The sequence below is a fragment of the Physcomitrium patens genome, chromosome 1 (assembly GCF_059467195.1).
Source record: "Physcomitrium patens ecotype Gransden chromosome 1, ASM5946719v1, whole genome shotgun sequence".
Classification (NCBI taxonomy): domain Eukaryota; kingdom Viridiplantae; phylum Streptophyta; class Bryopsida; order Funariales; family Funariaceae; genus Physcomitrium; species Physcomitrium patens.
This window is the reverse complement of record NC_143410.1, coordinates 729,355-873,533: the sequence shown is the minus strand read 5'-3', so window position 1 is coordinate 873,533 and position 144,179 is coordinate 729,355. Positions and strand designations below refer to the sequence as shown.

At 34.9% G+C, this 144,179-nt stretch overlaps 6 protein-coding genes, 1 long non-coding RNA gene and 1 pseudogene across 17 annotated transcripts; 5 read left to right on the top strand and 3 right to left on the bottom strand.

Moving 5' to 3' along the window:
* Positions 1-10,025: 10,025 nt before the first annotated feature.
* Positions 10,026-14,468, top strand: LOC112282704 (serine carboxypeptidase 24). 2 transcript variants are annotated; one of them, XM_024520687.3, is made up of 13 exons: positions 10,026-10,441; positions 10,688-10,795; positions 11,072-11,164; positions 11,520-11,612; positions 11,871-11,956; positions 12,120-12,227; positions 12,314-12,397; positions 12,614-12,697; positions 12,910-12,987; positions 13,280-13,365; positions 13,499-13,594; positions 13,745-13,850; positions 14,133-14,468. In XM_024520687.3, the coding sequence occupies exons 1-13, from the start codon at positions 10,111-10,113 to the stop codon at positions 14,265-14,267; spliced, it is 1,488 nt and encodes a 495-aa protein (XP_024376455.1). In that variant the 5' UTR covers positions 10,026-10,110; the 3' UTR covers positions 14,268-14,468. The 2 variants fall into 2 exon arrangements, with proteins under 2 accessions (XP_024376455.1, XP_090108281.1); XM_090252155.1 differs by having other exon boundaries at positions 10,026-10,468.
* Positions 14,469-14,922: 454 nt separating this feature from the next.
* LOC112282720 (V-type proton ATPase 16 kDa proteolipid subunit) lies at positions 14,923-16,891 on the top strand. The gene is made up of 3 exons (XM_024520721.3): positions 14,923-15,174; positions 15,998-16,283; positions 16,470-16,891. The coding sequence occupies exons 1-3, from the start codon at positions 15,090-15,092 to the stop codon at positions 16,600-16,602; spliced, it is 504 nt and encodes a 167-aa protein (XP_024376489.1). The 5' UTR covers positions 14,923-15,089; the 3' UTR covers positions 16,603-16,891.
* A 2,491-nt stretch (positions 16,892-19,382) lies between these two features.
* Positions 19,383-21,285, bottom strand: LOC112282710 (uncharacterized). 2 transcript variants are annotated; one of them, XM_024520700.3, is made up of 5 exons: positions 20,961-21,285; positions 20,648-20,832; positions 20,302-20,402; positions 19,907-20,068; positions 19,383-19,693 (listed from the first exon to the last, which is right to left on the bottom strand). In XM_024520700.3, exons 1-5 carry the CDS (start codon positions 20,963-20,965, stop codon positions 19,544-19,546), a joined length of 603 nt encoding a protein of 200 aa, XP_024376468.1. In that variant the 5' UTR covers positions 20,966-21,285; the 3' UTR covers positions 19,383-19,543. The 2 variants fall into 2 exon arrangements, with proteins under 2 accessions (XP_024376468.1, XP_024376477.1); XM_024520709.3 differs by having other exon boundaries at positions 19,973-20,068; positions 20,961-21,102.
* Positions 21,286-38,385: 17,100 nt separating this feature from the next.
* On the bottom strand, positions 38,386-38,538 carry LOC112292475 (5.8S ribosomal RNA; annotated as a pseudogene).
* Positions 38,539-70,650: 32,112 nt separating this feature from the next.
* On the top strand, positions 70,651-81,107 carry LOC112294318 (lysine-specific histone demethylase 1 homolog 3). Of its 8 annotated transcripts, none has more exons than XM_073535720.2 (16): positions 70,652-70,806; positions 71,324-71,380; positions 71,519-72,579; positions 72,932-73,210; positions 73,422-73,563; positions 73,938-74,091; positions 74,299-75,084; positions 75,311-76,857; positions 76,989-77,234; positions 77,613-77,706; positions 77,886-78,205; positions 78,510-78,683; positions 78,912-79,083; positions 79,489-80,003; positions 80,190-80,264; positions 80,596-81,107. In XM_073535720.2, exons 3-16 carry the CDS (start codon positions 71,795-71,797, stop codon positions 80,650-80,652), a joined length of 5,346 nt encoding a protein of 1,781 aa, XP_073391821.1. In that variant the 5' UTR covers positions 70,652-70,806; positions 71,324-71,380; positions 71,519-71,794; the 3' UTR covers positions 80,653-81,107. The 8 variants fall into 8 exon arrangements, 7 of the variants coding, with proteins under 7 accessions (XP_073391821.1, XP_024400919.1, XP_073391857.1 ...); XM_073535738.2 differs by lacking the exon at positions 70,652-70,806 and adding an exon at positions 70,817-71,032; XR_012218043.2 differs by having other exon boundaries at positions 70,651-70,806; positions 71,324-72,579; positions 78,510-78,694.
* Positions 81,108-81,262: 155 nt separating this feature from the next.
* Positions 81,263-83,964, bottom strand: LOC112294784 (nucleoid-associated protein At4g30620, chloroplastic). Of its 2 annotated transcripts, none has more exons than XM_024545657.3 (6): positions 83,752-83,964; positions 82,862-82,989; positions 82,402-82,511; positions 82,023-82,134; positions 81,830-81,886; positions 81,263-81,657 (listed from the first exon to the last, which is right to left on the bottom strand). In XM_024545657.3, exons 1-6 carry the CDS (start codon positions 83,840-83,842, stop codon positions 81,580-81,582), a joined length of 576 nt encoding a protein of 191 aa, XP_024401425.1. In that variant the 5' UTR covers positions 83,843-83,964; the 3' UTR covers positions 81,263-81,579. The 2 variants fall into 2 exon arrangements, with proteins under 2 accessions (XP_024401425.1, XP_024401512.1); XM_024545744.3 differs by having other exon boundaries at positions 82,402-82,508.
* Positions 83,965-84,274: 310 nt separating this feature from the next.
* LOC112281104 (uncharacterized) lies at positions 84,275-85,474 on the top strand. Its single transcript, XR_002969522.3, has 2 exons — positions 84,275-84,711; positions 85,254-85,474. It is a non-coding gene; the product is annotated as an uncharacterized LOC112281104 (long non-coding RNA).
* Positions 85,475-91,277: 5,803 nt separating this feature from the next.
* On the top strand, positions 91,278-116,251 carry LOC149989815 (uncharacterized). Its single transcript, XM_090256077.1, has 4 exons — positions 91,278-91,422; positions 91,601-91,687; positions 115,414-115,719; positions 115,878-116,251. Exons 1-4 carry the CDS (start codon positions 91,278-91,280, stop codon positions 115,919-115,921), a joined length of 582 nt encoding a protein of 193 aa, XP_090112203.1. The 3' UTR covers positions 115,922-116,251.
* Positions 116,252-144,179: the final 27,928 nt, after the last annotated feature.

The window sequence follows — 144,179 nt, the reverse complement described above, 5'->3', positions numbered from 1 at the left end:
TGGATCCCATATCTACCGCTCGCCGAGTTTACATATAATAACACCCTCCATGCGTCGACTCAATACACACCATTTTTTTCAAACTATGGGTATCATCCGAAGCTTGATTTATTGAGTCTATCAACAAATAACAATCCAACAGCTGAAGGATTTGTGAAGCAACTATGAGAGCTTCAAACTACGTTGAAGCTTCAATTACGATCTGCTCAAGAATCCTACAAGGCGTTTGCAGATAGATTTCGGAATCAAGCACCTACTTTCAAAATTGGAGATAAAGCATGGCTTCTTCGACGGAATATCAAGACCAAGCGACCATGTGATAAGTTGGACTATCAAAGATTGGCACCATTTATCATCCAGAAGCAAATCAATCCAGTGGCATACCGTCTGGAACTACCAGCTTCTATGAAGGTACATCCAGTCTTTCATGTTTCTGTGTTGGAGCCTTATCGAGAGTCGTCCTTTCCTGGAAGAGTACAATATCCACAACCTAGTATTGAGATCGAGAACCACGATGAATACGAGGTCGAAAAGGTGTTGGATTCACGGCAAAGGTGGGGCAAGTTGGAGTATCTTGTTCATTTGTGCGGCTAAGATATTAATGAACGAACGTGGGAGCCAGCTGAAAATCTTGCCAACGCGCCGCCAAAAGTATAGGAGTTTTATCAACAATATCCTCATAAACCTAAGCCGATTCAACGATAGCTTCCTTCTGAAGCTTGTTCACCCAAGAATATAAGAAAGGGGGAGAGCACTACCAAAATTCGTAGTTAATGTAGTTATTTTCTCCAAGATAAAGTAGAATTTTTTCAGTAGCCATAATTTGGTCTTCTGATATGGATAGCCAAGAGATAGATACTATGCCAATCAGATTATCTCAACCAACTAGCTCACGAAGGCGACCCCAAGATGAAGAACTGCCTAGACTATGATGACGACGGAAGATATTGAGTAACCGATCACTGGTGATTGTATTTGAAATCGAGCCTGCTTACGATGGTCAGCCAGAAGGCGTATTTCCAGGACAATTTCACAATGAGGACACGAAAGTTCATTCTTGGTCAGAAGTCAAAGGCGTGGGCCACTACTATTGGCTTTAAGGGCTGATGAACCACTTACCTCGTGAACAACAGTTGGAGTTCATAGCAGATGTTATGCGACAGATCTTCATTTTCTTGTGTTGGTACTGATTAACAATAACATTGCTTCTCAGAGACCTCGAAGCTAAAGAAGGGGGTGATGTTAGGGACATAGTCCTTAGAACCTTCTAGAGACAAGTTTCTAGAACCTTCTAGAAGCTTCCTAGTTGATAGAAGTTGCTTGAGAAGCTTCCTAAATAGGAGTATATATTAGAATCGAAGCTGAAGAGTTCTTCAGTCTCGACAACACATCTTTTGGAGCTCTAGCTTACCTCTCTAGTATTGTTCTTGTATTCATCTGATTAATTTAGTTCTTGCTAATTCTTCTTGAACTTCTTGTTAGATCTCGAGCCTGTAGATCTAAGTCTATAACATTAACCCATAAAATTTCATTCATAGATTTGTTACAAAACTCTTGAAATCACTAGAAACATTATCGTATTGTAACACAATTATATGATAAAAGATGATAATATGGATCTCATTATAGAAGAGCCAAGTTAAAAGATAAAATAGAAAAATATTGATAAAAGATTGGGAGGTAGTATAAATTTTAGTGGTAATGTTGCTTTTTTAGAAAAGTGACTTCTACTTACTTTGTAGGGCCATAAATAAGACAAAATAAAGTAGATTGGAAAAATAAATGATATATGCATCTTTAGAAGGAAGTTGAGAGTAAATTCTAGTAAAAATTATTTAAAAGAACTAGATATTAATACCCAAAGAAGGCCAGTTATGAACTAGGATTGAAATCAATTCCTAAGTCACGAAACCGAGTCTCGATGATGATTTCGGAACTCTTTGGCAAATCGAAGAGTGAGATTTTTAAAAAGACTAGATAAGGTTTTTATGAGCATTAGTTTTGGATGATTTGGATCTGTATTGACTTTTTAAGAGCTTTGCAAAGTCAAAGATTGTTTTGGATGACTTGGATTTTTTGAAATAAAATAGGATTTATATTTTGGGTGATTTCAAGAGTTTTGTAATAGATTTATAAGTAAAATTTTGTAGATTAATGGTTATAGTTGTGTTCAATATGTATTGTAAATTTGAGCTCAATCTAATAGTTGAATTAAGGATTATTGAGGTTTAAGTGGATTAAGATCTCAGAAAGTAGAATTTTAGGTCCAGTGAGGATTTTTAAGATTTCTTGCAATCTACTTCTTAGATTCGAGTGAAATTTATGTAAAAAGATATTAGACTTGTTTTTCTATGTGTATGAGAATTTTGACATCAATCGAACAATAAAAAGGAGAGATATTGGCTTTAGAAGATTGGCATTAAGGTTGGAGAAGGAGGCCGACCAATGCCCAAGCACGGTTTTGAAATTATCGTCTATTTGATAATTTCGATCATTTTCAAAAAATTTGTGATTGTTTTAAACTTAGTTTTTAAGAAGTGTGCAAAATTTGAGTTAAGATCAAGGGTCATTCATTTGTTATTAATGTTTAAATCTGTTGTGGGAATTACTAGGGTTTGGTTAGGATTTGGTTTAGGATTTAGAATTTGGTTAGGGTTTGGTTTAGGATTTAGAGTTTGGTTAGGATTTGATTTAGGATTAGGATTTGGTTATAGTTTGATTTAGGATTTAGGGTTTGGTTTAGGATTTGATTTAAGATTGGTTTAGAATTTGATTTAGGATTTGGTTTAGAATTTGATTTAGGATTTAGGATTTGATTAGAGTTTGATTTTGGATTTAGGGTTTGATTTAGTATTTAGGATTTGGTTGGGATTTAGTTTAAGATTTTTTTAGAGTTTGGTTAGGATTTTATTTAGGATTTGGGATTTGATTAAGGTTTAATTTAAGGTTTGGTTAAGTTTTAGTTTAGGATTTAGGATTTGGTTCAAGATTTAGAGGTTGGTTAGGATTTGATTTAGGATTTAGAGTTTGATTAGGATTTTATTTAGAATTTGGTTAGTATTTGATTTAGGATTTTATTAGGATTTGGTGTATGATTTAGGGTTTGGTTTAGGATTTGATTTAGGGTTGGTTTAGAGTTTGATTTAGAATTTGGTTTAGAATTTGATTTAGGATTTAGGATTTGATTAGAGTTTGATTTTGGATTTAGGATTTGATTTAGTATTTAGAATTTGGTTGGGATTTAGTTTAAGATTTTTTTAGAGTTTGGTTAGGATTTGGTTTAGGGTTTAGAGTTTGGTCAAGATTTTATTTAGGATTTGGAATTTGATTAAGATTTGATTTAAGGTTTGGTTAAGATTTGGTTTAGGATTTAGGATTTGGTTCAAGATTTAGAGGTTGGTTAGGATTTGGTTTAGGATTTAGAGTTTGATTAGGATTTTATTTAGGATTTGGTTAGGATTTGGTTTAGGATTTAGGATTTGGTTTAGGATTTAGAGTTTAATTTAGGATTTAAGGTTTAGTTAGGATTTGATTTAGGATTTAGGATTTAGAGATTAGTTTAGGATTTAGGGATTGGTTTAGGATTTAAGATTTAGTTAGAGTTTAATTTAGGATTTAAGATTTGATTTAGGATTTTATTTAGGGTTTAGGATTTTATTAGGGCTTGTTTAGGGTTTACGATTTAATTAATTTTGGCCTAAAGTTTCAATGAAGTCTAATATGATTTTAACTAGGATTAAATTAAGATTGAATTGAGATGTATTTGACATATATTTGTGATCATTCTAATATTTCTTTAAGATTTCTTATTGTTTCTTTGAAATTTCTTTTAGGTTTATTTGAATTTGATTAAAACTTACTTAGCATTATTATGGTCTAATTAGAGTTTATTTAGTATTCTATTAGAATTAGAATTTTGTTGTTGCAATTTCCATTCTACCTTCTATAGCCAGGTGTTCGAAGTATTCTCAAGGAAGACTTCTTGTATTACGACAACGTCAACCCTATTTTATTTCATAAAATCCAAGTCATCCAAAAACAAACTTGACTTTGTAAAGCTCTTATAAAGTCATTACAAATCTAAATTATCCAAAACTAATGCTCATAGAAATCTTACCTAGTTTGCTATCGAATTCTACTATCCAATCTACAAAAAAACCCTAAGTTACCATAGGTGTTCGATTTTGTGCCTTAGAGCCTGATTTCGACCCAGGTTCCTAACTGGCCCTCCTTGGGTATCAATATCTAATTTTTTTAGATTATTTTTGCTAGAATTTACTCTTAAATTCTTCTTAAAGATGTCTATATTATTTATGTTTCCAATCTACTTCATTTTGCCTTATTTTTGGTCCTATAAAGTAAATAGAAGCTATTTTTTTTTAAAAAATAGCATTACTATTAAAAAATTTACTACCTTTCTATCTTTTATCCATATTTTTTTACCATATCTTTTAACTTGGCTCTTGAATAATAAGATCCATATTATTATCTTTCATCATATAGTCGTGTTACAACATGATAGCATAAAAATGATAAAAAATTAATGCAAATGCCTATCTCAAAGAACAACTATAATTTAACATGAATTCCAAAATAAAGTTATTCGGTCATAATATCAAGACTACTCGTCCTTGTGACAATTTAGACTATCATAGGCTTAGGCCTTTTCTTATTTGTAAACAAGTGAATCTAATTGCTTATTGATTACATCTACTAGAATCTATGAAGATCCATTTCATATTTCATATTCTTCTTAAGTTGTATAAGACAATGAATATGTCGAGAAGAAGAAAAATGCTACTTCTTCTTATAAAAGTGGATAATAATGAAGAATTTGAGGTAATAAAAGTCTTGATTTAAGGCACTGCCAAAATAGGTTAAAAAATCTTATTCATTGGCATAATATGATATTAATAAATTTACATGGGAATTAGTAAAGAATCTTACAAATATAGCAAAGAGAACTAAAGCTTTTCATTGACGACATTCATCAAAACCAAGATGAAGAATAACAAATCTTTGCTATAAAAGAAACAAGATCCAAGAAAGATATCATTCTATCTTCTATTCTTGTTTAGTACTTTTGTGCATCTGTGATCCTAAGGATATGAAAAACCAACAACCAATAGGTTCAACTCAAGAGCTTTTATTTGTTGATTCATTAGACAAAATATTATAATTATCACACATTTAAGATAACATAATTGAAATAAAGATCCTCAAAAATGACACATCTTTTTTCAAATAGATGGCAAAATATAACATATTTGATAATACAATATTAGAAGAAAATCCTGATTTTTGGTGATTTTACTAGTAGTTGAATAATTCTTGATAGTGTTCAAAATATTTTATTTGAAAGAAGTTACAAAGGCGTGAATAATAATTAAATAATATAGCGATCTTTTTGCTATAGTATAAAATATTATTCATGGCTAAGAGGATCTATTAACTATGTTCAAAATAAAGAAAGATTAGAGTATGTAGCAAACAAAATTCACTACATCTTGGATTTTCTCAAGATGTGATGACCACCTCTCATGAAACTTGTCCTTAGAAGGAAAAACAATGTCATGGACATGCATACTTATTCTAATATTTACTTATATGATTAAATAGAAATAAATAAAACTAAATTTATTTCAATATATTTTTTAAAATAGCTTCTTAGAAGCTTTATAGATGTTGATTTAATTTTATATGTATTTATAGTTAATTGGTAGGTTAAAAACTTAGTCAACAAGTTAACCACATATTGGTAGTTTGTAAAACAAGCTAACTATGTGGCATACATACAAAAAAATTACCTTGTAAGTTAAGATATGTGTTGCAAAATCGATATGTTTTGGAGGTCCTATAGGACATTGCCATGTAACTCTTAATTAAGAGTATACGTAGAAGCAAGAGTAAAGCCTTCTTTACTCTTGTTAATGCCTTTCTAGTCATTAGTCTAGCTTCAAGACTTTCTAATCTTCTTGTATTTGGCAATAGCCATTTTTGTTTAATACTATATCATCTTTAATAATGTTTTAGTCTTTTTGAGTGTCACCAAAGTGTATTGACATTTTTGTTCTTTGAGATTCATATCCTTGACAAGTACATAAGTTTAATACATCCAAATCTTTATTGGTATATACAAAAAATTTCATACATGTAATAAAAAAAGAATCATTTTTGGCTATATATGCCATATTCATTTGTAATGGTGAAAAAAAATTAAGTAGTATTCATAGCCAATATTAAGATTTTTAAGTTATTTTTTTAAAAAATACAAATATTATTCCAATATATTGATCATATGATTGTTCAACATAATTTGTAAGAAAAAGCTCAACCATCATTTAGACCAATCTACAACTTATCAAAAAATGAATTATTTGGATTAAAAGAGTACATTGATAAGAACTTGGTTAAAAACTTCATATGTTATTCAAATTTTTTAATGATGGCTCTTATTTTATTTGTAAAGAAAAGACATGGAACTTTGCAGATGTATACCATGAATTATCATTAAGATAATTAAATAATTCTTTTACTATTGATAGAATTTGTATATAATATTTGGTACATTCTTTTATTTAACAAATATATATATATATATTTTTTTATCAATTATGGTTATCATCTATGGCTTAATACTTTTGACTTTTTAAAAGTTGATAATCTTATTACAAAAAATTTGACAAATTGATTATTAGAGCTACATGCAATGATGAAGGTGTAATTAAATAAAGTTTAATTAAGAAAAATAAAAGATCAATGCATATGCCTATTATAAAAAAATAAACACAATTCAATGGAGATGATAAGATATGATTATTTTGTTGCAATATCAAGACTACTCATCCTTGTGACAAGTTGGACTATTATAAGTTTAGATTTTTTTCTATTTATGAATAAGTCAATCATGTTTTTTATCAATTTTATCTACTAGAATCTATAAAGTTCCATTCTGTATTCCACATTATCATATTGTGGTTTGGCTACCATGTAAAAATAATGTATATATATATATATATATATATATATATATATATATAATTAATATAAAATTTATTATATAATATAATAAAAGCTATATTATTAGATTTTTGTTAATTACATAATATGATTAGATTACTACTTTGAAGTATTTAGTTTTAAAAGCTATTATTAAAATTGATTTTATATTGATAATAGTTTTATATATTTAGAACCACCTTTATTACACATTGGTGACTCTTGAAATTTTGTATTATTTCTTTTATTTGATGTTAGGCCATATATTATGTAGATCTTCTAAAAAAAGAATTACAAAAGAATTTTGGTAGCCAAAGAGATAGTTAGGGTATCCATATGGATGAATGGAGATGGATGATAAAAATCTCCATTGCTAATGGCCAAAAGGCATGTCCAATGGACTTCAAGGAAGCTGCCTGAGGCCTTATTAGAAATTAAGGATACTTTTTTAAGGGAATTTGAATTTAAGAGGCAAGAATAAAAAAATTTAGGATTTTGGCTATAGTTTTTATACAAATTTTGTATGAATTGGAGTTTTTATGAAAGAGATATAGGCACTCAAAATTAAGAAGTTGATTTTGTATCTACTATCACTCTTTTGAATATAACATGCATGTTTGGAAAGCAATGAAGGATCGAAAATTAATATTGAAGAGAGCACTTTTTTAGCTATACTTTTTATATATTTTTAAAAAAATTCTAAGTTGAAGTGAAGGAGTTATAGGAAGTTGAAGTCAGTGCTTGCAATCTAAGGGCAATAAATGACCCAATTTACTAGTGGTTGTATTTCGAGCTATATCTTAAGTAATTTGATAAGATTTTGGCTAAATATTTCTAAAAATATATATTATTGTGTCACTATACTTTATATAAAAATTTTAGGCATTTAAATCTTTTATTTTTGAAATATAAAAAAATACCACTTAGATGTTTATAAATTAGGATTTAAAACATCTACTAGGATTTCTAAGTTGCTAAACTATCTATTAAAGATTTATGGTTCATTTATTTTATGATAAAGCTTAAGAATAAATTCTATATTATCTAGAAATTTGAAAAAAATAGAATAATTGAATCAAGAGATAAGAATTTCTAAAGTTTGGAGAGAAAAAATCATATATAGAAAAAAAAAATTTTGAAAGGATTTTGCAATAATTTGGACATTTTATGAAAAATAGAGGAGATTTTGAGATATATATATATATATATATATATATCTAATATATATATATATATATATATATTATATATATTTTATATATATATATTAAAAGTGGGGATATAGAGCTATGGCAAAATTATGATATAAAGATAGATTTTTATAAGAGGATTAAGGATTTTTTTTGAGCTTATTGGAAATCAAGCTTACTGACCAATAATTTAATTATGACTTGATATAACAAAGGATTTTAGAGCATTCTAGATGCTTTAGAAAGCCTTATGTATAAAGCTTCTTAAATATCAAAGAATTTTATCAATAATATATCTTTTAATACTATTATATTTATTTGATGTCTATAATAAGAATATGTTTTTTATTAGAACTTATTCAATAAATTTAAGCTAAACGCTCTGTAACTCATATCTAATATATTTCTAGATAGAAAATCACACTATATGACAATGTATTTCTTCTTATCCATATAAGACAATAAATATCTTAGGAAGAAGACAAATGCCATCTCTTGCTTTAGAAGTAGATAATAATCTAAAGTTTGAGATAGAAGAAGTCTTAGATTCAAGGCGATGTCAAAATATATTGGAATATCTTGTTCATTGGTGCAAATATGATATTAGTGAATGTATATGAAAGTTAGTAAAGAAACTCGCAAATATTGCAAAGAAGGTTGAAGCTTTTCATTGATGGCATTTATTAAGATGAAGATGAAGAATTATAAGATCCATGAATAATGATGATTGCTCATCATAGAACTTGTTTTTAGAAGGGGGAGTAATATCATGGACATACAAATTTATTCTAATAATTATCTATATAATTAGGTAGAAATAAATAAAAATAAATTAACTTTATAATATGTTATAGAAAAGCTTTCTAAAAGTTTTATAGACATAATTGACTTTAAACATGTTTGTAGTTGATTAATTGATTTGAAACTTAGTCAACAAATTAATCATGTATCACATATGTTGGTAGCTTATGGAAGAAGCTAATTATGTGAAACACATATAAAAAACTTCCCTTGTAAAATAAGATATATGTCTTGCAAAGTCAACATGTGTTAGAGGTCCTATAAAATATTACAACATAGCTTCTAGTTAGATAGTATATATGGAGGCAAGAGTGAAGCCTTCTTCACTCTTATTAATGCCTTTTCAGTTGTTAGTTTTGTTTCAAGACTCTTAAGTCTTCTTGTCTTTGGTAATAGCCATTCAAGTTCAATATACTACCAATTTTGAGTGACTTTTTAATCTTTTTGAGTGATACAAGAGTGTATTGAGTTTTTGTTCTTTGAAATTCATATCCTTGTCACCTTTATACCATGGTATGCATGTATGTATATATAAATTTGAAGGAAAATAATTATAGCCTTGAATTTTTTATATGAAATATAAACGCCATATTCGATGATAAAATAAATATAAAAATATGTGTATATTTTTTAAAGTTTTAATAAGTATTTGTGTGCTTATTAATCACAACCAACAAATCTTACAAATTTAGGATAATGGCAGTATGTATGAGAACAAGGGAACTACATATCATAAAGAAAGTGCCAAATTTGATCACAATATTCATGAAGAGCAAGTCCTCAAGACCCGCTTCACTTAAAACTTTAATTGATCCATATGAATTGGAATGAACTTATGACTGCACACACGCCATGGTGGATAGGAGACCGTTGACGAAGGCGCGGAGACCGATGGGGAACCCACGACCGCGATATATACCCCGAGGGTGCACGGTAGACACCCGGGTGCGATAGCGGGCCCTATGGGCGCGACTGAATCTGGCGGGGGCGTCTTGCCGCCCTCAAGGACGTTGCCGAAGCTTTGCTTGAATGGCCAGCAACAATAACGTCGCAGCCAGCTCCTTCTGTAGTGGTGTCGGTCGTGCTCTCCACCAATTTGGGTTTCTCGCGGTCTATTGCAATGGCGAAATTGAGCAGAAATTTTGGGAGTGTCTGGGTGTGTTTCATGATTGTGAGTGCTGTTTTGTCGGTGGGGGTGGATGGGCTTCGATCGAATTTGATCCGTCTGGCGACTGAGAGGGGGAATGGCGGAGGAGAAGATGTTGGGAGGAAGTCAATTGCAGACCCACATCTGATCGTAAGCCTGCCCGGAGCGCCCAAATTTCCCTTCTCCATGCGGTCGGGGTACATCACCGTGGACGAGAAGGCCGGACGTGCCCTGTTTTTCTGGTTCGTGGAAGCGGATGTTCAGGACCCTGCCTCGGCTCCGCTCACCTTGTGGCTTAATGGAGGTGGGGCGGGTTGATTTTGAACCTCAGGTTTGTTTCGTAGTTGTGAATTGTGCTGTAAGTGTGAACTTTCCCCGCGCTTTGAGGTGCAGGGCATGGGTTACAATCAACAGAAAATATTGTTGTGCAGCTATCCCTGAAATTGCTGAAACCACGTTAAATATTGTACGCTGAGGTTCCCGTGATTGATGGGCTCCCTTTATTGAACAGAACAAAGGATACTGATCGGAAATGTTGACTATCGTGCAGGTCCTGGATGCTCCTCGGTTGGCGGAGGAATGCTGAGTGAGCTCGGACCCTTTTATCCGACTCGTGATGGGGCTCATTTGCTACCGAATGCACATGCATGGAATAAAGGTAGTGAAACTAATTATTCCTACTGCCAGTGTCTGAGGCTGGTTTTTGTTTCTTCTTAGGTAGCATGATGGATCGCTGTTAGTATTTTTGTCATAAAACCGGTATTAACTGTCATATCTAAGAGTTTGCTACCTAGTCACAGCTGGAAAAAGTGTGGTAGGTTGAGTTATCAGATTTTTCCCCTTCGGTGACTCTTTGTTCGGTCAGTGTTCTTTGTTTCACGGGGTGTTTAACCAGCTGTTATTGCTGACATCTCATTCTTGGGTTTCTGCGCAGTTTCCAACATGCTTTTTCTTGAATCTCCAGCTGGAGTGGGATTTTCTTACTCAAACACGACGACTGATTACAAGACTGGTGATAAGCGGACTGGTTAGATTTTTGTGCTCTTTGCCTATTCTCTTCTCTTCACTTGTTTGAAGTTTTAGATCCTTCTATTTAATCTTCCTACTCTTCTTTGAAGAATGCCTCCACAAATCTGCCTGTGGCTTAGACACGCGATACAGCATGATAGATGGCGCATTTGGTCGCTGTCATTACCCTGTTGTGTGAAAAGGCATTGATTACCATGCTGTGGTCGTATATGTATGATTTATTTAGGATTCTACTTTAGCTGTTTAAGCCTATGCTGGCCAAGTCGAGTTCTCAGTCCAATCGTGTCCATTTTTATGTGGGCTCTTACTTGTGCCTATTGCCGTTGCTTTTTGTGTCCCTTTTGGTGTTTCAGCTCAAGATTCTTATGCTTTTCTGCTCCGTTTCTTTGAGCAATATCCTCTATACTCATCAAGCAAGTTCTATATTTCCGGAGAAAGCTATGCAGGTAATAACGCTTTGTAAACATCCATTTTCAGGTAAAGTTGAATATCGTGAGAAGAACAAAGTATTTACATCCGTGATGTATGTTGGTTTCTATCTCTCGGGCTCTGAATGACTGATGAAACATCTTAGTTGCACAGAATTCTTCCCAGCATCTTTTAAACCGCACTCTGATATGATTGATTGAAGGTCGTGTTGTATATTTCATAATTCGCCGATTTAGATTTTTGTAACTTTTTGCTGAAAAATTTGGGTTGTGCAGGTCATTATGTCCCCCAGCTAGCGGATACCATCCTGGAGGGTAACAAAGTTGGTTCGAACAAGAAGATAAATCTGCAAGGAATGCTTGTATGTTTCTTCCATCTTCTCGTCTGTCATCAGTACCTCGATATCAACTTCTACGATAGTAGGCTCTGATATTTCACAAGTGTGGCATGTGACCTACACATACTCCATCTTTTCATCATACTAGAACCGTGTTATTTGGCTAATTAAAAAAAATTCATTACAGGTTGGAAATGCATGGACTGACGCCAATGTAGACAACTTTGGAGCTATATTTTTCTGGTGGACTCATGCTCTTGTTTCTGATTCCACCTTCAAAGGAGTCGTGAAAAACGTGAGTGTCAACTCCCTCTTTGCCTGCTTTTGTTACACCAACTTCCTTATTATTCTTCTCTGATACAAATTACCTTGTGTTTGTAGTGCAATTTTTCATCTGTTGGACCGCTTCGAAGTGAGGCAGATGATCTATGCGACAAATATGTGGATATTGCGAACAATGAACTGGCAAGTTACTGAAACTACCTACCATGGATGATTATTCTTTTGAAAACTTGCCCCTCCCACTTACTCCTAGGTGTGTCTGGAAGCTGGAACTATTGAAGCTTGTGTGGATGTCAACTATATGTTGTTTTCCCTAATTGGACAGAATCATTTTCAGTAACGCTTCCATATGTATTACGTATTAGGGAGAAGTCTCATGAAAATGTTTGTCTAGTACAGGGTAACATCAACATATATGAAATCTACGCAGACATTTGTGTATCTGCCCAAGCTCAGGCTGAAACTCGTCATTTTGGCAAGCAGGTAACGTATTTACAGGCTGGTATGTTGTGACATGCTGTCGTGTTGTACACTGAAGTTGTAACCACGTTGGACTAAGCTATGTGCTGAGTCGATTGATTTGACGACTCCTTCTCACTTTCTGATTTCCTGTCCCAATGGAAGGAAACTGTGAATCTGAACGATATTTGTTCTAGCATGTTTTGAACTGACAAAACTTGTTGATTGGTCGGTAGTTAAGCCGCACCCGATTCGGTGGACTCTCCACTCGACCTCTGATGAAGGACTCATACGATCCATGTGTTGATGATGAGGTAAGTATTCTTCTGTTGGTCTTCAACATCATCCGTCTAGTTCATGACAAAAGATCATTGTGCGTTAGGATGTTGAGCTAATGCTGTCATTATGTGTTGGCCGGGAACAAAGCCATATTAATTGGTCTCGTTATTCGTTGGATGAATTTCATTGTTTCCATTACGTCTGGTAAAGCGCCTGATCCTGCAATCTCTAAATTTCACTTGAATCGGGCCATCATTGTTAGGGTCTCGTTTAGGTTTCGTTGCACAATATGAGTGTGCTCTTATCAATGAGTTATTAGCGTTGCAGGTGGAGGTTTACTTGAACAGGCCAGAGGTGCAGGAAGCCTTGCATGCCAACACTACTCATCTGCCATGGCGATGGACTGACTGCAGGTTACTTTCGGTGCCATTTGTTTTGCTTTTTTCTGTTACAAGGTTTGTTATGATTTGCCTGGAAATGGAAATCTAGGTCGATTTCGGATTCCGAATGAGGGTTTATTGACGGCACTGTGTTCTGTCGTCGCAGTGAGATTGTGGACTATTCGTTCGACGACCTTCTGTCAAGCGTCCTTCCTGTTTATCACAATCTACTGGAGTCCAATATTAAAATATTGGTATTCAGGTACGTATTTCTCATTCCTTTGTGGCATTGTGAACAAAGTTTGAGTGGCGATTCTCAGTCACTGTCTAAGTTTGTGGACAGAAACACCTCTCTTTCATGTGAATGGTGTTCATGTGCGGATCCCTTATGTCATGGCTCTCTTGTACCCAGTGGCGATGTGGATGCTATTGTTCCTGTGACTGGCACCCGCACTTGGCTTAACTTGTTGCCACTGAACATCACCGAGGCTTGGAGACCATGGACTGTCGATAATCAGGTATGAATCTCTTTTCCTGGAATGGTACGTTTATCGTGGTTCATAACTTAGAGTATTGTGCAGATCTATGGGCACTGGATCAGTCTACTTGTAATGTGCTATGCTGCCAATATTCGCCTTGTTCTGGATGCTTTGGGGTCATCATTATGACACATAAAAATTATACCTTTTGAAGCTCTGCTGTTCGTCTGTAATGAATCACACCTTGACTAAATGGTTCAGTACACATAGCATTACACCTCGAGGAGGCAATCTTATTCTTCATGGCTTTCCCGTCTGTAGGTTGGAGGCTATGTCACAAAGTACGATAAGCTTACATTTTCCACTGTTAGAGGTGCTGGGCATATGGTGCCATACACACAACCAGCTCGTGCTCTACACTTGTTCCAGTCCTTCATCAACAACACGCCCTTGTAGATTCCATGTTGCACACGCTCTGGAAGGATGTAGTCGGTGCTGCCACATCTATTGCACCCGTTGTAAGCCGCAGTCATGGCACGTGGGTGGACAAGGGTGTATATGCTGATGCTAAAATGTAGCTAGTGGGAAGCAACTTATTTCCGTCACTCTTGGCTGTGAATAGCAAATTTTCTTATAACTGGATCTTTTTCATGTAAAGCTTGACTTGGCCTGATGTTGCGTATTTGTTTTGTGCCAATCTTTCTCAGGTTTTTATGGCTTGCATTGTATAAATGATGTATGCATCTTAGCTATTTTCACTTGTTTTCCACGTTTCTAAGTGCATTTCAGCTACTGTTGAGAGTGCTATTTGAGTGATTTGAGTGATTTGAGTGATTAGAGTGTGCAGACAGTCAAGTATAATATGGAGTTAATCAAACATGCATCCACCTTTCACGCAAAGCTACTGTTGTTTCCAGTGTTATTGCCCCAAATCGACCGTTTGAATAGTGGAAAAGTAACAATATCAATAACTAGAGGGGAAAAACGCTGCTCGGTGGAGTAACTTCTCATGCACCCAGAAACCTAAAGCAGACAGACAGCTAGCGGTTTACGTAGCTATCGCCTTCCTTACATCTTGCATCCAGCGTGAGCGTCGCGGAGTTGGTTCTTCTTCCATATTCACTTTGTTCCCTCCCTTACTCCTTACTTCTTCACTCGATCCTGCTGGCTTAGATCCGTTCTTCCCAGGACACAGCTTTCACTTTCAGTCTACTTCACTTCTCTCGATCCCCAGTTGTTTTTCCTGTTTCGTTTACGTCCTGAATTAATACCGGCGCCATGTCGACCTCTGCTGTGTTCAACGGAGATGAGGTCGCCCCCTTCTTCGGCTTCATTGGAGCTGCAGCTGCTCTCGTCTTTTCATGTATGGACTCACCCGCCAGCGATCTAGCTCAGAATTGTTTCTTTTACTATTGGGTTTCTCTTCATTGGGGTCTGGTTAGACATGGTCGTAAGTAGTCTCTAATCTACAAGAGACACACAATAAGCTATCTTTAGGGTATTGAGAACCCCTATTGATTTCAGCTTTGTGGATTGCTACCAGTGTTTTGAGTACAGTTTGTAGAGATTTTTCATTAGGATTTGATGTGATCAAATGATTTCTGGGTGGGCGCGGGGGTGATGGATTGGTCTGTGTACGCGTATGTGTCGGTGAGATGCGCATGCCTTGTGTTGTTAGATGATTATTTAATTATGCTTGGTCTGGGGTAGTGCTTTCTTCTTTGATGTTGGGTGAGGTAGTAGAAAGAGTTTGCTGCGGAAACGCGTGCCGACTCTGTTGGAAGGGTTGAAATTTGCTAGCGCGATGCCTTGTTTATTCGTCTCTTATGTTATATTGTAGAAATTTTCAGTTCAGGGTTATCCTCATTTTTCCAATACAAGCAGTATGTGCCCTTTCGAATTGAGTAATGATAATTTCATGATTCCTGCTAGTGAGATAACTAGCCGTTAATTGGGTGCCTGATGGATGCATCTTGCACGATATGAGTGGGGCATTTTATGATAAATCAGCCAAAACGGTATGAATTTGCCGAAAGAGGGTTGCGTATGTAGGTGGAAGATAAAGAAAAATTACGCCAAGCGTTTCCCCGTGAACGGTGTTGGGCACTTAAGCTTCAATTTCCTCAGCTAGGGTGCGACTTCGAAACTCCTGGACATGAACTAAATGTTGAATGTTATTGCGTCAGGCATGGGCGCTGCTTATGGGACAGCCAAGAGTGGAGTGGGAGTGGCATCCATGGGTGTGATGCGGCCCGAGCTGGTGATGAAGTCGATCGTGCCTGTGGTCATGGCTGGAGTGTTGGGTATCTACGGGCTGATTATCGCCGTGATTATCAGTACCGGAATCAACCCAAAGTCGAAGCCCTACTACGTGTTCGACGGCTACGCGCACCTTTCATCTGGATTGTCGTGTGGGTTGGCTGGTCTATCGGCAGGCATGGCCATTGGTATCGTCGGAGATGCTGGTGTTAGGTACTTGACAAAGCCTTGCAATGTGGCGATGTACCAAAATACGTTTTGAAGTTGGAGTCAATAGTCTGCCAATCTGGATTCAATTCGTAGAGGCTTTACGTTCATGCACGTGATATCTGAGGATGCTGAGTTGATGCCATTTGTTGATCATGTCCTTGTTAACTTGGAGGATGGGGTTTTGTGCAGGGCCAATGCGCAACAGCCCAAGCTGTTTGTAGGAATGATCCTGATTCTGATTTTCGCCGAGGCGCTGGCTTTATACGGACTTATCGTGGGTATCATTCTGTCTTCCCGAGCTGGCCAATCACGAGCTGACTAAGATGGCACCAGTATGAGCATGCTTTTCTGTTTGTAAGATGGATATGAGTAGTATAAGAGACCCCTCTGAGTAGAGGCAGGCAAAAGTGGGTAGAGGATTCCCAACATCTACTGCTTTCAATACATCACAATGCTTGATTGTGGAGAACAGTTGAGCGTCATAGTTTCAAATACTGAGATCAAGATAAGTAGTGAAACACACGCTGCGATTGGTGGAAACGCTGTCCAATGTCATTGCCGTTGAATTTTAAAGCTGCAGCAAAGACGGAGCGAATCACGTTTTCAGAACACACACCATGTATTGGACACGATGGACTCAATTTGGGTGTAGCAATCACGACCCAACTCACGGAATGCTTCGATCTGGACTGTCATCACAGCATTGATCCACAGCCCCGACAGACCACGGATTGATCGTATTACTGTAAACCTATCAACTGTCATCGCCAGCCGTAGAGTTTGCTCGTGTTCTGTGCGTCTGGTTTGGAGATGGCAAGAACGAGGAACTCGTGAATTGTAGTCGCAGCATCAACGGCCTCTAGCATCGACACCTGTGTGACGTGTTCGGAGCTGGCGTTGAATCTCAAATCAAAAGTAGACTTCTCGTCTGCTTGAGTCTATTTTCACAGAACTTTCACCGCCTTCTCCGCCACGGCCTCAGTGCCGGGTGCTCCGTGCTGGCAACTGCTCACTCAAAGCCGTCTCTCCGAAATCTCACATTGTACTGCCATGCTCGGATCTGCTTTTCTATTGCTACCTCGTCCGCTGCGGCTTTGTGCGCCGCTGGGGGATGGTCCTTCACATTTGGTACAGCTCCTGCGCAGGCGGCGTCGCAGATGAATGGTTTTTTGGATGGACCGTTGCAGGATTCGTCTGGATGGGTGACTTTGTGATCGAACTTGGGCTGTCTATGATTAGAAACTTTTCACACAAGATTTGAAGATAGGTCGCAAACATGATTTCCAAAAAATATCTCTGTCTTTAAAGTTAAATGTAATAACTGTATACCCTTATTGTTTGAACAAGGGTATAGTCTATATCATGAATATCAATATGAATTGTATCAAACAGTCAATCAATCAGCATGTGGGCGACAGGTCATATGAGACCAAAAATTCCCCATGTGCCCCAGTGGGTCTTGTTCAGTATAAATATTTGTAGCACTTAGTCTTCAACATATATTCTTAATTTAATATAAAGTTATAATTACGATTTAATATTATTACCTGTTATTGACTGTCTTTACAAATCTTGAATATGTCCATTTTTAATTACGATTTGTTTCAAGAGTAAATTAGGTGTGTGCTTCTGCATTTTCTTCTTTTGATTTTATATAGTGGAGCATTCATAGGCCTGATGGAGAGGACTGCTTTAAAATGATGTTTGCAAGAGATGAGGACGCCATGATATATAGAAGTACCACCAGGCAAGCTAGAATTGCTGTCAAGCATATCTTCGTCTTGTGCCACACTTGAAAAGATCTCGTGTTGTAGTGTAAAAGTTAAGCGTGTGAGACAAGAAGTTCACACTCTGCTTCGATTGCCAAGTGGAGAACACAGTGTCAGCCTCTAATTGCTGTAATGACCACTTTGTGTAGAAAAGAGAGAGTGATTGGCGTCTTTCATATGTACAATATTCTCTGCAGATGGGACACATTTGTCATAACATGGCCACGAGGTCAGGCCATAACTGGAACTTTCTTCATTCTTACACATGATAGATAATCAGAAATTGGATTTGGTTGTAGTTGATTCGCCTCTGACTCTTTCTTAGACCCGAAAAAGCGCAGTGCTGGACATTGCAAGCTTACAGCTACAGTCCGAGGAAGCCTGCGTTGCAAGCACAGCCATGTAATGTGGTACTGGGCTGCGTCCCGTTGCAGAGACGTCAGAGTTTTGACAGCAAAGCGGTATGGTGGGGCGGAATAGTTACTCAAGCCTAACGTCATGTGGTGCCAAGCTGAGTGTCAAGAGAAGTGGGAGGAGCTCGTTTTTTACTTCGAAGTGTATGCTCAACCGCAAACCATGGTCATTTTGGCGAGGCAAGCCTCTTTTAAAGGACCTCGACACACCAAAGACTTCGTCCTCAGGTTGCCCAAAGCTGTAGTCGATGAGGACGTTTTACAAGCTGTGTGTCAGTGATGGTTTCCAACTCCCGGGTCCCAAACAAATTTCTTTAATTTCGCAGCCCCATTGCCTTGGAAAGAAAACTAGGAAACGTAAACTTTCTATGAATTTTAAGAAAGGTGTAACATATCTCAATAAGCCCACTTTGCAAGAGAGTCTCTTCTCTAAAGGATACAAAATTTGTTGCAAATGAATTCAAATCCAGTAAAGGGAGCTCCAGCGTTTAAGGAACACCAACTAATGCAGGATGATGGAATCTATGATTCAGAGAGCCTCTGATTAACAAAATGGCAACGGCTGTCCATGAAGGCCTTTTAATATCGACATCAAATGTTCATATCGATAGATTTAATCTTTGTTTGTGCAGTGTTAGCAAGAATATTGTCGTTAGTGCACATTATCATCCTATACTTGGGGAGCAGACAAAGACCTCTAACCTGTTAGTTGACCTAGTAGGATGCAAATTACGTATAAAATAACTTGGAGCCGATGGGTACGTAGGGTGGAAACATTTGCTACCGCTCAGGCTACGATACTCAATTTTGTCAGTTGAAATAGCTCCTTTCAACTTAAAAACAAGCAACAATTTTTAGGTGTAGGTCTGGCGAAGTTCAAGACACCCAATTAGGTTTCGAAGACTTGTGGGAAAGTCTCATGCGATGCATCCATGGTGCCAAGCCATATTTTTAAATTGTGATGGTCATGACAGTCACATAGGAATTGTTGCGGGACTCCAATATCAGCTGTACCTAATCCCAGACGTAAGATCGTCACTTTGGACCTCAACAGTTGGGTTTCTACGTGTTTGAACTACGTCTAAAATTCTAGTCCAACTTCGCGTGCGGCATCTGCAAACGCCTTGATACGCCCCTTGTAGAAATAATCTTGTCTATCAAAAGCCACTTTACTGATTCCCTTCTCAATGCACAGCTTCCCAATGGTTTCTCCAACCTTTTTTGCAGTATCCTGCGAAGACAATTTTGCTATTGAGCTATGGCTGACAACTTTGAGTATTCTTAGTTCATCAGGAAGTATCTAGCATGATAATGATATTTGAAAATGTATACAACTCTGAACATTGTAGGTAAGCTTGATGGAACAAGATCAATGACCAAAAAAAGCACTCCAGTGATTAAATGGGACCAAAAGAGCTTTCCAGAACGGAAAAGAGGATATCACCATGGTAGGGTCTGCGGTGCCATCGATGGACTCACGAATCTCTCTGCTAAGAGTGGAGGATGCTACCAGGATTTGCTTCTTTGTGTCGTCAATAACTTGAGCGTAGAGGTGATCGTTGGAACGGAAGACAGCCAATCGAGGCTTTTCGGTGGTACCGTTTAGCTGCACACAACATCCCAAAACACATTCACAATGAGGCTCTATAAGGCCCAGGTAATGACAAGACTTACACCCACTTTAAAGTTTTGAGGTAAATGAGCACGAGAACAAACTAAAAACAGAAAAAAACCGCAACCTTATCCATTTCATCGTGGGTTAGTGCCAGTGATGTATGTCATACTATTCCGTCTCTTCAAAATTGGGTTAGGAGTTTTCCTAAGCCCTTGTTACCTTACCTTCTTCCTCATTCGCCTTTCACGTACTTTGGCTTTTTCTGTCTTGGTTGGTTGTCTTCCTCCTTTCTTAGCCTCTATCGTCAACGTCTCCCACAAGGAAGCTACAGGAATTTATCCACGATTCAGGAAGCAACAATGCTTGTCTCCAAGAAGAGAAAATTGTGCACAATGAGCCACTAGATTTCGATCAAATTTTCAACTCCTACAATGACTCACCTGTAAAAAAATACAAAAATAAAAACCAAACCCTAGTACAATGCACTACTATCCCTCCATCACATGAAGATTAAACTAAACCATCGAATTCAAGTTAGAACAGTCAACCTCTACCACAAAGAAAACGCACCTGAGCGTGTGGACGACGGCACAGAGAGGCAGAGGGAAGAGCTGGTGACCATGCCATCGGATCCCCTAAAAGGAGACCCTCGCAGCGACAACGGTACCATGCACGCCCTAGCTCCCATCCTTATCAACACCGCTTTAGCAATCGGATCAGCAGTTTGATCAAAACGACTCATATGCGTCCATTCGCTGCGCACAATCTCCACAAGATCACCCTCCAGAACTAAACATAAGCGCTGTCGAGAAACTGACAAGTGCTCCAGCCTTCACACCTCCGTCCATGAAATTCAACAACGATTTAAGAAACTGGGTTGCACCTCATGAGGCGTATCGAGGAACATGCAACATCCTTGTTAAACCCTTATTGAACCTGGGAGCGAAAGGTACACAGTCCCGACCCCACAGACGCCATCCATCGTCGCACAGGCACAACCACAACAATCTGGAGCCCATGGACACACTTGAAAGCACCAGAAAAAGCGAGGTTTCGACCACAGATCCTCCCAGAGCCCACTTCTCGACGTCACCCCGAATGCAAAATCTTCAATTGCACAGTCTCCCATCAATCAGAACACAGTGCCTGCCATACCCAATTCTGGATCAGACTGCAACACGACAACAGATTCACTCCATCGCCGACCTAAACAGAAATCTCTCGCCTTAACGAAGAATTGCCTTCGTTCTTGTGCACTAAGCTTGAAGGCTAACGAAACACAAACACCGCAAATTCCTTGCTCAGTAAATGAATTCTAGAAGCAGGCCGCAATAAATACCAAATACTAAGATTAAGTGTGAATTTACAATGTAAAACTTGCTTCAGGGAAATAGTTTTGCGAAGGGTTTAAACTTTCTCCTTCGCAGCTTGTGAAAGTGTGGATTGTGTTTGTTTCAAGGAAGGAAATATGCGAAAAGATAAAAATATGAAATGAAGAAATTAACTTTGAAGAATGCATTGTTAGCTGTCATGTAGACTTTGTGTGTTTATTCTCGGATGTAGATCAAAAGACATTTTTCTTTTCGTTGTTTTGTTTTTTTTGTTTTTTGTTTTTTCTTTCTGAAAGGTAGTATTTGAATTAAATTTCAACAACATATAAATATGAATATTTAAATAATCTATTTACATATTATAGTAATCAAACAATTATAATTAGTTATAATATTTTATGTTGTTATTCTTCTAAAATTATTTAAGGTCTTTACTGGTCATTTATTCAAAATTATTTATAAATTACTATCAAATTATACTTGTATTATATATGTAGAAAATTTCTTTCATATTATATATAATTATAATTTTTAATTTTTAAAATATATTAATTTTCTTGAAAGTACAATTCTTTTAATATTAAAACATATTTGGATTAATAATATATATCTTGTAGTGATCCTAAAAATTTCAATCCAAATATAATAGCTATTAATATAAATAACATAAAAATTGATTTATTATTTAAATAGTATAAAATCTGAGAATATTAGCCACCCTCTCTTATGAACAACTATTTGTTTTGAAATCAACTAATAAAATACGTTCATTTTTATACATATAATTATTAATTATATGTCTTTGTTATCAAAGTCAACTTTTGATAAAATTTGGTAATATCAATTATCAAAGAAAATAATAAAATAATAAATTTAATACATATATATATATATATATATATATATATCTATCTATATAGACTCATTTTAAATCATCATATCTAATTCTTTGATATAATTTTTATTATGTCACAAATATATGTATTTATTCCAATAGTTATCAATACGATGAAGTAGAAATAAATAAATGTAGACCAATTTCATAATATTTTTTAGAAAGGCTTCTTAGAAGCTTCATAGAAGCAATATTTGACTTTACACATATTTGAAATTGATTGGTAGGTTAAAAACTTGGTCAACAAGTTAATCACATGCTATACATGTTGGTAACTTGTGGAACAAGCTAATTATGTGGCGCACATATATAGAAAACTTATTTTGTAAGTTAAGACATGTGTCTTCCAAAGTCAACATGTATTGGAGGTCCTATAGAATATCACAACGTAGTTCTTAGTTAAATAATGTATATGGAGGGAATAATGAAGCCTTCTTTACTTTTGAAGAGACTATTTGGATTGCAAAGAGAGTTGATGCTATAGATTTCAAAAATTGTGGAGCACAACCTATAGCACAAAGTCCTATGCTGCTGTTTAATACTATGGCATAACAACCAACACCAATGGAAATTCATGCCCTACAAGAATCATTGACACTACAAAGACGACAAATATTAGTATAAAAGAAATTGTGTTTCTATTGTTGGGAGCTACACAATCAGATTAGAGGTTGTCCAAAATGTCAAAATTCAAGCACCAGCAAAAGAAGATGGATTCATAGCTTCAAAATTCAGCGAGTCAATAATGAAATAGAGCAAGAAAATAGAACTTCCAAGTAAAGGCATTGATGGCCAATACTTGAGATAGCTACTATCTCTCAAAGACAAATGGCATAGCCTTGGACAACTATAAAAAGTGTTGACTAGTATATCTAATGGGACTATTAAGAAGACAACCATGTCAAGTGCTTGTAGATTATGGCTCTATGAAAAATTGCATCTTAACTGAAATTATCAACTAACTTTAAATTAAAACTAAGGCAATCAAAGGAAGAAGTATATACCTTATAGATGACCATGAGAACATATTGAGTGAGACATATAAAGAAAAAACCTTAAGGTTGACTAACACCTATAGCTTAAGAGAGAGGTTCAAGGTGATAAAGCTAAGATATGATGTTTTCTTTGGTATGCCATGGCTAGAGATGGAAAATAAATAAGTGAATTGGATAGCAAGGACAATCCCCTTCAAAGATGGTGGATGCAAGGTGACTCTTTGTACCTCCACATCAAGTGAAGAGGAAAGACAATGTGCAATCAAAGACTTAATTGTAGGACAACATTTATAAAGAAGCGAAGATAACATAAGCAACCAATATTTATGGTGGTTCTAAATCTTGCATTAATGGTAGAAAAGACAACTGAAGGAATAGAATGAGTAGATCAATTCATACGAGAATATCGAGATGTCTTTACAATCAACTTACCTAGTAGCGTGCTTCTTGATTAAAGTGCTTCTTTTTAAATAGAACTATTGCATAGAGTCAAACCAACAAGTTGGCTAATTTATTGCCTAGAACTAAAAGAACTCAAAGAACTACAAAAGACATTGGAAAAACTCTTAGAGAAGGGCTTCATTCAAGAAAGCACATCACCATGGGGAGCACAAAAAGTCTTTGCATCCAAGAAGGATGGTAGAATTTGCCTTTGTATTCACTATTGAGGCTTCAATAAATAGAGTGTTAAGAATGTATATCTACTTCTATATATAGATGATCTTCTTGACCAACTTCAAGGTGCAACTATCTTTAATGAATTAGATCTCTGAAGAATCCATTTGCAAACACCTATTACAAGAGAGGATGTAGAAAAGATGTCATTTTGTACATGCTATGGATATTTCAAATGGCTTGTTTTATCTTTTAGCCTCACCAATGCTCCAACCTCTTTCATAGATCATATGAACAAATTATTTTGGGACCTTTTCGACAAGTATATAGTTGTCTTTATTGATGATATCCTCATATATAATAAAATCCCTGAAGAACATGAGTAATACTTATGAAAAGTGCTATGTTGGCTATAAAATAGTTGTTTCTATTATAAGCAATAAAAATGTTAACTTTGGAAGTTATAAGCCACTTTTTTGGGCATGTAGTATCCTCCGAAGGTGTGCATATGGAGCAAAATAAGGTAAAAGTGATGGAAGTTTGGCCAACTTTCAAGGATGTATCTGAAGTCCACTCATTTTTAGGCCTTGCTAGATATTATCGCCATTTTGTTTAGTAATTTGCAAACATCGCTCCTTCATTGACAAACCTATTGGAGAAGGGTGCCCTATTTGAATAGAAATTGGAGCAACAAAGCTCTTTTGATAGGTTGGAGGAGGTACTCATTATTGTTCTAATATTATAATTATATAATCTCAACCTTCTTTGTATGCTTGACATTGATGCTTTTGACTTTACTATTGGAGTGGTCCTTCAATAAGACTTTGATAGGGGCCTTCAATCTACGGTATATGAATCATGTAAGTTCAAAAGGGCAAAGTACAATTACTCTTGACGTCATCAAGAGTAATTATCAATTGTACACACAACAAAGATGTGGTGACACTATTTGTTGGAGAAGCAAGTGGTTATTCGGATTGACCATCGATCCGTACTATACAATTTGCATCCAAAAAATATGAAATCATGACATTATTGTTGAGAAAAGTAGTTGCACCTATTTGATATCGAGCTTGAGTATAAGCAAGGGCAACATATTATTTCAGATAACTTATCACAAAGATTAGATTTGAAGGACAAATTGGTAGACAAGATAGAAGTTGCCACCATTGATAGTGTCATTTTAAATCTAACCAAAGAGACAAAATGAAAGGAAGCTATACATTCAGATGCTTATTTAAAGATGATTAGTGATCAATTGAAGGTGGATAATATGTAATATTATGGTTACAGTCTTAATATTGGTTTGCTCTATTTCAAAAAGTAGATTTATGTATATAATAATGTTATATTTTGGACGTGCATACTTCAAGAAGGATATGATATTCTAATATTTAGACATCTAGGGCAAGAAAAGACTCTAGAATAGATCTCAAGAATATGATTTTGAACAGATTTGGATTATAATGTTTGAGCTTTTGTATGCTCTTGTAAGTCATATCAACATAATAAAGCATGCAACGCAACATCTCCTAGGCTATTGTAACCAATTTTTCTATTTATAATACATTGAAAGTAAATGGCTGTGGATCTCATTACATATTTGCCACAAATGCCTCATAATCGTATCACGGTGTCGTGTTGTGACACGAGTATACAGTGAAAATAAAAAGAAAGGGGAATTTTATTAATATTCAGTTACCTCGAATATTGAGAACATCGACCAACTCCAGTACAAATACTGAGTGGTCAGGTTCAGTGACTCCGTTACAGTCAGCCGGGGCATACTGAAATGCCCCGTTCGATTCCAATAACGGGAGTCAGCAGGAAGAGAAGGACCAATTCACACGACGGATTCGAGGAGCCAATTGAATCCAATTTCGATAATCCAATCCGGGTCCTCTTACCCAATATGAGACCTGTATTGGTGGGGCAACCCAATGCAGTCTAGTTACAGGAAATCCAGGTCTTACTACGGGTCTTAGCCAATCTGACGCGAAGACCAATTTGACCCAATTACGGGAACATCCAGGTTACTACGGGCATCTTTACCAATATAGGACCTGAATTGGTCGGGCGACTCAATGTGGTCCCGATTACGGGGTTCGATTCTGTTTCAGGCTGTCCTGTTCTCTGTGCCGTCTCAGGGAACGTTGTTTTCGGTAAATGGATTTCTTAAAGGTAAAAACGGAGGAGAAAGCTTGGCGGCGAGAGCCAATTTCGAATCCAAGTTGAGGTGAGAGCCAATTTCGGATCCAAGCTTGAGGTGGGAGCCAATTCCGGATCTAAGACGGAAGATTGAAGAAATTCAGAGGATAAGGTTAGGGGGGATATAGTTTTGAGAGGGGTTTTTTTTGAGGGAAATCGAGGGGGGAGCTAGTTTTCAAGCTTCTGCAAGGTTACCAGTTTGGTTTTCATTGGAGGTTTTTTTTGAAGATCAAGGGAATTAGAGAGAGGAGCTTCATACTTCGGGTCGGGGAAGGAAAGACATAGAATTTGGATTTTTCTTCTTCGTAGAGTTTTGGGAAGACTGAGGCAATCGCTGCTGAAGTTAGTGTTGTAATGGTGAATCGGGATTTTTAAATGAAGTGGGTTTGAATACTCTTGACTGTTTTGTGAAATCGAGTTACGTCTATGATTAAAGGATTAAAAGGGTGTCTATAGGATTGAGTATGCGGAGTGAATGAAATTTATTGGGTTAATCTAACAAGACAGTCAGTGGATACAAGATCGTAAGTACAAAGCAGTATTGAAGGTTAACAGTTTGGGTTATACGGGGTTCTCTGTAACGTCTAGAGACCTACCGGCTGGGGCAAAAAGGACTTCAACAAGCAGTCGAAGAGCACCCGTATAGATTTACGGTACATTGTTGCAGTCGTTTATATTCCAGTAGTCAAAAACTGATAGACTGCTTGACTATCGGCGAATCTCCATACTACCTTCTACAGCCAGACGCCCGGCGCGTTCTCGAGCAGGAAAGCACGTAATACGACATAAGTGGTGAACCCGACGTGAAAGCTTGAGGTAGAAGGTATTGGATTTCGGTTGATTTTATCTTTATTTTTATGGAAAACGAAAATAAAAATTTTGAAGGATTTTTGGGAGAAGTTTCTGGTGGGGAGTCTTCTAAAGGACAAGGTATGCACATGGATCCGTCTATTGCTAGTTTGTTTCAAGCCTTCTCATTGTCAATGCAGCAACAGCAAAGCAATGATCGGAAGGAAGCTTTGGCAACCAAAGCATTGCAAGCAGTGGTCAATAAAATTGATCAATTTGATGGGAGGAATATTTCAAGGTATTTAAGATGTTATGTTCGTGAAATGGAATTAAATCGGGTTTCTGAGAAGAAAATGGTTGCACTATTTGGACTTGCCACGATACCGGAGATAAGGGACCACATTACATCGATTACGGATCGTTGTGGGAATTCATGGGAGGATTTTTTACATGCATTGAAAGACGAATATTTCTTGGAAGATGCTGATCGCGTTACTAAGAAGCTGTTTCTGGGATGGATTGAACGGCCCAATAAGAATTTGCAAGCAACAGAGCTACTAAGGGAATTTGAGAGGCAGTACTCTCAATTATCGAAGGTAGAAAAATTGACATTGGAGCCGAACAAAGTTGATCTGTTTCTTCAAGCTGCTAATGGAGAATTGCAAGAGAAATTAGAACCCCTTCTTGAAGACAAAGAAGAAGATGAAGGATTGACAACGAAGTGGAAGAACGTTGAAGATGCGGTGGAGTTGCTTACAAAAAAAGAAAGGAGGAAGGATAGGAGCAATATTCCGAAAACAGTACAAGCACCCAAAGCTCCAGTACGTACAACACCACCGACAATGCCTACAGTTCAACCTTCGACATCCTTGTCAAAGAAAGCAGATATGGGTATGGAAGAAATTATACGAGGAATGCGAGATCTTCAAATCAAATTGGCAAGACTTGAAGAGAATACTTCTATAAACAATTCGAAGAATGTTTCAAAACAAGGATATGTACAAAGATGCATTTGGTGTGATGATGCTTCACACACTAGATAAGATTGCAATGAATTTAATAATATGATACGGCAGGGAATTATTTGCTGGAAAGATGGGAAGATAGCATTGAAAGATAGGGAGGATCTTCTTCAAACCAATTTTGGCAAGGGAGGAATGAGAGCATTGGTTCAAGATTACTTAAAAGGGCATGAAACAGTAGCACGAAAAAGTGCAAGTTATGGTGCTAGAGTAGATGATGAAATTGGTGGAAGTACGGAAACTAGTGAGTTTTGGGCTTCTGCCATTTCTACAATGCAAGAAGAGAAATTAATTCGAGAAGCGTTATTGAGAACTGCAGCTACAATACAAGGAAGAACAGGTTGAGAGGATCCTGTTGAGTCTCTTTCAGTTCATGCATATATTGCTAAGAGCCAACATGAAGCTTTGATGGAAGAAAAAAGACGAGGAAATTTTGATGATACTAGAGAAGGAAATTCTTTTAAGAGGCAAACTCGAGGAGACAAGGCTTGGGAGGCAGCTTCACAAGAATTGCTTGTAAAGGATACCTCAGCATCATTGGGAGAAAAAACAACGGAGACAATAGATAAGAGCAAATCAATTGCTTATAAGCTACTTTCTGACATTGAAGCGGCAACAAATTTGAAAGAGGTGTTGGAAGAACGTATATTAAACGCTAAGGTGGAATTCACATTGAAAGAAGTCTTGGGAATTGCAAAGAAGGAGTTTCATGATGTTATCATTGACAGCATTAAGCGAAAGAGGCAATTAATGAGCGAAACTGGAATGAGTCATGCTATTGATGCAAGAATATGTAGAGATGAAGAAGAGCTTGATATTGGTTACAAGCAACCAACAAATGAAAAGAATGGGTATAATCAGCGAGTACGTTTCGAAGATTCTAGTGACTAGGAAATGGAAACTTTGAGCCATTATACTCGAAAGCATTGGGCAAGGGCAACTACCGAGGTATTGGTGAAGGTAGGAGATATAGAAGAACCAATAGTTGCCTTGGTGGACCATGGTTCTGAAATAAATCTCATGTCTAAAGATCTTTATAAGAAGCAAAAATGGCCAATTGATATGGAACATGGATGGGCAATACGAGCAGCTAATAACACACGAGGCAAATTATATGGAGCTTGTCCAGATGTCAAAATTCGGATTGGGGTTGTTGCTACGGAGCAACATTTCTTCGTTCAAGATACAACGTCTTATCCGTTGATTTTAGGACAACCTTATATCACGGCAACACGGATGGAAACAAAGGTACTTGACGATGGTTCTGCTTATGCAAGGGTACGGAGCGAAGATGGGAGGAAAGTTGTACAATTTCTAACAGTACCTCCTAACCATGAACGGAATCGAGATAGGTTGAGGGAGAAACCATTGCCAAAGATTGTTGAAGGATTTAAGGATTTTGAGGAGGAACCACTGTAAAGCGAGATTATGGAGGTACAAAAGAGGAGGTACTCTCGCGAGATGAAGGTGCCTTTGATGCGAGTTTTATTGGTATATTGGAGAATGGAAATATTATGTATAAGAAAGTTGATGATTTTAAAAGAAAAGAAAGAAAAAGATTATATGATATTGAAGGACAGTTACGCAAGATAGGTACATTGCAAGATGATGAGAGGATTTTGGGTGTTTATGAAGAAAATGGGCTGGAAGATTCATTCGAATTGATTACATCTATTGGGTTAGGGGATAATGATAAGATTGTTGAGATTCATTCGAGAGAGGTTTATACCATGCTTGAATCTTTTCAAGTACCAGAAGTCACAGTAGAGACGAGATATAAAACGGCAGATAAGAAGGTAAAGCCTGTTGCCGGACCATTACCGGAGGATTCTAAAGAACAAATGGGAGAAGCATCAAAAGAAGCAAGTTTAAGAGATCCAATGAGTATTGGACATCAGTTTACTAAAGAGACTTTTGAAGAATTGAAGATTGGTTCTGATGGTTCTTTATTGCCAAAGGAAATTACTTGCTTCAAAAAGATGTTGGTTAAACAAAGTAAATCATTTGCTTTCGAATCTCATGAAATTGGGTGTGTGGATCCGAATATTATAACACCTATGGTTATCTTCACTGTACCGCATGTACCTTGGAATCTAAGACCGATTCCAGTACCGAGGGCACATTTACCTAAATTGGTGGAACTATTGAAAGAAAAGATAAAGATGAAAATATTAGAACCTTCATTTGCGCCGTATTCTAGTCGATGGTTTACGGTACCTAAGAAGAATGGGTCACTGCGGTTTATTCAAGATATGCAGCCGGTGAATGCTGTAACTCTAAGGAATGCAAGAATTGGACCTATTGTGGATGATTTTGCTGAGGCGTTTGCTGGAAGGGCGATCTATTCAATGGGTGATTTGTATTCAGGTTATGATCAATTTCAACTTACCGAAGGAAGTAGAGATATGACAATGATGAGGACACTGCTTGGATTGGTTAGAATGTGCACTCTTCCTCAAGGCGTGACCAACTCAGTTGCGCATATGATGAATGGGATGAATAAGGTATTGAGAGATTTTATCCCGGAAAAGACTATGCCTTTTCTGAATGATGTTCCTATAAAGGGGTGCATAGAAGGAGACAAGGATGAAACTTTAGATACGAGGAGGTGTCGCAGATATGTTGTTGATCATATACAAGATTGTGAAAAGATTTTAACTCGGCTTGGAGAAGTTCATCTTACATTATCGGGTATGAAGTCCGTATTTGGAGTGCGAGAGGTTGTAATTGTTGGACATTTATGTGGATCTTACGGAAGAAAACCAGATCCGACTAAAGTTGATGCAATTGGAAGGATGAAAGAGGATTGTGGTTCTTTAACAGAGGTTCGCAGGTTTTTGGGTGCATGTGTATTTTATCGAATCTGGATCCCTCATTTTGCTCACATAGCGGATCCATTATATGAACTGTTACGCAAGGGTTACCGATTTGAATGGAAAGAAAGGCATATTCAGGCAATGCAAAGATTGAAGAAATTATTGATGTCAGCTCCAATATTGAGGAAGGTTGATTATAAGTGCAATAGACCAGTGATTCTTACTGTAGACGCTAGTCCAATTGCCGTTGGATGGGCAGTGGGTCAAGATGATTCGAATGGGAGTAGATTTGCAGTTCGATTTGGGGCTAAAGTTTTAAGTATTCGTCAGCGTGCATATTCACAAGTCAAAAGAGAACTTTGGGGAGTCGTTTCGGCTATGAAAGCTGAAAAGGATAATTTGATTGGGGCAGTAGTAGTAATTGAAACAGATTGCTTGCCATTGCTTGGAATGATTATTAACTGTTCAACGCCAGATATTTCAATGTTGAGATGGATTGCTTATATTAAGTCACTAAATCCAGAATTTAAGCATATCACTGGAAAGGACAATTTAGTAGCAGACATGCTATCTCGAGCAAGATACGAGAGGGAGGACGAAATGGTTGAAGACATTGATGATGTCGGATTGAAATTCTATTCAATATCAAATCTCAACAGAGAAGACAAGCTATTTCTTGAAGAAGCTTATGAAGGAGAATTATTGGATATTGGTCATTATTTGAATACCTTGTCTAAGCAGGGGAATTGGTCTACAGAAAAATTCAAACAAATAAGAAAAAAAGCATATGGATTTTTACTTTGAGATGGATTCTTATGGAAGAGACCGAAGAAAGGAATTGGGATGCCACAACGAGTGATAGGCAAAAGAGAAGAAAAACTAAAATTATTAAAGGAGTTTCATGATAGTTTATGGGCAGGGCATAGAGGAATCTGGGCTACTTTTGCTAAACTCAAGGAACGATATTGGTGGAAAAATATGTATTGAGATGTGCTCTCATTTGTAGAGTCATGTGAAATCTGTCAATCGTATTCTAATATCCGACATCGAGATGGTCTTCATCCTACGTATCCTCTGGCTATTCATTTTAAATGGGTTGTTGATTTGGTTATTATGCCGGTTGGGTTATGGCAGATGAGATATTTGGTTTTAGCTCGTGAAGATTTATCAAATCAAGTAGAAGGAAGAGCATTGAGGACAAAATCTACAGAGGGGATTTGTAGGTTTTTGCTTGAAGATGTCATTTGCCATTACGGGTGCGTAGGAAAAATCACTGCAGATCGTGGAGAATTAAATGCACAAGAAGCTCGTAAGTTCTTTGAAAGATGTGGAGTTAAACTATCACTGACTACTGCTTATAATCCGGAAGGGAATGCGAAAAGCGAACGCGGTCACCCGCCGATTGTGAAAGTATTGGTTAAAGCTTGTAATGGGAAGGTTAAAGAGTGGCCACGGCTTTTGTCATTTGCATTATGGGCTGATCGAACAACACATAGTTTGGTGACAGGATATATGCCAGTAGAACTTATGACAGGTCAAAAACCAATTATGCCGATTGAAGAAAAGGTACTTACTTGGAGTATGCTACCATGGGAAGATGGATTGACAAGAGAAGAACTTCTGGCTATTAGGATTCGACAATTGGAGCAAAGAACGGAAGATGTCCAGATAGCATTGGAAAGGTTAAAAAGAGCAAGGTTACAAAACAAGGCACGATTCGATAAGCAACATCGATTGAGACCAAAAGCAATCGAGGAAGGTGACTGGGTACTTGTTTATGACAATAGTCTGGATAATCAACATAGTACTTTGCGGAAATTTTCAAAACGTTGGTTTGGACCATATGTTGTAACAACTGTTCATGATAATGCGACTTACTCATTACGGGAGTTAGATGGTACAAAATTGAAAATACCAATTGCAGAGAAGCGAGTAAAAATATTTAAACGAAGACACGCGGAGATGAATATGGAAGACCTTAATGAAGGTACAGAGATTCCGCAGCAAGAAGATGAAAGTGATTTGGATAATGAAGGTGACGACGACGAACTGGACAAAGACGTAGGGGATATATTCTGAATCAAACAGCAATTAGGTAAATTGGTGCATACCGGAGGATGCACAGGTTCAGAGGGGGTGGATGTCGTGTTGTGACACGAGTATACAGTGAAAATAAAAAGAAAGGGGAATTTTATTAATATTCAGTTACCTCGAATATTGGGAACATCGACCAACTCCAGTACAAATACTGAGTGGTCAGGTTCAGTGACTCCGTTACAGTCAGCTGGGGCATACTGAAATGCCCCGTTCGATTCCAATAACGGGAGTCAGCAGGAAGAGAAGGACCAATTCACACGACGGATTCGAGGAGCCAATTGAATCCAATTTCGATAATCCAATCCGGGTCCTCTTACCCAATATGAGACCTGTATTGGTGGGGCAACCCAATGCAGTCTAGTTACAGGAAATCCAGGTCTTACTACGGGTCTTAGCCAATCTGACGCGAAGACCAATTTGACCCAATTACGGGAACATCCAGGTTACTACGGGCATCTTTACCAATATAGGACCTGAATTGGTCGGGCGACTCAATGTGGTCCCGATTACGGGGTTCGATTCTGTTTCAGGCTGTCCTGTTCTCTGTGCCGTCTCAGGGAACGTTGTTTTCGGTAAATGGATTTCTTAAAGGTAAAAACGGAGGAGAAAGCTTGGCGACGAGAGCCAATTTCGAATCCAAGTTGAGGTGAGAGCCAATTTCGGATCCAAGCTTGAGGTGGGAGCCAATTCCGGATCTAAGACGGAAGATTGAAGAAATTCAGAGGATAAGGTTAGGGGGGATATAGTTTTGAGAGGGGTTTTTTTTGAGGGAAATCGAGGGGGGAGCTAGTTTTCAAGCTTCTGCAAGGTTACCAGTTTGGTTTTCATTGGAGGTTTTTTTTGAAGATCAAGGGAATTAGAGAGAGGAGCTTCATGCTTCGGGTCGGGGAAGGAAAGACATAGAATTTGGATTTTTCTTCTTCGTAGAGTTTTGGGAAGACTGAGGCAATCGCTGCTGAAGTTAGTGTTGTAATGGTGAATCGAGATTTTTAAATGAAGTGGGTTTGAATACTCTTGACTGTTTTGTGAAATCGAGTTACGTCTATGATTGAAGGATTAAAAGGGTGTCTATAGGATTGAGTATGCGGAGTGAATGAAATTTATTGGGTTAATCTAACAAGTCAGTCAGTGGATACAAGATCGTAAGTACAAAGCAGTATTGAAGGTTAACAGTTTGGGTTGTACGGGGTTCTCTGTAACGTCTAGAGACCTACAGGCTGGGGCAAAAAGGACTTCGACAAGCAGTCGAAGAGCACCCGTATAGATTTACGGTACATTGTTGCAGTCGTTTATATTCCAGTAGTCAAAAACTGATAGACTGCTTGACTATCGGCGAATCTCCATACTACCTTCTACAGCCAGACGCCCGGCGCGTTCTCGAGCAGGAAAGCACGTAATACGACAACGGTTGCTGTCTTTGTGGATTGACTCTCAAAGCAACTTTACTTTGCTACAATGCACTTAGATATTGATACTCCAGCACTTGCACAAGTCTTTTTTGATACTATATTTTGTCACTATGGATTAACTCATGTCATTGTTTGAAATTGAGATCTATACTTGATGAGAAGTTTTTGGCAAGCCTTATTTAAGCTACTTGGTACGTGACTTGCCATGTCTATAGCCTTCTTACTCCAAGAAAATGGACAAAAAAATCATAAAAATTGGACCTTGAAAGATATGCTATAGACATTTGTAGTTGTTCATCATAATGATTCAGATGAATACTTGATACCTTGGAGTTTATTTATAATGATAATATTTAAGGAAATATCAATCATTCATTATTTTTTCTTAATATCAATCAACATCTGATTATGCTAGCAACTTTTTATCATTTCATTGACACCAATAAATTGATAATGGAGGAATTTATACAATGGTTTATAAGAGCCTTATAAGAGATGCAATATTACCTTTTTACTACCTATGATTGATAAAAGTAGTATGCGGATAATTACTAGTAATACAAGATCTTTTGAGAGGATGATTAGGTATTACTTTCGAATGTAAACTTGTCACTTCTTACATCAACTCAAAACCATAAACTAATACCTTGATGGCTTAGACTTTTTTGCATTTCTCTAATGATTTTTCATGTTGTATACTGCCTTGAGCTTCTATCGCATATTTGAATCCATCTAATCTTCTATATTTTGCAATTGAAGGAATTGCACACCAAGCCAAAATGCTTTCTAGATCAACACCAACCACCATCACTACAAATTGTAGTTGATGATAAATAAAAATATAAAGTGGATAATATTTTGGAGCATTGCTACCTTTGTCGTGGCAATAGACGTCTACAACTTTAGTACAAAGTTCTTTGGAAAGGTTATCTCATCCAGGATGCAATGTAGGAACCTACACAAAACCTCATCCATTGCCAAGAGACAATTTGGAAATACCATTGAGAGCAAAACAAAGACGTTTCACATTAGTAGAGGAGGATTAACTATAACACAATGTAGATAAGTTATATATATTATTGACACATAGGGATAGATATTTAGAACCATATTTGAGAAGTTATAGAAGTTTTTAGAATTGACGTTAGATTAGTAGACCAAAAAGGACTCATCGTGGAACATTTTAGAAAGAGTTTAGGATGGTTATCTAGGTAGGGATTACCATAGAATCTTCTAGAAGGAATTTAAGGTAGTTATCTAGGTAGGGATTACCATAGAACCTTCTAGAAGGAATTTAAGGTGGTTATCTAGTGGGGTCTATCATTTAAGAACATTCTAGAAAATCGAGGGTGATAGAACAAAGTATAAATAGGATTAGCAAGGACCTTTTGAGACATCTGGTCATTTATGGCTTTGGACCTTTTCTCTTAATAAAATATGATTTTACATCTTCCTATTTAATTCTATTTTGTTCTATTTTTATTTACACAATTTTGTCTTTTGTTTAATTCTATTTAATTTTTTTTTGGTCTATTTTGGCTTACTTTATGATGAGCTTTTATATTATTATGGATTAGAAGAGTCTAAGACTCTTAAGATAGACTGGTCTCATTTCATTTCTAATCTTTAATCTTATTTTAAGTTTTCATAATCTTTTTGTTCTTAGCAATAGCTATTATAGTTTAATGTTATATCATCTTTGAAAGATTTTGAGTGATACAAAAGTATCTTGATCTTTCAATTCTTCAAGTTTCATGTCCTTGATAATTTGACAAAGGTACTAACTTATTATTTTTATCTTATTTTAGAAATGAGTAGATTATTTCACTTCTATTGTTGTATTTTGAAGGTTGTAGACTATTTATATTTAAATAATTTTTTTTCTAGCACTAATTTCTTCCTTAAATAAAGTAGATTATTTCTCTTTGTACAAATTTTTATTTGATATTAAAGGTTACAAATTATCCTCTTGTAATATAATTTTTTGAATTTATTTGAATTATCTATAAAAAAAAAAGAATTATGGATGCTAATCTTAGCACAAGTGAGAATAGATTTGGAACTATTACAAATCTTCACGAGCTTATCAATAATTTAAAGATATAAATCTCATGTATTTTCAATATGAATGATGGAAGTACTATTCTTATGCTCATAGAAGAAGTCAATAATAAAGTTCAAAGTCTATGCTAAAAAGTGATATAATTAAAAGAAGCAAGTAGAATAAGTTTATAAAGGAATCTAAGAGTCTCGCTACTACAAGTATAAGAGAGACAATGAGAAGTATGTCAGAGAAGTTTGATAGAATAAGATCAAAGTTTTTAGGATTTTTACAAAAAGTAAAGCTTTATTTGAGGTTGTATCCTTTTCAATACCCTAATAGATTTATTCAAATTGGATTCATAGGAGTAATTTTTTCTAAGAGTGTTCTTTTTTAGTTGACACTTTTGATGGAAAAAATATTCATGACTATTCTATGATTTTAATTCATTCTTTTAAATGTTTACAATTATATTTTAAAAAATGATTGAAAAAAAATAGCATAAACTTATATCTCTATGAGAAAGATCACATTCAACTATTACATATGCTATTGAATTCCAAAATCTTGCTTGCAATGTGGATTGGAATGATAAAGTTCTTATCAACCAATTTTGATATAGATTGAAAGATAATATGAAAGATTTATTATTGATAAAGCTAAAAGTAGATTCATTAGAGCAATTTATTATTCAAGTTATTACATGTGACAATCAATTCTTTGAAAGATGGTAAGAATAAAGATTTGATTACAAAGATAAAAATCAAGCTATAGCAATACTTTTTAAGTTTTTAAAAGCTTACACCTCTAAGCTAGAGCTTATGCAAATTCATATGATATGTTTTAAACTTCTTATTGAAAAGAAAAAGACTCATCACTGTAAAGAAGGTTTATGCTTACATTGTAGGAAATCCAAGCACATTGCTTAATATTATCTAAAGAAGGAATACAATTATAAAATAAAGAATATGGTTGCCAAAGAAGACAATGTATCAAAAAACAAGTTTTTCTAACTATTATAGATATTGTGTGGCTAGAAAATTATATAACATCTAAAAATGGTCCTATTCTTTTATCAAATCCTTCACCTTATTTGATAAGAAAATTTTGTTTAGAATCAAAAAATCATCAAGTCTTAGCCTTGTTAGACTTATGAGCCTTAACATGTTTTATAGTAGAACAATTTTCCTAAAAACAAGAAATATCTATAGTTAAAAAAACCAAATATTTGCATGTAGAAATAATAGATCATTGTTTGTTGTCTTTGGAGATGTTATATATGAAATTATTCTTTTAGATATAGCAATTAGTAGTTATGATAGCTTAATAATATTTAATATGATTGAGTGGTAAACTAGCCAAATTCATTCCACATCCAACTGGGGTACATCTATAGCTTCCATTTGCTTCCCTCTCAATAACTTCAAGCATTATTTAATTTTTTTTTCAAAGTTCTTTTCATTATTTTATTGTGGTACTTATTTATCATTGGTCTCATACTAATATTTAGCTTTAGAAAAAATTTACCTCCCACTTAGGATTGTATTCTTAAATAACTTAAATTATAGATTATGCCTCATGGAGCAACAAAAAATTACCCTTGATGAGGATGTCACTGTCTTCAGCATTCCATTCCAAAAAACTTGGGGCTGGCACACTACAGAGGATGCTTCTTCAGACTATAATTCAAAGTGTGAAGTACCTCAATTTTCAAGCTGAGCTCTTTTTGATTCACTTACCATTACTAGAAGAATATTAGTTAGTTTCTTCTCCTCTACTTATTAATATGCTTAAACTCAGCAAATAGTCTTTTCTAATTAGAGATCTGCTATGAGACATTGTTCTTCTCCTTTAAGTTTTTTCAAACAAAAGAAAGAAAGGACCTACTTTGAGATCTAAATCTAGGAGATACAAATTCTCACATTCAAAATAATTTCATGGCAAGCTTGGATTACTTCATTGCGGACTATGTCATTAAGCCAATCAAATTTTTCCTTCTATTTTAGCCAATCTAATTTCTTATTAAAAAAATAGATTCAAATAACTAGTTTTATTTAATTCCTCTTAAAGGAGGTTGATTGGTGTCACAATGACGCTTTAGCAAGAATTCCCTTGGATAATCCTTAAGCACAATTTGCATTCAAAAACTTGATGATTCATGAAATTTTATAATTCACACTATATATTGTATTTTGCTACATTCTTCATCATTGTAAGAGTGAAGATATCTGTTGTTGAGAATTATATTTTATTATTCATAAAATTTCAATTCATGAAACTTCTCTTTCAAAAAAAAGAACGCGCTCATAGGAATTTGATACAAATTTTGTCAAAAAAAAATGTATTAATCATTATATAATATGTATTGTGTTTAAATTTGCCTTATGTGCTGCTATGCATTTTTGCAATCAGACACAAAATAAGTTTGACCACTCAACAAAAGTGATTTATATAAATAAGATACTTTTAAAGGAGATTGTTTGTAGTTTTGTACATGCAATGATCCTTTTGTAAGTTCACCTACAAAAACCTTATTACAATTTCTTCTTCCTCTAAATGATAAGATTTACTGAACTTCTTTCAACATTATCGATGACAAATTGTCGACATTACTACAATCCAAAAACTTCATTGGACTATTCAATCAATAGGAATAATGGGCGATATATACAAAAAATAAGGACATAGTCAATGCGAGCAAATGACTCACACCAAATAGGAATTCTTCATTGAAGATCAATAATTGCAATGATCTATCTTCATCACAATGAAATTTCAAAAATTTACTTAGACCTAATGGACCAAGTTATAAATTCATTGATATCATTAATATAGCTTGCATGCGGCCTAGATCATCTAAAGGCATCACAGACCTGTTATTGTGTCAAACTTCTATGGATTAGACACTAATAGTTCTTCTAAGAAGTTAGCTGCAAAAGAAAAAAAATTCTTTGCATAACTAATTAGGAGGCTAAAGTTTTATTTATTAATAAAATTAATTAGAAAAATCACTTAATCAACCAAGAAAAATCATGCACTATCATCTATAGAATCAAAAAAAAGCTCTCAAATTTTTAATCCTTACTATATGTGGATCTGTTAAGTTTTTCTATGTCAAGTTAAATTAAGTCATACGTTGTCATGATGTAACATGGATAACAAGTGAAAGGGTGAAGAAAATATCATATTTTGAGGATCTCACTTCAAAAATATTATAGCAAATTATCTTGGAAAAATAGATATTAGTCAAAGGGTAGAAAAATTAAAGGTGCTAATGCTGCCTACTTACAAATTATGCTTCTATTTAGTTTATAAGGCCATAAATAAGGCAAAACAAGGTAGATTAGAAAAATAAAGAATATAGGCATATGTAGGGAGGAATTAGGAGTACAAATTAGTAAAAATTACCTCAAGAAGATGAAAGTTGATACTCGAAGAGGACCGGTTATGAACCTGGATCGAAATCAGACCCCGAGGCACAAAACCACACTCTGACGGCGACTCAAGGATTCTTTGGCAAATCGGAGAGTGGGGTTTGATAGAAGATTGAATAAGATTTCTATGGGTGTTGGTTTTGGGTGATTTGGATCTGTATTGACTTTGAAATAGCTTTGCAAAGTCAAGGTTTGTTTCGGATGACTTAGATTTTATGAAATAAAATAGGGTTTACATTTTGGGTGATTTCAAGAGTTTTGTTATAGATCTATAGGTGAAATTCTGTGTATTTATGTTTATAGTTGTGTTCAATATGTTTTGTGAATTTGAGCTCAATCTAATAGTTGAATTAAAGGATATTGAGGTTCAAGTGGGTCAAGGTCTCAGAAAGTAGAATTTTAGGTCTAGTGAGATTTTTTAAGATTTCTTGCAATCTACTCATTGGATTGGAGTGAAACTTATGTAAGAGGATATTAGACTTGTTTTTCTATGCATATGAGAATTTTGAGATCAATCGAATGATGCAAAGGAGAGATATTGGCTCTGAAAGATTAGCATCAAGATTGGAGAAGGAGGCCGGCCAATACCCGAGCATATTTTTGAGGATATCGTCAATTTGGTAACTCCGATCCTTATCAATTTTTTTTTTTTTGCTTGTTTCTAACTCATTTTTTTAGAAGTGTGCAAAATTTGAGTTAAGATCAACGGTTTATTCATTAGTTATTGGGGTTTAAATCTGTTGTAGGAATTATTAGGATTTGATTTAGGGTTTGATTAGGATTTGGTTTGGGGTCTAGGATTTGGATTAGGGTTTGATTTAAGATTTAGGATTTGGTTAGGGTTTGGTTTAGGATTTGGATTAGGATTTAATTTAGGATTTAAGATTTGGATACGGTTTGATTAGGGTTTGGTTTAGGGTTTAGAAATCGAATTAGGATTTGGATTAGGATTTGGTTTAGGATTTGGATTAGGATTTGGATTAGGATTTGGTTTAGGATTTGGTTAGGATTTGGTTAGGATTTGGTTTAGGATTTGGTTTAGGATTTGGATTAGAATTTGGTTTAGGGTTTGGTTTAGAGTTTGGTTAGGGTTTGGTTTAGGATTTAGGATTTGGATTAGGGTTTGGTTAGGATTTAATTTAGGATTTAAAATTTGGTTAGGGTTTGATTTAGGGTTTAGGATTTGGATTAGGATTTGGTTTAGGATTTGATTAGGATTTGATTTAGGATTTAGGGTTTGGATTAAGATTTGGTTTAGGATTTTTTTAGGGTTTGATTTAAGGTTTAGGATTTTATTAGGATTTAAGATTCAATTATTTTGGCTTAAAGGTTGAATGAAGTTCAATAGGATTTTAACTAGAATTAAATTAAGATTGAATTGAGATGTATTTGAATGACATTTGTGTTCTTTCTAATGTTTCTTTAAAAATTTCTATTGTTTGTTTGAAATTTCTTTGAGCTTTTTTTGAATTTGATTAAGCTTGCTTAGTATTATTATAGTCTAATTAGAGTATTATTAGTATTCTATTAGAATTAGAATTTTTTTATTATAATTTCTATTCTTCCTTCCATAGTCAGGTGCCCGGAGCATTCTCAAGCCAGACTTCACATATTATGACAATGTTCCACTCTTAGTAGTACCCATCCATCAAATCTTTTAAGTTTCAATCTTGCAACCATATTCTTTCCAAAATCCAAGAACTTTGATTTCTTATAAGGTGTTTAAGTAGTTATCAAAATAACATTTGCTAATCGTTAATCGTCATCATTTATAGTTGAAAATAAGATGGTATCTAATTATCTTTGTGCCCCAAACTTTCATTCTTTATTAATAAAACATCCTTAACAAATGCTTTAGTAGAAGTTTGTCTTTCATAAATCTAAGAATTTTACCTCTAAAAATGAAATACAAATACTTCCAACCGTCCCTATTAATCATTATTCCAGTCTCAAAGACCAACATGAATAGGACCTAAATCCTATTACATTATTCAATACTAATGTATTTAAAGTATAGGCTTACTTTGAGTACTCTAATTTTTTCAAAATAACATTACCAATTCCATGTCCTAATTAATTAAAATCAAGAACATGTTCTCAGCAAGAAGGTCGAATAAATCAATACATACCTACAAGAGATGGATCGCTTTCCCTGATCTAAAATCCAACTACAAGCTTTATAACTGCAATAACTTAAATATATGTTATTGAAGAAACCATGACTGATAGCATTAGACTTGCTTTTCAATAGATCTTTGTTAAGAAATTAAAATTTTATTCATTCTAATTATCAGACTTATAAAAGCCTTGAAAGAGAATCATAAATTTTATAGCCTTTCGAAAATGTGACCAAGAAAAAAAAAATCAACAAGGCTAATATATATATAAAAAATAACCATCATTGCAAAGGATTTCTTCAAAAGATAAATTAACCAGAAGTATGATCAATTTTGAGGATCCATTGTCTCTCCAAATTATGGAGGTGTTGAATAGAAATTTACAAAAATATTACATTTATAAAATTTCTACTCAACAAGAAAGCTCTTACTAATTTTAAAGTTCTATTTTTACATTCTGACATAAAATATTATGATTTCTTGGCCCACACTACAAATAAGTTTGACATCTCTTCAAAATTTATCATAAATTTTACTTGAGCTTGTAATAAATACCAAGGATGATGGAATTTACAATGGTAGTTGATTAGGTGGAGCTTGAATGGCCTTAACAAACACTTCTCTTTACCTTCTTAAATAAATAAAAGAATGGCTTGATAATATCAAGGCTATTGCCTCTCACCAAAAATGGTTATTAACTCTTGAGACTCACTGCAAAGGTATGTGTATTGGCATAAGACCAACCCTCTTTTTTTAGTCACATGTGCACCAAAAAAAATTGGCAGTGGTACTTAGAATCCTTTACAGTGAATTCACCATATAATACTTGGTGATCCTCTAAAGAACCTCTTTATAGGGTCGCATTGCCAAGAAACTAATCTCATTAATCTAAGTAACATGCTAGAAGTATGTAGGTAATTCTAGTAGTACTTATGTATCTCTTTTGCAAATTTTGGTATTAGACTCAAAGAAGATTAGAGCAATCAAGATCCATAGGCACCAAGTAACCATCATCCCCTCACAATTTTTTTCAATATGTTTTAAAAGAACCCTTTTCCTTCATAGTATTCTTTATGGGCTTTAGCAAGCTCTCCCCTCCTATTGCATTGAGGTAGTTTTGAGAGACAATTTATTTTTTGGAAGACCAGCCACCCTCTCTATCATGCTTGTTATTCCCATCACAAGTCCTAGTTATGGCCCTCCTCTCCAACTTCTTCCTTCTCCAGTTTCCACTCCTAGTCTTGGCCTTCATCTCCAATTTCTTCTTTATCCCGTTGAAACTCCTAATCCTCGCCCTCCTCTCTAACTTCTTTTTTGTCTTATTGCAAGTCTTGAATTTATTCTTCCATTACCTATTCTTGCTGTGACTTCCAATCTCAATCCTTCTCTTCCTTTTTCCTATTCTCGACATGATTCTCAACTATCTTCTCCGTTGTCATGATGTGACATGATTAATAGGTGAAAGAGTGTATAGATTATTATAATTTAGGAGATCTTAGTTCAAATTATTAAAACAAATTATCTTAGAAATATAATTAATAGTCAAAGGGGTAGAAAAATTAAAAGGTATCAATGCTGCCTTTTAAAAAGGTAACTTCTATTTACTTTGTAGTACCATAAGTAACGCAAATCAAAGTATATTGGAAAAATAATTAATATAATCATCTTTAGGAGAAAGTTGAGAGTAAATTCTAGAAAAAAGATACTTAGAAAAACTAGATATTGATACACGGAGAGGGCTGGTTATGAACCAAGATCGAAATCAAACCCTGAGGCACAAAACCAAGTCTCGATGACAACTCTAGAATTCTTTTGGAGATTGGAGAAAGAAGTTTGATAGAAGACTAAATAGGCTTTCTAGGAGCATTGATTTTTGGTGATTTGGAGTTGATATGACTTCGTATGAGCTTTGCAAAGTTAAGGTTTGTTTTAGATGACTTGGGTTTTATGAAATAAAATAGGATTTATTTTTTGGGTGATTTCAAGAGTTAAGTAATAGGTCTATGGATAAAATTTTGTGAGTATATGGTTATAGTTGTGTTTAATATGCATCGTAAATTTGAGCTTGATCTAATGGTTGAATTGAGTAATATTGAGATTTAAGTAGGTCAAGTTCTCAGAAAGAAGAATTTTAGGTCTAGTAGGGATTTTTAAGATTTTTTGCAATCTACTACTTAGATTGGAATGAAACTTACATGAAAGAATATTAGAATTATTTTTCTATGTGTTTGAGAATTTTGATAACAATCGAATAGTGCAAAGAAGAGATATTGGCTCTGGAAGATTGGCATCAAGATTGGAGAAGGAGGCCAACCAATTCCCAAGCACATTTTTGAGGTTATCGTCAATTTGGTAATTCCGATCCTTTTCAAATTTTTTGTGCTTGTTTCCAACTTATTTTTTAAGAAGTGTGAAAAATTTGAGTTAAGATCAACGGTTTATTCATTAGTTATTGAGGATTATATCTGTTATAGGAATTACTAGGATTTGGTTAAGTTTTGGTTTAAGGTTAGGTTTTGGTTTAGGATTTAGGATTTGGTTATGGTTTAGGATTTGGTTTAGGGTTTGGATTAGAGTTTAGATTAGGATTTGATTAGGATTTAAGATTTGGATTAAGATTTGGTTAGGGTTTGGTTTAGAGTTTAGGATTTGGATTAGGGTATGGTTAGGATTTAGGGCTTGATTTAGGATTTAAGACTTGATTTAGGATTTAGGATTTGATTTAGGATTTGGTTTAGGGTTTAGGATTTGGATAAGTTTTGGATTAGGATTTAGAGTTTGATTTAGGAATTGATTTAAGATTTATGGTTTGATTAGGATTTGATTTAGGATTTAGGGTTTAATATTTAATCAATTTTGGCTTATATTTTGAATAAAGTTCAATATAATTTTGACTAGAATTAAATAAAGATTGAATTGAGATGTATTTGAGTGATATTTGTAATCCTTCTAATATTTTTTTAAGAATTCTTATTATTTGTTTGAAATTTCTTTAAATTTTTTTGAATTCGATTAAGCTTGCTTAGCATTATTATGGTCTGATTAGAGCATTATTAGTTTCTATTAGAATTAGGATTTTGTTGTTGCAAATTCCATTCTTTCTTCCACAGCCAGGTGCCCAGAGCATTCTCAAGTAAGACTTCACGTATTACGACACCGTCTTTTTAGTCTTGTCATAACTCTTAGTCTTAACGTAAGTCTTAGACCTCCTTCTCTCTTTTTTAGTTCCATCATAACTTCTAATTTTGGAATGAGTCTTAATCTTATTGTAAGTTGTGGACCTCTTCTTCTTTTTTTTAGTTCAGCCAAAGGTCCGAGTCCTATTACAAGTCTCACACTACCTTTCATTTTTTTTAGTTCTATCGCAATTCTTAGTTCGAACATAAGTCCTAGATCTCCTTTTCTTCTTCTTAGTCTTGGCATAAGTCACAATCTCATTGTAAGTCTCCGACCTCATTTCATTCTTCCTAATTCCATCACAACTTCTAGTCCCAGTGCAAGTCCAAATCCCATCTCAAGTTTTGGACTTCTTCTTTTTCTTCTTTGTTATTTATTTTGTACTCAAGTTAACTTTCTAGGACACATCATCTCAAAAAATGGTCTTATGATGGATCTTAAGAAAGTCCAAATCATCATAAATTGAAAGATTTCAAAAACAATCAAAGATATGCAATGTTTTTTGTAATTTACGAATTATTATTGGATCTTCATCAATAAAATTTTTCAAGTTGCAACTTCTCTTATATGCTTGACAAGACAAATTTAAGTGGAACAAAAAAATTGAAGCATCTATTGAAGCCTTGAAGACATCATTTATTTCTAAACTAATACTATATTATATCAACTTTTATAAGGCATTCTTCTTAGAAATAGATGCATTAGACTTTGGTATGAATTTTTTTTATCACAAATAGAAGCAAATGTCAAAGATAAAGATTTAATAATAGAAAATACATACATGAGACTTTTTGAAAGAAGTATGATAAAATAGAAATAAGAAAGTATGTATATTTAAAAAAAACTAGAATGGCTATTGCCAAAAAATAAAAATAAAAACTAGAAACTTCATGAAACTAGAATAAAATAAGAAAAGAATTGAGAACATTAATAAAGGCTTCACTCTAGCCTCTATATATATAATCTACCTAGGACTTATGTAGCAACGTTTTATAGGACCTCAAAACATGTTGATTTTACACAACACATATCTTAGCTTATATGTGTCATCAAATTAATTCATTAGTTGTTTTAGGATAAAAAAAGATACATTTAGAGTATTCAAAACTACAATATATGATGAATAATATATAAATCTTAAGATAAATAGAAAATTATAATTTTAATTGTAGAATTGAAATCTTAATTAGTCTTGGAAGTAATTATCTTATTTCATTTAGTATTTTTTACTTATTATTGAGTATTGGGATTATTTACTAAGATCAATATTTGTATTGGCCTTCTATCTATACATATTACTTATAAAAAAAACTATAAATTTTAGTTAGTAGTTAAAAGAAGCATGAGAAAGAACTTCATGTCTTAAAATTAGTTATATAAAAAGTAGAATTTTTAGTAGATTTAAACTAATTTTATTATTATAAAAAATCATCAAGGTAATATATTTTAGCTTTAAATTTATTTTAATATTATAGAAATATTATAAGAATTTTTAGAATTTATTTAGAATTTATTTAGAATTTTTTAGGAATTTTTAGAGCAATTTCTTAGATTTTGATAAAAAAAAATAAGTTTTATCACTTCGGAAGCCATTATGAAGAAATGGAGCAAGATTTGAAGGCCATACAAGGCCCCTAGATTAATTGAGTGTTTTTTAAATACCCAGGTGAAGTCAAAAATATAAAATTATTGATTTTATTAATAAAAAATAGAAGGACCAACAACTAGTGTAGTCTTTATAAGAAGGAAGATGCATAAGTCCCATATGGGTTATAGCTCCTTAAAGGTAGTTAGGAAGATAAGACTAAAGCCTCGTCACCTCTCTTAGGGATCCATATATACTACTTGTAAGCCTTCGTGAGGTTCAAAATCTTCATCTCTTAAGTAAGTTATTCTTGAGATAAAAATTATTCATTTAATGTTTCATTTACTTACTTGTTATTTTTAAATCTTCTTAACATATTCATAGTAACTCGGATTTATATATTTTTTATACCATTAGAAAGATTAAAAAAATCTCTTTTTAAAAATATATTTTTTATTCTTTATTTTTTTGATGAATGAAAGCTTAGTAAATAGATTGTGACTAGTTTTGTAGTTTACAATTGCTTGATTACACTTGTTTTATTTTTTTTTATATTTTGCTTCTTTTATTTTTGTTCTTGCTATTTTACTTTACACCATCAATTACAAGAAATTCTTAATTGACTCCATCTTGTAATTGATTTGAAAAGTGAATTTTACACTCACTACTTATAAGGTAAATTTTTTATATAGATGCTTTATAATTAGCTTGTTTTACAAGTTCTCAATATGTGTGTCATGTAGTTAACTTATTGACAAAGTTTCTAACTTATTAATTAATTATAAATATATATAAAATTGAAGAAATATTTATGAAGTTTTTAAAAAGATTTCCTAAAGGATATTATAAAATTAATCTATTTTTATGTACTTCTATCTATTCATATTACTTAGGTAAAAATTATAATAAATATATATCCATGAAATTATTCCTCCTTCTAGAGATGAGTTCTAGAAGGAACAAGGATCATATATTGAAAAAGTCTAAGATGCGGCAAATTATATTTATCAATATGTGTGGCAATTAGTTTTTTTCAAAGGTAGTTGATAGGTTGTCTTAGCCATTAATAATATCCTATTTTAGAGTAAAAAGACCACTTTATTATTTAATCAATTTTGAGACTACTATATTTTCATTCAAATAAAATATTTAAAATACCATCAAGAATTATTCTTACCTCAAATAAAGTCACTAAACATTGAGACTCTTTCTAAGTTGTGATATCAAATGTAATTTATCTTGCCATCTATTTAAGGAAGAACATTTCACTCTTGAAGTTCTTCATTCTTATTATATCATCTTAAAGGTTGTGATAATTTCAATGATTCATTTAGTAAGTCAAAAAATAATAACATTTGAATTGAATCTACTAGTTATTGGTTCTCTATCTCCTTAATGCCATAATTATATCTGAATTACAAAAAAAGATAAAAAATAGAATGTAATAATTTCTAAATTATATTTTTTTATAATAAATGTTTGATATCATTTACCTTAGTTTTGATGAATAGTATTGATGAAAAGCTTCGATCTTTTTATATTGCATTTGTAAGATTTTTTTACTAGCTCTCACATTATCGTATGGCGTGATTTGCTATTTGGAAATACACTGGGTATCTAGCTGTAGAGAGTGTACCTTAAACCTTTATATGATTCTTGTCTTAGCTTCCAAAACTCCTTTATTTTTGTATAAAATTCCAAATATAACAAAATCCCTTCAAAACATTTTTTTTCCGCAAAGGGTTTTCTTGCCCCAAACTTTAGAAAATCATAACTATTGATCTAACCGTTCAGTTTATCTCAAATTTATAATATAGGTAGAATTCACCCTTAACTTTTACTGCAAAAAAAACCAACCAAAAATTCACTCCCAATCTTTTGGCATCTCAGAAATCCTAGCAGGCACTCTAAACCCTAATTTACAAGCACCTAAAAAACTATTTTCCTTATATCTCAAAAACCCAAACTCCAAATGTCATAAAACTTATGTAAAAAGTTTACTAATATGAAATTACACATTTTCTAAAATTTTGAGCCAAAACCTTATCAAATTGCTCAAGATATAGCTCAAGAGACAACCACTAGTAAATCGGTTTACTTACTACCCTTAGATTGCATGCGCTGACTTCAAAATCTAATAACTCATTCATGCCGACTTAAAATCCAATAAACAATATATGAAAAGTATAGCTGCAAAAGTGTTCTCTCCAGTCGCGGTTGCTGATCCTCAATTGCTATCTGTACGCGTGCATTATGCCCAAAAGAGTGATAGTAGGTCCAAAACTAATACCTTAACTTTGAGCACCTATAACTTCTTCATAAAAACCCCAAATGACACAAAACTTATACCATAACCATATCCAAAAACCTAAACCTTCTGACCTTAGCCTTCAAAACTCGAATGGCGTCGATAAACTAACCCTAATCCCTAATATGGCCTCGGGCAGCCTCTTCAAAGCCCATTGGTCATGATTTTTGACCAATAGGAATGGAGATTTTCATCATCCATCTCCATTCATCTATATTGGTGCCCTAATTACTCCCTTTTCTACCAAAACCCTTCTTCAATATTTTTTTCTTATAAGATTTATATAATTTATGCTCTAAATACCAAATAAAAGACTCAAAATAATTTTTCAAATGTCTAACAAAGGTGACTCTAAATATTTAGAAGTTACTATTAACCAAAAACAATCTTAAAAGCCACTATCAAAAGGAAATTAAAATTACAAAAATTCTATAGTAATCTTTTTAAAAAACCTCTTCTCAAGGTAATAATCAAATTATATTCTACAGCCAATTAAAATCTACTAATATGGCTCTCACCATGTTACTTAATGAATTATATATTAAGTACATAATTACATTATTTTCATATAGTAGCTGAACCACAACATGACAACGTGCACTTATTAATATTGTATCCATGCAAATGAATAAAATATTTTAACCTAAGATAATGATGCTTTGAATCTAAGACTTCTTTTATCTTGAATTCTTTATTATTACCCACTTTTATAGGAAGCAATGATATTTGTTTTCTTTTCAAGATATTTATTATCATATATGGCTTGAAAAGAGACAAGTAAATTATAAGATGGATTTTCATAGACTTTGATAGATATAATTGATAAGTGATTGGATTGACTTATTTACAAATAAGAAATGGTTCAAGTCTATGGTAATTCAACTTGTCACAAGGAAGAATGGTTTTAAACTTATGATGAAGTAATCATACCTTATCAATAATGTGGAAATAAAGTTGTTCTTTGTAATAGGTATAAAGATTATTTTTTGTTATTCTTGACCCTCTTTTGGTTGCACCTTCATTGTTGTATATAGCTCAGATAAATGATTTGTTAAACCTTCTTCTATAGGATTATCAGCTTTTAAAAAATTAAAAGCTTTCAATTATGGATGATAATTATAATTAGCAAAGAAAGATATTTATTATATAGAAAAATATATTATATTATTATAAATAAATTATACCAATTATAAAAGAATTATTTAATTATCTTCTTAGTAGTTGATAGTATATCTCAAATATTGCTCCAAAACTTGATTTACATGCTTTATTTGTCTATTAGTTTGAGGGTAGAAAGCCAAAGATAGTTTTATGTCTACCTTTAGAATCTTAAAAAGTATTCTTCAAATTTTTAATGCAAATTGGACTTTCCTATTTGATATAATATCCTTAGCAATCCATTATAGTAATAAATTTTGTTAAAGAAAAACTTAATTGTTTCTTCAGTTCTGATAGATTTTATATATCATACAAAATGTGTCATTTTGATGAAATGATCTATTATCACAAATATAAAGTCAAAAGAATTTAAGACTAGAAGATTTGTGATAAATTCCATAGAAACAAAAGACCATGGTTATTTTAGAATGGATAATGATTAAAGAAGTTCATAAGATTGATGATAAAGAATTTTTGGTCTTAAGCAAAAATCACAAGATTGTACAAAATCTTTGATTGCCTCCCACTTTTAAAGCCATTAAAAATCCCTAGATATTATTTCTAAAGTCTTATTGTACCTAAAATGTTGTACTGCTAAAAAATTATAACAAGCTTAAAGAATACGTAATTGAACTTCATCTTTTGGAATATATAAATATTCTTTAAAATATGATAGATTATTTTTGAATTCAAACATCGAAGTATCATAAGATTTTGAAAAATTTCTCTTCATAACACAAATAATAGAATCAAAAGACATACTTCACTGAATTTGTTTAATAAAAGTTAAATCAATAGTTAGTATTGATTTCATTGCTCAAAGATAAAGATACTTTGGTTTCAAAAAAAATTATATATTATTCATCAAAAATAGCATCTCTTTCATTTGGACAAGATAAAATTGTTTAGAGAGTGTATCTAACAAATTTTGTTGTTTATTTAGCTAATAAGTGATCTTAAAATTGAATCTTGACAAGGACATGCTCAAGTGAGCTTGGCAATGATTCAAAATATGAGCTGACATGAAATACTCAAGGTTCTTGTAATTCATATATAAAGTGATTAGACTAAAAGTGCCTTCTAGATAATGGGACGATTCTTAAAACAAATCCATAATTACAAGAAATTTTTTATTCTAGATCTTGTAGTTAATCTCAGCTATTGAAATTTTTTTGGAATAAAAAACTAATAAATGAAGTTTATCTTATGTTCCTATTTGTGATAATATGGCATCTAAAGCAAAGTCTAATGTATTTGGTTTTATAAAAAAATAGCTTAAAAAAGTTGATGTAATATAAAATTAGTACAAAAACAAATGTAGTCATCAAAGCTTTAAATGATATTTTTGCTTCTTGATTCTACTAAAGTTTGTCTTTACAAGTCAAATGTGTAAGAAGAGCTATAATTTAAAAGAAATCCTTGATAAAGATTTGGTAGTAGTTAGCAAGTATTAAAAAGCATTAAACATCTTTTATTGTTTTTGGAATCTTCTAATCCATAATAGTTTGAACTTTTTTAGGATCCATCGTAAGTTCATCATTTGAAATGATGTACTTCAAGAAGTCAACTTGAGTAACAAAAAATATATACTTTTCTATCTTGGTATAGAATTCTACAACTCTTAGTTTTTGTAACATATGACAAATATAAAGTTCATATTTTTTTATATTTTTAAAATAGATTAAGATGTTGTCTAAATAAAAAATAGCAAAGTGATCCAAAAACTCTCAAAAATCATCATTTAATATAAATTGAAAAGCTGTTGGTACATTTGTAAGTCCAAAAGATATGACATTATATTCAGAATGTCTGTATTTGATTTCAATCCCAATCTTTCATTCATCTCTTTTTTTTTTATTGTACATCAGAATATATATCTCTTATAGATTTATTTTTATTTAGATCTAAGCTTGATTCAATTGATCAAAAAATTTAAATATGAAAGTTTGTAGATACTTATTCTTGATAGTGATCTTTTTGAATCCTTAATAATCAATATACATCTATAATGATAATTTTTATTCTTCACAAATAAAATTAGAGCTCTTATTGGAGATTTGGAATAGCATATGAAATTCTTGGTCAAATTTTCTTCAACATATTCTTTGAGTTTAACAAACTCATTTTGTCATAAACAATAAATTGGCTAAAGTGGTGGTTGAGCTTCTTCTTTAAGGTCAATTGAGATGTGTCAAGGACAAGAATATGATAAAAATAAATAAAAAAGTGAGACTTCTCTCAAAGAAAGATGATAAAATAGAAATAACTTAATATATATATTAAAAAAGAAACTAGAATGACTATTGCCAAAAGCAAAGAAAACTAGAGACCTTTGAAACTAGACTGGAAGCAAGAAAGGAGTTGAGAAGAAAGGCTTCACTCTTGTCTCTATATATACTATCTAACTAGGGGCTATGTGGCGACGTTCTATAGGACCTCCAATATGTGTTGACTTTGTAGGACACATGCCTTGACTTACAAGGTAAGTTTTTCTATATGTGGGTCACATAGTTAGCTTGGTCTTCAAGCTAACAACATGTGTGGCACATGGCCAACTTCTTGACCATGTTTGTAATCCCAAAAAGTCAATTAAAGACACTTATAAAGTCAAAGTAGCATCTATGAAGCTTCTAAGAAGCTACTATATCAAATACTATAGAATTAACTTACTTTTATTTACTTTTACTTACTTCTACCTATTTATACATGTAATTATTGGCTTACATGTATATGTCCATGACATTATCTTTCCTTCTAGGGATGAGTTCCACGAGGAGCGGTCATCATAGGTTGAGAAAATCTATGATGCGATGAATTGTATTCACCACATACTCTGATCTTTGTTCTCTTCGAAGATGATTGATAGGACCTCTCAACCATCGATAGTGTTCCATACCACATAGGGAAGACCACCCAGTTATTTGATCATTGCTGAGGCCTTCATAACTTCTTTCGAATAAAATATTTGGAATACCATCAAGAGTTGTTCCTACCTCTAGTGAAATCACCAAACATCGAAAGTCCCTTCTAAGGTCATGATACCAAATGCATTGTATTTTGCCATCTATTCGAGGAAGAACATGTCGTTCTTAAAGTTTTTCATCTCGATTATTTCATCTTAAAGGTTGTGACAATCGTAATGTCTTGTCTAGAAAGATCAGCAAATGAAGGCTCTTGAGTCGAATCCACTGGTTTTTGGTTCTCCATCTCTTGAGCATCACAACTACAAAGAAGCTACAAACAAGAATTGAAAGTAGAATGATAAATTGCCTAAATCTTATTTTTTTTATAAAGAAGATTTTCATCTTGAGTTTGATAGATGTCGTTGATGAAAAGCTTCTATCGCCTTTACTGTATTTGCAAGATTCTTTATTAGCTCTCATGTGCTTTCACTAATATCATATTCACGTCAATGGACAAGATATTTTAATTTATTTTGGTGCCACCTTGAAACTAAGACTTCTTCCACTTTAAACTCTTCAATATTGTCTACTTCTATAGGAGGAGGTGGAACTTGTCTTCTTCTTGGTATGTCCCCTATCTTGTATGGTTCAAGAAGAGACACGTAGAATATTCGATGGATTTTCATTGACTCTGATAAAAATAAACGATATGCAACTAGATTGATTTGTGTAAAAATAAAAACTGGTCCAAGCCTTCGATAGTCCAACTTGTCATAAGGGCGAGTTGTCTTGATATTGCGATGAAGTAACTATACCTTATCACCTATGTGGAATGATGGTTGTTTCTTTCGATAGACATCCGCATTGACCTTTTGTTGTTCTTGAGCTTCTTTTAATTATGCCTTCATTGTTGCATGTAGCTCTGACAAATGAATTGCCAAATCTTTTGCAGCAGGATTATCAACTTTTAAAAAGTCAAAAGTATCAAGTCGTGGATGGTAATCATAATTGGCAAACAAAGGTGTTTGTTTTATAGAAGAATGTATTGTATTATTGTAAGCAAACTTGCCAATGGCAAAAGAATTGTCCATTCATCTTATTAGTAGTTAATGGTACATCTTAAATACTACTCCAAAACTTGATTAACACGTTCCGTTTGTCCATCAGTTTGAGGATGGAATGCCGAAGATAGTTTTATATCCACTTTTAGAATCTTAAAAAGATTCTACTAAAATCTTGATACAAATTGAATTCCCCTATCTAATATAATATCTTTGGATAATCCATGATAGCGATAGATATTGTCAAGAAAGAGCTTAGCTATTTCTTCACCTGTGATAGATTTTGTACATGGTACAAAATGTGCCATCTTGGTAAAATGATCTACTATCACGAATATAGAGTCATTAGAACCTGAGATTGAAAGATCTGTGATAAAATCCATAGAAATAGAAGACCATGATTGTTTTGGAATAGGTAATGGCTGAAGAAGTCCGTAAGGTCGATGACGAGGAGTTTTTAATTTCGAGCAAACATGAAAAGATTGTACAAAATATTTAACTGCTTTCCACATTTGTGGCCACCAAAAATCCCTGGATATTAGTTCCAAAGTTTTATTATATCCAAAATATCCTGCTGCTGGAAAGTCATAACAAGCTTGAAGAACACATAATCAAGCTTCACCTTCTGGAACATATAGGCGTCCCTCAAAATATAGTAGATTCTTCTTGAATTCAAACTTAGAAGTATCATGAGACTTTGAAGGATTTTCCTTAATATCACAAATAAGAGGATCAAAAGACATACTTGACTCAACTTGCTTAATGAAAGTTGAATCAACAGTTAGTATTAATTTCATTGCTCAAAGATGAAGATGCTCTAGCTTCAAGAGAATTATTCACTGTTCATCAAATATAGCATCTCCTTCCTTTGGTGCAAGATAAGATTGTTTAGAGAGTGCAACTGATCAACCTTGTTTATTTTTTTAGTCGATAAGTGATCTTGAATTTGAATCTTAACAAAGACATATTCCAACAGGCTTGGCGATGATTCAAAATATGTGCTGGCATAAAATATTCAAGATTCTTGTGATTCATATACACTATGACTGGACTAGAAGCACCTTATAGATAATGGCACTATTCTTGAAATGAATCCACGATTGCATGAAATTCTTTATTGTAGATCTCGTAGTTGATCTCGACTACTAAAAATTTTTTGGAATGAAAAGCTATTGAGTGAAGTTTAACATCTGTTCCCATTTGTTACAATACGGCACTCAAAGAAAAATCTGATGCATTTATTTCGATAAGAAATGACTTACAGAAATTGATGCTATTCAAGATTGGTGCAGAAGCAAAGGCTCTCTTCAAAGCTTCAAATGTTGCTTGTGCTTCTTGATTCTATTGAAGTTTGTCCTTGCAAGTCAAACATGTAAGTGGAGTTGCAACCTGAGAGAAGTCTTTGATGAAGATTCAATAGTAGTTGGCAAATTCCAAAAAGCATTGGACATCTCTTACCGTTTTGGGGAACTTCCAATCCATAATAGTTTGAACTTTCTTAGGATCCATCATAAATTCATCATTTGAAATGATGTATCTTAAGAAGTCGACTTGAGTAGTGTGAAATATACACTTCTCTATTTTGGCATAGAGTCCTGCAATTCTTAGTTTTTGTAATACTTGGTGAACATGAAGTTCATGTTCTTCTAGATTCTTCGAATAGATTAAGATGTCATGTAGGTAATAGACAACAAAATCATCTAAAAACTCCCAAAAGATATCATTCATTAGATGTTGGAATGCTGATGGTGCATTTGTAAGTCCAAAAGGCATGACGTTGTATTCAAAATGTCCATACCTTGTTCGAAACGTAGTCTTCTATTCATTTTCTTTTTTGATGCGTACCAAATTGTATGTTCTCCGTAGATCTATTTTTGTATAGATCTTAGTTAGATTCAACTGATCAAGAAGTCTAGATATCAAAGGTAGGAGATACCTATTATTTATAGTGATTTTGTTGCATCCTTGATAATCAACACACATCACCAATGATCCATCTTTTTTCTTCATGAATAAAAGTGGAATTCCTCTTAGAGACTTGGAATGGCCTATGAAGTTCTTAGCCAAATTCTCTTGAATATATTCCTTGAATTCAACCAATTCATTTTGAGATAAATTGTAGATTGGTCCAAATGGCGTTTGTACTCCTTCTTAAAGGTCAATTGAGCAGTCATAGGAATGATGTTCTAGAAGAGTATTCGCATTCTTTTTCTCAAATACATCTTGAAAATCTTGATATTGGCTTAGAGTGCCACTTGAAGTCTTTTCACCAGTAGAAATAGGTGTGGCATAAATGACACAAGATGATCCTTCTTTTGCAGCATGCAAGAAAGCACTTGCACCTACAAATATAGGTTTAATTATAGTAGACTTATGACTTTCTACTTGATTAACTATGCTCTTAGTTATACTTTCAAAAAATTCAAGACTACAAGAAGTCTAATTTGTTTTAGGGTTATATTTTTCTAGCCATGATAAACCTAAAATAATTAGATTAGAAAGAGATCTAATGATATTAAATATTATAAAGCTACTATGACCATTAGTTGCTATTTCTATAGGAAGGGTTTCATAAGTAACATCTCCTGAAGACAACGGATGACCATCTATGACTTCTACATGAATAGGTTTAGTTTTCTTTATTAAAAATATGCTATATCTTTTAACAAATTTTTCATCTAAGAAACATGATGAGGCTCCTAAATCTAGCAAGGCAGAGGCTTTGAGATGTTTGGGTCCTAGAATAATATTTATAGTAAAACATGGAGAGAGTTCTGAGGAGAGGATAGGACCTTCACTAAATATTGTACAAGGTTCCAACCGCACGATCTCTATTATAGTTGGACAAATTCATTTTTCGACATGTTATCTCCTTTGATTGCCGTACTCCTCATTTTATGGTTGTGTCGCTTCTTTAGGCAATGTTGAGTAATGTGCTTAGGTTCTCCACAATATAAGCACAATCCTTCTTGACGACGACGAGTCTTTTCTTGCTCAGTAAGAGGTTTGAAGTGTACTGCATAAATTTACATATCCTCTACTTCCAAATGTATGTGTTGAAGAGATGTTGGTGTTGCTATTGAATTATATTTACGTTGAGGTCCACTTGTACAATTCTTGGATTGGAATTCAAAAAAGAAATTGTCATACTTCACAGCAAAGTCAATTGCTTGACTCAATATTTGAAGATCAGGTAAGTTGAGCATTATTTTTTTTTTACCTCATATTGTAATCCATAGAAAAATTGGCTAATAAGTGCAGCATCATCTCACTTGATATTAGTTGCAAGTTATCAAAATTGTGAAGCATGTAATGTTATTGATCAATTGCCTTGTCGTAAAATACGAAACTTATTGATTGCAACACGAATTGCATCATGTTCTCCATACATGGATCGAAACTCTGCCAAAAAAGCCTCAAGATTATTCAATATTTGATCTCGTTGTTCAAGAAAAGATGAAAATCATGATAATGTTGAACTTGAAAGGAATGTATCAATGAATCTAACTTGTGATCCTAGAGTTGGATAGCTTTGGGATTGAAGTTCAATCTCAAATTGTACTTGATTGATAAATCTTCTAAACTTTAAACTAGTGCCATCAAACTTCTCAAGTAGGGTAATTTTTGGTTCTCTAATACTAGAAGGACATTCCACCATAAGAGAAGGGACATGATTTAATGCAAATGTTGAAGCAGCTCCAATCATTTCTATATCTTTATTTCCTACCAATTTTGTTACTCCTTGTGGTGGTAAATTGAGCTGATGCATCACAAGTATTAACTCTCTCAATTTCTCTTGCATTAGTGCCATTGTACTCTCCAATTCAGTAAGTTCTACCATGATAACACTTAGAAAAGAGAAGATGTCTAATATCTCTCAAGACAAATAGAAGAGAGGACTTAAGAACAAAGAAAATACTAAGGACAATATCAGTTTAGAAGAGGGTAATCTGCAACTTCTAATATGCTTATGTCTTATCAAGAAAATGAGGTAATCCACTCTTAATCAAGATTAGACAAAGCTTTGATATTATAAGTATACTCTTGTCAATCTGTCAAGGATAAGAACATGATAAAGACAAATAACAAGTGAGACTTCTTTCAAAGAAAGATGACAAAATAGAAATAACTTAATATATATATATATATATATATATTAAGAAAGAAATTGGAATGACTATTGTTAAAAGCCAAGAAAATTAGAGACCCTTGAAACTAGACTGGAAGCAAGAAAGGAGTTGATAAGAGTGAAGAAGGCTTCACTCTTGTCTTTATATATACTATTTAACTAGGGGCTACGTGGCGACGTTCTATATGACCTCCAATATATATTGACTTTGTAGGACATATGCGTTGACTTACAAGAAAAGTTTTTCTACATGTGGGCCACATAGTTAGCTTGGTCTTTAAGCTAATAACATGTGTGGCACATGGCCAACTTGTTGACCACATTTTTAATCTAAAAAGTCAATTAAAGACACCTATAAAGTCAAAGCAATATCTATGAAGCTTCTAGGAAGCTTCTGTACCAAATACTATAGAATTAACTTACTTTTATCTATTTTTACTTACTTCTACTTATTTCTATATGTAATTATTGGCTTACATGAGTATGTCTGTAACAAGATGTCATAGAGATAATATTTCAAATGAATATCTACATTCTTCTTTTCAAATATATCTTAAAAAACTTGATATTGGTTAGAAATGTCATTTAAAATCTTTCGACTATTAAAAACAAGTGTGGCATTAATAATAAAAGGTGATCCTTCTTTTACAACATGTAAGAAAGCTTTTCTATATATAAATATAGATTTGATTATATTAAATTTATGACTTTTTATTTCATTAATTATATTTTTAATTATACTTTCAAAAAAGTCAAGACTAAGAAAAATCTAATTTATTTAAGGATTATATTTTTTTAAGGACAATAAATCTATAAAGATGGATTAAAAGGAGATCTAATGATATTAAATATCTCAAAGCTACTATGACCATTTGCTACTACTCTTAGAAAAAAAATTTCATAAATAATATTTCTAAAGGATAAGAAATGACCATCTATGATTCCTATATGAATACGTTTTTTTTTTCTCTACTAAAGGTATGTTATGTCTTTTAATAAATCATTCATCTCAAAAATAAGCTAAGGATTATGAAGGTAAATTACACCTCTCAACTTAAATTATAAGATGGCCTCAATTAAGATTTTTTTATAATTGGTGATATGAAGTAGAAGTAGTAAGAATAAGAACAAAAGAAGCACAACACAAAACAAGTGGAACAAGTAGAATCAAGCAATTTTACACCACAAAACTACTCGTAGTTTGTTTATTGAAGTTTCAATCAAATAAATAATTAAAATTAAAAATTAAAAAATATATTTTTTGATAGATTATCTTTTTATATTTTTAATGACAAAAAAAAATATAAATCCAAGTTACTATAAACAAGTTATAATAGATTGAAGATAAAAGATAAAATATAAAAAAATTAAGTGAATAATTTTTATCTCAGGGATAATTTACTTAAGAGATCAAGAATTCGACCCTCACCAAGGGTCATAAGTAGTATATATGGATTGTTAAAAGAGATGCCACAAAGCCTTAGTCTTATCTTTCTACCTATATTCAAGGTGCTACAATCCGTATGGAACTTATGCAGCTCTTTTTTTATAAGGACTAGACTAGCTATTAGCCCTCCTATTTCTTATTAGTAAAATTAATATTTTTTCATTTTTGACTTTACCATTATATTTAAAAACATCTAATTAGCCTAAGAACCCCATATAGCCTTCAAAATCTTACTTCATTTCTTTACAATGGCTTCCAAGATAGTTAAAATCAATTTTACCAAGGTCTTGAAATCTTCTTTAAAAATTCCTTATAAATTCTAAATAAATTCTAAATAAATTCTAAATAATCATATAATATTTTAATAATACTAGTATATATTTAAGATTATATTTATCTACTTTGGTGATTTTTCATAATAATAAAATCAATTTACACCCACTAAAAATTCTATTTTTTATATAATTAATTAGAAAGACATGAAAGCATCTTTAATACTTCTTCTAACTACTAAATGACATTTATAGTTTTTTTATTAATGATACATATAGATATAATGCTAATAAAAATATTGATCTTGATAAATAATTCTTAATATTTAATAATAAATAAAAATACTAAATCAACTAAGATAATTACTTCCATGACTTTCTAAGTTTCTATTTCTATAAAATTTTAATTTTCTATTTGTCTAAGATTTTCTATACTATTCACCACATATTATAATTTTAAGCATTTCTAATGGATCTTTTTGTCCTAAAAGAACTAATGAATTGATTTGATGTCTCACAAGGCTCCTAAATCTAGTAAGACATAGACTTTGTGATGTTTGGGTTCTAAACCAACATCTATTATAAAATAAGGAGCAGATTAAGGAGAGAGAATAAGACCTTCATTAGGTGTTATATAAGATTTTAGCTATATAATCACTATTATAATTAGACAAAATTGTTTTTTAATATATTATCTTTTTTAACAATTGTACTTTTTATTTTATAATTATGTCAATTCTTTGGACAATGTTGAGTAGTATACTTTGAGTTTCCATAATATAAACATTGTTGTGATGTAATATGACTATATAGTGAAATTGTAATCAAAGTTGAATTTCTAATTAATATATAATTATCTTAGTTCAATTATAATTTGAGGTATCTAAACATGGCTTTTATAAAAGTCTCTTAGGTTATTTTCTTGTCTTAATAGTTGGTAGGTTGAAGGTTAATTAGTAATTTTACCTTCTAGGTTGTAGAGACTCTTCTATTACCTTAGAAAGACCATAAATTAATAAAATCATATTAAAAGAGGTAAATAATTAGTACAATTGGTACTAGGGTTAAATTGAGAGTAGGATTGGGCTAAAAACACCTTAGGATAGTTTAGATTGATACTCGGGGGTCGACCATTTGTGAGACAGGGTCGAAATCAGACCTTTGGCTATTAAAACGACGGCCTAGGGCAAAATAAGAAATCATTTGAAGATCAGAGGTTTGGATTTGAGAGCTAGCTTGAAGTTCTTTTTAGAGACATAAGAATTATTTTCAGAAGATTTTAGAAGACTTGGAAATTATTGTTTAAAGTTAGGATTTGTATTAGTGATTTGGATTTTATATAATATAATTAGGGCTAGCAATTTTGGCTAGTTCGTGCAATTGATGTGACATCTATGGTTGAAAATTTATTGTTATTTGGATTATTGGGTGTACTAAGTGTATATAGAATTTTGTAATCATCTAACGGTGTAATTCAAAGATATCTAGTTTTTAGCACAAGAGGATTTTGAAAGGTGGCAGTTTGAGGTTGGGGAGGATTTCTATGATATCTAAAGTTCTATCAGTCAGATTAAGATGAAAATTGGCATGGTGTTGGAAGACTTAAAAATCAAGCTACACACCAATATTGAAACAAAGTTAACAGTTGAAAAGGAGAAAATCATTGCTGGGATTTCTGCTTTACTTTTTAAGTTGGCGGCCGAGTGACATTAGTGTAATTTTTGGAGGTTTTCTTACAATCTGTAAGTTGGATTGGGTTAAAAATTCTTGAGCATATAGAAGACTTACATTGAAAATTGTGTGCAAAATTCCACATCAAGTGGACAGTCGGATTGGATATTATAGCTTGTTAAAACTCACTGATTAGGATTGGGCTTACAAGAAAAATCTAAATTACTTAAATATGAAAGTAATAAGGTAATTGGGGATTATATATAGTTAAGACTACTAAGAAGAGTGTTTTAAGAACTTTTGAATTGAAATTCAAATTATATTCTTCTCATATGGGCAAAATCTATTAGGGTTTCTTGGCTACCTGTGAAATACAATCTCACCTTTGACAGCTAGGTGCCCAATGCATTCCTGAGCAAAACAACACGTAATATGACAACATAATCCTTCTTGATAACAATAAGTCTTTTCTTGCTTAATAAGAGATTTGAAACATACTGTATTAATTTGTATATCTTTTACTTTCAAAGATATGTCTTGAAAAGATATTGGTATTGGCATTGATTTGTAATAATATTGAAGCTTACTTGTATGATTCTTAGACCAAAATTCAAAAAGTCAATTATTACATTTTGTAGAAAAATCAATTGTTTGACTTAATATTTGAGGATCAGATAAATTGAGCTTCAATTTCTTTACCTTATATCATAATTCATAAAAATATTAATTAAATAGTACAATATCATCCGACTTGATATTAATTATAAATTATTTAAATTATAGAGCATAAAATGTTATAAATTGATGTCTTCATTGTAAAATATGGATCTTATTTATTGTAATATAAATTATATCATATTTTTTATATATAGATCAAATTTTTGCCATGATAGCTTTTAAATTATCTAATATTAAATCACATCATTCAAGAAAAGATAAAAATTATGATAATATAGAACCAAAAAGTAATGTTTAAATAAACCTAACATGTGATCTTAGAATTGGATAGCTTTGGGATTGAAGTTCAATTGCCAGTTGTACTTGATTGATAAATCTTTGAAACTTTGATCTTGTATCATTAAACTTCTTAAGTAAGATAATTCTTGGTTCTCTAATACTTGAATGATATTCCACCATAAAAGATGGAACATAATTTGGTGTAAATATTGAAGCAACTTCAATTATCTCTTTATCTTTATTTTTTTTGTTAGTATTGTTTGTACTTGTGGCTGTAAATTGAGTTGATGTATTACAAGCATTAATTCTCTCAATTATTTTTGCATTATTGCTATCGTATTTTTTATTTTGATAAGCTTTTTCATAATAATATTTAGAAGAAAAGAGATGTCTAATATCACTTAAGATGAATAAAAAAAAGAACTTGAGAACAAAAAAAATATCAAAAAAAATATGAATTTAGAAGAAGATAATCTATAATTTCTAATACACTTATGATTTATTAAGAAAAAAAATAATCCATTCTTAATTAAAAAAAGACAAAGCTTTGATATTATAAGTATCTTCTTATCAATCTATCAAGGATAAGAAATTGATGAAAGTAAATAAAAAAGTAACACTTTTTCAAAGAAGTATGAAAAAATAAAATTAAAGATATATATATATATATATATATATTAAAAAGAAATTAGAATGGCTATTGCCAAAAAATAAGACAACTAGAGACTTCTTGAAACTAGACTAAAAGCAACAAAGAAGTTGACAACATTGAAGAAGGCTTTAGTCTTGCTTCTATATATACTATCTACCTAAGAATTATGTAGTGACATTCAATAGAACCTCCAAAATATATTGAATTTGTACAAAACGTATCTTAATTTAGAAGATATGTTTCCTATATGGGTACTACATAGTTAGCTTATTCTACAAGCTATCAATATGCATGGCATGTGGTTAATTTATTGACCAATTTTCTAACTTACTAATCAACTACAAATACATATAAAGTCAAAACAATGTTTATGAAGCTTATAAGAAGCTTATCCAAAAGATATCATAAATTTAATATATTTTTACTTACTTTCATGTATTTTTCTCTATTTATATTATTTAGGTGATAATTATAATAAATATATATTTATAATATTAGATGACAAGATCTACTTGGTAGCTTTCTATTCCAAGAAATTTTTAGTAACCAAAATTAATTATAAGATCTACAACAAAGAGTTTCTTATAATTATGGATTTATTTCAAAAATAAGGTCGTTATCTAAAAGGCACTTTTAGTCTAATCATTGTATATATGAATGACAAGAACTTTGAGTACTTCATATTGACACATATTTTGAATTATTACCAAATCTATTATTGTGTAGTGTGATTTGTAATCTAAAAATATATAAAATATCTAACTATAGAGAGTTTAGCTTTAGCTTATTGGCTAAGCTCTCATAAGTGATTTATTCTACTTTTAACTTATATGAAAATTCTTGGCTTCCAAAATCTCTTCACTTTATATAAAATATCCAAATTGTAGCAAATCCTTCAAAATATATTTTTTCCGCAAAAGATTTCTTCTTTCCAAACTTTAGAAATTTATATCCCTTATTCCAATTAGTCAATTTTTTTCAAATTTTTATATAATGTAGCTATTATCTTTAAGCTTTATTACAAAAAAAATAAACTATAAAATTACTATTAATCTTCTAACATATTAGAAATCCTAGCAACTACTCTAAATCCTAACTTATAACTACATGAGAATTATTTTCTTCATATCTCAAAAATCCAAAATTCAAATGCTACAAAATTTAAGCCCATAATTTATTGACATAATTATAGACATTCTTAGAAAATTTGAGCCAAAATCTCATCAAATTGTTCAATATATAGCTCAAAATACAACTACTAGTAAATTGGATCACTTACTATCCTTAGATTTGCAAGCGCTTCAACCTCCAACCTGCAATACTACCTTAATCCCAACTTCGAATCCATCAAATAATATGCCAAAAGTGTAGTTAAAAAATAATTCTCTCCAATTCCAATTCTTGATCCTTTATTCTTTTTTGTACACATGTGTTATATCCAAAAGACTAATATTAGATACAAAATCATCACCTTAACTTTGAGTGTCCATATTTCATTGAAATATAATTTTATTAAGATTTGATTTCAAGATCACTTATTGGCCTAAAAAACAACAAGGTTTATCTAATATATTTTTTTAGACATTCTTATCTTGTACTAGAAGAAAGAGGTGTAACTTTTAATCAATAAATAATAATTTTTTTGAAAAATGAAATCAACATTGATTATTGACTCAACATTTCTCAAGCAAATTTAATTGAGAATGTCTTATGATCCTCTTATTCACAATATTAAGAATAATTCTTCTAAATCTCATGATACTTCTAAGTTCGAATTCAAAAATAATCTATTCTTTTTTGGAGTACATTTATATATTCTATAAGATAAAAAATGATTACGTATTTGTCAAGCTCATCATAACTTTTTAATAGTCAAATAGTTTTGATACAATAAGACTTTAGAGCTAATATCTAAAAATATTTGGTGGCCTCAATTATAGAAGGTAGTGAAAGACTTTGTACAATGATGTGATATTTGTTCAAGATCCAAAAGTCCTTTTCATTGACTTGATAGACTTTTTTTGCCATTATCTATTTTCAAACAATCATAGTCTTTTATTTCTATGGATTTTATCATAGATCTTTTAGTTTTAAATTTGTATGATTTTATATTTGTAATAGTAGATTATTTTATTAAGATGGCATATTTTTTACTATATACAAAATCTATCATAGGTGAAGAAATAATTAAATTTTTTTTTGACAATATCTATTGCTATAATAGATTGTCTAAGGATATTTTATCAAATAAGAGGACTCAATTTGTATGAAGATTTTAAAGAATCTTTTTTAATATTCTAAAGATAGTCATAAAATAATCTTTGGCCTTTTATCTTCAAATTGATTGTTAGACACACCTTGTAAATTAAGTTTTGAAGTAGTATTTGAGGTGTACCATTAATTATTATCAAGTTAATTAAATAACTATTTTTCCATTGGCAAAGTTTGCATACAATAATTTGATATATTCTTCTACTTAATAAACATTTTTTTTTTTCAATTATGGTTATCATTCATGACTTGATACTTTTGACTTTCTAAAAGTTGATAATTTTATTGAAACATAGAAAGCAAACTCCACACAAGCAAGTTAGGACCAGCAAGGTTGCACTTCACAAATAGAATGTGGTATGAGATAATTCTTCCCATGCCAACCCTTTTCTTATATACTAGTACCAAGGTACCATGTGTTACAACCCATATGGGATATCTCTTAGGACCAGCCCTCTCCTTGTATTCTAAGGCACTATAGACCAGCAACTAACCTTGTAGGATATCCCTCATTACTCATATACTCTATTGACCATTAGCAACAACTAAATGAGTTCATTCCTTCAACAAATTTTACAACAAAAGATTTCACAAATCATTTATTAGAAGTACATACAACAATGAAGGTATAGTTAAAAGAAGCTCAAAAACAACAAAAGATCAATTTGGATACCTATTGCAATGAATAGCCAAAATTTAATGTGGATGATAAGTTGTGATTATTTTATTACAATATCAAGACTACTCATCCTTGAGACAAATCAAACTATTGTAGATTTGGACCTTTTTTATTTGTAAATAAGTCAATCGTGTTTCTTATCAATTATATCTATTAGTGTTATATTGTGATTTGGCTATCATATAAAAATAATATATATATATATATATATATATATATATATATATATAATTTGTTATACAATATAATGAGAGCCATGTTATTAGATTTTAGTTAGATATCAAATATAATTAAATTACTATTTTAAAGTAGTTTGTCTAAAAAAGGCTACTATTAAGGTTGATTTTATATTGATAATAGTTTTATATATTTAGAGCCACCTTTATTAGACATTGGTTATTCTTAAAATTTAATTTTATTTCTTTTATTTGATATTTAGGACACATATTATATAAAACTTATTACAAAAAGGATTAAAAAAGGATTTTTGTATTAAAAAAGATAGTTAAACCATCTATTTAGATGAATGGAGATGGATGATAAAAATCTTCATTTTTATTGGCCAAAAGTCATTTTTGATGGACTTCAAGGAAGCTACCCAAGGCCTTATTAGGGATTAGGTTTATTCTTTTGAGAACATCCAAATATTAGAGATCAAGGTCATCAAGTTTAGGATTTTGGATATGATTTTGGTGAATATTTTGTATGATATGGAGTTTTTTTGAAGGAGATATAGGCACTCACAATCAAAGTGTTGATTTTATAAATATTGACACTCTTTGGGACATAACATACACATGTAAGGGATTTCTAAGGATTAGATTGTGTAATTAGAAATTTGGTTTAAAGGGCTATATTTTACATTTAAAAAGAAAAAGATTTGAAGTTGATTTAGAAGAACAACAATTGCTTGAAGATAGTTCTTCCAAATTGAGATCGGTCAATGAATTAATTTCATGAGGGATTCAGTTCTAGCCATATCTTAGGTATTTAGACAAATCTTTAGCTAAATTTTTTTATAAATTTATATTACTATATTATAAAGCTTTATACCAAATTTAACTATACTTTAATTTTGAGTTTTTGAGATTTAAAGAAAATAGTATACATGTACTTTTAAATTTAGATTTAGAACATATGCTAGGATTTCTAAGATGCTAAATGATCTACAATAAATTTATGATTCATTTATTTTGTAGTAAAACTAAAGGATAAATTCTATATTATATAGAAATTTGAAAAAAATTAAATAATTAGATCAAAAGATATGAAATTCTAAAGTTTGGAAAAAAAATATCCTTTGTAAAAAAATGTTTTAAAAGGATTTTTTTTACAATCTGAGTACTTTTGCAAAATAAAAGAGATTTTAGGACCTAAGAATTTATATATATGTTAAAGATAGAGACATATATTTATAATAAAATTATGATATAAATATAAAATTTTGAAAGGAGATTATAGATTTACTTTGAAATTATTGAAAATCTAACTTACTAGCAAATGATTAGTTGTGATTTGGTATAGCAAAGGATGTTAGAAATTTTTTAGATGTTGTAGAAAGCCTTATGTATAAATGTTCTTAAATATAAAAGGTTTTTATTGATAGAATATATTTTCATATTATTATATTTATTTATCTTCTACAATAAGATTATAATTCTTATTAGAGTTTGGCCATTAAAATTAAATTCTTTATAGTTAAGTATCCAGTATATTTTTAAATCATACATCATGCCATATGAAATTAGAATCTATAAAGATCCATCTCATATTCTACGTATTTCTTCTTAAGTCATATAAGATAGTAAATATCTTAAAAAGAAGATAAATACACCTCTTTTTATAGGAGTGGATAATAATCAAGACTTTGAGATGGAAGAAGTTTTAGATTCAAGATAATGCCAAAATAGATTATAATATTTTATTCATTAAGACAAATATGATATTGGTGAATGCACAAGGAAGCCAACAAAGAATCTTGCAAATGCAACAAAGAGGATTAAGGCTTTTCAATGTTAATATCCATCAAAACCAAGATAAAGAATAATAAGATTGATGAAAGATGATAACTAGTCCACATGAAACTTAGTCTTATTTTAAGACTTCTTAGTCTTCTTGTTTTTAGCAATAGTGATTCTGGTTTAATATTATATCATCTTTGAGTAATTATCTAGTTTTTTTGAATGATACAAGAGTGTCTTGATTTTTCAATTCTTCAAGATACATGTCCTTGACATATTGTCAAATAATTCAAGTATGACATAATCAACATGTATAGTAAAAGTTTTTGGTGCTAATTCTTTTGTTTCTATAATCTCTATTATTATAATAATATATATATTATATTTGTTATATATAATATATATATATATACATATATTTATTTAATACAATTTATCTATTGCATAATTATATTTTATATACTTAAATAGTATTATCTTATCTTCTATTCCTTTCATTTCTTATCTTTTATTTGATATGATGGTAATAAAAGTATTTTTTAAATATTTTTTAAATATTTTTGTATAATATTTTGATAAAATTAGTAATTTATAAAATAATTATATACAAAAATATTAATCTAGTACATAATAATAGTTAAGAATTTATAAAAATAAATAAATATAATAAATAAATAAATTATTTTTATTAATTAAAATATTTTTAATATTTTTAATATTTAAAATTTAAATTTAAATTTTAAATATCTATAATAATATAATATTACAGTTGAAAAGTAAACATTACCAAAAACAATTTAATCTTAAAAAATTTAGCAAATCTTAACTTATCAATAAAATTAAGTGGTTTTTTTAAAAAAAAAAAAAATTAACTACGTCTTTTTTAAGATTTTATAAAAATAAAAAAAATATTATAAATATATGGATATACATTAATATTGACTACTATTCTTAAAAAAATAAAAATAAGAATAATGAAACTACAAATATATATATATATATATATATATATATATATATATATATATAAGAATAACTATACATTATTATATTTTGATTTTTAATATTCTTAAATTTAAAATAAAAGCTTATAAACACAATTTGGTTTGAAAAAAAACTCATAATAAATACTAAAATAAGCATTAGAATCACTTATTCCAGTAGTTAATGCCAAATAACTAGCTTAAATTATTTTAGACTTAAAATAATTTAAATAACATATTTATTTTTTGAATTTAAAAAAAATAGTAACAAAATGAGTAATTACTTTCAAGATTTTATTATGCCAATGTTAATTTTTAAAGATATAAAAATAAAACTAAAAATAAATGTAATAAAAAATCATCTATATATATACATAAGAAAAAGATAAATATGAAATTCAAAGTATATATTCAAAAATGAAAGATATCAAAATTTTAATTTTTAAGTTCAAATAAACTATAAATTCTTAAATATCAATTTAAAGAAGAAGAAAAAATTAATAATATTAAAGGACACCAAGTCTTACATCTATATATCTTAGTTATCAAATAAGCTATTTGATAGTTCATAACAACTAAAAAACTTATAGAACATGTTTTAAAGTTTTAAGATTCTTCTTCAGTAGCTTTTTAGATCCATATAGCTTCTAGAAGAAGCTTATAAATTACATTTTACATCTCAAGACGCTTTTAGATCCGAATTGTATTTTAAAAGCTTCAACAATGTATTCTGAGAGAGATCTTACCTATATAACTTATTTTTTTTTATTTATTTCTATTTACTTAAGTAATGTAAATGTTTATGATTTTTTTCTCTTATAGATGGTTTCCACAATAAAATATATTTTTTCAATTTGTCTTATAAGTAAATAAGTTCAAGATACATCAAATAATAGTTTTCTATAAATATTAATTTATATTTCACACAAATTTCATTGATGTGTTTTTTAAGTTATTAATAATTTCTTATATATAGATAAATATCCACCTATTTATTTTATTTTTGTTAAATTTTTCATTATTAGGAGTAAATAAAACATTAAGAATTTCACTAAACAAAGTACCAAGAACATATATATCAACATTTAATGTACAAGAACCGTAATTTGGTTAAACGTTTATATACTTAAATTGACATTTTCTACACCTACTTAATAATTATTCTATAAAATCATAAATCTCATTTTATAACCCTAATTTTAAATACAATATAAACTTCTCCCCTCAAAGATCATCAAGACATGAAACAATGTACTAAGAAAGGTCATTACGACACACACACTTTTTTAACCTCGTTTTCTTTTCCTCTGAAATCACCAAACGGTCGACAAAGATATGTGGGGCTTGAATAAACTAAGTGTTGATCACAAAAACAAAGCATCAATTTATCCAACACACAGACAGTTGTTCTGTATTTGCATGTCTCAATTTCAGGCGGCATGATCATTACGACCAGGACATATCTATGGCACGATATAATTCTACGGAAGGAGTAGATTCAAGGGGAGGGAGTGAATGAATGAAGGAAGGTGCTATAAAATCATCCATCCACGTTGGTGCGAAGTCCAGGACCTAAAGCTGGAGCAACGGAGCCCCCTGCTCTGCCACCATGACCTGGGACGCAGCTCCGATGTCAGAAAACCCGTCAAAATCTGTCCTCCTCCTGCGTGATTTGCCTCGCAAAACTTGCATCATCTCCGCATCTTCCCTCCGACCTTCAAAACGCGCCATTGCGTGCACATTTTGGTGAGAAACTCACCCGTAGCAGCCCCTGTTGCGTTCAGGAATTTTCGCTTCTGTCAGCTGGCAGTGGTGACAGGGATAATTGCAGGGAGGTTTGTTGTGATATTAGCTATCAGGTGTGCGTAATGAACTTTCAGTGATAGAGTCGATTTGCAATGGGCTCGTTTAATAGCGTTTCTTTTCGGTAGCGTGGAATCTGCTGGTACCTCGCCGGGTCAAGTTTGTGGAGGTTAGTTCGCTTAAACGATTTGGAATGAATGAAGACGTGGATGTTGGGAGAGCTTGCGACAATTAGATTTTGTCCGACATATCGTTCCGTTCAATTTTGCGCTACCTCCATTGCACAAAATTTATAGAAATCGGTTTTGGGGAATGGCGTCGGATTGATGATTCTGACCATGTTCCGTTCGGAAGACGTTGGGCCAAAGTGTCTTGTTCTTAATTGTTCAACCGCTGCTGTGTGCAGTGGTGCGTACTACGTGCTTGCATCTCCCCTAAAATTTGTCTGTCAATATTGCAGGAAGGTGCAATTTATCGTGAAGTTGCCGGAAAGGTTTCTTTTGAACGCGAGTCCATGGTGAACACCGTAGTCCTCGTCCCACATTTTGATAAACCTCAAACCCTAATTGGCTATGGAAAGAGTTAGGTCTTCCATTGCACCGTTTTGGTGCAATTGTTTGGATTCTTATCCGAGGTTTTCGAAAACTGTTGGCAGGGTGTTCGTTGCAAATGTGAAGTGGTTGACTGAGTGGAGCGGGGGATGGATGCTTTAGCTTCATGGCAAAAGTTGGCGATGCATGTGGAGGAGTGGAATTTGGTGGATATTGAGGGTGTTGGAAGGAGTCAGCAGAGGCTAAAAGAAGCCGAAGTAGTATGCGGGGGGCGCGTTTGAGTAAAAGATCCCGTCGTGCATGCAAGTCTATGACCTCGGGGCGTGCTGTTGGCTGGTTTGGATTGGAATGTTGCATAGTTTTTGTGCTCCGAAGAAGCGATGGAGGAACATGAGTCTGGGGATAGGTCAGATACAATTGTGTCTGCACAGATGGTCCCCGGCATCTCTTCATCTCCTCTCATTCCTATCGCCTCCATATTGGACTTACATTACGTTCCTCTTGCAAAACTCTCTACTCCTGATATTGGGTACAAGAACGATTCGGCTACTTCGTCTTCCGAGGTGCAAGATGAAGTCACTTCCGTGGTTGAGTCGTCGAAAATACTTGGCGAAGGTTCAGGAAAAGGAAGGGTCTTGTTAGCTGAGGAGGTTAGCGCCGATGACAAGGTTGTCGAGGACTGCATGCATACCAACGTGGGTTTGGATGAGAGATCAGCAGAAACAGCTACAGATTCGATAGATGTCTTGCAAGAAACCTTTGGCTTGGATAACGGAGTGAAAAGGGAAGATGCTCAGGATCTGGATTTAGCGCCAGAGGACTCTTTAGATGACGACCAACCATTGTGCATAATGTTGAAGAAGGAGAAGTTGAGAAAGCATGGCTCCGGAATGGTTGTTGGTAGAAGGGCGACGGAGGAGTCGAGTTGTCTTCCTCTTGGTGTTCTCTGCTCTTCAGTGAGTTCGCCAGGAACAGGAAAAGTGAAATCCTCTTCTAATTTGTCCATACCAGAGTTGGTTGACGACACCGCTAAGAAAGTTGGACACGATGATGGGGCTGTGAAGGGTGTAACATTGAGGAGTCGTCAGAATAGCGGGCTTCAGAAGAGAAATAGGAAAGGGAGCATGAAGTTGTGGAAGGCTCCTCGACAGGCGAAGAAGCGCAGGTATTTATTTATTTATTTATTATTTTCTTTTCTTTTCTTTTGTAATCTGGATTAGGAAGTTGCGGTTGATACTCTGTTTGTGCGTGCTGTATCATTTCAGTTGTGCCCTCTCCCATCTGTGTGTTTGTGGCCAGCACCTCACACAGTGTCTGATAAAACAGAAGGTTCTCATCGTCGCTGCGAAGTCTCAAAAGGGTTCGACTGCTTGTAAGGGGTGCTCGTGGCTTCCTTCGCTGTTTAATCGCTTTTGAGGGTTAAGTCTCATGGTCTGTATTTCAGGAATGGTGCATGTGAAGTGGAGGCAATTTGTTTCCGTCACTCACAAACTCTCCTGTAAGTGCTGATTTGTTAGGCACGATGATATGGCGTACGAGGGCGATATGGAGTGGGATGTGATAGTGGGAGTGGCAGAGGTCCCATCCGATTGGAATTGGCACTCTGAAAAAGACAGACTGAGCAGAGGGCGCAGCAAGGGTAGTTTGCCGTTTTCCTCTCACGGTCAGATATTTCCTGGGGAAGCTGCGGCGGTAGCGGCGGGTTTACGAGCCCGGACTCTGAGTGGGGCAGAAAGGATCTGCTTCAAGGATGCTTTGAAACGACGTGGGGGCCTTCAAGAGTATCTGGAATGCAGGTCTGGTCTCAGTCTTATGTTAAGTGGAGGATCCTAGGCTTTGTCGGTGGCGCTCTGTTTTGTAATTTTGAAGAGTTGGGGAGGCTTGGTCATGGTGTAGAGGTTTGGATGAGCGGGAGTTTTGATCTGGGGAGGTGGATCGAGTAAGTGATTCCCTTAAGTTGATTTGGCTGGCTTGTTCTGAGAATTGTGGAGTGGCGGTTTCTGACAGGAACTTAGTGTTGGGGATGTGGGAGAAGGACGTGCAGCATTTATTGATGATGACTGACTGCGGCATATCGGAAGAACCATCGATGGGGGAGCCAGCTCGAGCTAGTTTGGTTCGTAGGATATACAGGTTTTTAGACTACCATGTAAGTGTGGCGTGAATGCCGGATCGTGATGCGATTTAGTTGAATGTAGGAAAAATCGCTGTAGTGCGAGGCAGTGGTGCAAGAGCCTATGCGATTTCCTGTGCTGAGCTTGTGTAAATTACCTCTGGTTGCTTTTTCATTGTTTCTAATTCTTAACAGTTAGGTTAGGCGTTGTTAATGTGATGTGCGAAGAGGAAGCACATCTTCATCATGTTCCACAGACGACTTCATTTCATTTCGACCACTGTCCAATAAGCACGAGATTGTGATTTGTTGGCACATTCATAGTAATGCCGACGTCGAACAGGTGGTAGTCGGTTTGGTGACTTTTGCCTACAAATGATGGAGTGCTTTGTTGTGCTCACGCGTGTCAGGGTTACATTAACTTCGGTGTGGCGAACAAGCGGCAGAAGTATGGAGATGTTCACGTCAACAGACATAATAGCAACTCAAGAGGAAGTGAGAATGGTGAGTCAGTATTCGAGGGAGCAGAATTGGACGTAGCTGAAGAAGTGGCACTGATTCTTGGTTAGTGTTCCCACTATTTCACTCTTAAGAGGCGGTGAGGAAGGTAGCTAACGAGCAAAGCGATCGTTATGTTGCTGTACTGCTCCTTTCATAGTGTGTAGAAGTATATGGCTCACGGTTAGGTTCACAAGGATGTAGAGGCGATTGCATTGTGTTCTGTAACCTTTCCAGTGGGCAGAGATGTTTACGATTTCGAACATTCGACAGGTCAAATTCGAGGAAACCCGGACACAGGGACCTCGAAGGAGAAAAGTCATGGCGATGTTTCGAACGGATGTGTAGAGTCTTCCGAAGATGGAGATGGATCAACGGGGATGACGGTAAACGGAAGCAGTCCGATCCATTCGCTGATGAAAGCTGCTGCGGATGGGGAGTCGGTACTCATGGACATCGACGTGGGTTTAAATGTGGCTGTTGTGGAATCCATGTCGGTGGTGGAGCAAGACAACAAGGACGATTGCAAGACGCTGATTTCCTTTACCCAAAGCGTGATTTGTAAACCGGAGCCTGAGGAGAAATGCCAGGACCCTAGCGGAGTGGTAGACAAAGAGATCGACGACATGGCCACTCTGGACCAAGTGTTTGTTCGAAGGCGGCATGGATCGAATGCGAGGAAGGTTAAGGCCGCGGGGTCGGAGTCTGTGAAAGCAAAAGTGTTCCACTTAGCTGCACCAAAAGACGAACTGGATGAATTTAAGAGCGCACAGGTGTTGCACGAACTGCACAAGTGCCATGCACCCATGGAAGGGCTGGTGGCGTTGAGGGCAGCGGCTCATGTGGAGAGGCAGCGGAGCTCAAGAGTGAAGCAGGAGGGCGCGAAACGGGTGATCGTGGTAGGTGCGGGGCCCGCAGGACTATCAGCGGCTCGACATCTGCAACGGATGAAGTACCAAGTGACGATCGTGGAGGCTCGGGATCGAGTGGGTGGGCGTGTGTACACGGACAGGACGACATTTTCTGCGCCTGTCGATTTGGGGGCGAGCATCATCACGGGTGAGAAAGAGAAACTTCTTTTACGGAAGTGCGCCGCTGTGAATAGGCGTGTGGACAGTCATTTTACGCAGGTGCATTGTTGTGCTACTGGTTGACATTGACGTGCTTTGATGGCGTCAAGGCTGGTTTGTGTGGGCGGAACATGGAACAGTGACTGTCGTCTTTGATTTGCATCTGCTGTCGTGTGTGTTAGAACTTATGCTGGGTAGACGTTGGTGTTTGGCAGGTGTGGAGGCTGATGTTGCGACTGAGCGAAGGGCTGATCCATCTGCACTTTTGTGCAAGCAGCTGGATTTGGAGCTGACGACGTTGCGAGGAGACTGCCCGCTATACGACTCTGTGAGCGGAGCGAAGGTTCCTGCGGACGTCGACGCCGCTCTAGAAGCCGAGTACAACAGTTTGCTGGACGACACGGTGTTGATGGTTGCCCAGAATGGGGATGCTGCGATGCGGCTGTGCCTGGAAGAAGGCCTGGAACAATGTCTGAAGAGAAAACGATCCGGACGCTGTAGTGACGAACGTGTTGATGTCTCGAAGACGGAGGAACGGTCAAAGGAGAGCAAAATGGGAATTAAAAGTTCCTCTTTCGAAAAAGTGTCGATGGAAGAGTCGGAGAGGGTGGTAACAGTGACGGCAAGTGAGGTGGTTGGTGAGACGCTGACGACTAGCGATCCATCGGAGAACCTGGCAATCGCAGAGTCTGCTGGCGAGGAGAAGGCTTGTACGAGGTTGGAGGTGGTGAATGAAAGGACGACGGGCGGCGAGCAGGAGAGGGCGGAGAAGGGGGATCTTAGCCAGATGGAGCGGCGAATTATGGATTGGCATTTCGCGAACCTGGAGTACGGGTGCGCGGCGGAGCTGAAGGAGGTGTCATTGCCTTACTGGAACCAAGATGACGTGTACGGGGGATTTGGAGGGCCTCACTGCATGATCAAAGGAGGATACAGTCAGGCGATGGAGGCATTGAGCGAAGGTCTCGACATCCAGTTCGGAAGGGTGGTTACGGAGATCAGCTACAGCTGCAGCGAGGTGAAGTCGCGAGGCGAGGTGAATCGGGAAGTGAGGGTGGTGACGGAAGAAGAGGAGTTTTTGGGCGATACGGTGCTAGTGACGGTACCGTTGGGGTGTTTGAAAGCTGAGACTATACAGTTTAGTCCTAGTCTTCCAGAGTGGAAGACGGCATCGATAAAGCGGTTGGGATTCGGGGTGCTGAACAAGGTGTTGTTGGAATTCCCATCGGCTTTCTGGGACGAGAGTGTGGATTACTTTGGAGCAGCGGCGGAGTGCAGCTCGGCTCGTGGGAAGTGTTTCATGTTCTGGAACCTGAAGAGGACCAGTGGGCATCCGATCTTGGTGGCACTGGTGGTGGGTAAGGCGGCAAAGGAGGGGGAGAAAGAGGAGAGCGGGGAGCTAGTGGAGCACGCAGTGAAGATTCTGAGGAGGCTGTTTGGAGAAGAGGCGGTGCCGGACCCGGTGGCAACAGCAGTGACGAGATGGGGAAAGGACCCTTTCAGTCGGGGAGCTTACTCGTATGTAGCGTTGGGGGCGTCAGGCGAGGATTACGACATCCTAGCGCGCCCGGTGGACAACTGCGTGTTCTTTGCAGGGGAAGCGACGTGCAAGGAGCACCCAGACACAGTCGGGGGTGCGATGATGAGTGGGTTGAGGGAGGCGATAAGGATGATGGATATAATGGAAAATCGCGGGGACAGCATGGCAGAAGCGGAAGCACTGGCTGCTGCCCAGCGTCAGTCGGACAGCGAGAGGAACGAGGTTGGTTGTCTGCTAGTGGAGCGGATTTGATATTGTATACTCTGGATGTGAGGATGGGAGTTGCCGTGAAGTGTTTGGATGTCTGAGTATTGAGATGGTTGGATGTTTGAGTGCGTGCTGCGTATGTGCAGGTGAGGGATATGATGAAACGGTTGGCAGCGGCGGAGCTTTCGAATGTACTGAGGGCAGAGACGGGAGCAACGTACGAAATGGGCCCTCTGAGCCGCGCAGATCTTTTGAAGGATATGTTCGGTAACGCAAAGACCACAGCAGGACGACTTTTCCTGATTAAGGAGATGTTGCAATTGCCACTATTTCCTCTGAAAGCTTTCGCTGGGACGAAATCTGGACTGGAGATTTTGAATACCTGGATAATGGTACGTCTCCACTGCCTCGCACGTTGCCAATCAGATATGCCTGCCGTATACGCTCTTCGATAAGCTTACTTGGTTTGGAGTGATCGCCGTAGTCTTTGAGGTACAATGCCTGCCTGATGTGTGTACCCGTTGCGGTGAGGGGTGTGGCGAATTGAGATTTATTGCAACTCTGTGTGTCACATTTGTTCGTGTAGACACAGGCAGCAACATGGGTTAATTATGCTTCTTGGGTATTCCGTTTCGTGAAGATATGATAAAAAGCACTGTGGAATCTCACGTCATGTGGTCACCTGTATCGTTGAGCATGAGTATCGTGGAGACCACATGTTTTTTTTGCAGTTCTGATATTGTTGTGGTGGGATTTATGTGTCTGTGCAGGACTCGATGGGCAAGGATGGGACTCAGCTACTTCGGCACTGCGTTCGACTGCTTCTTGTGGTGGCCACTGACCTACTTTCTATTCGTCAATCGGGTACTGTCATGACTTTTTGTCGTCTTTTCGCAACCAATTTGGTCAGATGCGGTGGAATCCAGTGTCGTTAATTTATCTTAGGAGGTTGTAGGTATTTGGTTCATCCACCTCTGCATCTGTTTGAGCACGATGGGTGACATGCTCATCAAGATAAATTTTTGACTTTGTGTTTGGTGAAGGTGTGGGCAAAACTGTGAAGGAGAAGGTGTGGATGCACACAAGTCGTGATATTCGAGCGGTGGCGGGCCAGCTTGTGAAACTCTGGATGGAAATTTTCAGACGGGAGAAAGCACAAGGGATGATTAAATCTATCAGGAAGTCTGTTGGAAGCTCACCGAATGTTTCTACAGTTCATCCGATTGCGAAAGTAAAAGATGCCCAAAAGTATGCGCCGGGTAGCGGAAAGATGATACCTTCACCCTCTGGCGTTTCAAAGTGTAGGCCTCCCAACCAACCTGCTTCACCTAATGGCGATTCTCCGTCAGGTGGACAAAGCAAGGTACGCATCTGGAGTCGGATCAGCTCCTTTTTGAGTCTTGTCATTTCGAAATTGTGCACCACGAAAATGATGATATGGAGATCTGTGAACTTAGTCACAGTAAATAACGATGGTTGTTAATAACGTATCATATGTTCTGAGAGCACATATGGCGTTTTTGCAATGGTCTAAAAGGATTTAGTGGTGGAAAAGGTCGACTCCGTTCTGAGTGATGCGTGTTATTGTGTATGTTATTCCTAGTAGTTAAGCATCTTGATAGGACACTAGTGTTGTGTAAAATGCTTTAGACCCACTTATCATGTAGGTATCGAACGGCGAGGAGCTGAGGAGCGATGAGCCCAACGTGCAAGGTAATCCAAGCACAGAAATATGGAGGGATACAGAATCCAGAAATGCGGACAGGCCGTTCTCCGACTTGGAGATCAAGGCCATGGAGACCGCAGAGCAGGCGCGGGCTGCAGCAGCTGCAGCTGCAGAGGTGGGTTGTAGGTATTTGGTTCATCCATTTCGACTTTTGTGGATTAAGGCTCTTTTTAATGTTGAGACTGAGAAAAAGTAAGGTATAGTGTTGGCGCTGGAGTGGTTTGAGATGGGTGCAGTATACCAGGCTCTGCGGTATAGGTAGCGACCATGAGAAGGCTTATTACATTTGCTAGCGTATTGAGTCGCGCTCTAATCAGCTTGGGTTGGGTTGTGATGTCTATAGGCATATGCACAAGTGGAGGCTCAGCGAAATGCTCTTCCACAATTGCCAAAGATTCTATCGTTTCAAAAATTTGCAAAGCGTGAGAAGGAGGATTATGTTGATTGGAAGACGAAATGCTGGCTTGGGATGGCAGACAATTCTCCAGCATCGACAGCCTTCAACCATCTACCAGGTATGGATTGAAGTGGTCATGTCGCTTTCGTCATAGACGACGCAGTGAATTAGCTAGGCTAAGGTGGAAGCAAGGGAATATTCGTCTCATGGTTGTGTGAAAGAGTCAGCCTTTCTGTAAGTTGCTTACGTGCTTCTTCTGCAGCAGTCGTCTTTTTCTTTTAGTCGATGGCACATGTTCATCATTTTAAATTCAGCTGTCTCACCTCGACAGGTGTGTATTTTGTAGTTTTCGGGTGCTGTTCATGTGATGTACCTCAGTGTTTCATAACAGGATTTTTCTTGACGATTTCATGGAAGCATTTTCCTCGACGAATCGTTGTAGCTTCTGTGGTGAACTGACGTTGGCTTGGACGTAGAAGTAAGCTTGTTCATAAATTAATCCTAGACGCGTTCTGTTGTGCAGCTTTCGAGCGGACAGGGGTTCAAGAAATTAGCTGCGTGTCGAATGGTCTGATGATTAGCGATGATGCCATTGGTGGCCTTGATCAGAGTGCGCTCCGTAAGCACGGGGAGGGATTGGTCTCGTGTTTGCCAGTCATTAGTGTCGCAGCGACCGACACGAATGGGCACTCTGAAGTCCCCCCCGAAGGTTTAGGAGCAAGTGCAGATCTCGGAAAGACCTCGATGGATATTGTGATTTCTTCCAATTGCGTAAGAACCGATTCGTCGTGCGCAGTAAGAGAGGAAGCTGTTAGTGGAATGGAGAGTCTGGCGGGAAGAGTGGAGGGCACAGGTACAGCGTCACCAGACGTGGTATGTGTGCAGCTAAGTGCCGCACATACAGACAAACGGAAGGGGGCAGATGCTATCAAGAAGGCGGTCTCAGATTACGTGGTTCAGCTTTTGACTCCTCTGTATAAGACCAGAAAGCTAAAGAAGGAAGACTTCAAGTCTATTGTGAAGAAGTCGACTGCCAAGGTGGGGAGCGTCCTGGTTTGTAACATTGGAACAGGCTGTTGGTTGAATTGGTAGTTACGTATCACCTAGTAAAAATGCTTGCAGGGAAAAGGTGTTTGGCAATGGGTCGAGGGACTTGTATGTGATGGGGTTATTAGAATGAGTTTTTTGACCTTTCATAATAGCTGATTGGTCCCGATTATGTAGGTGATGGACCGGAACACTTCAAGAGACAACATCATGGACGTCTCTGAGTTTTTGAACTTGAAACGGAAAGTTAAGGTGAGGCTAGGAATGCTTATATGCTTCCGTCTTTTGTACTGGAAGGTAGACTATGTGAAGTCAGGTTGAGATGTGTTGGGCATGGCAAAGCTGTTACCTTACCTTGAGAGCCGAGCGGTTAACTAGTTACAGTAGCATGTGAGATGTGTGTTAGAGAATGGAAACCTTAATCTTGTTCAGTACGTAATTTGAAATAAGGCGGGATTGTGAATGCCTGTAGAGGAAGTGTTGTGGACTGTCGTAGGTTAGAGACATACACGTGAGGATAAATGGGTTGTGGTTAGTGTTGCGCTTCGAGGACTGAGTAAGTTTGGTGGTTGTTGGATTGCAGATACGGTCTTTGGTGGACATGTTTATAGAGAGACACCTGAAAGGTGATTCGCATTGATGGATGAGGAGCACTTCCGTGATGGATTGCAGATATAGGACGAAGATTGTGTCAAGCAACTGTCTCTTCATGTACTTCTGAGTACTACTGTATGATCATGTGAGTCTTTATAGAAATTTGTTATTTATTTTTTGCTTCACTTAAATTCTCTCAAAATTTGAAACGAGTCTCCAGTGTGCCTACACTTAAGGCCCTGGTTAAAGACGTTTGATTTTCCTTTCATCTTCCTTTTTGAAAGGGTTCGCTTCCTTTCTATAATCATGTCGCTAAGGGTAGCACAATTTAAGACAGTTGTAACGAGAGCTTGTAGAACTGGTTCACCAAAATTCTCTATTTGGAGGAATGCTTAAGCGGTTGTAGGTGGCGATGTCGGCATCTAGTGCGATTTCATGTAGTCTCAATTATATTTGTACTGTGAGAAGCATCAAATTAATGGATGGTATCACTGGTTAATACTTGAGTGTGTAAACTAGCGAAGCCAGTATCCACATTCAACTGCGTAAACTTAATGTCCACCGGTTGAAAGCTGGGTCGTAGCTACCATGCAGGTGCACAAGCTTAAATGAATAAGCAATTTCCACTGAAATAATTTCGACTGATTCACTAAAGATTTCTCTAAACTTCTCTTCAAATTGCCATAGTTACAGATGAAAGTGCGTGAAAAAACTTCACAGTACATTTAGATGTAAACACTACAAGCTCTGCCAAAGTGTGAGACATCCTCCTACGAATTCGCAGTTTATCAATAAAAACAAAACTATCCTCTAAGTCTTAATAGTTGATGACGATCTCTATAGGTAATTTCAAGAAAATGGAATAAATCGCAAGAAAGGAAGACCCGATCCTCATGCTGGCTATCTAACATCTCAAAAAAGAGTGTAAACTCTAGAAAAGCCGTCAACAAACCTCGTGTTCACTGGTTATGGTCTACATGCCAGAACCACTGCCTAGGCCAGGTGGCATACCCAGGCTTTCGGCCAAATTCTTCATGCGCTCCTTCATAGCCTGAAAGAATTGTTGAGAAGATCGTCAAAGCCAGTTGTATACTTATCAACTAACATTCTCTCTTTGCAAATACAGCATCAAGTAAATATGCAACACCTCACAGTATGTAATACCACGAATAAGCCTCTAATATTTATCACATTCCTAATTTAACAGATAAGAGCTTCCTTACAGCAACACTTTTTGTGTGGGCATCCTTGTATGCTTGGTTCACCAACTTTGACAGAGCCTGCACGTACAAAGAGCATTGCTCAACTTCCACATCCTTTCTGACAAACCAAATAAAAAACAAGTGAAACATCAACCACATTCCAAAATCGTACATGAAGACGGGTACTAATTACTGCACTTGAGATGCTACTTACGTCAGCGCCCTTTTCCAAGGCGAGTTCTGTAATCTCAACCCGGACAGGTTCTTGGTTGCCTGATAAAGTCACCTTCACAAGCTCATCATCAGAGTAACCGTCAAACTCCGCACTGCAAACACAAGAAGTCTGCACTATTCAGCCACATGATGAACGTTATTTGATTACACTAAACAGAAATGCAACGTGAAGCAAACCCGTTGGACCGTGTGTACATCAAGTACATGATAAGCAAAATAATATATTAATTTTGTGTAAGATGATCTATAGAATTTTGTATTCAACAAAAAGTTCTTGAATTTAGTTGTGTCTCTTTACCAATCACTATAAGGCTCCCTATATCATAAGATCAAGAACAAAAATGAGTTAACGAACGTACGCAGCAAGCTCTTTCTGGACGCGGACAGCCTCAACTTGGACTACTTGCTGGGCTTTCCTCACTGTATCGTAAAGACCCTGCATGTTCCCCAACATGTTTCCTAGTCCCTGCTGCAGTACAAAGAGAAGAGAATGTTACTAGGTTATGTTAGTGATAACACAAACTAGATGACACATATAAAGATTCCAGAGGATTAGTTTCGGCCGCCTAAGTGCAGAGTAGTCTGAAGCCAAAATGCTAGAGATTACAGTGAAGACTTTCGCCTTGTCTCATAACTTTTCACGAAGATTTACAGAGGCCAATGGCATGGCGCAACAAAGGACCAAATTCTAGATTACTGTGAAGGTGATCAACCTCAAGACTTGCAGAGCTGGTCTGATTTAAGGAGGCTTCCTAGTCAATGTAGATGACGCAGCATTGTAACAACAAGTGATGATAGTTGCACGTATGAGGAAGTCACCTTCTTGGCAGCTTCATCTGAATTCTCCTCTTTTTTCCCACCCCACAAGCTAGTAACACTTAGAGAACGCTGAGTAGAGCAGGTAGGTTCATTCCTTCTCTTCAAAAATACATTTGCAATCCTAGAATCTGCACAGGACATATAGGCGCTAAGTCCTAATCTTGCTAAAGGAACATACATAAAAAAATACAACCGATTGCTCACTGCATTGCAAGAAAAGAGCAGAGTAATAGGGCTGCTAAGAAGCAGAGTGTAACACAATCATAAATCAGCAGCTTCTTGTTCTCTATTCACTAAAGAACTCTAAGCCTTAACAACAGATCCAATTTCTAAGAAAACAGCACATCATTTACAGATTTTTCTGTGACTACTTCACATACACAGAGGTGCCCTAAGAAGGTCAAATTGAAGAGAAGCAAAACATTATCACTCCCACTAAGCCTCCAAAGAATCCGGAAACATTTCTACCAAATAACCAACATAAAATAAAAATAAATAGAGCTTCTCAAACCTCACCCTGCATAAATTAAAATTTCAATTCAAAAATATTTTCATGAACTCATCATAATAATTCTATTATACCAAGTGTAACCTGGCTATAGGTTACGCATCCACGAAAATCACCGCAACATCTAATTAAATTCACAAAGTAAAACGCAAATAAGCCAGAAAAAAAATATTAGTTCATCGTTCTACTTCTCCACCCCTCCAAAACCTTAACAACCCAGTGAGCCAGATCAACCACATAAAATCTGAAGAACCACTAAATCTGCAACTGCCAGTCCACAAAGACACAATCTCGTATACATTCAAATGCTACCGCTTCCTACAGATTCACCTCCAAAACCCAACTTCAGAACTCTCGTTTAAAAAATCCGCCTGAGACTTACAGAAGGTTGAGGAGGAGGAGGAGGAAGTAGAAGCTTGGCTGAGCTGCTGGAAAGCGGACACTCCCGCGACAGCAACGCTGACACAAGCCATCACTAACTACTATCTGCAATTCAATTGCTCTCTTCTTCACTCACTCTTTCCCTGCTACACAAGCTCTTCCACCCAAAATGGCTATGGCGCATGCTTCACCACAGTCGCACTGAACGCCTTCCAAAACCCAATTCATCCTGCAAGCTTTAGAGATGGAGGGATAAGGCAAACGAGAGATAGATTCTGTATGCTTTCGTCTACGCTTACCGTAGCTTCACAATGTGGTACAACATATATAGTATCAAGTTGAACCATACACGATTGTTTTTAGGGCAGTACAAATAAAAATTCAAAAGGACCTATTTCATAGAAAATTTTCAGTACAATCAGCAGCAAGCTAAGAAATTTCGTACACAAACGACCATTTTGTATTCTTATTTAAATCATTCGTACACAAACGACCATTAGTTCCCGCGAAAATCCAACTGTCAACTTACAAGAGACTGATGTCCACGTTGGTAGTGCCACGGTGGCAATAAGCTGAGCTCATGATGTTGGACCGTCGAGGGAACGTTATCTCGTATATCACGTTCTCGAGCTTAAGGAACGTGTTCTCGACCAGCCGTGTCATTCCCATCCAATTCGTTGTGTCGCCCTCACTTCGCTCCGTCCGCTTCGAGTACCGACAGGGCAAATTCACATGACGCAGCACAACAAGGAATCGATTCTCGATGTGGGTGTTCGGAATTCGTCAAGGATGGTGCAGTGCTAAAATTTGCAGACGAATAGAAGCCAGAGGAAGCAGTCTCATCGAAGGACGCTCGGGCGCTGGATTTGGGAGTCCGTTTTTCAGACGATGCAAACTACAGTGAGCAATGCGGCTCTGAAACAGCCAGGTGATGGCGTATGCAAGGACGGAGCAATACAAGGTGGAGCTCTGAACGGATCGTAGCGCGTCAGATGGGTTGAGTAGCCTGAAATTGGAAACTGATTCATGTTTGTAAAGAGTTTGGATGTGGAAGGGAGGGATTTGCTGTTGGTTTTAGGAATTGGACGTTCGTGCATATCTCGCAGTGAGTGACTTGTGAAAGGTCCCTGAAGGTTTTTGAAGAATGGAGCTGTTGAGATGATCAACCTTCAGATTGCTGAGTTTTTAAGAGGGGTATAGCACGTTGTTTCCTTGTAAACATGAAACATTCTGGGAACTCTGATGGACGTCTTCCGACGTCTGTATATTCTGTTTGAATGTAATTAGGTCATCGTAGTTTTGGGACTTCGGAAACTATCCTCCCTCCATTTTACACATGCTCGTGCACTTGTAGTATGTGGATGGAGTGAGTTTGAAACTTTGCTAGAAATGGCGGTAAAATAGAGCAGCTGGGTGGATGTTGTATTTGGGAAGATATCTGAGTAGTTTTAATTTCGACTTAAATGTTTTTAAACACTAAAAATGATGAGTCCTGTCCTGCAGGTTGCAAAATGTGATTTGGAGGCGTGGCAATTGTCGGCACAACTCTTTGTCTCAGGATCTCCGAATCGGGGGATAGAAATTTAATTGGTTTTCAGACGGTGCATGGGAAAAACAACCATGAGAAGGAGAGTAGCTCGTAAATTCAAAACCCAGGGAACATCCTCTGAACTCTCTTAAAGCAGAAAGGCAACTGAACATCAAATACAACGAGTTATACTGTATATCTGTTCGAGACTTTGATGCTTGCCTTAAATCTTGGACTTGTGTGGATTGATATAACCTAATCTGCTGGCGATGCATTTTGATAGAAGTTCTCCTTCGCAAGGAGAAGGTGCTTCACCAGGTGGCAGGTATGGTGTCAATTCTTCATAGTTCTTGTATAAAATTAACTTTGAAAGTGATGCACACGACGTAAGATTGAGCACTGATCGGTGCCGAATGTTTTCGCGGTAGAATCTAAGGTATGATACGCTTCTTACAACGCACTCTATCAAGACCAAGGCCGTTACATTTGGCATTCTTAACCTCCTAGGGGACGTTTTCTGTTGGAACACCCATTCTGTTGGTTCATCATCGAATGAATATTGTATGGATGACCTGAGATCCGACATTTGAGCCAAATACTCAGATCTCTGTGTACTTAAGCCTGTGACAGCAGTCTCGTAGCAAGCAAGTGAGCCCCTTCCTGTTTTGTTTCTTTCATTTATTATTGCCTCATGGTATCAGAGCGGGAGATCTTTCCTCTCTTTCCTTTGGATTCTGCTTTTGTGCTCACTTACTTCCCTTGGTCACACTAACCACTGTACTTGTCCAAACTTATTTTTTCGATATTTTTTTTTCTCACTTGGTTAAGGATCCATTTTCTTTTCTCTTCAACACTTTTCAACACCTGTTCTCATTTTTTCATTTTCGATATCTCACAGTCTCTTACATTCTTTTCTTACTCAAACTACTAGGTCATATTTTTCTTCAGTCTAGCAGCCCCTGGATAATCAATCGTTACTTAACTCTCGTCTTATCATTAATAGTAGTGTTTCTTTTCTTTTATTTTCTTTCCTTTTTAAATCTTTCTTAGTCCTCTTGAGCAACATGAGCAACTTCAAAACCATCTGCTCAAGAGAGACCATACTTATAGGTCCAAAAAATTGCAAACATTGGGCTATCACTTTCCAAAGTATTTTTGAGAAAGAAGATCTCCGAGATCTTATCAAACCACAATTATCACTTATCAAGACATCCTCCATTGAATCCAAAACCAAGATGGTGTCAAGTCCAAATCAATCATATCCTAATATCACTCGATGGTAGAAATATAGAATTTAAGCCATGATTTAGTTATCCTTAGTTCCATATCTCTTCTACAATATCATTGTCAAATTAGATCCACTCAATGTTTGGCGAACTCTTAGTATCGTATTTAATACAAACACCATATCCAATATCATGATTATATTAAATTGTTGGAAAAATATTCAAATAGAAAATTATCAAGATGTTACAACATTTATGTAGCAAATAAATGACATAATTTGCGATCTCATAGCCATCAAACAATTACCATCTAACTAAATTTTAGTGCATCAAATTCTCAATTGATTCCTTGTAAATTTGATAAATTAGTGTCTCAAATTGAGTCCTAGAAGAAATTCTCAATTTGCAAGAATTTTAGAATAAGCTCTACATAGAAGAAACTAATGTTTTCTTACACCAATCACATGACACTTTGGAAGAAGCATTGGTGATGCATATATGAAACTTGTATAATAAAAAATTTGATCAAAACATGTTTCACTTTTATAGCTTATAGTAGACTCGACATCTATAATCCCACCTTTTCAAGGAGCTAATCCTTACTTGCTATTGCTATGGCAAGATTGGACATACTTCAAGTTATTGCTGGGCTCTTGTCCTATTGCCTTCTTCTACAAATCAATACGTAAATAATTTAGGATCTTATGCCTTTCAACATAACAATAATCCACAATCTATTTCACAATTAGGCATCAATGTCACCAAAGATCTTTTTGACAAATAAATTTTGTTTGATCCACATGAACCTAATGATAGTGAAATTCTATAAGCATTCAAAGCTCTCTCCATTACCAAACCAGACTCCAACTGGATTTTAGATTTGAGAGCATTTAAGCATTTTTTGGAGGATTAGTTTGCTTTTCAAGAAATCAACTACATCCATGGATCTACTATCATGTTTGTCGATAGTCACTTCTATGTAATTGCATTTTAGATTGATATAACATTCCATTGATATATCCAAAAAATACAATGTTATATCAATCTAGAAACTATACCATATTGTTGCAAAAGAATCATGAGATAAAAACAATAGCCTATACAAACTTAATTACTTCACAAATAAAATCAAGAGCTCATTCTTACACCTAATATATACCAATACTCACTCTAAAATTATTAGTTTCTTTGAAGAAGATAAATCTTTTTTATGACATAAATAACAAATTTATTTGAATTATTGCAGCCGCCAAGCACTCTAAGATTTAATTACAAGCATTTCAAAGTTTTCAATTTCAAGTCACAATTGTCGCACATGTCATGATGCAAAATAGACTAAAACCAATATATCAAAACAACCACTTATATATGCATCTTTTTTACTTGCTGTCATCCATATAGATGTTTGTGGACCTTGTTTTGTAGAATTTATTGGACAAAATTGCTATTTCTTATTATTCATATAGAATTATAGTTATTTTTTTAGATTTATTTTATAAAAAAAAATCAAAAAATAAGCATGTTCAAACGTTTTTACAATATGATCAAAAAACAAATCTCATGTTGCATCATCTATGTGCAATTTGATTGTGGTAGAAAGCTCTTCTTTGCCAAATTTGATTGATATCTTCAAATACTCTAAATCTTGTGTCAATTGAGTGTTGCCCGAACATCCTAATAAAATAGGATCTTTAAGAGAAAGAATCACTATGTTCTTAGTTGAGTTTGTATTATGCTCTTTGGTAGGCATATGTCCATTTTTCTTTGGGCTGAAGTAGCTTGCACAATTGTATAGCTCATGAATTCTTGTCCCACCAATCCCAATGACTAAAAGACTCCTTACAAAATATTTATGAGTAAGCAATTTTATCTTAGCATGATTAGGGTTTTTTATTGTATTTTTTTTGTATATTGAGATCAAATTCAAAGACATAAACTAAAAGCTCAATCCACTTGAGGAATTCACTTAGGCTTATATGACATCTTCAAAGGCTATGAAATCTACCAACTAGATTTTCAAAAAATTCAGATTGTATGTGACATCTCATTTGATATTGATAATTTTTTCACTCAGAAATTTAAACCACAAACAAATGCCTTCAGTGCCCTTGAACTACTACCAATTGTCTATTGGTACAATAACATCAAAATCTATTTTGATGCTCAAAATCCATATTAAGTCTAGTGATTTTTTTGCTTAATCTAAACTCCTATATTGAAGAATCTTCCTAGACTAATACTCAAGTTCTTCACAACATAGATATTCCTTCAAAATATCATCATCCAAATCGACATCTTTTTGTGAAAATTCACCATTGGTAGCAAATTTCGTACCTTACTTACTTAATTTCAATGTAGTAGATGAATGGCCAACTTTTGAAGCAATCAATGATATATCTTCATATGCAAAAAATGATATTGAAACACTTCAATCAAAACAACTCCATTCTTCCATATCTTTTGAATCATTGGATCAAAATTGTTATACCAAAAAATGTCTTATTTGGCTATAAGATTATTTTTGCAAATTTTAGACTTCTCTATTGAACCCAAATCATACAATGAAGTAGCTCAAGATGAAGGATGGAAAAATTCAATGATTGATAAGATAAAATCTATTTATAATAATATAACATGGTCAATCACTACTATTCTTTTAGGACATTAAACTATATCAACCAAGTCAATATTTCAAGAAAAAATAAAAATTGATTTTACTCTACAAAACTAAAAATCACAATTAGTTGTTTGTAGTTTTGAATAGTAAAAAGGCATTGACTACGAAGAAACTTTTGCTCTAGTAGTCAAATGGGACACCATACAAATGCTCCTTGTAATATTTGCACAAAATAAATGGCAACTATATCACATGGGCATTAAGACTACTACCTTTTATGGTGATCTCAAAAAGAAGTCTACATCATACAACCTCAAGGCTTTGTAGTTGAAGGGCAAGAATACCTAGTATACAAACTACACAAAGCTTCTTATTGACTAAGATAAGAACTAAAGGCATGGTATGACAAAATCGATTTTTTTTTTTTTTTAAACTCAAGGATTTACAAAAAAAAGAAAAAGTGACTATAATCTTTATATTCTTGCTATCAAGAAAAAATGCTATTTCTAGTTTTTAATGTAGATAATCTTTACTTCATAGGAAATTGCATCAAATAGATCACATAGTTTAATTATAATTTGAATCAAAATTTGAGATGTTGAAATTAGGAGAAAATGATATGATATTCTATTTCAAGGTTGTAATAATCAAAGTATTGAAAGGACTTTTTATGATACAACAAAATTATGCATTACAGGTAATTTTTCACTTTGGCCTTAAAGGATGTCAATCCGTTTCAACTCTCATAATTGAAAGACCAAAGTTCACTCTTGATATGAATAAAGATACTATTGATCTAACTTATTATTAATCTATAGTTGATAAACTTATATAGTTAGGTATTTTTTGACTCGATATTTCATATTCTATTGGCATTATTAGTCATTTCATGATAAAACCACAAATACTACATTTGACAAATAAAAAAAAGAATTTTAAGTTATATTTTAGGAACATTGGATTAGAAAATATTCTACCTTACAAATTCACCAACAATACTATTGTGCTATGTGGATACAAATTGAGTATGAGATCTAATTGATGGTTAATTAACAATGGATTTTTTAAAAAAATTAAGAATTATTTTAATTACCTAGCTCTCAAAAAAAACAAACCACTATTGCCCTTTCATCCTTAAAAGTAAAATATATAGGCTTGTCCACAACATCCACAGAAGTAGCATGGTTGAACAAACTTGCATGTGATTTTGCACTTAAAATCAAAAACCAATTTCAATATATTGTGAAAATGAAGAGAGAATCAAAATGGCATCAAATCCAAATATCAACCCAAGAACAAGACATATAATCACACATCATCATTTTTCTAGAGAAAAAATAAAAACGAGAGAGGTCAAATTAATTTATGTGCCCTCTCTTGAGCAAATATGTGACATCTTCACTAAACCCTTGGGATGTGGTCTATTTGAGAAATTCAGATCAACATTGAATATCATCCCTATAGGAGAAGCATAATCCTCACCAAACTATTCCCTTCTCATCTTCTCTCTCCATAGCTTTTAGTTTTAGGCATCAAATAGCACATCCAACTCATTAGAAAACAGATCATCACTTTTTCCTCTCTCACCTGCTACATCGCCCTCCTTAAACTCAAGTAACCATTTTCTCCAATGCTTGAATTCAAGTAACCATTTTCGCAAGACATCACCCTCAATGTTTGAAGAAAACCTAATCACCAACTTCAGTTCGCAACCACAATCCCAACCTTCCGCCATACAGAAGGACTCCTGCAAATCGACTTCCGAATTCTGCTCACACCAAAGATCGAGAACTCTATCCTGCTCTCTCGTCCTCGGTGGAGCATCTTCCTCCTCTTCACGTTGTTCCTTATTACAATCTAGGGTTACAGAAAATAACATAGATAGAATACACCATGCTAGAATATCGTATGATGGAAAGCAGATAGCCCCGAGAAACAGACTCGTGAACACAAATGGCAGAACCACAACGACTAATTCCACTGCCTCCATAAAATAAACTCTTGAGATGAACCATGGACATCTAAAAGCAATCGAAATAAATTCTTTCACAAACTAGAATTATAGAGTACACGTAGTTTCTGATTTTGGATCAGGTCTTCTTGGACCCATCCTTCTCAACTTTTTGCCTTAGCTTTCTGAAATCAGATGGCTAGCCATGCCGAGGTGCACAATCATCCATATGACTACTACGCCCGAGCTTGTAGTATCTCAACTTACGATCAATGTTGTACTGGATTCGAAGTGCGCAGTTCATTTTCGCACCTCCTTTCACGGCTTTAACCTTGGCGTACTTGCTGCTCGTACAGGGGAATGCGGGCAAAATTCAGAACAAGCTTCAAACCGCATGATAATTTGGACTTCACACTGAGACCTGATAACACATGTAATTTTAGGTAACCGGCTGCATGCGTATTTCGTGCACCTGTAATTTTATTCTCATGAAAATTCTGCTAAATTTTGATCTGGTTGATTTCACAGAATTGGAAAGCCACTCTGATTGCAAATTGGACATTATGGATCCTCTGCCCGTTTTGCAACTTCATGTTTGTGCCTCCACGTTTGCAGGTAATTTCTGTCTGACCAGTTATTAAGCGCTTACTACCACAGTACGTCATATAGTACATGATTAGTCATTAATTTTATGCTAGTCGCTTCATGATAGATGTATGTATTCTATACAAAATTTTATTTTTTCACCACGTAAACATATCTATGACAATAGCCATTTGAAATTATGCTCCGTACTATATATATTTTGTATGCTTTTCTCACTATTACAAGTTTTTCCACTACACTGTAGACATTTCAAAAACCTCAAATTCTTAGCTTTTGTAGAAAAGAATGTAACAGTAGTTGTGTTATTGTGGATCAAAGTTACATAACAAATATGATATTCAGCAGAAGATTGTAGCAGAATATGCATTATACTTGTGAATGCATAGTCTAAAGCTTAGAGCATAGGTTAGAAAATTACAAGTTAATCAAATAAATAACATATGTAAACTATAGTAAATATCTTGTGTAGATTTAAACAATTTCATTTCGTGTAATTTGATCCAACTGTTTTGTTTGTTTTTGGTCAGTGAAATTAAAAACCTGATATATATATATATATATATATATATAATTACTTATTAGAAAAGTAGCACATTATTATGTTTGTAGTAAGGTTTCAAACTGAATTACAAAAAAAATCTTACATTGAAATAATAATAAATTAATAATAATGTGAGAATCATACTTATCCTTTTGCAAAATAATGATAGAGGGTCCATTGTTATATCTCAAGAGTTTTCATTTTAAAATATGTTTTGTAGAATGATGTCTTTATACAAAAAATATCCAAACAAAATTTTAAAACGAAAAAGAACTTGATATAAATTATAATTTTTGGTATAGGCTTTAGTATATCTTATTGAGAATAATGATGTAAGAAAATATAGATTAAGGATTCAATTTTTATTTTTATTCTTCATACAAATTCTTCATAAGTTTAGTTAATTAAAAATAATATAACACAATAGACATGAAAATGCTTTCATAAATGCATATGACTATATAATTTAGTTTTTGAAAAAATGAATACAAAATTGTAATTCTACCAAAGTGTATTTTAAAGTTACTAAATATTTTAAATACCCACCAAATAAAACATTTATTGTGTTGTAAGAATATTACTTCTATTCTTCTTACTAAAAAGGGACCTACAAAATAACATACTTTTTTATGTCTACTTTTGAGTCCTACCAATACATCTCAATTGGTGGAATTATAGAAAATAGAATATGAATACTAGAGAGTCTAATTAATTATTTTAATATTTATTAGAATTTAGAAAGACTTACAAGTTATAAGAGTCTTATTAAAAAAATCATAAAATAGAGTCTTATTAAGTCTCAAAAAGAATTATCTTAATTAATTTAGCATTTTATTTTATTTTATTTTAATAGTTAAGAATATAATAGTAGATTTTAAGGTAGATTTCTAACTAATGGATCAAGCAATCACTTTAAATAAATGATTTATTAAACCTTATCTTGTCTAAGTATCTAGTAAAATTAACATAAAAAATCTTATAATATTTATTATATTTTAATATTTTATATTAATCATAGAAAACTGTTAATGCTACATTCTAATTGACATGGCTACACCTTATATGACCTCCATACAACTTAAATTGACTAAAAATTAGGCTTCTATGCTTAAGGCACGTTTGACAAGTTAATATTTAATTCCAATATTGATCCAAAAAGAGAATAAATTAGATATTTTTAGATGTAAATATTTTTTAAAATAAAAATAAAAATAAAAAATTAAGACTTGATTTTTTTTATAAATTATTTACTATCTCTTTTTCAACCACCACCTTTTTTAAAGAAAGAAAAAAATGGACAAAAGAAAGGGACATATTATTAGTTAATTGTCTACAAGGAGAGTATATCGGATTCATTGTCTCCATTGGCTTATTCTTTTCTTTCTTGCTCTAATTCTTAAACTCAACCTATATTTATCTTAGCATTTCTTTCATCCAAATACTTAAGTAAGACCTTGTCAAAGAGAAAGACCTAGATGTACTCTGAGGCAAGGAAGAGAGAAAAAGGAACTAGGATCCATATGGAAGAAAGAAAGAAAGGCGGTAAGACTTGCACTAAGGCTAGAAAGAGGAAGGGGCTTGAGACCCACGCTAAGGCAAGGAAGAGAGGAAAGGGATTTGAGATCCATATGGAAGAAAGAAAGAAAGGCAATAAGACTTGTACTAAGGCTAGAAAGAGAAGGAGGCTTGAGATCCACGCTAAGGCAAGGAAGAGAGGAAAGAGAACTGGGATCGATATGGAAGAAAGAAAGAAAGGCGGTAAGACTTGCACTAAGACTAGAAAGAGGAGGGGGCTTGAGACCCACGCTAAGGCAAGGAAGAGAGGAAAGGGATTTGAGATCCATATGGAAGAAAGAAAGAAAGACAATAAGACTTGTACTAAGGCTAGAAAGAGAATGAGGCTTGAGATCCACGCTAAGGCAAGGAAGAGAAGAAAGGGATTTGAGATCCATATGGAAGAAAGAAAGAAAGGCAATAAGACTTGTACTAAGACTAGAAAGAGAAGGAGGCTTGAGATCCACGCTAAGGCAAGGCAGAGAGGAAAGAGAACTGGGATCCATATGGAAGAAAGAAAGAAAGGCGGTAAGACTTGCACTAAGGCTAGAAAGAGGAGGGGACTTGAGACCCACGCTAAGGCAAGGAAGAGAGGAAAGGGATTTGAGATCCATATGGAAGAAAGAAAGAAAGACAATAAGACTTGTACTAAGACTAGAAAGAGAAGGAGGCTTGAGATCCACGCTAAGGCAAGGAAGAGAGGAAAGAGAACTGGGATCGATATGGAAGAAAGAAAGAAAGGCGGTAAGACTTGCACTAAGGCTAGAAAGAGGAGGGGACTTGAGACCCACGCTAAGGCAAGGAAGAGAGGAAAGGGATTTGAGATCCATATGGAAGAAAGAAAGGAAGGCAATAAGACTTGTACTAAGGCTAGAAAGAGAAGGAGGCTTGAGATCCATGCTAAGGCAAGGAAGAGAGGAAAGAGAACTGGGATCCATATGGAAGAAAGAAAGAAAGGCGGTAAGACTTGCACTAAGGCTAGAAAGAGGAGGGGGCTTGAGACCCACGCTAAGGCAAGGAAGAGAGGAAAGGGATTTGAGATCCATATGGAAGAAAGAAAGAAAGGTAATAAGACTTGTACTAAGACTAGAAAGAGAAGGAGGCTTGAGATCCATGCTAAGGCAAGGAAGAGAGGAAAGAGAACTGGGATCGATATGGAAGAAAGAAAGAAAGGCGGTAAGACTTGCACTAAGGCTAGAAAGAGGAGGGGACTTGAGACCCACGCTAAGGCAAGGAAGAGAGGAAAGGGATTTGAGATCCATATGGAAGAAAGAAAGAAAGGCAATAAGACTTGTACTAAGACTAGAAAGAGAAGGAGGCTTGAGATCCACGCTAAGGCAAGGAAGAGAGGAAAGAGAACTGGGATCCATATGGAAGAAAGAAAGAAAGGCGGTAAGACTTGCACTAAGGCTAGAAAGAGGAGGGGGCTTGAGACCCACGCTAAGGCAAGGAAGAGAGGAAAGGGATTTGAGATCCATATGGAAGAAAGAAAGAAAGGCAATAAGACTTGTACTAAGGCTAGAAAGAGAAGGAGGCTTGAGATCCACGCTAAGGCAAGCAAGAGAGGAAAGAGAACTGGGATCCATATGGAAGAAAGAAAGAAAGGCGGTAAGACTTGCACTAAGGCTAGAAAGAGGAGGGGACTTGAGACCCACGCTAAGGCAAGGAAGAGAGGAAAGGGATTTGAGATCCATATGGAAGAAAGAAAGAAAGACAATAAGACTTGTACTAAGGCTAGAAAGAGAATGAGGCTTGAGATCCACGCTAAGGCAAGGAAGAGAGGAAAGGGATTTGAGATCCATATGGAAGAAAGAAAGAAAGGCAATAAGACTTGTACTAAGACTAGAAAGAGAAGGAGGCTTGAGATCCACGCTAAGGCAAGGAAGAGAGGAAAGAGAACTGGGATCCATATGGAAGAAAGAAAGAAAGGCGGTAAGACTTGCACTAAGGCTAGAAAGAGGAGGGGACTTGAGACCCACGCTAAGGCAAGGAAGAGAGGAAAGGGATTTGAGATCCATATGGAAGAAAGAAAGAAAGACAATAAGACTTGTACTAAGACTAGAAAGAGAAGGAGGCTTGAGATCCACGCTAAGGCAAGGAAGAGAGGAAAGAGAACTGGGATCGATATGGAAGAAAGAAAGAAAGGCGGTAAGACTTGCACTAAGGCTAGAAAGAGGAGGGGACTTGAGACCCACGCTAAGGCAAGGAAGAGAGGAAAGGGATTTGAGATCCATATGGAAGAAAGAAAGGAAGGCAATAAGACTTGTACTAAGGCTAGAAAGAGAAGGAGGCTTGAGATCCACGCTAAGGCAAGGAAGAGAGGAAAGAGAACTGGGATCGATATGGAAGAAAGAAAGAAAGGCGGTAAGACTTGCACTAAGGCTAGAAAGAGGAGGGGACTTGAGACCCACGCTAAGGCAAGGAAGAGAGGAAAGGGATTTGAGATCCATATGGAAGAAAGAAAGGAAGGCAATAAGACTTGTACTAAGGCTAGAAAGAGAAGGAGGCTTGAGATCCACGCTAAGGCAAGGAAGAGAGGAAAGAGAACTGGGATCCATATGGAAGAAAGAAAGAAAGGCGGTAAGACTTGCACTAAGGCTAGAAAGAGGAGGGGACTTGAGACCCACGCTAAGGCAAGGAAGAGAGGAAAGGGATTTGAGATCCATATGGAAGAAAGAAAGAAAGACAATAAGACTTGTACTAAGGCTAGAAAGAGAATGAGGCTTGAGATCCACGCTAAGGCAAGGAAGAGAGGAAAGGGATTTGAGATCCATATGGAAGAAAGAAAGAAAGGCAATAAGACTTGTACTAAGACTAGAAAGAGAAGGAGGCTTGAGATCCACGCTAAGGCAAGGAAGAGAGGAAAGAGAACTGGGATCCATATGGAAGAAAGAAAGAAAGGCGGTAAGACTTGCACTAAGGCTAGAAAGAGGAGGGGACTTGAGACCCACGCTAAGGCAAGGAAGAGAGGAAAGGGATTTGAGATCCATATGGAAGAAAGAAAGAAAGACAATAAGACTTGTACTAAGACTAGAAAGAGAAGGAGGCTTGAGATCCACGCTAAGGCAAGGAAGAGAGGAAAGAGAACTGGGATCGATATGGAAGAAAGAAAGAAAGGCGGTAAGACTTGCACTAAGGCTAGAAAGAGGAGGGGACTTGAGACCCACGCTAAGGCAAGGAAGAGAGGAAAGGGATTTGAGATCCATATGGAAGAAAGAAAGGAAGGCAATAAGACTTGTACTAAGGCTAGAAAGAGAAGGAGGCTTGAGATCCACGCTAAGGCAAGGAAGAGAGGAAAGAGAACTGGGATCCATATGGAAGAAAGAAAGAAAGGCGGTAAGACTTGCACTAAGGCTAGAAAGAGGAGGGGGCTTGAGACCCACGCTAAGGCAAGGAAGAGAGGAAAGGGATTTGAGATCCATATGGAAGAAAGAAAGAAAGGCAATAAGACTTGTACTAAGACTAGAAAGAGAAGGAGGCTTGAGATCCATGCTAAGGCAAGGAAGAGAGGAAAGAGAACTGGGATCGATATGGAAGAAAGAAAGAAAGGCGGTAAGACTTGCACTAAGGCTAGAAAGAGGAGGGGACTTGAGACCCACGCTAAGGCAAGGAAGAGAGGAAAGGGATTTGAGATCCATATGGAAGAAAGAAAGAAAGGTAATAAGACTTGTACTAAGACTAGAAAGAGAAGGAGGCTTGAGATCCACGCTAAGGCAAGGAAGAGAGGAAAGAGAACTGGGATCCATATGGAAGAAAGAAAGAAAGGCGGTAAGACTTGCACTAAGGCTAGAAAGAGGAGGGGGCTTGAGACCCACGCTAAGGCAAGGAAGAGAGGAAAGGGATTTGAGATCCATATGGAAGAAAGAAAGAAAGGCAATAAGACTTGTACTAAGGCTAGAAAGAGAAGGAGGCTTGAGATCCACGCTAAGGCAAGCAAGAGAGGAAAGAGAACTGGGATCCATATGGAAGAAAGAAAGAAAGGCGGTAAGACTTGCACTAAGGCTAGAAAGAGGAGGGGGCTTGAGACCCACGCTAAGGCAAGGAAGAGAGGAAAGGGATTTGAGATCCATATGGAAGAAAGAAAGAAAGACAATAAGACTTGTACTAAGGCTAGAAAGAGAATGAGGCTTGAGATCCACGCTAAGGCAAGGAAGAGAGGAAAGGGATTTGAGATCCATATGGAAGAAAGAAAGAAAGGCAATAAGACTTGTACTAAGACTAGAAAGAGAAGGAGGCTTGAGATCCACGCTAAGGCAAGGAAGAGAGGAAAGAGAACTGGGATCCATATGGAAGAAAGAAAGAAAGGCGGTAAGACTTGCACTAAGGCTAGAAAGAGGAGGGGGCTTGAGACCCACGCTAAAGCAAGGAAGAGAGGAAAGGGATTTGAGATCCATATGGAAGAAAGAAAGAAAGACAATAAGACTTGTACTAAGACTAGAAAGAGAAGGAGGCTTGAGATCCACGCTAAGGCAAGGAAGAGAGGAAAGAGAACTGGGATCGATATGGAAGAAAGAAAGAAAGGCGGTAAGACTTGCACTAAGGCTAGAAAGAGGAGGGGACTTGAGACCCACGCTAAGGCAAGGAAGAGAGGAAAGGGATTTGAGATCCATATGGAAGAAAGAAAGAAAGACAATAAGACTTGTACTAAGACTAGAAAGAGAAGGAGGCTTGAGATCCACGCTAAGGCAAGGAAGAGAGGAAAGAGAACTGGGATCCATATGGAAGAAAGAAAGAAAGGCGGTAAGACTTGCACTAAGGCTAGAAAGAGGAGGGGACTTGAGACCCACGCTAAGGCAAGGAAGAGAGGAAAGGGATTTGAGATCCATATGGAAGAAAGAAAGGAAGGCAATAAGACTTGTACTAAGGCTAGAAAGAGAAGGAGGCTTGAGATCCACGCTAAGGCAAGGAAGAGAGGAAAGAGAACTGGGATCCATATGGAAGAAAGAAAGAAAGGCGGTAAGACTTGCACTAAGGCTAGAAAGAGGAGGGGACTTGAGACCCACGCTAAGGCAAGGAAGAGAGGAAAGGGATTTGAGATCCATATGGAAGAAAGAAAGAAAGACAATAAGACTTGTACTAAGGCTAGAAAGAGAATGAGGCTTGAGATCCACGCTAAGGCAAGGAAGAGAGGAAAGGGATTTGAGATCCATATGGAAGAAAGAAAGAAAGGCAATAAGACTTGTACTAAGACTAGAAAGAGAAGGAGGCTTGAGATCCACGCTAAGGCAAGGAAGAGAGGAAAGAGAACTGGGATCCATATGGAAGAAAGAAAGAAAGGCGGTAAGACTTGCACTAAGGCTAGAAAGAGGAGGGGACTTGAGACCCACGCTAAGGCAAGGAAGAGAGGAAAGGGATTTGAGATCCATATGGAAGAAAGAAAGAAAGACAATAAGACTTGTACTAAGACTAGAAAGAGAAGGAGGCTTGAGATCCACGCTAAGGCAAGGAAGAGAGGAAAGAGAACTGGGATCGATATGGAAGAAAGAAAGAAAGGCGGTAAGACTTGCACTAAGGCTAGAAAGAGGAGGGGACTTGAGACCCACGCTAAGGCAAGGAAGAGAGGAAAGGGATTTGAGATCCATATGGAAGAAAGAAAGGAAGGCAATAAGACTTGTACTAAGGCTAGAAAGAGAAGGAGGCTTGAGATCCACGCTAAGGCAAGGAAGAGAGGAAAGAGAACTGGGATCCATATGGAAGAAAGAAAGAAAGGCGGTAAGACTTGCACTAAGGCTAGAAAGAGGAGGGGGCTTGAGACCCACGCTAAGGCAAGGAAGAGAGGAAAGGGATTTGAGATCCATATGGAAGAAAGAAAGAAAGGCAATAAGACTTGTACTAAGACTAGAAAGAGAAGGAGGCTTGAGATCCATGCTAAGGCAAGGAAGAGAGGAAAGAGAACTGGGATCGATATGGAAGAAAGAAAGAAAGGCGGTAAGACTTGCACTAAGGCTAGAAAGAGGAGGGGACTTGAGACCCACGCTAAGGCAAGGAAGAGAGGAAAGGGATTTGAGATCCATATGGAAGAAAGAAAGAAAGGTAATAAGACTTGTACTAAGACTAGAAAGAGAAGGAGGCTTGAGATCCACGCTAAGGCAAGGAAGAGAGGAAAGAGAACTGGGATCCATATGGAAGAAAGAAAGAAAGGCGGTAAGACTTGCACTAAGGCTAGAAAGAGGAGGGGGCTTGAGACCCACGCTAAGGCAAGGAAGAGAGGAAAGGGATTTGAGATCCATATGGAAGAAAGAAAGAAAGGCAATAAGACTTGTACTAAGGCTAGAAAGAGAAGGAGGCTTGAGATCCACGCTAAGGCAAGCAAGAGAGGAAAGAGAACTGGGATCCATATGGAAGAAAGAAAGAAAGGCGGTAAGACTTGCACTAAGGCTAGAAAGAGGAGGGGGCTTGAGACCCACGCTAAGGCAAGGAAGAGAGGAAAGGGATTTGAGATCCATATGGAAGAAAGAAAGAAAGACAATAAGACTTGTACTAAGGCTAGAAAGAGAATGAGGCTTGAGATCCACGCTAAGGCAAGGAAGAGAGGAAAGGGATTTGAGATCCATATGGAAGAAAGAAAGAAAGGCAATAAGACTTGTACTAAGACTAGAAAGAGAAGGAGGCTTGAGATCCACGCTAAGGCAAGGAAGAGAGGAAAGAGAACTGGGATCCATATGGAAGAAAGAAAGAAAGGCGGTAAGACTTGCACTAAGGCTAGAAAGAGGAGGGGGCTTGAGACCCACGCTAAAGCAAGGAAGAGAGGAAAGGGATTTGAGATCCATATGGAAGAAAGAAAGAAAGACAATAAGACTTGTACTAAGACTAGAAAGAGAAGGAGGCTTGAGATCCACGCTAAGGCAAGGAAGAGAGGAAAGAGAACTGGGATCGATATGGAAGAAAGAAAGAAAGGCGGTAAGACTTGCACTAAGGCTAGAAAGAGGAGGGGACTTGAGACCCACGCTAAGGCAAGGAAGAGAGGAAAGGGATTTGAGATCCATATGGAAGAAAGAAAGAAAGACAATAAGACTTGTACTAAGACTAGAAAGAGAAGGAGGCTTGAGATCCACGCTAAGGCAAGGAAGAGAGGAAAGAGAACTGGGATCCATATGGAAGAAAGAAAGAAAGGCGGTAAGACTTGCACTAAGGCTAGAAAGAGGAGGGGACTTGAGACCCACGCTAAGGCAAGGAAGAGAGGAAAGGGATTTGAGATCCATATGGAAGAAAGAAAGGAAGGCAATAAGACTTGTACTAAGGCTAGAAAGAGAAGGAGGCTTGAGATCCACGCTAAGGCAAGGAAGAGAGGAAAGGGATTTGAGATCCATATGGAAGAAAGAAAGAAAGACAATAAGACTTGTACTAAGACTAGAAAGAGAAGGAGGCTTGAGATCCACGCTAAGGCAAGGAAGAGAGGAAAGAGAACTGGGATCGATATGGAAGAAAGAAAGAAAGGCGGTAAGACTTGCACTAAGGCTAGAAAGAGGAGGGGACTTGAGACCCACGCTAAGGCAAGGAAGAGAGGAAAGGGATTTGAGATCCATATGGAAGAAAGAAAGAAAGACAATAAGACTTGTACTAAGGCTAGAAAGAGAATGAGGCTTGAGATCCACGCTAAGGCAAGGAAGAGAGGAAAGGGATTTGAGATCCATATGGAAGAAAGAAAGAAAGGCAATAAGACTTGTACTAAGACTAGAAAGAGAAGGAGGCTTGAGATCCACGCTAAGGCAAGGAAGAGAGGAAAGAGAACTGGGATCCATATGGAAGAAAGAAAGAAAGGCGGTAAGACTTGCACTAAGGCTAGAAAGAGGAGGGGACTTGAGACCCACGCTAAGGCAAGGAAGAGAGGAAAGGGATTTGAGATCCATATGGAAGAAAGAAAGAAAGACAATAAGACTTGTACTAAGACTAGAAAGAGAAGGAGGCTTGAGATCCACGCTAAGGCAAGGAAGAGAGGAAAGAGAACTGGGATCGATATGGAAGAAAGAAAGAAAGGCGGTAAGACTTGCACTAAGGCTAGAAAGAGGAGGGGACTTGAGACCCACGCTAAGGCAAGGAAGAGAGGAAAGGGATTTGAGATCCATATGGAAGAAAGAAAGGAAGGCAATAAGACTTGTACTAAGGCTAGAAAGAGAAGGAGGCTTGAGATCCACGCTAAGGCAAGGAAGAGAGGAAAGAGAACTGGGATCGATATGGAAGAAAGAAAGAAAGGCGGTAAGACTTGCACTAAGGCTAGAAAGAGGAGGGGGCTTGAGACCCACGCTAAGGCAAGGAAGAGAGGAAAGGGATTTGAGATCCATATGGAAGAAAGAAAGAAAGGCAATAAGACTTGTACTAAGACTAGAAAGAGAAGGAGGCTTGAGATCCATGCTAAGGCAAGGAAGAGAGGAAAGAGAACTGGGATCGATATGGAAGAAAGAAAGAAAGGCGGTAAGACTTGCACTAAGGCTAGAAAGAGGAGGGGACTTGAGACCCACGCTAAGGCAAGGAAGAGAGGAAAGGGATTTGAGATCCATATGGAAGAAAGAAAGAAAGGCAATAAGACTTGTACTAAGACTAGAAAGAGAAGGAGGCTTGAGATCCACGCTAAGGCAAGGAAGAGAGGAAAGAGAACTGGGATCCATATGGAAGAAAGAAAGAAAGGCGGTAAGACTTGTACTAAGGCTAGAAAGAGGAGGGGGCTTGAGACCCACGCTAAGGCAAGGAAGAGAGGAAAGGGATTTGAGATCCATATGGAAGAAAGAAAGAAAGGCAATAAGACTTGTACTAAGGCTAGAAAGAGAAGGAGGCTTGAGATCCACGCTAAGGCAAGCAAGAGAGGAAAGAGAACTGGGATCCATATGGAAGAAAGAAAGAAAGGCGGTAAGACTTGCACTAAGGCTAGAAAGAGGAGGGGGCTTGAGACCCACGCTAAGGCAAGGAAGAGAGGAAAGGGATTTGAGATCCATATGGAAGAAAGAAAGAAAGACAATAAGACTTGTACTAAGGCTAGAAAGAGAATGAGGCTTGAGATCCACGCTAAGGCAAGGAAGAGAGGAAAGGGATTTGAGATCCATATGGAAGAAAGAAAGAAAGGCAATAAGACTTGTACTAAGACTAGAAAGAGAAGGAGGCTTGAGATCCACGCTAAGGCAAGGAAGAGAGGAAAGAGAACTGGGATCCATATGGAAGAAAGAAAGAAAGGCGGTAAGACTTGCACTAAGGCTAGAAAGAGGAGGGGGCTTGAGACCCACGCTAAGGCAAGGAAGAGAGGAAAGGGATTTGAGATCCATATGGAAGAAAGAAAGAAAGGCAATAAGACTTGTACTAAGACTAGAAAGAGAAGGAGGCTTGAGATCCATGCTAAGGCAAGGAAGAGAGGAAAGAGAACTGGGATCGATATGGAAGAAAGAAAGAAAGGCGGTAAGACTTGCACTAAGGCTAGAAAGAGGAGGGGACTTGAGACCCACGCTAAGGCAAGGAAGAGAGGAAAGGGATTTGAGATCCATATGGAAGAAAGAAAGAAAGGCAATAAGACTTGTACTAAGACTAGAAAGAGAAGGAGGCTTGAGATCCACGCTAAGGCAAGGAAGAGAGGAAAGAGAACTGGGATCCATATGGAAGAAAGAAAGAAAGGCGGTAAGACTTGTACTGAGGCTAGAAAGAGGAGGGGGCTTGAGACCCACGCTAAGGCAAGGAAGAGAGGAAAGGGATTTGAGATCCATATGGAAGAAAGAAAGAAAGGCAATAAGACTTGTACTAAGGCTAGAAAGAGAAGGAGGCTTGAGATCCACGCTAAGGCAAGGAAGAGAGGAAAGAGAACTGGGATCCATATGGAAGAAAGAAAGAAAGGCGGTAAGACTTGCACTAAGGCTAGAAAGAGGAGGGGGCTTGAGACCCACGCTAAGGCAAGGAAGAGAGGAAAGGGATTTGAGATCCATATGGAAGAAAGAAAGAAAGGCAATAAGACTTGTACTAAGACTAGAAAGAGAAGGAGGCTTGAGATCCATGCTAAGGCAAGGAAGAGAGGAAAGAGAACTGGGATCGATATGGAAGAAAGAAAGAAAGGCGGTAAGACTTGCACTAAGGCTAGAAAGAGGAGGGGACTTGAGACCCACGCTAAGGCAAGGAAGAGAGGAAAGGGATTTGAGATCCATATGGAAGAAAGAAAGAAAGGCAATAAGACTTGTACTAAGACTAGAAAGAGAACGAGGCTTGAGATCCACGCTAAGGCAAGGAAGAGAGGAAAGAGAACTGGGATCCATATGGAAGAAAGAAAGAAAGGCGGTAAGACTTGTACTAAGGCTAGAAAGAGGAGGGGGCTTGAGACCCACGCTAAGGCAAGGAAGAGAGGAAAGGGATTTGAGATCCATATGGAAGAAAGAAAGAAAGGCAATAAGACTTGTACTAAGACTAGAAAGAGAAGGAGGCTTGAGATCCATGCTAAGGCAAGGAAGAGAGGAAAGAGAACTGGGATCGATATGGAAGAATGAAAGAAAGGCGGTAAGACTTGCACTAAGGCTAGAAAGAGGAGGGGACTTGAGACCCACGCTAAGGCAAGGAAGAGAGGAAAGGGATTTGAGATCCATATGGAAGAAAGAAAGAAAGGCAATAAGACTTGTACTAAGACTAGAAAGAGAAGGAGGCTTGAGATCCATGCTAAGGCAAGGAAGAGAGGAAAGAGAACTGGGATCGATATGGAAGAAAGAAAGAAAGGCGGTAAGACTTGCACTAAGGCTAGAAAGAGGAGGGGACTTGAGACCCACGCTAAGGCAAGGAAGAGAGGAAAGGGATTTGAGATCCATATGGAAGAAAAAAAGAAAGGCAATAAGACTTGTACTAAGACTAGAAAGAGAAGGAGGCTTGAGATCCATGCTAAGGCAAGGAAGAGAGGAAAGAGAACTGGGATCGATATGGAAGAAAGAAAGAAAGGCGGTAAGACTTGCACTAAGGCTAGAAAGAGGAGGGGACTTGAGACCCACGCTAAGGCAAGGAAGAGAGGAAAGGGATTTGAGATCCATATGGAAGAAAGAAAGAAAGGCAATAAGACTTGTACTAAGACTAGAAAGAGAAGGAGGCTTGAGATCCACGCTAAGGCAAGGAAGAGAGGAAAGAGAACTGGGATCCATATGGAAGAAAGAAAGAAAGGCGGTAAGACTTGTACTAAGGCTAGAAAGAGGAGGGGGCTTGAGACCCACGCTAAGGCAAGGAAGAGAGGAAAGGGATTTGAGATCCATATGGAAGAAAGAAAGAAAGGCAATAAGACTTGTACTAAGGCTAGAAAGAGAAGGAGGCTTGAGATCCACGCTAAGGCAAGGAAGAGAGGAAAGAGAACTGGGATCCATATGGAAGAAAGAAAGAAAGGCGGTAAGACTTGCACTAAGGCTAGAAAGAGGAGGGGGCTTGAGACCCACGCTAAGGCAAGGAAGAGAGGAAAGGGATTTGAGATCCATATGGAAGAAAGAAAGAAAGGCAATAAGACTTGTACTAAGGCTAGAAAGAGAAGGAGGCTTGAGATCCACGCTAAGGCAAGCAAGAGAGGAAAGAGAACTGGGATCCATATGGAAGAAAGAAAGAAAGGCGGTAAGACTTGCACTAAGGCTAGAAAGAGGAGGGGGCTTGAGACCCACGCTAAGGCAAGGAAGAGAGGAAAGGGATTTGAGATCCATATGGAAGAAAGAAAGAAAGACAATAAGACTTGTACTAAGACTAGAAAGAGAATGAGGCTTGAGATCCACGCTAAGGCAAGGAAGAGAGGAAAGGGATTTGAGATCCATATGGAAGAAAGAAAGAAAGGCAATAAGACTTGTACTAAGACTAGAAAGAGAAGGAGGCTTGAGATCCACGCTAAGGCAAGGAAGAGAGGAAAGAGAACTGGGATCCATATGGAAGAAAGAAAGAAAGGCGGTAAGACTTGCACTAAGGCTAGAAAGAGGAGGGGGCTTGAGACCCACGCTAAAGCAAGGAAGAGAGGAAAGGGATTTGAGATCCATATGGAAGAAAGAAAGAAAGACAATAAGACTTGTACTAAGACTAGAAAGAGAAGGAGGCTTGAGATCCACGCTAAGGCAAGGAAGAGAGGAAAGAGAACTGGGATCGATATGGAAGAAAGAAAGAAAGGCGGTAAGACTTGCACTAAGGCTAGAAAGAGGAGGGGACTTGAGACCCACGCTAAGGCAAGGAAGAGAGGAAAGGGATTTGAGATCCATATGGAAGAAAGAAAGAAAGGCAATAAGACTTGTACTAAGGCTAGAAAGAGAAGGAGGCTTGAGATCCACGCTAAGGCAAGGAAGAGAGGAAAGAGAACTGGGATCCATATGGAAGAAAGAAAGAAAGGCGGTAAGACTTGCACTAAGGCTAGAAAGAGGAGGGGGCTTGAGACCCACGCTAAGGCAAGGAAGAGAGGAAAGGGATTTGAGATCCATATGGAAGAAAGAAAGAAAGGCAATAAGACTTGTACTAAGACTAGAAAGAGAAGGAGGCTTGAGATCCATGCTAAGGCAAGGAAGAGAGGAAAGAGAACTGGGATCGATATGGAAGAAAGAAAGAAAGGCGGTAAGACTTGCACTAAGGCTAGAAAGAGGAGGGGACTTGAGACCCACGCTAAGGCAAGGAAGAGAGGAAAGGGATTTGAGATCCATATGGAAGAAAGAAAGAAAGGCAATAAGACTTGTACTAAGACTAGAAAGAGAAGGAGGCTTGAGATCCACGCTAAGGCAAGGAAGAGAGGAAAGAGAACTGGGATCCATATGGAAGAAAGAAAGAAAGGCGGTAAGACTTGCACTAAGGCTAGAAAGAGGAGGGGGCTTGAGACCCACGCTAAGGCAAGGAAGAGAGGAAAGGGATTTGAGATCCATATGGAAGAAAGAAAGAAAGGCAATAAGACTTGTACTAAGGCTAGAAAGAGAAGGAGGCTTGAGATCCACGCTAAGGCAAGCAAGAGAGGAAAGAGAACTGGGATCCATATGGAAGAAAGAAAGAAAGGCGGTAAGACTTGCACTAAGGCTAGAAAGAGGAGGGGGCTTGAGACCCACGCTAAGGCAAGGAAGAGAGGAAAGGGATTTGAGATCCATATGGAAGAAAGAAAGAAAGACAATAAGACTTGTACTAAGGCTAGAAAGAGAAGGAGGCTTGAGATCCACGCTAAGGCAAGCAAGAGAGGAAAGAGAACTGGGATCCATATGGAAGAAAGAAAGAAAGGCGGTAAGACTTGCACTAAGGCTAGAAAGAGGAGGGGGCTTGAGACCCACGCTAAAGCAAGGAAGAGAGGAAAGGGATTTGAGATCCATATGGAAGAAAGAAAGAAAGACAATAAGACTTGTACTAAGACTAGAAAGAGAAGGAGGCTTGAGATCCACGCTAAGGCAAGGAAGAGAGGAAAGAGAACTGGGATCGATATGGAAGAAAGAAAGAAAGGCGGTAAGACTTGCACTAAGGCTAGAAAGAGGAGGGGACTTGAGACCCACGCTAAGGCAAGGAAGAGAGGAAAGGGATTTGAGATCCATATGGAAGAAAGAAAGAAAGGCAATAAGACTTGTACTAAGGCTAGAAAGAGAAGGAGGCTTGAGATCCATGCTAAGGCAAGGAAGAGAGGAAAGAGAACTGGGATCCATATGGAAGAAAGAAAGAAAGGCGGTAAGACTTGCACTAAGGCTAGAAAGAGGAGGGGACTTGAGACCCACGCTAAGGCAAGGAAGAGAGGAAAGGGATTTGAGATCCATATGGAAGAAAGAAAGAAAGGCAATAAGACTTGTACTAAGACTAGAAAGAGAAGGAGGCTTGAGATCCACGCTAAGGCAAGGAAGAGAGGAAAGAGAACTGGGATCCATATGGAAGAAAGAAAGAAAGGCGGTAAGACTTGTACTAAGGCTAGAAAGAGGAGGGGGCTTGAGACCCACGCTAAGGCAAGGAAGAGAGGAAAGGGATTTGAGATCCATATGGAAGAAAGAAAGAAAGGCAATAAGACTTGTACTAAGGCTAGAAAGAGAAGGAGGCTTGAGATCCACGCTAAGGCAAGCAAGAGAGGAAAGAGAACTGGGATCCATATGGAAGAAAGAAAGAAAGGCGGTAAGACTTGCACTAAGGCTAGAAAGAGGAGGGGGCTTGAGACCCACGCTAAGGCAAGGAAGAGAGGAAAGGGATTTGAGATCCATATGGAAGAAAGAAAGAAAGACAATAAGACTTGTACTAAGGCTAGAAAGAGAATGAGGCTTGAGATCCACGCTAAGGCAAGGAAGAGAGGAAAGGGATTTGAGATCCATATGGAAGAAAGAAAGAAAGGCAATAAGACTTGTACTAAGACTAGAAAGAGAAGGAGGCTTGAGATCCACGCTAAGGCAAGGAAGAGAGGAAAGAGAACTGGGATCCATATGGAAGAAAGAAAGAAAGGCGGTAAGACTTGCACTAAGGCTAGAAAGAGGAGGGGGCTTGAGACCCACGCTAAAGCAAGGAAGAGAGGAAAGGGATTTGAGATCCATATGGAAGAAAGAAAGAAAGACAATAAGACTTGTACTAAGACTAGAAAGAGAAGGAGGCTTGAGATCCACGCTAAGGCAAGGAAGAGAGGAAAGAGAACTGGGATCGATATGGAAGAAAGAAAGAAAGGCGGTAAGACTTGCACTAAGGCTAGAAAGAGGAGGGGACTTGAGACCCACGCTAAGGCAAGGAAGAGAGGAAAGGGATTTGAGATCCATATGGAAGAAAGAAAGAAAGGCAATAAGACTTGTACTAAGACTAGAAAGAGAAGGAGGCTTGAGATCCACGCTAAGGCAAGGAAGAGAGGAAAGAGAACTGGGATCCATATGGAAGAAAGAAAGAAAGGCGGTAAGACTTGCACTAAGGCTAGAAAGAGGAGGGGGCTTGAGACCCACGCTAAGGCAAGGAAGAGAGGAAAGGGATTTGAGATCCATATGGAAGAAAGAAAGAAAGGCAATAAGACTTGTACTAAGGCTAGAAAGAGAAGGAGGCTTGAGATCCACGCTAAGGCAAGCAAGAGAGGAAAGAGAACTGGGATCCATATGGAAGAAAGAAAGAAAGGCGGTAAGACTTGCACTAAGGCTAGAAAGAGGAGGGGGCTTGAGACCCACGCTAAGGCAAGGAAGAGAGGAAAGGGATTTGAGATCCATATGGAAGAAAGAAAGAAAGACAATAAGACTTGTACTAAGGCTAGAAAGAGAAGGAGGCTTGAGATCCACGCTAAGGCAAGCAAGAGAGGAAAGAGAACTGGGATCCATATGGAAGAAAGAAAGAAAGGCGGTAAGACTTGCACTAAGGCTAGAAAGAGGAGGGGGCTTGAGACCCACGCTAAAGCAAGGAAGAGAGGAAAGGGATTTGAGATCCATATGGAAGAAAGAAAGAAAGACAATAAGACTTGTACTAAGACTAGAAAGAGAAGGAGGCTTGAGATCCACGCTAAGGCAAGGAAGAGAGGAAAGAGAACTGGGATCGATATGGAAGAAAGAAAGAAAGGCGGTAAGACTTGCACTAAGGCTAGAAAGAGGAGGGGACTTGAGACCCACGCTAAGGCAAGGAAGAGAGGAAAGGGATTTGAGATCCATATGGAAGAAAGAAAGAAAGGCAATAAGACTTGTACTAAGGCTAGAAAGAGAAGGAGGCTTGAGATCCATGCTAAGGCAAGGAAGAGAGGAAAGAGAACTGGGATCCATATGGAAGAAAGAAAGAAAGGCGGTAAGACTTGCACTAAGGCTAGAAAGAGGAGGGGACTTGAGACCCACGCTAAGGCAAGGAAGAGAGGAAAGGGATTTGAGATCCATATGGAAGAAAGAAAGAAAGGCAATAAGACTTGTACTAAGACTAGAAAGAGAAGGAGGCTTGAGATCCACGCTAAGGCAAGGAAGAGAGGAAAGAGAACTGGGATCCATATGGAAGAAAGAAAGAAAGGCGGTAAGACTTGTACTAAGGCTAGAAAGAGGAGGGGGCTTGAGACCCACGCTAAGGCAAGGAAGAGAGGAAAGGGATTTGAGATCCATATGGAAGAAAGAAAGAAAGGCAATAAGACTTGTACTAAGGCTAGAAAGAGAAGGAGGCTTGAGATCCACGCTAAGGCAAGCAAGAGAGGAAAGAGAACTGGGATCCATATGGAAGAAAGAAAGAAAGGCGGTAAGACTTGCACTAAGGCTAGAAAGAGGAGGGGGCTTGAGACCCACGCTAAGGCAAGGAAGAGAGGAAAGGGATTTGAGATCCATATGGAAGAAAGAAAGAAAGACAATAAGACTTGTACTAAGGCTAGAAAGAGAATGAGGCTTGAGATCCACGCTAAGGCAAGGAAGAGAGGAAAGGGATTTGAGATCCATATGGAAGAAAGAAAGAAAGGCAATAAGACTTGTACTAAGACTAGAAAGAGAAGGAGGCTTGAGATCCACGCTAAGGCAAGGAAGAGAGGAAAGAGAACTGGGATCCATATGGAAGAAAGAAAGAAAGGCGGTAAGACTTGCACTAAGGCTAGAAAGAGGAGGGGGCTTGAGACCCACGCTAAAGCAAGGAAGAGAGGAAAGGGATTTGAGATCCATATGGAAGAAAGAAAGAAAGACAATAAGACTTGTACTAAGACTAGAAAGAGAAGGAGGCTTGAGATCCACGCTAAGGCAAGGAAGAGAGGAAAGAGAACTGGGATCGATATGGAAGAAAGAAAGAAAGGCGGTAAGACTTGCACTAAGGCTAGAAAGAGGAGGGGACTTGAGACCCACGCTAAGGCAAGGAAGAGAGGAAAGGGATTTGAGATCCATATGGAAGAAAGAAAGAAAGGCAATAAGACTTGTAATAAGGCTAGAAAGAGAAGGAGGCTTGAGATCCATGCTAAGGCAAGGAAGAGAGGAAAGAGAACTGGGATCCATATGGAAGAAAGAAAGAAAGGCGGTAAGACTTGCACTAAGGCTAGAAAGAGGAGGGGGCTTGAGACCCACGCTAAGGCAAGGAAGAGAGGAAAGGGATTTGAGATCCATATGGAAGAAAGAAAGAAAGGCAATAAGACTTGTACTAAGACTAGAAAGAGAAGGAGGCTTGAGATCCATGCTAAGGCAAGGAAGAGAGGAAAGAGAACTGGGATCGATATGGAAGAAAGAAAGAAAGGCGGTAAGACTTGCACTAAGGCTAGAAAGAGGAGGGGACTTGAGACCCACGCTAAGGCAAGGAAGAGAGGAAAGGGATTTGAGATCCATATGGAAGAAAGAAAGAAAGGCAATAAGACTTGTACTAAGACTAGAAAGAGAAGGAGGCTTGAGATCCATGCTAAGGCAAGGAAGAGAGGAAAGAGAACTGGGATCGATATGGAAGAAAGAAAGAAAGGCGGTAAGACTTGCACTAAGGCTAGAAAGAGGAGGGGACTTGAGACCCACGCTAAGGCAAGGAAGAGAGGAAAGGGATTTGAGATCCATATGGAAGAAAGAAAGAAAGGCAATAAGACTTGTACTAAGACTAGAAAGAGAAGGAGGCTTGAGATCCACGCTAAGGCAAGGAAGAGAGGAAAGAGAACTGGGATCCATATGGAAGAAAGAAAGAAAGGCGGTAAGACTTGTACTAAGGCTAGAAAGAGGAGGGGGCTTGAGACCCACGCTAAGGCAAGGAAGAGAGGAAAGGGATTTGAGATCCATATGGAAGAAAGAAAGAAAGGCAATAAGACTTGTACTAAGGCTAGAAAGAGAAGGAGGCTTGAGATCCACGCTAAGGCAAGGAAGAGAGGAAAGAGAACTGGGATCCATATGGAAGAAAGAAAGAAAGGCGGTAAGACTTGCACTAAGGCTAGAAAGAGGAGGGGGCTTGAGACCCACGCTAAGGCAAGGAAGAGAGGAAAGGGATTTGAGATCCATATGGAAGAAAGAAAGAAAGGCAATAAGACTTGTACTAAGACTAGAAAGAGAAGGAGGCTTGAGATCCACGCTAAGGCAAGGAAGAGAGGAAAGAGAACTGGGATCCATATGGAAGAAAGAAAGAAAGGCGGTAAGACTTGTACTAAGGCTAGAAAGAGGAGGGGGCTTGAGACCCACGCTAAGGCAAGGAAGAGAGGAAATGGATTTGAGATCCATATGGAAGAAAGAATGAAAGGCAATAAGACTTGTACTAAGGCTAGAAAGAGAAGGAGGCTTGAGATCCACGCTAAGGCAAGCAAGAGAGGAAAGAGAACTGGGATCCATATGGAAGAAAGAAAGAAAGGCGGTAAGACTTGCACTAAGGCTAGAAAGAGGAGGGGGCTTGAGACCCACGCTAAGGCAAGGAAGAGAGGAAAGGGATTTGAGATCCATATGGAAGAAAGAAAGAAAGACAATAAGACTTGTACTAAGGCTAGAAAGAGAATGAGGCTTGAGATCCACGCTAAGGCAAGGAAGAGAGGAAAGGGATTTGAGATCCATATGGAAGAAAGAAAGAAAGGCAATAAGACTTGTACTAAGACTAGAAAGAGAAGGAGGCTTGAGATCCACGCTAAGGCAAGGAAGAGAGGAAAGAGAACTGGGATCCATATGGAAGAAAGAAAGAAAGGCGGTAAGACTTGCACTAAGGCTAGAAAGAGGAGGGGGCTTGAGACCCACGCTAAAGCAAGGAAGAGAGGAAAGGGATTTGAGATCCATATGGAAGAAAGAAAGAAAGACAATAAGACTTGTACTAAGACTAGAAAGAGAAGGAGGCTTGAGATCCACGCTAAGGCAAGGAAGAGAGGAAAGAGAACTGGGATCGATATGGAAGAAAGAAAGAAAGGCGGTAAGACTTGCACTAAGGCTAGAAAGAGGAGGGGACTTGAGACCCACGCTAAGGCAAGGAAGAGAGGAAAGGGATTTGAGATCCATATGGAAGAAAGAAAGAAAGGCAATAAGACTTGTACTAAGGCTAGAAAGAGAAGGAGGCTTGAGATCCACGCTAAGGCAAGGAAGAGAGGAAAGAGAACTGGGATCCATATGGAAGAAAGAAAGAAAGGCGGTAAGACTTGCACTAAGGCTAGAAAGAGGAGGGGGCTTGAGACCCACGCTAAGGCAAGGAAGAGAGGAAAGGGATTTGAGATCCATATGGAAGAAAGAAAGAAAGGCAATAAGACTTGTACTAAGACTAGAAAGAGAAGGAGGCTTGAGATCCATGCTAAGGCAAGGAAGAGAGGAAAGAGAACTGGGATCGATATGGAAGAAAGAAAGAAAGGCGGTAAGACTTGCACTAAGGCTAGAAAGAGGAGGGGACTTGAGACCCACGCTAAGGCAAGGAAGAGAGGAAAGGGATTTGAGATCCATATGGAAGAAAGAAAGAAAGGCAATAAGACTTGTACTAAGACTAGAAAGAGAAGGAGGCTTGAGATCCATGCTAAGGCAAGGAAGAGAGGAAAGAGAACTGGGATCGATATGGAAGAAAGAAAGAAAGGCGGTAAGACTTGCACTAAGGCTAGAAAGAGGAGGGGACTTGAGACCCACGCTAAGGCAAGGAAGAGAGGAAAGGGATTTGAGATCCATATGGAAGAAAGAAAGAAAGGCAATAAGACTTGTACTAAGACTAGAAAGAGAAGGAGGCTTGAGATCCACGCTAAGGCAAGGAAGAGAGGAAAGAGAACTGGGATCCATATGGAAGAAAGAAAGAAAGGCGGTAAGACTTGTACTAAGGCTAGAAAGAGGAGGGGGCTTGAGACCCACGCTAAGGCAAGGAAGAGAGGAAAGGGATTTGAGATCCATATGGAAGAAAGAAAGAAAGGCAATAAGACTTGTACTAAGGCTAGAAAGAGAAGGAGGCTTGAGATCCACGCTAAGGCAAGGAAGAGAGGAAAGAGAACTGGGATCCATATGGAAGAAAGAAAGAAAGGCGGTAAGACTTGCACTAAGGCTAGAAAGAGGAGGGGGCTTGAGACCCACGCTAAGGCAAGGAAGAGAGGAAAGGGATTTGAGATCCATATGGAAGAAAGAAAGAAAGGCAATAAGACTTGTACTAAGGCTAGAAAGAGAAGGAGGCTTGAGATCCACGCTAAGGCAAGCAAGAGAGGAAAGAGAACTGGGATCCATATGGAAGAAAGAAAGAAAGGCGGTAAGACTTGCACTAAGGCTAGAAAGAGGAGGGGGCTTGAGACCCACGCTAAGGCAAGGAAGAGAGGAAAGGGATTTGAGATCCATATGGAAGAAAGAAAGAAAGACAATAAGACTTGTACTAAGGCTAGAAAGAGAATGAGGCTTGAGATCCACGCTAAGGCAAGGAAGAGAGGAAAGGGATTTGAGATCCATATGGAAGAAAGAAAGAAAGGCAATAAGACTTGTACTAAGACTAGAAAGAGAAGGAGGCTTGAGATCCACGCTAAGGCAAGGAAGAGAGGAAAGAGAACTGGGATCCATATGGAAGAAAGAAAGAAAGGCGGTAAGACTTGCACTAAGGCTAGAAAGAGGAGGGGGCTTGAGACCCACGCTAAAGCAAGGAAGAGAGGAAAGGGATTTGAGATCCATATGGAAGAAAGAAAGAAAGACAATAAGACTTGTACTAAGACTAGAAAGAGAAGGAGGCTTGAGATCCACGCTAAGGCAAGGAAGAGAGGAAAGAGAACTGGGATCGATATGGAAGAAAGAAAGAAAGGCGGTAAGACTTGCACTAAGGCTAGAAAGAGGAGGGGACTTGAGACCCACGCTAAGGCAAGGAAGAGAGGAAAGGGATTTGAGATCCATATGGAAGAAAGAAAGAAAGGCAATAAGACTTGTACTAAGGCTAGAAAGAGAAGGAGGCTTGAGATCCACGCTAAGGCAAGGAAGAGAGGAAAGAGAACTGGGATCCATATGGAAGAAAGAAAGAAAGGCGGTAAGACTTGCACTAAGGCTAGAAAGAGGAGGGGGCTTGAGACTCATGCTAAGGCAAGGGAGAGAAGGAGGTAGACAAGGACCTATGATGAAATAAGAAAAAAAGGATCTAGATAAGCCAATCAAAACTCTTAGATGTGTGTATCTAGACATAATGGATGTATGTAAAGCAATTTGGGGTGTGCTTGTAGCTTCAGCCATAATTATATATCCCCATGTACAAGTAAGAAAAATATTGGGTGAATGTTGATGCTTAAGCTAAGTTAGCTGAGACAAGAATTGGCCTCTCTTTCTCATCTTTTCCAAGGGCTTGCTGCATGGGAAGATCATGGACTTAGTGTATGCCCCTTGTATTGAATAGGCGCTTGTAGACTTCTATCTGATTTCAAATCTCTTAAAAGTCATTATTTGTTTGTGCTGATGTTGGTTGTTAAAAACAGTTATTAGCGAAGAAAAATAATAGTAAAAAGTGCCAATAAGAGTCGGCAGGGTGGGAGGAATTTGTGGAGAAAATCAATATGGACCAATACAATCACACTGAATTTGTTCGACATCCTGGAAGAATGAGCTATATTTAGCAGAGGTAAATCCCAGAAAATCAATATTCTAATGAAAGGAGTTAGGGAGTGGTCCAATCAGGTGGCATCCATCCAAAATTTCCTTAAATAAGCTCATCTTCCTCCTCCCCCAAAAGATGTTAATTCCATAAAAATGAAAAAAAAAAACATGATATGCTTCCATTGGTTCCTCAGTCCTTTAAAAGCATACAGCACAATTCCTACAACTGCAACGAACTCGACCTCTAAATTTATGGGTTCTTCGGATTAAAAAGGTAGGAGCGGGGGGCCTGAACAACCCCCAAAGCAGAGGAAATGGGCTAATTAAAGGTATTCTTGAGGGCTACGTTCCGTAAAAAGAGCTAACCATTGGAGACTGTGTTGGCCAGCAAGAAGAGGACCTTTGTGACCGAATACAGACAGACTTCCTGTCGCTTATTTCTGTCGATATAAGGCCCTACGAGCCTCCTCCTTTGTGTATTTCTTCGTGTGTTTGGAGAAAACCCATGAAGATGATGATCAGAATGCTTGTGTCCTCTCTAGCCACGACCTACTACTCCACCTGCTGCTGCTACTGCTGCTGCGAGATTAACATCGATACAGGCCTGGCAGACCCTGTGAACATCGGTCCCCCCGTGGACATTCCCCAAATCCCAGACTGGCACGGTGCGTCACCCTTCTAGCCACTTTTCTCACCGCTCCGTTCGTCGCTCAATCTCCGTGTCTGTTATTTTCTGGCCTTCTCTCTCTTCTCTCCGTTATCGCTGCAATTCCGATTATCAGTTTCTCGAGTTGGATGCTCATTGTTGCCTGGATTCGTGCAGACGGGGAGTTTGGGGATTCCTACGGATCCCATCTGGTTGATTAGTTTGCCACCCACATGGGTGGCACCGGTTGCTGTTGCGCAAGGTTCTGGACCGCTTGTTGAACAGTCGACTGTTGCGAACGCCTATTTCATGTCTTGCAGGGTAGCCTGAGCTATCTTAGGTTATGGTGTAATCAGATAGGAAGCGTCAGTGACTGCTTTCTGAAAGTATCACTTGAATAAGAAACGATCCATGTGCTTTAGCAAATCTGGGTGATCGATCGAATGTATGCAACGGAAGCATTGTAATTGAGGGTGGGGGAAAGTAGGTCGGGGTTGGACTGTTTTGGCTAAAAGTTTGCTCGTTGCACAGATTGTATCTCGTCGAAGTCCATTGCTACCTCCACGCTTGTGTCCGTCTCATAATGTCAGGCTCTTACACTGCTTGCTAGTGACCCCTCCATGGAATCATATACATGATTGTATGCACTTGCTAATTCTCTGATAGTGTTCCTTTGTGTCATCGACTGGTCGATCTTATGCTTGTATTGTATTAAGGTCCAATGTTCTTAACGGTCATTATTCATACTTTGCAATCTACTCCTGCTTAATTGGGTGCTGCTAGTATGACATTTGGAAATTGCATCATACATCGTTGATCGTCTTCGGATTGCTTTTGGTCTGGAGCTGTCCTTGTTGTTGGTAATACTGCCTTATTTTAATTAGGAGGGAATTCATATTTTTATTTGAGTTTATTAATCAACATTCAACTTTAAAATGTTCCTCATTCTGTAATATTCTAGTTTATGTAATTTTAAATTTTTCAATTTGTATAAACTAGGCGTTTTACATCTTTCCAATAGCAAATACTATAACAATTATCACATGGATACTTTAATGTGAGAGAGAAAAACAAACCATGTGTATATACATATAGTGTTTTATAAACACTATGATAAATTTAGCAAAACAGTTTTTTAGTTAATATTCTATTATTTTTAGTGTTAAAAATTAAACAAAACAAAAATTTTAAGGAAAGAATTAGATGAGATGAAATTGGACAAAATTGCTAATTTGGAATTAAAACTATATTATGGTAAAGTATTCTACTTCTATATTTTTTTATTTCATGAAAATATTTTTGTAATTCATTAAATGTTTTTTTATTACATATCAATGTGTTTTATGTGCTAGATACAAATTTATATTGAATTAATTGAAGATTTTATTAAAGCAAATTGGCACAAGAATTGATAACTATTTTGTTAAATTTTTAGATTTTACAATAATTAACTATCACAAAATAATGTTTTGGTGTACAATTTTTTCTTTATATAAATATATGATTTCAAGTTTTTTTTTTAAACATGAATGATTTTGTGCAATTCTTAAAAACCTAAATAATTAAAATATTATTAAAAAAAGAAGATAAAATATTAATCAAAATTAATTTAATTTCTTTCCAAACTAATAAGAATTTGTTATTAAAATCTTATATTCTATGGAACTTTTACTTTTGAAACTATATCTCTAATCTTTTAGAAGTACTAAAATACCAAAATTAATTTTTAATTTATAAATATTTGAGATTAAAATAATTTAATTTAATTTAAATATTTTTATAAGTCTTTTATAAAGATATAGTCAATCTTTTAAAGTTAACTTTAAGTTATAACAAATTCATCTTTCCAATATCAATCTATACTATTAAAATTAATCTTGGATATAGTCAATTCATAGTAAAATACTACACATGAGAAGAATTAAGTAAATTCAATTTTATATCTTAAAATTCTACATACATATTATTATTAATTTTTTATCTTGAATTTATTATTAAATATTATAGTCCAATTTAAGTTATTACTTTATTAATTATTTAAATTCTATACCTCAATCAAATCAACATTTATCTTGATTCATACAATAGATGTAAGATTAATTTTTATTTATAAAATATATTATATCCAAATTGATAATTTCATCTAATTTTTAAATTTAATTGAATCTAATATCTAATATTCTAAAAAATATTGTGAAATTTGACACTATTAGATTTCACAACGAAATAGTTACTAAGTAACTAGACAAAATGACTAATAGAATTATAGAGATATCAACTAGATTGAGATAAGATTTACTCTTTATATCAATTAGTCACAAAGAGTCATTTCCAATAGGCAGTCATTTCACAATTCATAAAAATCAATTTGAGTCTTTAATTGGAATTGCTACAAATGCATATACATGTAAAGAAAAAACTTTTTTTGGACCTTGGCAGACAAAATCAAGTCCTCATACAAGGTACAAATTTAATATACAATATGTCTATTAACATTAGCACAAAGTTTAAGGCACCTCAATTCTATCTCTTGCTTATTTGACTTATAAGATGCAATCTAGATAGTGAATAGTAAGCCTTCACCTAAGACAATGTTATATTATATGTTGTCTTATATAAAAATACACCAAATACTTGGTTGTAGAAGATAGAATTGAATTTTATAATTATCTAAGAAATTCTAATAAATTTTTATTAACCAAAAACATTGTTATCCAATTCTAACTCAAGAAATTTTAATATTAATACAAAAAACCTAAAAATACTTATTTTAATAATCACAAGCATATACAAACTCTAATTATTTTATTACTTTTATCTTTTTTAACTTCAAATTTCTTTTACAAATTTTAATCTTAGTCAACAAACTTTAAAAAGGTGATTTTTTTTTATTTAATCCTTCAAGTGAATTACAACTTTTCACACTTATATTACTATAAGTCTTTCATATACATACAAAAATTTAATCGAATCCAACTTATAAATTATGCAAAAAAATAAAATTCCATATTGATGCCCCTTAGCTGCCAACTTAAAAGTTGATGAAGAAATTTTGATAGTCATTTCACTTTTTTAATTATTAATTTTATCTCAAAGTTAATTTGTGCTTTAATTTTTAAAGATAATAACTAAATTTTGTTTTATCTCATTTCAACTAGTGGATCTTTAGATATTACAAGAATCCTAACTAATCATAAAATATCCTATACTTAGTACTTCTTTACACTTATGATTATATATCTCTTATTTATACAATTACAATAGAACAAATTTTTACACATGTCTATTCTATACAATGTCACGGACATATATTTACAATAATTTTCATCTAGGTGATATGAATAGATAGAAGTAGGTAAAAATAAATTAGTTTCATAATATCTTCTAAAGAAGCTTCCTAAAAGCTTCATAGACGCTGCTTTAACTTAACATGTGTTTATACTTGATTGATAGGTTAGAATTATGGTCAACGAGTTAACCATGTGCCACACATGTTGGTAGCTTGTGGAACAAGCTAACTATGTGGCGTCCACATAGAAAGCTTGCCTTGCAAGTTAAGATACGTGTTGTACAAAGTCAACACATTTTTTAAGGTCTTATAGAACATCGCCACGTAGCTCCTAGGTAGATATTATATATAGAGATAAGAGTGAAGCCTTCTTCACTCTTGTCAATTCCTTTCTTGCTTCTAGTCTAGTTTCAAGGGTCTCTAGTTTTTTTGTCTTTTGGCAATAGCCATTCCATTTTCTTTTTTAATAGACATATTTAGTTATTTCTATTTTGTCATCTTTCTTTGAGAGAAGTCTCACTTATTTATTTATTTTTATGAAGTTCTTGTCCTTGACAGATTGACAAGAGTGCACTTACAATATTAGAGCTTTCTCTAATCTTGATTAAGAGTGGATTATTCCTTTCTCTTGATAAGACATAAGCATATTAGAAGTTGCGGATTACCCTCTTTTAAACTGATATTGTCCTTAGTATTTTCTTTATTCTCAAGTCCTCTCTTTTATTTGTCTTGAATAATATAAGACATCTTTTCTTTTCTAAGGATTCTCATGGCACAACTTTGCTGTGAAGTGTGACAATCGTCTTTTTGAATTTCGATTTGAGAACCGTGTAAGTGGACCTCAATGTTACTATAATTCAATGGCAACACCAACATCTTTTCAACACATACATTTTGAAGTAGAGGATATGCAAATTGATGTGATACATTTCAAATCTCTTATTGAACAAGAAAAGACTCATCGTTGTCAAGAAAGATTCTACTTATATTGTGGAGAATCTAAGCACACTACTCAACATTGTCCAAAGAATCAACGCAACTATAAAATGAAGAGTAAGGCTATCAAAGAAGATAATATGTCAGAAAACAAGTTTGTCCAGCTATAATAGGGACTGTGCAGTTGGAACCTTATATAATACCTAGTCAAGGTCCTATCCTCTCCTCAGAACTCTCTCCATGTTTTACGATAAATGTTATTCTAGGACCCAAACATCTCAAAGCCTCTGCCTTGTTAGATTTAGGAGTCTTAGCATGTTTTTTAGATGAAGAATTTGCTGAAAGACATAGCATACTTTTAGTGAAGAAAACTAAACATGTTCATGTAGAAGTCATAGATGGTCGTCCATTATCTTTAAGAGATGTTATTCATGAAATCCTTTCTATAGAAGTAGCAACTAATGGTCATAGTAGCTTTGTAATATTTAATATCATTAGATCTCCCTCTAATCTAATTATTTTAGGTTTATCATGGCTAAAAAAATATAACTCTAAAATAGATTGGACTTCTTGTAGTCTTCACTTTTCTGAAAGTATAACTAAGAACATAGTTAATCAAGTAGAAAGTCATAAGTTTAGTATAATTAAACCTATATTTATGGGTGCAAGAGCTTTCTTGTATGTTGCAAAAGAAGAATCACCTTTTTTCATTTATGCCACACTTATTTCTATTGGTAGAAAGACTTTAAGTGGCATTCTAAGCCAATATCAAGATTTTTAAGATGTATTTGAGAAAAAGAATGTAGATACTCTTCCAAAACATTGTTCCTATGACTTCTCAATTGACCTTCAAGAAGGAGCACAACCGCCATTTGAACTAATCTACAATTTAAGTCAAAATGAGTTGGCTGAACTTAAGGAGTATATTGAAGAAAATTTGGCCAAGAATTTCATATGCCATTCTAAATCTCCAGTAGGAGCTCCAATTTTATTTGTGAAGAAAAAAAATGGGTCATTGCGGATGTGTGTTGATTATTGAGGACTCAATAAAATCACTATAAAAAATAAGTACTAGCTACCTTTGATATCTGGACTTCTTGATCAGTTGAATCAAGCTAAGATCTATAAAAAAATAGACCTACAGGGAGCATACAATTTGGTACGCATCAAAGAAGGAGATGAATGGAAGACTGTATTTCTAACAAGGTATGAACATTTCGAATATAACGTTATACCTTTTGGACTTACAAATATACTTGCAGAATTCCAACATCTAATAAATCATGTGTTTCAAGAATTTTTAGATGATTTTGTTGTTTGTTATCTAGATATCATCTTAATCTATTTTAAGAATCCAGAAGAACATGAACTTTATATTCGTTGTGTGTTACAAAAACTAAGAGATGTAGGATCCTATGCCAAGATAGAAAAGTATATATTTTGTACTACTCAAGTTGACTTCTTAGGATACATCATTTCAAATGATGAACTTATGATAGATCCTAAAAAAATTCAAGCTATTATGAATTGAAAGATTCTAAAAACAATAAAAGATATTCAATACTTTTTGGGATTTGCCAACTACTATCAGATCTTCATCAAAGACTTTTCTCAAGTTGTAGCTCCACTTACATGTTTGACTTATAAAAACAAACTTCAATGGAATCAAGAAGCAGAAGTAGTATTTGAAGCTTTGAAGGCAGCCTTTATTTTTGCACCAATCTTGTATCGTGTCAATTTTTTTAAGCCATTTTTTATAGAAACAAATATATCAGACTTTGCTTTGGATACTATATTGTCACAAATGGGAACAAATGATAAACTTCACTTAGTAGCTTTTCATTCTAGAAAATTTTTAGCAGTTGAGATCAATTATGAGATCCACGACAAAGAACTTTTTGCAATCATGGATTCGTTTTAAGAATGGTGCCATTATGTAGAAGGTGCTCCTAGTCTAGTCACCATCTATATGGTATCATAATACGTGAAGTCTTACTTGAGAATGCTCCGGATACCTGACTAAGGAAGATAGAATAGAAATTACAACAACAAAATCCTAGCTCTAATAGAATATTAAATAAACTCTAATTAGATCATAATAATCAAATACTAAATCTTAAACCAAACTCTAAATCCTAAACCAAATCTTAAATCCTAAATCAAATCCTAAACCCTAAATTAAATCCTAATTAAATCTTAAACCCTAAATCCTAAACCAAATCCTAACCAAATCTTAAATCCTAATCCAAAACCTAATCAAATCCTAAATCAAATCCTAACCAAACTCTAATCAAATCCTAAACCCTGAACCAAAACCTAACCAAATCCTAAACCAAACCTTAACCAAATCCTAAACAAACCCTAAACCAAATCCTAAATCGTAACCAAATCCTAAACCAAACTCTAAATCCTAAATCAAATCCTAACTAAATCTTAAATCTTAAATCAAATCCTAAATAAATCTTAAATCCTAAACCAAACCCTAAATCCTAAACCAAATCCTAAACCTTAAACAAAATCTTAATCAAACCCTAGTAATTTCCACAACAGATTCAAGCCTCAATAACTAATGAATGAACCGTTGATCTTAACTCAAATTTTGCAAAATTCTTAAAAACTAAGTTAAAAATAAGCACAAAAAATTTGAAAAGGATCGAAATTACCAAATAGATGATAACCTCAAAATCATGCTTGGGTATTGGTCGGCTTCCTTCTCCAACCTTGATGCCAATCTCCCAGAGCCAATATCTCTCCTTTTCACTGTTCGATTGATCTCAAAATTCTCATATACATAGAAAAACAATTCTTATATCCTTTCATGTAAATTTCATTCCAATCTAATTAGTAGATTGGAAGAAATCTTAAAAACCCTCACTGGATTTGAAATTCTACTTTCTGAGACCTTGATCCACTTAAACCTCAATAATCCTCAATCCAACCGTTAGATCAAGCTAAAATTTACAATACATATTAAACACAATTATATCCATTAATCCAAAAAAATTCATCCATAGATCTATAACAAAACTCTTGATATGATCCAAAACATAAACCCTATTTTATTTCACAAAACCCAAGTCATCCAAAACAATCCTTGACTTTGCAAAGCTCTTACAAAGTCAATACAGATCCAAATCATCCAAAAAAAATGCTCATAGAAACCTTATCTAGTCTGCTATTAAATCCTATTCTTTGATTTGCTAAAAAACCCCAGAGTCGTCATCGAGACTCGGTTTTATGCCTCAGGGTCTGATTTTGACCTTGATTCATAACCGGCCCTCTCCGGATATCAATATCTACTTTTCTAAGTAAATTTAGCTAGAATTTACTTTTAACTTCCTTCTAAAGATGCTCATATCATTTATTTTTCCAATCTACCTTATTTTGCCTTAGTTATGGTCCTACAAAGTAAGTAGAAGTCACCTTTCTAAAATATAGTATTGGTACCTTTTTGTTTTACTACCCTTTTGACTATTAATTATATTTCTAAGATAATTTGTTCTAATACTTTGAACTTAGATCTCCTACATTAAAATAATTTCGACACTTTTTCATCTATTAGTCATGTTACATCTCGACAATAGATCATATGAACTTTGAATATTTAATATTGGTACGTATTTTGAATCATCACTAAGCTTGTTGGAGTATGTCTTTGTTAAGATTTGAATTCAAAATCACTAATCGACTGAGAAAACAACAAGGTTTATTGGATGCACTCTCTAAACAATCTTATCTTACACCAAAAGAAAGAGATGCTGTTTTTGATCAGCAATGGATAATTCTCTTAAAGCTAGAGCATCTTCATCTTTGAGGAATTAAATTAGTACTAACTATTGATTCAACTTTCATTAAGCAAGTTCAGTCAAATATGTCATGTGATCCTCTTATTCATGATATTAAGGAAAATCCTTCAAATTCTCATCTAACTTCTAAGTTTGAATTCAAAAACAATCTATTATAGTTTGAGGGATGCCTATATGTTCTAAAAGGTGAAGCTCGAATACGTGTTCTTCACGCTCATCATGACTTTCTAACAACAGGACATTTTGGATCCTCAAGAACAACATGTTCTTCCTCGAATAGATTGCAAGATACAACGATGTCATGATGTAATACAACTGATGGGAAAAGAGTGTAGAAATTATTATAATATAGGAGATCTTAGTTCAAAGTATTAAAGAAAATTATCTTAGAAATATACTTAATAGTCAAAGGGGTAGTAAAATTAAAAGGTACCAATGCTACCTTTTTAGAAAGGTGACTTCTACTTACTTTATAGGACCATAAACAAGAAAAAATAAAGTAGATTGGAAAAATAAATGATATAAGCATCTTTAGAAAGAAGTTAAGAGTAAATTCTAGTAAAATTTACTTAGAGAAATTAGATATTGAGACCCAAAGAAGGCTGGTTATGAACTAGGGTTGAAATCAGACCTTGAGGCACAAAATCAAGTCTCGACGATGACTCTGGAGTTCTTTTGCAGATCGGAGAATAGAATTTGATTGCAAACTAAATAAGATTTCTATGAGTATTGGTTTTGAGTAATTTGGAGTTTTTATGACTTTGTAAGAGCTTTACAAAGTCAAGATTGTTTTTAGATGACTTGGATTTTATGAAATAAAATAGAATTGACGTTTCTAGTGATTTCAAGTGCTTTCTAATAGATCTATATGTGAAATTTTGTAGATCAATGGTCATAGTTGTGTTTAATATGTGTTGTGAATCTTAGATCAATCTAATGGTTGAATTAAGAGTTATTGACGTTTAAGTGGGTCAAGGTCTTAGAAAGTAGAATTTTAGGTCTAGTGACGGTTTTTAAGTTTTCTCGCAATCTACTATCTGGATTGGAGTAAAATTTATGTAAGAGGATATTAGACTTGTTTTTCTATCTGTATTAGAATTTTGAGATCAATCGAATGGTGAAAAGGAGAGATATTGGCTCAAAGAGATCGGCACTAAGGTCAAAGAAGGAGGTTGGCCAATATCCAAGCACGTTTTTGAGGCTATCATCAATTTGGTAATTCCGATCATTTTCAAGTTTTTTTTTTTTTATTTCTTGTCAACTTAATTGTTGAAAAACATGCAAATTTTGAGTTAAGATCAATGGTTCATTCATTAATAATTGAAGTATAAATCTGTTGTAGGAATTACCAGGATTTAATTTACGGTTTAGGGTTTGGTTTAGAGTTTGGTTAGGGTTTGATTTAAGATTAAGATTTGTTAAGGGTTTTATTTAGGATTAAGATTTGGTTAGGGTTTGATATAGGGTTAGGATTTGGTTAGGATTTGATTTGGGATTAGAGATTGGTTTAGGATTAGGATTTGATTAGGATTTGATTTAGGATTAGGGTTTGGTTAGGGTTTGATTTAGAGTTAGGATTTGGTTAGGATTTGGTTTAGGATTTAGGATTTGATTTAGGATTTGATTAGGATTTGATTTAGGATTAGGATTTGGTTAGGATTTGATTTAAAATTAAAGTTTGGTTAGGTTTTGATTTAGGATTAGGATTTGATTAGGATTTGTTTTAGGATTTAGGATTAGGATTTGGTTAGGATTTGATTTAGGATTGGCTAGGATTTGATTTAAGATTAGAATTTGGTTTAGGATTTAGGGTTTGGTTTAGGATTTAGGATTTAATTTAGGATTGGTTAGGATTTGATTTAGGATTAGGATTTGGTTTAGGATTTAAGATTTAGTTGGAGTTTGGTTTAGGATTTAAAATTTGATTTAGAATTTAGGGTTTGATTAAGATTTGATTTAAGATTTAAGATTTTATTTGAGTTTTTTTAAGATTTAAGATTTGGTTAGTTTTTGGCATAAAGTTTGAATGAAGTCCAATAGGATTTTAACTAAGATTAAATTAAGATTAAATTGAGATGTATTTGAGATATATTTGTGATCATTCTAATATTTCTTTAAGATTTCTTATTATTTCTTTGTAATTCTTTTGATATTTCTTTGAATTTGATTAAAGCTTGCTTAGCATTATTATGGTCTGATTAAAATTTAGTTAATATTCTATTAGAGTTAAGAATTTGTTGTTGCAATTTTCATTCTACCTTCCACAGCCAGGTGCTCGGAGCATTTTCAAGCAAGACTTTACATATTAGGACTACGCGTTTAGTATCACGACCTTGAAAGGAACTTCTGATGTTTGGTGATTTTACTAGAGGTAGAAACAACTCCTAACGATGTTTCAAATGTTTTATTTGAAAGAAGTTATGAAGGCCTCAAAAATGATCAAATAATTGGGTGGCCTTCATATCCTGGTATAAGACACTATCGATGGTTGAGAGGCCCTATCAATCATCTTCAAAGAAAACAAAGATCAAAGTATGTGGCAAATACAATTTGTTGCATCTTAGACTTCCTCAACGTGTAATCATTACTCCTCATGGAACTCGTCTCTAGAAGGGGAATAATATCACAAACATATATTTACTATAATTATCATCTAAGTGATATGAATAGATAGAAGTAGATAAAAGTAGATTAATTTCATAATATCCTCTAGAAAAGCTTCTTAGAAGCTTTATAGATGATGCTTTAACTTTACATATATTTATACTTGATTGATAGGTTAGAAACTTAGTCAACAAGTTAACCATGTGTGACACATGTTGGTAGCTTGCGAAACAAGCTAACTATGTGGCATCCATATAGAAAACTTACCTTGCAAGTTAAGATATGTGTTGTGCAAAGTCAACACATTTTTAGAGGTCCTATAGAACGTTGCCACATAGCTCCTGGGAAGATAATATATATAGATGTAAGAGTGAAGCCTTCTTCACTCTTATCAATTCCTTTCTTACTTCTAGTCTAGTTTCAAGGGTCTCTAGTTTTCTTGTCTTTTGGCAATAGCTATTCCAATTTTATTTCTTAATATACATATTTAGTTATTTCTATTTTGTCATCTTTTTTGAGAGAAGTCTCACTTCTTTATTTGTTTTTATCAAGTTCTTCTCCTTGACATACAATCAATCATAATCTTAAGAAGTTTCAATTGTAGATATTACTCAAAATGCATAAATCAGCTAAAAATGCATATCCTAATTTTATTGTATAAAATTCTAATGGTCAATACAAACCTTAACATATAAAATCAAATAAAAAAAATCTTTTAATTTTTAAAGAAGCTTAAAGTTGATTCACCAATTTTATATTCTAATCTCTAAATATTCTTATATTTTATCCTAAACAACTATTTTAGTAGATAGGAATCTAATTTTGACCATGACTTTAAAATCGTATTCTTTGGAATACTAATTCAATCAATTATAGAATTCTTTAGTACAATTCTACTCTTAACTTTATCTTATTATTATTTTATGTAAAATATACATCATTTTTATAATTTTATAGTCTTTTTAAGATAATTGATTTTTTTAAAAATAAAACACAATCTTTTAGGAAAAATTATATATTAAATTTAATTTAGATCTTAAAATAAGAAGAATAAACTATGAGGCTTTTAAATATATTTTTTAAATACCTTGAAATTATATTGAATTAAGATGTTAGAAATTTAATTAAAAACTATCATTTATTTATATTATCAATATATAGTTGTATTATAATATGACATCCATCTTCTATCAATGACATGAATCTTAAAAAAAAAATCCTCAATACATTCTTATAACATTAAAAAGAACTGAAAAGTTACTCAAAGATGATATATTATTGAATTAGAATGACTATTGCCAAAAATGAGAAGACTACAAAGTCTAAAAATAAAACTAAGGACTAAAATAGCATTGATAAGACTAAAAAAAGCTTCACTCTTACCTCTATATATATTTTTAACTAGAAGCTACGTGGCAATGTCCTATAGAACCTCCAAAACATGTTGACTTTGCAAGTCACATATCTTAACTTGTAAGATAAGTTTTTTATATGTGCACCACATAGTTAGCTTGATCTATAAGCTACCAATACATGGTTAATTTGTTGACTAAGTTTCTAGCCTACCAATCAACTACAAAAACATGTTAAGCCAAAACAGTATCTATGAAGCTTTTAAGAAACTTCTCTAGAAGATATTATGAAATTAACCTATTTTTATTTATTTTTAATTATTTCTATTTAATCATATAGGTATTTACTAGAGTATCTATGTATATCCATGATATTATCTTCTTTTCTAGGAATAAGTTCCACAAAGAGCAGTCATCATGTATTGATGAAATTCAAGTTACAAAAAATTTAATTTATCATATACTGTGATTTTTGTTATCTTTGAAGATGGTTGATAGGTGCTCTCATCCATTGATAGTATTTCATATCAGGGCAAAGAAGACCATTCTATTATTTAATTATTGGTAATGTCTTCATAAATTCTTTCAAATAAAACATTTGAAACACCATCAAGAGTTGTTCCTATTTCTAATAAAATCACCAAACATTGTAACTTTCTTCTAAGGTTGTGATATCAAACATTTTGTATCTTGCCATCTATTCAAGGAAAGACATGTTGTTTTTGAGGATCTTTATTTCAATTATGTTGTCTTGAAGATTGTGACAATTACAATGTTTCATGTAATAAGTCAACAAATAAAAGTTCTTGAGTTGAATCTGTTGGTTGTTGATTTTCCATCTTTTTAGCATTACAAATATATACAAGCTACAAAGAAGAGTATAAGATAGAATATTATCCTGTTTTGATCTTGTTTCTTTTATAGCAAATATTTTCTATTCTTTATCTTCATTTGATCGATGTCATCGATGAAAAGTTTTAATTCTCTTTGTTGAATTTTTAAGATTCTTTGCTAGCTCCCATGTACATTTATTAATATTATATCTATACCAATGAACAAGATATTTAAATCTATTTTGGCACTATTGTGATAGGAATAATTTTCCTTAAGAAAGTGTTAGGCTTCTAGCTATCACTAATTGCTCAATCAAGCCTCTAGATAAAAAAAAAAAAATACCAAGTTTATATATAAAATTGTTCCTATCACAATATATCATTAACTCCTTGTATCCTCAAAAGAATAATAGTATATCTTAAAAAGACACCTTAACTTCAAATGGCTATAATTTCATCACCTTAATTCCAAATCCTCTAAAATGTATATTCAAATTGGATTCCAAATTCTAAAATTTATAATCCTTGCTTTGATTCTCAAAATGCCTCTTATAAAGTTGCCAAAATCCTTATTATGGTCTTATATAGCTTGTTGAATGCATATTGGGCATGGCCTTTGATCAATAGGGATGAAGATCTTTATCTTTTACTTTCATCCATCCATACCATGCTTTCATTCTTCCATATAAGTTTCTTAGAGATTTGAATCTTCATCTTTGAATTTGAATCTTCTCTTTAAGTTTTATACTAAATATCTAAATCTTATATAATTTAAATACTATAATCAACATAAGTAAATATCAAAATAATTTTTTTTACATCAACTCTCTTTAAATTAACCTACTAATCATTCTAAAGTACATAAATATTTATAAATATATTATCTATTTTAGTTAATTTTTACACACTATAAATAATTACAATAAAATAGCATTGCCTTGAATTTAAGACTTCTTCCATCTTAAAGTCTTAATTATTATTTATTTCTAGAGGAGGTGGCATTTGTCTTCTTTTCAAGATATTCACTATCTTATATGGCTCAAAAAGAGACATGTGAAAAATAAGGTGGATCTTCATAGACTCTAGTAGATATAATAAATAAGTAATAGGATTGACTTGTTCACTAATAGAAAAAACTCTAAGCCTACAATAATCTAATTTTTTACAAGGATGAATATTCATAATATTGCGACAAAATAATCATACCTTATCACCTACATTGAATTGTGGTTGTTACTTATGATAGGCATCTACATTAATCTTTTGTCATTCTTGAGCTCACTTTAATTGTACCTTTATTGTTGCATATAGCTCTGAGAAATAATTTGCCAAATCTTCTATCTTAGGATTATCAACTTTTGAAAAACCAAAAGTATCAAGTCAAAGATGATAGCCATAATTGGTAAAGAAAGGTATTTATTAAGTGGATGAATGTACCAAATTATTGTACGTAAACTTTATCAATGATAAAAGAATTATCCAATCATCTTGATGATAGTTGATGGTATATTTCAAGTACTACTCCAAAACTTGATTTACACATTGTTATGGTATCATATTATATAGTTTTCTATCTAGAAATATACTAGGTACCTAGTTGTAGAGAATTTAGTTTTAACTTATTCGCCAAGCTCAAATAAGTTATTTAACTTTTAAAATAGAAGACAAATAAATACTATAATATCAAAAAGATATTGTATTAGTAAAATATTTTATATTTAAGAAGGTTTGTACATAAAGATTTCTAAAATATCTATAAATTTCCTAACATTCTTAGCTATAACAATTCATAATTATCTATTTATTAGTAAATTAGATTTTTAATAATTTCAAAGAAAATCCATAATCTCCTCTCAAGAGTTCATCTTTATATTAAAATTTACCTATAGCTCCATATATCCATCTTCAACATATATATAAATTCTTGACTTCTAAAAACTCCTTTATATTGTATAAAATACTCAAATTATAATAAAATCCTTTTAAAACATATTTTTTCCTCAAAAATATTTTTCTTTCTAAACTTTAGAAATTCATATCTCTTGATCTAACTGTTCAATTTTTGTCACATTTATAAATAATATAGTATTTATACTTAAGCATTATCACAAAAATTTCATCCATAAATTCATTACTAATCGTTTGGAATCCCAGAATTCCTAGCAGGTGCTATAAAACCTTAATTCACAAGCACCTGAGTATTATTTTCTTCATATCTCACAAATATAAAATCCAAATGCCACAAAACTTATATATAAAGTTTATTTATATGAAAATATATATTCTTAAAAGTCTTTACTAAAATCTTGTCAAATTGCACAAGATATAGCTCAAAACACAATCACTAATAATTTGAATCACTTACTATTTTTTAGATTCCAAGCACTGACTTCGACTTCCAATATCTCCTTTATTCTAACTTAAAATTTTTCAAGAAATATATGTAAAGTGTAGCCAAAAAAGTGTCTCTTCAACTTTTATTGCTGATTCTTTGTTTCTTTTTGTAAACGTGTATTATATTCAAAAGAGTGACAATAGGTACAAAACCAATACCTTAACTTTGAATGCCTATATTTTCTTCATAAAAATTCCAAATGACTCAAAATTTATACCAAAACCATAGCCAAAAACCTGAACTTACTGACCTTTGCCTTTGATATTTGAATCCCTCCAAAAGACTAATCCTAATCACTAATATGGCCTCGAGCAGCCTCCTTGAAGTCCATTGGTCATGATTTTTGACCAATAGGAATGGAGATTTATATCATCCATCTCCATTCATTTTTATGGATATCCTAACTACCTTTTTTGCTATCATAATTCCTCTTCAATTCCTTTTCATATAAGATTTATATATTATATGCCTTAAACATCAAATTAAAGAACCAAAATAAAAATTTAAGGATCACCAATGTTTAATAAAGATGACTCTAAATGTATAAAGTTACTACTAATAAAACCAACTTCAAAAGTCATAATCAAAAGAAAATAAAGTTATATAAATTTTAATAATAATCTTTTTAAATAACCTCCTTTTGAAGTAGTAATTTAATTATACTCTACAACCAACTAAAATCTAGTAACATGGCTTTCACCATGTTGCTAAGTAAATTGTACATTAAATATATAAACACATTATTTTTATATGGTAGGCGAATCACAACATGACAACAAATATATATATTTATCTCAATAGTTACTTATATGATTAGGTAGAAATAAGTAAATATAGATTAATTTTATAAAGTCTTCTAAAAAAGCTTCCTAGAAGCTTTATAGACACGATTTTGACTTTAAATATATTTGTAGATTAGAAACTTAGTGAACAAGTTAATCACAGGTTGGTAGCTCATGGAACAAGTTAATACTATATACTAACTTGTGAAACAAGTTGACTATGTGGCACATATATAGAGAACTTGCCTTACAAGTTAAGACATGTCGCTAGCAAAGTCAATACATGTTGGAGGTCCTATAGAATATTGCCATGCAACTCTTAATTAGAGAGTATATATGGAAGCAAGAATGAAGCCTTCTTTACTCTTGTCAATGCCTTTCTAGTCTTTAATCTTGTTCTAAGTCTTTTTAGTCTTCTTGTTTTTGGCAATAGCTATTTTAGTTCAATATTATATCATCTTTGAGTGACTTTTTAGCTCCTTTCAGTGATACATGAGTGTATTAAGGATTTTCTTCCTCAAGATTTATATCCTTGAGAGTTTGACAAGATTGATAGCATATTATTTTTGTCTTGTTTTAGCAGTGAATGGATTACTCTACTTCTATTGTTGTATTTTGAAGATTGTGGACTATCCATCTTTACACTAAAAATCTTATTTTTTAATATTAATCTTTTCTTTAAAGAGAGTGGATTATCCTTCTTTGTCAAAGTTTTTATTAGAGGTTGCAGAGTATCCTCTTCTAATTTAATTTTTTGGATTTGTTTGAGTTTTCTATAAAAATAAAGATTATGGATGCTACTCCTAGTGGAAGTGAGAATAGATTTGCAACTATTGTAGATCTTCATACACTTGTCAATACTCTTAGGGTAGAAATTTCACGCATCACCAATATCAACCATAGGAGCACTACTTCTATATCTATAGAAGAAGTCCAGTATCTACGTTAAGAAGTTGTGTAGTTGAAAGAAATAAGTTGATCAATATAGAATAGGTAAATAAACTTTGTGGTAAGTTACTGGTTGGTTATTGACAACCTTAAGAATTAGACTGATGGTTAGGCAGTTTACTTGGTAACAGTAGGTTGTTAGTGGAATAAATGATTAAGAATTCAAAGGGTCATAACCTTTGGAATCTGCTGGCCGACAGATCATCTTTTTGGTAGGATAAATAGACTGAGAGTCGTAAGTCGGGGTAAGCTTGTTACTACCTCTTTGTTTTTTTTATTATTTGCTTATGAAGAATTGTGATTGAGAGAAGTATTATTGAATTGATAATTATAGAATAGATTATGGGTTGAATTAAGATGGAAGTAGTAAGCCTCAGTATTTTTTAGTTTGATAATTGATTTCAGATAGCTAGAGTACAATCAATTGTGAAACTAGTAGACCCAATTTATATAACCAGCCATGATGATTCCAAGTTCAGGAAGCCAATACATACAATCGAGAAATGTGTCAATGGATAATTATCTACAAATCGCTGCCTCCAATGTGAAGAATGTTATGTTGTAACAACCAATTAATGCTACACCACTCCAAGTAATAGCGCCAATAATGATGACACCTTATTTTACATCGCCAACCTATCAACAATCCGAGTTGTTCACAAATACAACTGTTAAAGATCTGAATGAAGCCTTGTTATTAAATCTAACAAAGAAAATAGAAGAATTGGCCGTGAATTTGGCTAAAGATAAAGAGAAATGACATAAGTCTTTTAATACGAGACCTAATGTATGGTGTAATAATTATAAGAGATAAGGTCATTTTGATACGGAATGTCCATCACCCAGACAAACAGGTGTTCAATGTATATTTTGCGGAGGAAAGTACCCTATCCAAAACTATCGGTATTTACAAAGACAACAATAATTTAATAATCAAACCATGATCCCACCAACTCAGTGGGAAGTCAATCAAGTTCAAATGAGAAATACGTATGGATGGAATGGAAATCGATCTTATCAACAAAATCGTACATTCAATAATTTTCAAAGTTCCAATTTTAATCAAGGTTCTACATTCAACCCTCAGAACTATGGAAAGGATTAGTAGAGATATCAGCAATATGTTCCACCAGCATCATCAAATCAAGTATCTTCCATACAAATGGGACACCTAGGATCATTTTCTAACCCTACATGGAACAAGCCTAATAGGTATATATCGGTGGAGACACCCAATATGCCTAATGGGGGGTGTAAGAAGACCACTTTGTTGTTTCTATTACAGATAGATTGGTCATTATGCCAATAAATGTTCCAATCCCAGAGCTAGTGACGATTGTACGCCAGTATGTGTAAATTGCAAGCAGTCAGGACATACTTATCAAAAATGTAATGCTCCATTCAATTTCAATAATTGAGTTCAGCAGATCTAAAGCCAAGAAAAAATGGAGGAGATAAATCAAGGTCCTCAAGATTCACCAGTTCATCGAGAAAAAGTAGTCCAAGCTGTCCTTACAAGAAGTCAACAAAAGAAGAAAGGATCAATTCAACATTTGGGTGATTTTGAAGCGAAGAACCAATTGGACCCAATTACAGGGACATCCAATCCATGTCCTGACATGGGCTCCTTACTCAGTATAAGACTTGAATTGGTTATGCGCCCCAATGAGGTACCAATTACGGAGGCTTCGGTTCCGTTTCAAGCTGTTCCATTCTCTATACAGTTTCGAAAAACGTCCTTTCTATTGAAAGATCTTCTAAGAGGCGTGAATTCCAAGGAATCAATATCAATCCAATAGGGAGAATAATCTTACTCATTAAAAGAACTGATTTTACAAGCTCCGTCAAATTCAGTTCCAATAATTTTACCAATTTTCAATACAGAAAAAATCAATTTATCTGCATCTTTGTCTAAGATTGAAAAGATGAAACGAACATTGGGAATTACTACTAATACAGAACCATATGATATTCTAAAAGATTTGGGTACCATACAGTGCACGATCTCTATGAAGCAACTATTGGCGGTAGCACCTGAGTGTCGAACTATCTTTAATTCCTCATTAATTTGTCGCAGATCTCAAAATAAAGAAATTTGAGAAGTAAGTTTGAATCTTGATTTGGGTGCATCTACGATTGATGTCTCAATTGATGGAGTGTTATTATCTGAAGTTCAAGTAGATAGAGGATCTAGTATAAATCTTATGAATGCCGCTACAATGGAGGAGTTGGATTTGGATCACTTATTACCTACTATAGTAGTTTTGAGAATAGCTGACTCCAATCGAGTTAAACCTATGGGTATTTTATGAAGTATTGATACAGTAATTACAGAGATTACCTATAAAATTGATTATATTATTTTTTGATTGCGAAGCTCTATATTGTCATACCCAATTTTATTGGGTCGACCGTGGTTGTATCAAGCTAAAACTCGAAATGACTAGGGCCGTGGTACATTGACAATTGAGAAAGGTAATGATAAAATTATGCTTCAAATATATCCTATCCAATATTACGGAGAAACTCAAGTTGCCAGTTCAGAATTCACGTTGGATTATAAAGATGAGTCTATAGAAGAAGAAATTGGTGCACTTGATCCAATTTATGCTCATACAAGGCAAGTTGTCGAGCACACTAGAATGAACTACCAATGTAAGGGACCAGGAGAGTACTTAGTTCTTCTAGATGTTATTGACGATTCTGATCATATGATTGCATATTAGATGAATAGACGAGATGTTTATCACGTTAGTACTATGGAATTGGAGTTAGAAAGTTCTAATGTATCGAATTTTATGAAAGATTCTGGAATTGAGCAAAACATCAGTTCAAAGTCTCCTAAAATTCTACAATGTCAACCAATTAATTTAGGTATAGGGAACGCTCTCCAAATCATTCAGATTTACGATGATATAAAAGACAAAGAGAAAGAAATTTGGATAGATTATTTTTTAATACATAAAATTTCTTTTACATGGTAGTATGTAGATTTGAAAGGAATTCCAGCTGAAGTTTGTGAGCAACGAATTGTATTGGAAGAGAACACTACATCAGTACGCCAAAGACAACATCGACTTAATCCAAAATACTCACTTATGGTAAAAGAAGAACTGGATAAACTCTTGGAAGTTGAATTTATCTATTCGATTCCTTTCAGTGAATGGATTTTACGAATTATTATGGTACCAAAAAAGAATAGAAAATTTTGTATTTGTAAAGATTTTTGAAAATTAAATGCGGCTACCAACAAGGATTATTTTTCTTTTACCATTCACGGATAGTATATTGGATGTCGTTACTGGACATGAATGTTATTCATTTCTTGATGGATTCTCTAATTATAATCAAGTTAAGATTGCAAAAGAAGACCAGATAAAAACTACTTTTACTATAGATTGGGGGACCTTTATCTATAAGGTTATGCCGTTTGGGCTTTGTAATGCACAAGCTACATTTCAAAGGGTAATGACACAAGCATTCCAAGATTATCTATAAATTTCAATGGAAATATTTCTAGATGATTTCTGTACATTTAATACGAGAGCCAAACTAAGAGTCGTAAGTCAAGAGCAAGACTAAGAGTCGTAAGCAGATGTCGTAATACGTGAAGTCTTGCTTGAGAATGCTCCGGGCACCTGGCTGTGGAAGTAAGAATGGAATTTGCAACAACAAAATCCTAATTCTAATAGAATACTAATAATGCTCTAATTAGACCATAATAACGCTAAGCAAATTTAATCAAATTCAAAAAAAACTCAAAGAAATTTCAAACAAACAATAAGAATTCTTAAAGAAATATTAGAAGGATCACAAATATCACTCAAATACATCTCAATTCAATCTTTATTTAATTCTAGTTAAAATTATATTGAACTTCATTCAAACTTTAGGCAAAAACTGATTAAATCTTAAATCCTAAATCCTAAATCCTAAATCAAACCCTAATCAAACCTTAATCAAACCATAAACCTTAAACCAATCCATAAACCAAATCCTAAACTCTAATCCAAATCCTAATCCAAATCTTAAATCAAATCCTAAACCAAATCCTAAACCCTAAACCAAATCCTAACCAAATCCTAAACCCTAACCAAACCCTAATCCAAACCCTAAATCCTAAATTAAACCCTAACCAAATCCTAAACCCTAATCAAACCCTAACCAAATCCTAATCCAAATCCTAACTCCTAACCAAATCCTAATTCAAACCCTAAAACAAATCCTAAATCCTAATCAAATCCTAAATCCTAAACCAAAACCTAATCCTAAACCAAACCCTAACTCTAAACCAATCCCTAACCAAATCCTAGTAATTCCTATAATAGATATAATCCTCAATAACTAATGAATAAACCGTTGATCTTAATTCAAATTTTGCACAATTCTTAAAAACTAAGTTAGAAACAAGCACAAAAAATTTGAAAAGGATCGAAATTACAAAATTGACGATAACCTCAAATATGTACTCAGAAATTGGCCGGCCTCCTTCTCCAATCTTAATGCTAATCTTTCAGAGCCAATATCTCTTCTTTGCACCGTTCGATGGATTTCAAAATTCTTATACACATAAAAAAACAAGTCTTATATCCTCTTACATAAGTTTCACTCCAATCCAAGTAATAGATTGCAAAAAAACTTAAAAACCCCTACTAGACCTAAAATTCTACTTTCTGAGATCTTGACCCTTTTAAACATCAATATTCCTCAAATCAACCGTTAGATCAAGCTCAAATTCATGACACATATTAAAAAAAACTATAACCATAAACCCACAAAGTTTTATCCATAGATCTATTACCAAACTCTTGAAATCACCCAAAACGTAAACCCTATTCTATTTCATAAAATCCAAGTCATCTGAAACAAACTTTGACTTTGCAAAGCTCTTACAAAGTCATATTAACTCTAAATCACTCAAAATCAATGCTCATAAAAAGCCTATTCAGTCTTCTATCAAACCTCCTATTCCGATCTCCAAAAGAACCCTAGATTCGTCATCGGGACTCGGTTTTGTGCCTCAGGGTCTGATTTCAATCTTGGTTCATAACCGGCCCTCTCCAGGTATCAATATCTAGTTTTTCTAAGTAAATTTTTTCTAGAATTTACTCTTAACTTCCTTCTAAAGATATCTATATCATTTATTTTTCTAATCTGCTTTGATTTGCCTTACTTATGGTGCTACAAAGTAAGTAGAAGTCACCTTTTTAAAAGGCAGCATTGGTACCTTTTAATTTTTCTACCCCTTTGACTATTAACTATATTTCTAAGATAATTTGTTCTAATACTTTGAACTAAGATCTTTTAAATTACAATAATCTCCACACTCTTTCACATGTTAGTCGTGTTACATCATAACACTGGGATAAGCTTAGTGCTACCTCTTTGTTTTCTTTATTATTTGCTTATGAAGAATTGTGATTGAGAGAAGTATTATTGAATTGATAATTGTAGAATAGATTATGGATTGAATTAAGATGGAAGTAGTAAGCCTTGATATTTTGTAGTTTGATAATTGATTTCAAATAGCTAGAGTACAGTCAATTGTGACACTAATAGACCCAATTCATATAACCACTCTTTTCCTGTATTCGAATCCACTTCTATTAGTTCAATTGCTTTGGTCTATTGAAGCTTGAACGCAACGAGAACAACAATCAATTTCACAACCAAATTCAAGAGGACTTACTTTTGCAAGCTCAAGAGAGGCAAGAATTAATATGCTTGAGAAGTTTGGTGGAAGAAGATCAAAATTTTGAGGATTTTTACAACAAGTTAAGATGTACTTAAGATTACACCTTTTTCAATACCTCAATGGATTTATTCAAGTCAGCTTCATAGGCACACTTCTATCTACAAGTGCTCTTTGTTAGTTTACACCTTTGATGGAAAAGAATTCATGACTTTTTTATGATTTAAATTCATTCTCAAAAGTATTTATGGCTATATTTGGAGAAAGTGATTGAAAATGAGTAGCAAGGACCAGACTCTTATCTTTACGATAAGGATCAAAATAAGCCACTATATATGCTGTTGAATTTTAAATTCTCACTTGCGACATGGACTGGAATGACAAAATACTTATCAATCAATTTTGATGTAGATTGAAGGATAGTATCAAAGATTTGTTATTAACAATGCCAAAAGTAAAATATTTGAAACCATTTATTGCTTAAGCCATTATATGTGACAATTGATTATTTGAAATGCATCAAGAATAAAGATTTGGCTCAAGAAAAATAAGTCACGTAATCATGGCAACTCTTAAGTTTTTTGAAATGTATTCATTAAAGCCAAAATCAATGAAAATTGATATAATATATTTTAAATATCTCACGAAGCAAGAAAAGACTTAACATCACTAAAAAGATTTGTGTTTATATTATGGATAAGCTTAGCACACTGCTCAATATTTTCCAAAGAAGCAATGTAATTTTAAAATATTTAGCATAATTACCAAAGAAGATAATGTATTAAAAAACAAGTTTTTTTAGCTATAATAAGGATTGTGTGATTGGAATCATGTACAACACCTAGTAAAGGTCCTATTCTTTCATCAAATCTGTCACCTTTTTTCATAATAGATGTGTGTTTAGGACCTAAAAATCACAAAGTCTTTGTCTTATAAGATTTACGAGCCTCAACTTATTTTATAGACAAAGATTTTGTCAAAAATCAAAAAATATCTTTAGCCAAGAAAACTCATACATGTTGAAGTCATAGATGGTTGTTTAATATTTTCTAGAAACATTATCCATCAGATTGTTCCTTTAGATATAGTAATTAAAGATCATAACAATCTAGTAGTATTTAATATAATAAGATCTCTTTCTAATCTGGTTATTTTAGGATTATTGTGGCTAGAAAAATATAATTCTCAAATAGATTGGATTTTTTGTAACCTTAATTTTTTTGGTAGTATAATCCAAGATTGAATTAGTGAAGTAGAAGTATATAAGTCTAGTACATCCAAATCTTTATTGGTAGGTACAAGAGCTTTGATGCATGTCATAAAAGAAGGATCATCTTTTGCTATATATACTACATCCATTTCTAATGGTGGAAAAATTTTAAGTAGTATTTCTAGCTAATATCAAGAATTCTAAGATATTTTTGAAAAAAAGAATGCAGATATTCTTCTAGAGCATTGACCTTATGTTTGTTCAATTGATCTGCAAAAAAGAGCTCAACCATCATTTGGACCAATCTATAGATTATCATAGAATGAGTTGGTTGCATTAAAGAAGTATATTGATGAAAACTTGGCAAAGAACTTCATACGCCATTATAAATATCTAATTAGAGCTCTTATCTTATTTGTAAAGAAAAAAGATAGATCTCTATAGATGTATAGCAAGGAGATGAATTAAAATAAGATGCATAAATTTGAAAAAAAATTATTAAAAAAAAATGGAAAAATAGAAATAAAGTAGTATGTATATTAAAAAGAAACTAGAATGGCTATTACCAAATGACAAGGAAATTAGACACTCATTAATCTAGACTAAAAGCAAGAAAAAAATTGACAAGAGTGAAGATGGCTTCACTCTTACTTTTATACATACTATTTAACTACAAGCTATGTAGCAATGTTCTATGGGACCTCTAATATATGTTGATTTTACAAAACACATGCCTTAGCTTATAAGATAAGTTTTCTACGTATAGGCCACATAATTAACTTGTTCTTCAAGCTACCAACATGTGTGGCACATGGCCAACTTGTTGATCACGTTTCTAACCTAAAAAATCAATTAAATATATCTATAAAGTCAAAGCAACATCTATGAAGCTTCTAAAAAGCTTCTATAGAAGATATTATGAAATTAAAATAATTTTACCTATTATTATCTAAATCATATGGATAATTATTGATTTATATGTATATATCCATGGCATTATCTCCCTTTTTAGGAACAAGTTCCACAAGGAGCTATCTTCATATATTAAGAAAATCTAAGATACAATGAATTATATTAATTAAATACTCCAATCTTTGTTCTCTTTGAAGATAGTTGATAGGCCCTCTGAGTCATCAATAGTATCCCTTACCAAGGCAAGAAGACTACCCTATTATTTGGTCGTTTTTGAAGCCTTCGTAACTTCCTTCAAATAAAACATTTGAAACACCATCAAGAATTATTCTTACCTCTAATAAAATCACTAAACATCAAGATTCTCTTCCAAGGTCATGATATCAAATATGTTATATATCATCGTTTATTCAAGGAAAGACATGTCATTTTTTAGGACTTCATCTCAACTTCATTGTCTTGAAGGTTGTAACAATCACAATGTCTCATTTAATAAGTCCATAAATGAAAGCTCTTAAGTTGAATCTACTGGTTATTGGTTCTCCATCTCTTTAGCATCAAAAATACATAGAAGCTACAAAGAATGATAGAAGCTAGAATGTAATCTTTGGTGGACCTTGTTTCTTTTATAACAAAGACTTATTATTCTTCATTTTGATTTAGATGGATATTTTTGATGAAAAGCCTCTATAGAAAAATGTAATCTATAGAAAAATTGGCTAATTAGTGTAACATCATTCTACTTGATATCAATTGCAAGTTGTCAAAATTGTGAAGCATATAATATTACAGATAGATTTTCTTGTTGTAAAATATGGATCTTATTGGTTGCAATATGAGTTGCATCATGTTTTCCATATATGGATCAAAATTCTACTAAAAAAGACTCCAAATTATCTAATATTGGATCTCATTATTTAAAAAAAGATAAAAACTACGATAATGCTGAACCTAAAAGAAGTGTATCAATGAATCTAACTCGTGATCTTAGAGTTCGATAGCTTTGGAGTTGAAGTTCAATCATAATTTGTACTTAATTGATAAATTATTGAAACTTAGAACTTATGTCATCAAATTTCTTAGATAAGACAACTCTTAGTTCTCTAATATTAGAAGGATGTTCTACGATAGAAGAAGGAACATGATTGGATGCAGATGTAGAAGTAGCTCCAATCATATCTATATCTTCACTTCCTGCCATTCTTATTGCTTCTTCTAGTGGTAAATTGATTTGATGCATCGCAAGCATTAATTTTTTTGATTTTTCTTGTATTTGTGCCATTAGACTTTTCATTTTAAGAAGCTTTGCCATGATAATACTTAGAAAATAAATGTATAATATTGCTAAACAGAAGTAGAAGAGGGAACTTGAGAACAAAGAAGATACGAAGAACAATATTAGTTTAGAAGAAGATAATCTGTAACTTTAAATACGCTTATGTCTTATCAAGAAAAATAGGTAATGCACTCTAAATCAAGGGAAGACAAAGCTCTAAATTTTGTAAGTTTACTCTTGTCAATCTGTCAACGACATGAACTAGAAGAAGATAAATAAACTTGAGAAATTTGTGTTAAAAGAAAAGTAGCAAAATAAAAATAAAATAGTATGTATATTGAAAGGAAATTGGAATGGTTATTACCAAATGACAAGGAAACAAGAGACTCTTAAATCTAGACTAGAAGCAAGAAAGGAGTTATCAAGAGTGAAGAGTACTTTACTCTTGCCTCTATATATACTATCTAATTGGGAGCTATGTGGCAATGTTCTATAGGACCTCTAATATGTGTTGACTTTGTAAAATACATGTCTTAACTTACAAGGTAAGTTTTTTATGTGGACTATATAATTAGCTTATTTTTCAAGCTATCAATATATATGGTACATGGCCAACTTATTGACCACATTTCTAATCTAAAAAGTCAATTAAAGACATGTATAAAGTCAAAATAGCATCTATGAAGCTTCTAAAAAGTTTCTATAGAAGATATTATGGAATTAATCTATTTTTATCTATTTCTATATAAATCATATAGATAATTATTGTTTTATATGAATACATCTATGACAATGTATATAGATTATTGAAGATTCAATAAAATCGCCATCAAAAATAAATATCCTTTATCTTTGATTTCAAGACTTCTTGACCAACTCAATCAAGCAAATATCTATACCAAAATAGGTCTACAAGAAGAAAATAACTTAATTTATATCAAAGAAAGAGATGAATAGAAGACTACTTTTTGAACTAGGTATAGATATTTTGAATATAATGTCATGCCTTTTGGACTCACAAATACATTGGCTATTTTTCAACGTCTTATGAATGATTTTTTATGTGAGTTTTTGAATGATTTTGTTATTTGCTATTTAGATGACATTCTAATCTACTCTAAGAATATAGAAGAATATGAATTTTAGGTATGTTGCTTCTTATACAAACTTAAAGATATAGGATTATATGCCAAGTTAAAAAAGTATATATTCTATACTACTCAAGTTGGATTTTTAGGATACATCATTTCCAACAAAGGCCTTATGATGGATTCCAAGAAGGTCCAAACTATCATAAATTAGAAGATTTCAAAAACAATACGAGATATGCAATACTTTTTGGACTTTACTAATTACTACCAAATCTTTATCAAGAACTTTTTTCAAGTTATTGCTTTACTTATACGTTTGACTTGTAAAGACAAAATTGAGTGGAATAAAGAAGCAAAAGTATCATTTGATGCTTTAAAATAGGACTTTACTTTTGCTCCAATCTTGTATAATGTCAAATTTTTCAAGGTATTTTTTATAGAAACAAACGTGTCAGACTTTGCTATGGGTGTTGTATTGTGAAAAATAGAAATAAATCACAAATTCCATCCAATAACTTTCTACTCTAAGAAATTTTTAGCAGTCAAGATTAATTATAAGATCTATAATAAAGAACTTCTTACAATCATGGATTTATTTCAAGAATGGCATCATTATCTAAAAGGTGCCTTAAGTCTAATCACTGTATATACAAATCATAAGAATCTCAAGTACTTCATGTCAATACATATTTTTAAACATTGTCAAGTCCATTGGAGCATGTTTTTATCCAAATTCAATTTCAAGATCACTTATCAATTCGAAAAATAATAAGGGCTATTATACATCCTTTATAGATGTTCTTATCTTGTCGAAAAGAATGAGATGCATCTTTTGATCAACAAAGAATGATTCTCTTGAAGCTTGAGCATTTTCATCGTTGAGCAATAAAATCAACATTAATTGTTGATTCAATCTTTGTCAAGAAAATTCAATCAAGTATGTCCTCTGATCTTCTTATTTATGATATCAAGAATATTTCTTTTAAGTCCTATGATACTTCAAAGTTTGAGTTCAAGAACAACTTACTATATTTCAAAGATTGCCTATATATTCCAAAAGGCAAGGTATGATTACATGTTCTTCAAGCTTGTTATGATTTTTTAGCAGCCAGACATTTTAGATACAACAAGACTTTGGAACTAATATCAAGAGATTTTTGGTGGCCTCAAATATGGAAGATGGTCAAAAACTTTGTACAATCATGGGATACTTGTTCAAGATCCAATACTCTTTGCCATTGACCTTATGAACTTCTTTAATTGTTACCAATTCTAGAAACAACTATGGTCTTTTGTTTTTATGGATTTTATCACAGATCTTCTAGGTTCAAGTTCATATGACTCTATATTTAT

Coding starts and splice junctions, on each gene's coding strand:
- LOC112282704 (XM_024520687.3), top strand. CDS start 10,111: ATGGCGAAATTGAGCAGAAATTTTGGGAGTGTCTGGGTGTGTTTCATG. Junction 11,165..11,519: donor GACTGGTGATAAGCGGACTG/GTTAGATTTTTG, acceptor TTGGTGTTTCAG/CTCAAGATTCTTATGCTTTT. Junction 13,366..13,498: donor TGGCGATGGACTGACTGCAG/GTTACTTTCGGT, acceptor CTGTCGTCGCAG/TGAGATTGTGGACTATTCGT.
- LOC112282720 (XM_024520721.3), top strand. CDS start 15,090: ATGTCGACCTCTGCTGTGTTCAACGGAGATGAGGTCGCCCCCTTCTTC. Junction 15,175..15,997: donor AGCTGCTCTCGTCTTTTCAT/GTATGGACTCAC, acceptor TTATTGCGTCAG/GCATGGGCGCTGCTTATGGG. Junction 16,284..16,469: donor GTCGGAGATGCTGGTGTTAG/GTACTTGACAAA, acceptor GGTTTTGTGCAG/GGCCAATGCGCAACAGCCCA.
- LOC112282710 (XM_024520700.3), bottom strand. Junction 20,403..20,647: donor GCCGTCGTCCACACGCTCAG/GTGCGTTTTCTT, acceptor AAATTCCTGTAG/CTTCCTTGTGGGAGACGTTG. Junction 19,694..19,906: donor GCACCGCAGACCCTACCATG/GTGATATCCTCT, acceptor TTGTCTTCGCAG/GATACTGCAAAAAAGGTTGG.
- LOC112294318 (XM_073535720.2), top strand. CDS start 71,795: ATGGAGGAACATGAGTCTGGGGATAGGTCAGATACAATTGTGTCTGCA. Junction 75,085..75,310: donor GGGGGCGAGCATCATCACGG/GTGAGAAAGAGA, acceptor GGTGTTTGGCAG/GTGTGGAGGCTGATGTTGCG. Junction 80,004..80,189: donor TGAAGAAGTCGACTGCCAAG/GTGGGGAGCGTC, acceptor CCGATTATGTAG/GTGATGGACCGGAACACTTC.
- LOC112294784 (XM_024545657.3), bottom strand. CDS start 83,842: ATGGCTTGTGTCAGCGTTGCTGTCGCGGGAGTGTCCGCTTTCCAGCAG. Junction 82,990..83,751: donor CTCCTCCTCCTCAACCTTCT/GTAAGTCTCAGG, acceptor TGTCCTGTGCAG/ATTCTAGGATTGCAAATGTA. Junction 82,512..82,861: donor CAGATGAAGCTGCCAAGAAG/GTGACTTCCTCA, acceptor TTTGTACTGCAG/CAGGGACTAGGAAACATGTT.
- LOC149989815 (XM_090256077.1), top strand. CDS start 91,278: ATGCCGAGGTGCACAATCATCCATATGACTACTACGCCCGAGCTTGTA. Junction 91,688..115,413: donor TTGTGCCTCCACGTTTGCAG/GTAATTTCTGTC, acceptor TTCCGTAAAAAG/AGCTAACCATTGGAGACTGT. Junction 115,720..115,877: donor CCAAATCCCAGACTGGCACG/GTGCGTCACCCT, acceptor GGATTCGTGCAG/ACGGGGAGTTTGGGGATTCC.